Genomic DNA, 128,148 nt, shown 5'->3' with positions numbered 1-128,148 from the left:
ATTCGGCCTCCGTTGATGAAAGCGACACAGTTGCTTGTTTTCAAGTCATCCACGAGACGGTACTTCCAAACACTTGAAATACATTTCCGGATATTGATCGACGATCATCTGTGTCATTGCCCCAGTCGGTGTCGGCGTATTCTGTAAGCGGCTGTACTTCTTTTTCCTGACGATAAACCAAACATAGATTGATGGTTCCTTTCAGGTAGCGTAATATGCGTTTCAAGTGACATCAGTGGACATCAGATGGAGCAGATTGAACTTTGCTAAAGAAATTCACAGCATCACTTATGTCTGGTCGCGATGTAAGTCCTCAAGATGTCCGTCCTCAAGTAGTACAAACAGGTGTCCACTCCGGAGCGCTTGAAACCGAGCTTTGTTACAAAGGTATGAAATCGATCATCCCAGCTCCTCGGGGATTGCTTTAGGCCATACAGTGCTTTCTTGAGACGACAAACGAGGCTTGGATTCTTGCAATCGAGACCTTCTCTGCCGTAATCTGGCAAAGTGACGTATACGCCATTTTCCAAAAATGGTGTTAACGAGCAGTATTCATCGAGCTCTTTAACAGAAAAATGGAAAACATGCATGTTATAAAATGGCGCATACGTCACTTTTTCAGATTACGGCAGTTCTGGCTGCTGCATAAATATTTCTTCCTTCAGGTTGCCGTTGAGGAAAGCAGTTCGAACGCCCATCTGATTGACATGGTAACCCTTCTCGTTCGCCACCGCCAAAAGTGTTCTCTTGGAAATGTTGATCGCTACGACGCGCGGTTGATTGCGAAAGGCTATTCAAAACCGCGCGTCGTTGCGATCAATATTTCCAGCTTCGTCACGCTTCATCTTGAAAATCCATTTGCATTCTACAAGGTGTTTTCCCGCAGGCTTCTGAACGAGTACCCAGGTGTCGTTCTTCCGGATTGATGCTAGTTCACTATCTATAGCTGATTTCCAATGATCCCAGTCGTTTCGCTTTTTCAGTTCTTCAATGGTAAACCTCCGCCTCCGCATTCAATGCGTAAGCCATTATTGCATCGCCATCAGTTGGTGAAGTTTGAGAAGAACCTACCAAACATTCACTGCCAATATTTGTTTCAAAACTCGCAATAAAATCAAAAAACTTACCGGGGATTTTGCGCTCCCGTTCGCTTTGCCTTTTGGATGCTACTGCAGGGCAGTTTCCATTTTCTGATTGCGAAGGGAGCGCGCCGGTTGCTTCCTCATACTCTTCATCGTCGGCAGATTCGTTTTCCCTGACCGATTCGATCCCGGGTAAAGCTGGATCCAGAGGAACAGCACTGACTTCATCCACAATAGATTCACCATCGTCGTTTTCCGATTCGTAGAACACACGTTCTGGTTCATGTCTCTTCATCACTTTCTTCCTTTCGTCGAAGATGATATCACGGGATGTGAAAACTGTTTGCTTCTTCGCATCCCAAATTCTGTATCCGTTAGTGTTGTATCCTACCATTACATTCTTTTCGCTTCTTGGATCCAGTTTTCCACGCTTCTGCTTCGGCACCCAGGTGAAGGCAGTTGAACCGAAAACACGCATCCTATCTACGTTCGGCTTTCTTTTGTACCACATTTCATATGGTGTCTTTCTTTCTTCTAGAGCAGCTGTTGGACTTCGATTCATAATATAGGCAGCAGTGGGCAGCTTCACCCCACATACTCTTCGGCAAACTAGAATCTTGCAGCATGGATCGAGACTTGTCTAACAGAGTGCGGTTTAGGCGCTCCGCCACACCATTCTGCTGCGGACTATACGGAACGGTTGTCTCCATACAAATACCTTTCGTGCGGCAAAATTTCTTGAACGATTTTCCAGTATACTTCCCGCCATTGTCGCATCGGAGTCTCGAAACCCGTGTGCCTAAGAAAGACGATATATGTGCACAAAACTGCTCAAATTTTTCCTGCACCTCATCCTTCGATTCGAGCAAATAGACCATCGTAAAATGGCTATAGTCGTCCATGAATGACACATAATAGCGGCTTATCATTCCACGTTGTAGGAATGAACGGCCCACATACGTCAGAGTGGATGTGCTCCAACGGTCTAGATGAACGTCTATCTACTGCGTTGTTGAACGGTTGTCTCGTTTGCCTGCCTGTCAAGCAAATTTCACACAAACACCGATCAGGCCAATCTTGAATTTTGGATTCCGTCTTGATCATCTGATGCTTCCATAGGTTCTTCAGGTTTGTTTCCCCCAGGTGGCCATACCGTCGATCAGGCATTGCAATATCATTTGAGCACATGATATCATCTTTGCTTGGGCAAAGATATTATCCCTAATCAAAAAGCACTCTGGAAAGATATTATCATTTGAGCATTTGATGATGATCCTGATAGCCAGCGCGGTTCGGGGTTTGTGAAAAAACTTTTCTCCATTGCGAACACTGCACTTTGTTTACTGATCAGATAGATAACTAAGATCGATATCCCAGCATATCATCAATATCTTTGCTCAGAAGATCGAATGATGGGATAAATTTCAATGCCTGCTGTCGATGCCATAATTCAAAACTTTCATTCTTCGTTGTCATTGCACTTGCTGAATTCTTGTTGTCACGGTAACAAATATCCAAAGCATAGAGTTGACTTTAGAGATATCCAAAGCATAGAGTTGGCAGACGAAGATGGCGGTATGGTGATAGACCTGAGAGAACGCGTGCAGGACATAATTTTACCGGCTCCGGATCTCCAGGATATCTAGGAGGAGATTGGCCGGCTGAAGAACAACAAAGCCCCGGGGGTTGACCAAATACCAGGAGAGCTATTTAAACATGGTGGTGAAGCACTGGCTAGAGCGCTGCACTGGGTCATTACCAAGATTTGAGAGGAGGAAGTTTTGCCGCAGGAGTGGATGGAAGGTGTCGTGTGTCCCATCTACAAAAAGGGCGATAAGCTGGATTGTAGCAACTATCGCGCAATCACATTGCTGAACGCAGACTACAATGTACTCTCCCAAATTTTATGCCGTCGACTAGCACCAATTGCAAGGGAGTTCGTGGGGCCGTACCAGGCGGGTTTTATGGGCGAACGCTCCACCTTGGACCAGGTGTTCGCCATTCCCCAAGTACTGCAGAAATGCAAAGAATGCAACGTGCCCACTAGAGTGATTCAAATTTTGACTTTTTTGCTCCCCTATGCTTAAACGATGGCATTTGCTATTTTAATAATCGTCCTAAGTTTTTATCTAATTTGGATGCAATTTAACTGAGCACAAACAGTTTGAAGCTTGAATGAAAATTACTATGAAAACAGTAACTTTTGTGAAAACCCGTTCCGCATCATTGCCCATTGAGCTCTAAAAATGTATGAATATGTCAGCAGCATAGAAAATTGTTGATGTTCAGAGCTTTGGAGACGAGAAACAACGCAGGATTTAACAGGAACAATAACGTTTAATGTGAACAGGTTTTAACTGAATGGAGGTTCGATTAGGAATGAGAAAATTTTATAACAACTCTTGTTGCTAAGGTCCAAGGTACTCTACGTAAACGTTGTCTGGGTCGTACTGGATAGGACTCACGATTGCTTCGTTTTTCAACACCCCTTCTCAATCGGTTACTCCAAGTCTTGATCGTAAATCATGTAATCGTACTGCATCCAATGACTTCGTGAAAATGTCAGCTTCTTGGTCTGCACTTCCAATAGGTTCGATTTTCACTGTTCCAGCCGCAACATGATCTCTCAAAAAATGGTGTTTTATATCGATGTGCTTGATCCGTTTCGACTCCATGTTCTTTGCCAGTCCAATACAACCACGATTATCTTCGTAGATTGGAATTGATGTTGTCTTTGATTTACAGTTTAGAACTTCCAGGAGTCCACCCAACCAAATCGCTTCACTGACAGCGGAACTAAGAGCAACATATTCCGCTTCACTTGAAGTGGATACCGTTACTTGTTTTCTGCTTGCCCACGATACGGTTGATCCGAACACCTTGAAAACAAAACCAGTCACAGATTTTCTATCTTCTTGATCCGACGCCCAGTCTGCATCCACAAATCCGATTAACGGTGATGAGGATTCGTTTCGATTGTATAGTAAACCGAGTTTGGTAGTCCCCTTTAGGTATCTCACGATGCGCTTCAAAGCCTGCCAATGTTGATCTACTGGATTCTGCTGGTAACGTCCTAGGTAGCTAACCGGAAAACAAAGATCGGGTCGAACACAAAGCATTTGATACATTAAGCTTCCAAGAAGTTCTCTGTAGGGTTCTCGAGTTTGATTTCCAGTTCGACTCAATGGCAATCCTTTTTCCATAGGAGTTTTCGATGCGTTGCAGTCTGTCATGTTGAATTTATTCAGAATCTTTTGACCATTCCTTTCCTGAGACAGTTTCAAAATTCCTCTTTGACGGTTGTATTCGAGTTTCATTCCAAGAAAGAACCTTGCCTCACCGCAATCCGACATTTCAAATTCACGGGACAGTTGTTGCTTTAGCATTTCTATAGATCGTATGTTTCTTCCAACGATCAATAAATCATCCACATACAGTACCAAGTAGATTTCATCTCCTTTGGTCGTAGAAGTTTACAGGCAATAATTTCTTTTCGATCTTGTAAATCCGAGCTTTAACAATATCGCATTGAATTTTCGTTCCTGCACCGGGAGATTGCTTGAGTCCATATATTGACTTCATTAGTTTGCAGACGGTTCCCGGTGCTGATTTGACCCCATCCGGTACTTCCATGTACAATTCCTCCTTCAGGTTGCCATGAAGAAAGGCCGTCTTCACATCCATTTGATGCAGATGGAAGCCATTTCGTACAGCCACTGCGAGTATTACACGAACTGTTGCCAAACGAGCTACAGGAGCAAAAGTTTCTTCATAATCGATGCCAGGACGTTGCAAGAAACCTTTTACGACTAGCCTCGTTTTGTGTCGCACCGCTAGACCATGCTCATTCTCCTTCAACCGGAACACCCATTTGGATTTCAAGGGCTTGATGCCTTCAGGTCGTTGTACCAGTTGCCACACATGATTTGCCTGCATTGATTTAGGCTCTTCTTTCACAGCGTTCATCCACAGTGCATGATCATCGTAGTTTTGAATCTCACTGAACTTTTGCGGTACATCTGAGAATGGTAAAGAGCCAACAGCAGTTGCTTCAAAACCAGTTAAATAATCCAGTAACTTACCCGGAAACTTGCGCTCCCGTTGACTGCGCCTCGTGGACGATTCATTTGAATTGCTGTCCCGTTCTGGTTGCGAAGGGAGCGCGGTGGGTAATTGTTCATCGAATTCAGCTGAATTAACTTGACCTTCAATCTCCTCTACAGGATGTTCGTTCTCTGCGATAACTATGCTGTTGTTTGCTGGATAAACTTGACATTCAATCTCCTCTACAGGAAATTCGTTCTGCTCAACGGCTATGATATTGTTTTCATCTTCCCCTTCTTGATCAGACGATGTCAAGATCTTCAAAGGAATATCTTTTGATTTATCACGGTTTGATGCATACGGATAACTATCTTCGTTAAATTTTACATCCCGTGCGATGACAACTTTCCGTGAATTCCTGTCAAACAGGCGATATCCGTTTGCAGTATATCCAATCATTACCAATTCTCGACTTTTTGCATCAAGCTTCTTGCGTTGCTGATTCGGAACCCAAGCGAATGCTTTACAGCCGAAGACCTTTAGTTTCTTCAAGGTTGGTTTCTGACTTGTCCATCTTTCAGCCGGGGTGAGATTCTTGGGTAACGCCGATGTAGGATTTCTATTTAGTAAAAAACGTACCGGTCAAAGCAGCTTCTCCCCACATTGATTTGGGCATTCTTGAGTCGATTAGCATGGTACGAACTTTCTCCACCAGTGTTCGGTTGAATCGCTCCGCCACCCCATTTTGTTGGGGGGAATACGCCACCGTCGTCTCTATTTGAATACCTTTAGCCTTGTAAAACTTCATCTGATTGTTAGAGCAGTATTCACGACCCTGATCGACTGTCAACTTCGATATTGATGTACCGAACATGGCTGTTACCGTAGCCTCATACTCTTGAAATTTTTCAAATACTTGTGACTTTTTCTTCAACAGGAACACAATTGAAAAATGCGAATAATCATCGATGAAGCTCACGAAATAACGGTAGCCATCCCAGGATGCAGGCTCTATTGGTCCACAGACATCCGAATGGATTCTTTCAAGTGGTCTCGTTGCTTTTTCTCGTTTTCCAACAAATGGTTCTCGACACATCTTACCTTGAACACAGGCTTCACAAAATTAGAGCTTCTCAGGTTTGAATTGTAGTCCCTCGGCCAAATCTTCTCGCACCATCGTCTTCATACCATTTTCACAAAGGTGACCTAGTCTTCGATGCCATAGATTGGTTATCTCCGAACTGCACATGTTCGCTTCTTTTTCTGGGACTTCAATTTCAAGCTCGTACAGATTACCTCGCAGATAAGCCGTCGCAATAGATTTTCCATTAAACTTCAACATAGCTACCTTGTTGTTGAACACGACTTCAATTCCTGCTTTTGTTAACTTCTTGACTGACATCAAATTGTCTCGGAGGCTTGGTACGTACAACACGTCCTTGACATGCAACGGAACTCCCAGATTACTTTTCCCTTCGATGATTCCAACCTGCTTGGCTTCCAAAAATTGTCCATCCTTAGCAACATTGATTATCACCGGCAGTGTTGTCCTACACTCTATAATTTTACTACATCTAAACGATTTTATAGTCTCAACTAATGTCGTTTTCGTTTTTGCGGTGTAGCTACACTTGTGCTACACTTTTGCACCGAAAATGTTCGTTTTTGATTTTCGTGCTACACCAGTGTAGCATTTTTCTTGCACTGAATCAAGCAGTGTAGCACCAGAAAAAATCAGAGTGTGCCGTGTAGTGTAGTTTGTTGTCAAGTTTCTCACGTTGTCCAAGAGGTATCCATAACAAACAAACCCAACTGCACTCAAAACGTTCGTTTTTGCCGTGCAAAATGCTGCACTAAACGGTGTCGCTACACCTCAAAAACGAAAACGACATAAGTAAGTTCAACTAATAGAAGGATATTTGAATTTTCTAAATGTCATGGCAAACTGTCAAAAAACTGCACTCCAGAGCCACAGGAGCGCGCGCACTGAAAATACACTGGAGTGTATTTTCAGCACGCGCGCTCCTGTGGCTCTGGAGTGCAGTTTTTTGACAGTTTGCCATGACATTTAGAAAATTCAAATATCCTTCTATTAGTTGAACTTACTTAGTTGAGACTATAAAATCGTTTAGATGGAGTAAAATCAAAGAGCAGAATTTTTTGCCTTGAGTGTAGGACAACACTGATCACCGGCTGTTGTACTGCGTTTAGGGATGAGAAAAATAATTTTGAATTTACGAGATGGTCGCTTGATCCAGAGTCCAACTTGAACACAATCTTCCCGACGCTGTCTCGTATCAAATTTTTACGATCTGCCATGAATACAACTGATCTTGAAGTACATGCCTCGTTTGCGTTTCGTTTAGCTTTCTTGCAATCTTTCTTCATATGTCCTCTTTTTCCACATACGTGGCATTTTCCATTAAACCGGTTACTTTGCTTCTGATTTTCTCCGATGAACGCTGCTGGCTTGTCCTCTACGGTATAATTTCTTTCATTTCGCTTTGATTTTGATTCTTCATCAATCAGACGGGTCTTCATTACCTCATAGGTTAGTTCGTTCTCTTGTAGATTTTCCAGTGCTGTCACCAGTGCATCATAAGACTCCGGAAGCGTGAGAGCCAGCGATGAGCAAACATCACTCTCTTCAAGCTTCGATCCAGCCATGCGCAGTTGATGGATTAAATCTTTAAACTCCAACAAATGAACCCGAACCGAGGCGCCGTCCTTTAGGTGCAATCTTGCTATTTGTTTCCTAATAAGAGTTTGTCTACCTGCTGACTTCTTTGCAAAAGTATTCTCGAGACTTTTCCACATTGCTTTAGCCGTGCCTTTGTCCCGAACGCAGCCTAGATACTCATCCGCTACAAACCCTACCAATATCGCCTTGGCCTTCCTATCCATTTGGTGGAACTTTTCTGCTTCATCAGCCGCTGTCGGTACATTTTTCACGATAGCGTCCCACACGTTCACCGACTCCAAATAAGTTTGTACACGAAATTGCCAGACGTCGTAGCCTTTTCCGGAAAACTGTTGAATTCCGTGCACCGCAGCTTCTTTACGTTGGTCACCCATAACCTGTTGATGTTCAGAGCTTTGGAGACGAGAAACAACGCAGGATTTAACAAGAACAATAACGTTTAATGTGAACAGGTTTTAACTGAATGGAGGTTCGATTAGGAATGAGAAAATTTTATATCAACTCTTGTTGCTAAGGTCCAAGGTACTCTACGTAAACGTTGTCTGGGTCGTACTGGATAGGACTCACGATTGCTTCGTTTTTCAACAAAAGTTTAACAAGGAAAAATATCGTCGTTGTTGCTAAACGATTCGATGCTGGCAACAAAAGTTATTAGGAAAATACTAAACTGTGGGAATCAATCTTTTAAGCACAGGGGAGCGAAAAAGTCAAAATTTGAATCACTCTAGTGCCCACACATCATCTATTCATCGACTTCATCAAAGCAGCATATGATACAATCGATCGGGACCAGCTATGGCAGCTAATGCACGAACACGGATTTCCGGATAAACTGACACGGTTGATCAAAGTGACGATGGATCGGGTGATGTGCGTAGTTCGAGTTTCAGGGGCATTCGCTCGAGTCCCTTCGAAACACGCAGAGGGTTACGGCAAGGTGATGGTCTTTCGTGTCTGCTAGTCAACATCGCTTTGGAAGGGGTAATACGAAGAGCAGGGATTAACACGAGTGGTACAATTTTCAATAGGTCCGTCTAGCTATTTGGCTTCGCCGACGACATAGATATTATGGCACGTAACTTTGAGAAGATGGAGGAAGCCTACATTAGACTGAAGAGGGAAGCCAAGCGGATCGGACTAGTCACAACGTCGATGACGAAGTACATGTTGGCAAGAGGTTCAAGGGAAGACAATGTGAGCCACCTACCGCGAGTGTGGGTGGTGACGAAATCGAGGTGGTAGAAGAATTTGTGTACTTTGGCTCACTGGTGACTGCCGAAAATGATACCAGCAGAGAAATGCGGAGACGCATAGTGGCTGGAAATCGTACGTACTTTGGACTCCTCAAGACGCTCCGATCGCATAGAGTTCGCCGCCGTACCAAACTGACAATCTACAAAACGCTCATTAGACCGGTAGTCCTCTATGGACACGAGACCTGGACGATGCTCGTGGAGAACCAACGCGCACTTGGAGTTTTCGAAAGGAAAGTGCTGCGTACCATCTATGGTGGAGATGGAGAGAACCATCCATCGTTCACACCGCGAAAATTGGACGACTGCGGTGGGCCGGGAACGTAGCCAGAATGTCGGACAGTAACCCGGTGAAAATGGTTGTCGACAACGATCCGACCGGCACAAGAAGGCGCGGTGCGCAGCGGGCAAGGTTGATCGATCAGGTGGAAGATGACTTGCGGACCCTCCGTAGACTGCGTGGTTGGCGACGTGTAGCCATGGACCGAGCCGAATGGAGAAGACTCTTATATACCGCACAGGCCACTTCGGCCTTAGTCTGAATAAATGAAATGAAGGACGTGGCCAGGTATACAACTGCATTTGTATAGGAAAAGATATTAATCCCAAGTACCAATTTGCGACGACAATATGCAGAAGATTGCTGGATTGAGCATGGTATAGCCACTCACGATTTGTACAATCACTTATGCTATGCTATGATATACATCAAAATTTAATAGTGTTTCTTTCTTAAAGAAATTGCACACTTTGAATTGTTACGTTTTATAACAAATTTGTTGAATAGTATTTATATAAACTACACTACCGTTGACAATATAAAATTGATGGACCCGGTTTCACTATCCTAGCGCTTCCAAAGCATTCTTCATCTTTGTAAAATACAGCATACTGGCCTGGCGTTATTGCCCGCAACGGTTCATCCAACTTGATAAACAACCTATTGCCATCTTCGCTTGTTTCAATTAAACTACAATCCACCAAAGGTTTCGTATGTTGAAACCTGAACTGACAACGGAAAACGCCTTTCTCCAAAGGCCCAGGTTTATTAATCCACACCGGACTCTCCGCATAGACCATATCCGTAACCAGCAACTGATGGTCCGTTCCCGCAACTACAAATATCACATTTTTCTCCACATCCTTCTGCAACACAAAATACGGTAGCAAGCATCCTCCGATCTTGCACTTTTGACCCACGGTCCAGTGGTGCAGTCCTTTGTGAGTCCCCACCACCTTCCCCGTATCAAAATCTACGAAATCTCCCGGTTTCGTTTCGATGTACTCCTCAATGAAGTCCTGGAAGCTTCTCTTCCCAACAAAGCATATGCCCATGCTTTCTTTCTTCCGGGCGAACGCATCAAGTCCCACTTCGGATGCGTAGCGTTTCACCTGCGATTTGGTCATAGCACCAATGGGAAACATGGTTCTTCGCAGCGCATCCGCTCCAATCTGGGACAGGAAAAATGTTTGATCTTTAATGTCGTCTACGCCGGCCAACAGACGGATGGGTTCATTCTCGTTGTACTGCTCCAAAAACGGTCCGAAGTTGGTTCGGGCGTAGTGACCAGTGGCAATTGCGTCGGCTCCCATTTTTTCGCGCGCATATTTGTAGAAAAGGTTGAACTTGATATGGCGGTTGCACAGGATGTCCGGGTTGGGTGTGATCCCCGCATCGTAGTCTTTGAGGAAACTCCTGGAAATTTACAACATTTTCGAATGTCAATGTGCAAGTAGGTAACAAACAATAGAAACCTCACTTTACCCGAACACTTCGAGCCAGAAATCTTTAACAAAATTGACTTGCTCAAGTGGGATTTGTAGTTGACGGCAGAGCTTTTGTGCATCCAACCAGTCTTGCTCCCCGGTGCAATAACCAGACTCATCGATTAGGTCCCAGTTTTTCATAAATGCGCCACGAACGTCGAAGCCTAAAAGAACAATAAAATCACTTATTTTGCATATGTACCTAACTAAATAAAGCGTTTAAAAAGAAGCATTACACCCAGTTTTTTTTACACGGCTTCGTTTTAGTCGATTATAACCTTTAGCATCAATGAAACAATGAGTTCCCACAAAAAAAAAAATACATCACATCTGAGAAACTTTAGATGGTATTTAAAAAGCCGTGAAAGGTGAACTGAGAAATTAATAAATCCTAAACGCGTAAAAAAACATGGTTTATACAAACGATTCACCCAAGTCACGCACAAATATTTTGTAAAAACAAGAATATCTATAATACTAGAGCTAGAATGTAGCTTAAAAGTATTTAAATATAGTAAGACAGGATTCTTACCTTTTTGCTTTAACATGTAGGCCGTAACAGCACTGTCCACTCCACCGGAAACACCAACCACAATTCGTTTGAACATTGTCACGTTTCATTCATAATACAAATTGTACGTTGCTCTATAGTTCAACCAAAAGTACTGAAATGCTACCAAAACATTTTATCCTGGAAACACCGGTACCATGCGTAGACTCGTGCGTAAAAATCAAGGTTACACAACAGGCGCTTGAAGCTCATTCAACAGAACAAAATTCATTCAAAACAGAGATATTCAAAACAAAACAAACTACCGTTACGCAGCATTTGAAACAAAAGCATCGCATTTTGCGAGGTCAACAGCACCGAAAGTAACGATCGTAACGCCCAGCTGACATGCACTCGTAAAATTGATTTCGGCGCGCAAACCGCGCAAACGACGTCTCCGCTGAGCGAATTTGTTGTTTACGTTCATAGACGACCTGCGGTTCGGCCACTGATTAGTTTTTGCTTATTTTTCAAAATTTCATGTAAAATTATCGGTGTTTTGTGAGATTATCCGCGTCGGAAGGATCTTAAATTGGTTAAGGTTTGGCGAGTGCCCAAATTGTGGTGTAAATGTTTCTGTACGGATTGTGAGGGTGATTGTTTTCCTATCCCCTCTTGGTGCGCGAATGCTATTGTGTGTTGCTGTAATAAACTTGATTGTGACCGGTTGATTGTTGTTCGTGGTGCAGATCCAATCGCGTTTGATCTTAGGATTGGGAAGCATGTTTGTGGAGGATCTTCGGAGACATTTCTACGAACAGCTGATCGGTAAACGGGTCCTGGTGATCGTGAACTACGACGTCGATGCCATCTGCACCAGCAAGATCCTACAAGCCCTGTTCAAGTATGACAACATGGTGTATTCCATTGTGCCTATTATGGGTGTCAGCGGGATGCTGCGAGCGTACAACGAGAACAAAGACGATGTCAAGTTTGTGCTGTTTGTAAATTGTGCGGGCTGCATCGATGTTGTAGAACTTTTGCAACCCGAAGAGGACATGACGTTCTTCATCTGTGACTCCCATCGGCCGTATCATATCTGCAATGTCTACAGCGAATCACAGGTAGGATTCATTATGCAACAAAATTGTTGTAGTACCGGGAGAGCTTTGTTGATTATACAATTATAGTCTAACACATATTTAGAACAAGCCTGTCGGGTTGCTGAAAACTTTATCGAAGTAACTTATTGATTATTTATTTATTTAATCAGACTAAGGCCGAAGTGGCCTGTGCGGTATATAAGAGTCTTCTCCATTCGGCTCGGTCCATGGCTACACGTCGCCAATCACGCAGTCTACGGAGGGTCCGCAAGTCATCTTCCACCTGATCGATCCACCTTGCCCGCTGCGCACCTCGCCTTCTTGTGCCCGTCGGATCGTTGTCGAGAACCATTTTCACCGGGTTACTGTCCGACATTCTGGCTACGTGCCCGGCCCATCGCAGTCGTCCGATTTTCGCGGTGTGAACGATGGATGGTTCTCCCAACAGCTGATGCAATTCGTGGTTCATTCGCCTCCTCCACGTACCGTCCGCCATCTGCACCCCACCATAGATGGTACGCAGCACTTTCCTTTCGAAAACTCCAAGTGCGCGTTGGTCCTCCACGAGCATCGTCCAGGTCTCGTGTCCGTAGAGGACTACCGGTCTAATTAGCGTTTTGTAGATTGTCAGTTTGGTACGGCGGCGAACTCTATTCGATCGGAGCGTCTTGCGGAGTCCAAAGTACGTACGATTTCCAGCCACTATGCGTCTCCGAATTTCTCTGCTGGTGTCATTTTCGGCAGTCACCAGTGAGCCCAAGTACACAAATTCTTCTACCACCTCGATTTCGTCACCACCGATGCAAACTCGCGGTGGGTGGCTCACATTGTCTTCTCTTGAACCTCTTCCTATTATGTACTTCGTCTTCGACGTGTTGATGACTAGTCCGATCCGCTTAGCTCCCTCTCTTCAGTCTGATGTAGGCTTCCTCCATCTTCTCAAAGTTACGTGTCATAATATCTATGTCGTCGGCGAAACCAAATAGCTGGACGGACTTATTGAAAATTGTACCACTCGTGTTAATCCCTGCTCTTCGTATTACCCCTTCCAAAGCGATGTTGAATAGCAAACACGAAAAACCATCACCTTGCCGTAACCCTCTGCGGGTTTCGAAGGGACTCGAGAATGCCCCTGAAACTCGAACTACGCACATCACCCGATCCATCGTCGCTTTGATCAACCGTGTCAGTTTATCCGGAAAACCGGATACTAACGTGGAAGTCAACTAGTTAACTACGTGGCATAAGTCAGTTCCTGGTTTTTACCTACGTGGATACCTTGTTGGCTACAGCGTCGATATATCTATGCTTACCGTATAGTAGAGCTCCATAATCGACGGTCTTGGATGATGTTCCTAGGCTCCTGTCCCGGGTCCGATTCCACCGTGTACAGCGTGTGTGCGATCGTGGCCTTCCACAAAGTCGCCGATCTCTATCCGGTTTTTGTTGAATATTGTTTTCGTAATTCTTTCTTCCGATATTAGCACTATCAGGTATCAGACCCAATGAGGCCTGCCCCATTTTATATGATTCACAATATTTACTTCTTTGTATACTTGATACAGCTCCTGCTTCATGCGTCTGTGCCACACATCGTTTTCTATTTTCCACCCGAGTATTGTACGCAGTACTTTTCCCTGTCCTTTGGTTAAGAAAGGGTAAGGGCGCGTTCTGCTAACTCGGTCGAGGCATATTTCAAGTGTGAACAAGTTACTACATGGACGTTCTAAATTGCCTGAATGAAATGTGTAGCTTGTGAGGACCCCTTGAAGATGTGATGTTTATATACTAAGTATTTTTTAATAACACTACATTATTCCGTTACGTATTTGGGGGGGAATGCTTATCTAATCTTCCGGTCAATGACATCATATAGTGCATATACTCCTGTATATATACGATTGTGATGCATCACCAGTGCTGTGCACGTGCACGTATTACCTGGCAATCTAACTGCATTGATTGTCTGCCTTTTCATAGTTCCCAATAAGATTCCGTTGAAATATCACAAATAATGGTAATTGTTTGTGGAAAGGGAAAGAAAAGTGCAGTGGGTACTGGCCAAGTTCCCCCTGGCGGTGCTAAAATGATAAGCGGGAACAATACCTAATTCCATTTAAATCTTTTAGTATCATTAGTGATTAGCACGCGTTATTATTTTATGTGGGGGGCACGCATGGAACATATTTTTAACGCGGGTGTCAGGCGGCTGACCCATGCTCGACCAAAATAGTAAAATTTAGCTAGAATATTTTAATTTTGTTTGATTGTTTTTATTTTATTTTTATTTTTTGCCATAAAATGATTAGGAGCTTATTTTCAGCATCACATAACGCAAGAGAGGGTAAAACTCTGCGTTGCATAAAACAGTTTAGGAGGTCCCCGATTCGGTTCATTGTTGCACTGTCGTGTGGAGCATGGTTGTCCCGTGTCGTTTATGGCGATGTCGTTCCCGCATCTATGACGCCTTTGCTTGAACAAATCATTTTATGTAATGGCTGGACATGTTAATAATTCATTCTACATAGTTCTTAAATATTTTAGTAGATACTTCTGGAGGCTGTCAAGGCGGTGGGAGGGACATTGCCTATGAGTGGCAGAGGCGGCTGTGCTCGGGACGGCAGTGTGGTGAAAGCAGTTTCGGGACAGTTAGGATTCAGTTTTCATACTTAAGAGAATATCTTGAATAATATTATATTTTGATGAGGCAACCTCCATTTTTTAATCACGAGCTTTATTTAGTAGCATAGGTTATCAGTACTCGTAATATACTTAATTCGGTGGGCACGCTTGGAACACATTTTTAAATCAAGTTCGACCAAAAGTGTAAAATTTAATTGATTTATTTTAATTCAGTTTAATTATTTTAATCTTTCTACGTAAAATGGTGAGGTATTTGTTCCCCCATCCCTCCTGCTCCCTCCTTTTCTATTTTATGTTTCCAAACTTAAACCAACGTGATCATGCTAATCCCAAACTGCACGTACCTCTATCATATCAATCTACATAGCTTTTTCGACAATCATCAGAAAACGGATTTCAATCATTTCCCTTCTACCAATAGTATAAATCATCTGAAAAGTTTCTAAGATATAACAAACTCTATCGTAGCGATCCCGAACTGTCTGAACATCTATCATGTACATAAACACAACCGTTTCTATCTCTACAAACAATTCTCTAATAAATAGGTTCCATAGCAGTCGCTAGAGCCGGAAGCGGTCAACAAGCCGCTCCAAATTCTCCTCCTCTATTTTCTATTCTCTCACAAGTTTACTACCCTGAAACTGAACTGTTTCGGATCCCTTATGGGTCTGAAGCAGAGGACGGGACGCTCGAGCCTACTAGTCAGTGGATGGAAAGGTCCGTTGTGATAAAGGGTCTATCACAAGCCTCGGATAACCTGGAATAAGTTTTCCACGAGTCGAGTTCACATTGATTTCATGAGTTCTATATATTAATCGTCACGTTGAAAATTTAAGCCAGCAGTGTAAACGTATTGCCTAATGTCATACAACGTAGATTGGCCACGGCCCGGGGATACGTTGAGTATAACAAGAATAACAAGAATTATCCGTTACGTATTTAGTGCACTTGAGTTTTAACTATAAAACACAATGTCAGTTTTGATCACAAAAACAATGTCGGTAGTAATGTAAGACTGTCTTTTAGTTCGGACACCTTATTGTCCTCCTCCAGGGCTTTGTCCTGGGACTCAGGGCCAATAGTTATCTAAAGCTCCAAAAAGAATTGGGTTCCCTTGATGTTATGCGGAAGGACTTCCCTCAAACTAAAAACCAAGGTGAATTAATCGAAAAAAAGGACGGAAGACTAAACAGGGCTGAGCTCGTAAATTAATAAAAACGTGAGCAGTATGTTCAGTTCAATTATTCATTTTAATGAAAAAGGATTTACGGGGAAATGATAAGGATACAATCGTTTACACACCTCTCAAGAATAATAGCTTCATTGTTGTCCGTGCTGGATTGCACCGGGTGGCATCGTGTCGCGAAACGGGCGGGTCCCGTGGCATAACCTTCGACGCATCATCTCGATCCTCTTCAAACCTGGACCGGCGTGGGCGATCACGGTGGATCCTTCTATGCTCCGCCAGTGGAGTGGCGAAAACGGCTCCTCTGAAGTCGAACGGGATGATGGTAATCGTCCCTCTGTCGGATGGATGGCGCACCGGGGCTTTACGTCTTCCGAGATTATAGCACTCACTCTCCAAGATCCGCCGGTTCCTTGCACTTCTTCTTCTACCGTTCTTCTTCTACCGGACGAATCCGATGCAGGAAGCACAGGATGAACGAAATCCTCCAGGACACTCTTCGTAGCACTACCGGGCAAATTGAAACACGCGTTCACAGGCGTTCACTACTAATAGAGAGCGATTCAGTCGCTGACAGTCCCTTTTAAGGGGTTCCTCCTTCCTGGTATAGGATTTATTCCCGACAGTCGTAGTCAACTGTGGCGGTTATGTGTAACGTTGTGGGATAGGTAAAGGAGGGGTGTTCAAAGGCATTGGGAATAATTTATTCTCGGTATAACTTTTGGTTCATATTCGTTTGATTTTCAGTTCGTTCTTATTTCTAGCTCATCGAATTCATTGTTTTTTTTTTTTTTTTGATTATATAATAATGTCAATAGCAACAGCAATAGTAATAATAATTTGTGAATAGTAATAGCAGTAATAACAAATAAAAGAACAGAGAATACCAAAACTACTGTACAAAATATTTACAAATGCAAATGTAGCCGAAGTAAGAGGTTACAGTAATTGCAAACGTATACTTATCAGTATTTTCACTTGATTCGCGATCCCAATTAAAAACGTTTGTACGACATTGTACCAGTTCGCGTTCAGAATCATATCGCGGTATAACATTCCCAACTAACATTTAATGTCAATGTAAATGTTATTTCAACTCGTCTATACGGTTTCAAGCTGAATATGTGTGCTATACATATGATCAAGAACTTCTATTCAATGCTTTTACCAGCAAATCTGGCGAATCTATTCAGCTGTTTTTGACGTGTCTGCACAACTACTTTACAGCATGTTACACAGTTTTTTCTCAATATTTACTAAACCATTTTAGTAATATAATTCGCTTCAATGGCGCTTATTCAGATTTTTTGAATCTGTTAAATAAGTTTTATACAGCCACTGAATTCAATTTGATTAAATATTATTTGAGAGGAGAGTAAATTTCGGGAGTTTATTCAATGTTTTTTTTTTTGTGAAAACTCAAATATCAATTTTGTTGCTACCTAGATTCGAACTCCTGATCTCCTGATTCAATGGCCGCTGCTCTGTCATCACCGTCACTTTGTCATATGTAAATAACAAAGAAAATTATGGATGTGCTTCTTCGCTTACCCTATAGGTTGTTTTACTAACGCTATTTTCAGATTCATGCTGTATAAACGTTAGAAAGAGGCCTACATGCTGCTTTCAGCACATAAGCTTAAAAATTATGCTTTCAGCATTATTTCAACCATTATTCAAACATTTATCAGCATGTTCTGTTGGCTAACTTTTATCCATCATCAATCCCTGAAATTGTTTTTAAGCAACATTTTCTCGACCTGTATAGATGCTACTTTGCTGCTAATCGTTTAACAGTAGCCGTCAACAGAAATATCGCTTCTAAATGGCTTGTTTTCTTACGCTATCTGCTAGCATTAATGACAGCGCTTTGTCAGTTGCTATAAGAGCAGGTGAATATCTTTGTAGCTGCATTACAGAAATCAATAGCTCATACACAGCTCCGGCAACAAAAATCAAATGTAAACATAGCGGTTTTGACGTTCCATACTGATATGCTATTAAAAGAAGCAGTAATAGGTTTAATTAAACGTTGTGTAATCTTCAAAGGTACAGAAGTTGCCTAAAAGCTTCGTTAGTTCATTTATAGCGCCATTACGCTATATTGTTAGTGCTATAACAACAGCAAAAACGTTTTCATTGTGAATGCTACTCATTGTAATATGGGAAGTTGCTAACAAGCAATTCAGACAGAGCTGTTTTATGACTATATGAAAGCTGCATAAACGATAAAAGATTGAATATATTCGGCACACTGACTAGCTGATAGGTATTTGGGTAATAGTCGAGTTGAAGTTTAAGGGATTATTTGTGGAGGCTTTTCTTTTATTCAGCATTGGCTGCTTTTATTCAAATATTATACAGCCAAAGGCTAGAAGTTGAAGCTTTTAGCACCAAAAATGTTAGTTGGGTTCGCGGTAAACGCAAGTCAGTCCCATTAGTAAAAACAATGTAAATGACATAAAATAAAATGCAATAAGCCATTATAACTTCTTCCAAACTTAGACGTACATGTTCATGATAGAATTAGAGGCGAAAGTATAGAATTGATAGTTCCGTTACCCGGTAAAAATCGTTTACTCATTAATGGGTACTTTTTCTCTGCTATCTCTTTCTCTCTGCTGAAAAAATCACCCATTTTAGGAGAATAAGTGGATTTACTCATTTAAATGAGTAGATCCACTTATTCTCCCAAAATGGGTAAAATTTTCAGCAGAGAGAAAGAGATAGAAAAGAAAAAGTACCCATTAATGAGTAAACGTGTTTCTCCGTGTAGGATACGGCGTCGGCAGGCATGAAGAATGTTTTTGTAGAAGTCGATTTGAAAGCTAGCGGAGGGCAATATTTGTGATGGCACATATCGCACGACCTTCCTTCTGCCAAACTCCCGTATGAAGGGGGAGGGAAGAATATCAGTGTGGAAGATGATATATCTCCACTGGCAAAAGGAAGGTCGTTTGATTTGCTCATATGCCATGCGTGCGGAAGGACCATAACCTTTTAAGCTATTAAGACAGCCAGCTTTATTATATGAGCTTTATCATATGATGGCAAAGCTCACACATCTAATTATCATATTTACAATAATGTATATTTCTCTTGGAAATAAAATAAAATAATGCGTAAAAGAAAAGAAAAAAAAATACTAGAAAGGAAAACGCAATGAAAGAAACGGCCATGTAAAGAAGGTGAAGTTAAGAGTTGGAAGAAAAGAATGACGAACTCTTAAAAGTACAAAAAAAGAGTTAAAAGATAAGCTAAGCTTGAATAAATACAGACCGCGAAATGGTTTACCGCGGAATGTTTTACCGCGAAATGTCGGACAACCATTTAAAACTCCGATATAATAGTGTTCATAGTTTTTCGCGTGTAGTGAGATTGTTTTGTTTAAAATTACAAGACCTAATATTGATCCATAAATCGCATCCGCTGAACCATTCTGAACGGCCGTTTTGAGAATATCCCCCATAACATCTTCTCTGCTTAAATAACAGACGCCTGATGTTGGATTATCTGATTTTCATGAGTCTCTGATGCTTGGCTTCCCGGGGGAACTTATATTGAGTGTCCTTCAGAAAGAATCTGTGCCTGGGATGGGGGAGTCAATTAAGGAAACATCCGTTTGAACACGGTATAGCTGAATTCTGTCCCAACTTTTCGGATGGACTTGTCTTCTTTTGTGGGCGGGGACTCTGGCGTCGATTTGGGGTGTCTGGTGGGGTTCCCACGCGCACCAGCAATATCAACGGGTCGCAGACACCCTCGCGTGCGTGTTGATGGTGTTGGTAAGCTGTTGGATTCGGCGGGTCGCCGTTTGGGTCTTTGTTTGCCAAAGTGTATGGGTAGTTTGGAGCTTATCGCCCTTTTTGTTGATGGGATACACGCCACCTTCAATCCAATCCTGCGGCAGAACCTCATCCTCCCAAACCTTGGTAATGACCCAGTGCAGTGCTGGCCAGTGCCTCACCACCGTGTTTAAACAGCTCTCCTGGTAGTTGGTCAACTTCAGGTGCTTTGTTGTTTTTCAACCGGCCGATCTCCTCCTGGATTTCCTGGAGATACGGAGTCGGAAGTCGTATGTCCTGCACGCATGCTCCTAGGTGTGCTGCCGCTACCTTTGGATCACCCAATCACGCGTTGGCGCATCTTGCCCAAAACTATGAAGCCGGTTCCCAGTTCGTTGGTGGTGCCACAGCTTTGGTAGAAGGTAGCCGCTCGATGCCCGCTTTTCCACAATTTCTGTTCCGTTCAGCAGATTTCCTGCAGCGCTACGAAGTGTATCGTAGATTATCCTGTCGCAACCTGCGAAGCCTAGCAACTTGCAGTTCTATGTTCCAAGCTTCCAATCTGTGTGGCAGTGAAACAGTACTTGCCGTTTACTACATAAATCATATATTCAATTGCTTTGAAACCATCGAAGTAGGCCTAATGTGAACCACAACTTAGAGTCACATCATCAGCAATCAAAGCAATCGGGGAATGTGTCGTCGATCACATTCAGTGAACAAACAGTGCGATAAGGTGTTCCAAGTGGCTCCCGCTTGCAAATAATCAGAATAAACTCCACACAATCGTGATACTTTATTCGTCTCCTAGGTCGTTGCCGATTGTATTGAGTCGTATCATTTTCTATGTCGTTCGTAATTATTTTTTTTAATGCGGCTTATTGGCCGCTGTCTCGTCGAAATGCCGTCGTATTAGTTCTGTTTAGCGTCCCACCAGGCGCTTTGAGCGGCACACGGTCGCTTTGGCGGAGCCTACTTGCGGATACATGCAACTTTTTATGGAAGCTTAACAGAGCACACTGCCAAACCCCACCACATTCTAGACAGGCACAACAACTTGCAGATGGGCTGGGGGGGAATCGTCAAGCCCTTGGACATAGTCCATGCTGCCCTTGTGGACCTCAGATATTCGTGTCCTGTTAGGGGTGTTGAGGATCATCCTCAGGATCTTGTTTTGGACCCGTTAAAGTTTGAGGTGATGGGTTTTAGCTCTTACAGACCGGCATGCCGTTATCGATCCCTGGGAGGATTATTTTTCGAGCAGCATAAGGCCGAAAAACCAACAATGCTGAACCGAGAAAAATGAGGTTCAAGTTTTCTATGACTAATTTAATTCATTAATTGAAGTAGAATCTCATTTCATTGCCTCAACCATGTCAATGCAATACGTAAATCGGTATATTATAACAACAGATAAAGATTAAGTCAAGAGTCAAGCTAAGGTAGTCGGCATAATTGGCCCACTTCGCAATAGTGCTATTGAGAATGATTTTACCGTCCCCAGGCGGTTAACGAGATTTATAGTGGGAGAAAATGATAACCTGGGTCTTCGTCGCGTTGATACAGATCTTCCAGCTGGTCAGGTATTCTGTCAGGGCATCCATTGTAGATGTAGATAATTGCCATACATTGTCGAACGGCGGATGTTTTAGAGACCGACTTGTTCCATCCGTTGGCAACTCGGGTCAGTGAGTGCACGGTGGATCGACCGCGGAAACCAAACTTTTCCTCGAGCAAGATGTTGTAGTGTTCCGCAGACTCAAGCGACCGGCTATGAATCGCTTTTTTGGTTTGGATAGCCCTGAGAGAAGGCTGATGGGCAGTGGTGCAAATACTCGCTTCACGAGTAAGAAAAGAGTGTAATTGGGCCTACAAAAAATGCCACGCTTGCGCGAACCTATTACCTGCATTTTTCTGGCGCTTGCTTTGTTCGCGAGTACGGGCAGAGCAAAGACAAAAAGCAGGGCAGTTTTTTGTTTGGGAGTAAAAATCACGGTCGCGAGTAATTGTTGTTACTTCGATAACAATGGATAAATTTGACTTGATATAAACACAATAACAATAAACAATTGTGTTCTTGCTTGAACATTCGTAAAAAACATGTTCCGAGGTTGTTTTATGATTTTTTCCAAATAAACCCGAATGACTCGCGAAGCTCCACGAACATTTTTCGAGGTTCGTTTTTTTGTTTTCTCTGCGAGTAGTAGGTAGGCAAGGAAAAGGCAAAACAAATGTTCGCGAGTATTTTGCATTGCATACTTCTCGTTTTGTGAGTAAGGTTCACAGATTTCCACCACTGCTGATGGAGCGATTACTTGTCGGAGAGGAAGGATCCTTCCCAGGTTTCCGGATGAGGATGAATTTTGCTGACTTCCAGGACGATGGGAAGTAGCTGAAACGGAGACACTGTTTAAAGATCAGCGAAAGGTGCTTGAAGAACGGAGCACTCATATGTTTGAGTTCGAAATGGCCTTCATGTTTTTAGATATTATTTATAGGCCGCTAATTCGTTAGCTGAGATCTCCAACTCCTCCGAGAAGTCGTTGGGAATTAGATGGATGTTGTTAGCATGTTCTTTAACGACTGCTTCGTGTGGACTGACGATGTTCTGCTCAAGATTGTGTGATCTGACAAACTGACGACCTTTTCTGCAGGAGTTATCAAGCGATCCATTGTTGTCTAATGGAATCAAAGGTGGAATATGCCGAAGATTGGATTTTAGAATTTTGGTCAATTTCCAGAACGGCTTAGCACAGTCTGCAGACTTCGCGGATCTTATTGGAGAAATCATAATTTATGTGGTCCTCCATTCTGGTCTGGATGATTTTTGTCAAGCGATTGCAACGTGTCCTGCATGCTCTTAAGTACGCTGGTACTGCCCGTGAGTGACATTTAGTAAACAGATCAAATTTTTGACGAGTCAAATCGCAATGGTTAGGGTGTTGCTTACCTGACGAGCTGTTGGCACATGCTGCTCCCGGGCCACCGAAATCGCCTGTTGGATGGAGCGCAGCTGCAAGTCGATGTCCTTCGATGTTTCGAAAGGCGACTCGTAGTTTATGTTGGGATCGACGACCTGCTGAAACCGTTCCCAGTTTGCTCGGTGGTAATTTCGCCGGGACTGCTGATGCTGATTGACCAAGGAGCCCACTTCCGCCACCACCGGATAGTGGTCCGAGCTGAGCTCCTGGTAGACAACCGACTGCGAAATGTGATCGTGCATATTTTTGATGAACAGATTGTAGCAGGCACTCCGGACCTCTCCGGACCGGCTCAGCCGAGTGGGGGAATCCAGACTCAGGATCGTGTAGTACTCAAGTAACCATTAGCACTATATTACGCCAAACCGTTATACAGGACAACAGACTGCTATTTAAAAACTTATAAGCATTAAAGTAGCACTATACCCAACTAACATTTTTGGTGCTAAAAGCTTCAACTTCTAGCCTTTGGCTGTATAATATTTGAATAAAAGCAGCCAATGCTGAATAAAAGAAAAGCCTCCACAAATAATCCCTTAAACTTCAACTCGACTATTACCCAAATACCTATCAGCTAGTCAGTGTGCCGAATATATTCAATCTTTTATCGTTTATGCAGCTTTCATATAGTCATAAAACAGCTCTGTCTGAATTGCTTGTTAGCAACTTCCCATATTACAATGAGTAGCATTCACAATGAAAACGTTTTTGCTGTTGTTATAGCACTAACAATATAGCGTAATGGCGCTATAAATGAACTAACGAAGCTTTTAGGCAACTTCTGTACCTTTGAAGATTACACAACGTTTAATTAAACCTATTACTGCTTCTTTTAATAGCATATCAGTATGGAACGTCAAAACCGCTATGTTTACATTTGATTTTTGTTGCCGGAGCTGTGTATGAGCTATTGATTTCTGTAATGCAGCTACAAAGATATTCACCTGCTCTTATAGCAACTGACAAAGCGCTGTCATTAATGCTAGCAGATAGCGTAAGAAAACAAGCCATTTAGAAGCGATATTTCTGTTGACGGCTACTGTTAAACGATTAGCAGCAAAGTAGCATCTATACAGGTCGAGAAAATGTTGCTTAAAAACAATTTCAGGGATTGATGATGGATAAAAGTTAGCCAACAGAACATGCTGATAAATGTTTGAATAATGGTTGAAATAATGCTGAAAGCATAATTTTTAAGCTTATGTGCTGAAAGCAGCATGTAGGCCTCTTTCTAACGTTTATACAGCATGAATCTGAAAATAGCGTTAGTAAAAAAAACCTATAGGGTATTCCAAGAAGCACATCCATAATTTTCTTTGTTATTTACATATGTCAAAGTGACGGTGAAGACAGAGCAGCGGCCATTGAATCAGGAGATCAGGAGTTCGAATCTAGGTAGCAACAAAATTGATATTTGAGTTTTCACAAAAAAAAAACATTGAATAAACTCCCGAAATTTACTCTCCTCTCAAATAATATTTAATCAAATTGAATTCAGTGGCTGTATAAAACTTATTTAACAGATTCAAAAAATCTGAATAAGCGCCATTGAAGCGAATTATATTACTAAAATGGTTTAGTAAATATTGAGAAAAAACTGTGTAACATGCTGTAAAGTAGTTGTGCAGACACGTCAAAAACAGCTGAATAGATTCGCCAGATTTGCTGGTAAAAGCATTGAATAGAAGTTCTTGATCATATGTATAGCACACATATTCAGCTTGAAACCGTATAGACGAGTTGAAATAACATTTACATTGACATTAAATGTTAGTTGGGTATGGTCGACTTGGCGAAATATACGGCTTATTGGTTAGTTGGGTGCCTTCCTCCATATCGTTGGTCTAAATGGTGTAGTTTAGATTGACGCGACTGTTGCCCCAGGCTTGATGTTTGGCATTCAGGTCGCCGGCAATGATGTACTGACCGCATAAGCTTAAACCATCTGTCCGCGCACAAGACCAACATGAGTTAACATTTCGGTTGATAGAAGAAGCCCAAGACACCATCGTCGCACTGATTCACTAATATTTTCTTTTTCTTTCTTTGGCGTTTTCCTTTACTCAAGAAACAAAAAGCCACCGAACTTCAGAAACAAACTCACCCGTCGCCAAACGTAAAAAGGTGTTTGTAAATTCAACGACTTGATTCCACTCAAAAAAAAAACGCCATCAAAAACCTCAACGTTGAACCTCAAAATGGGTATGACCAGGTTGCTGTCATGTCTCTGTATAAGAATACGAAAGTTTGCCGTAACGCTTGAATAGGCGGGCTTTCGGTGTGCACAATTTTGATGGGCGGAGCCTCGTGTGACGTATGTTTGGTCCTCTTCGTCGGATGTTGCGGCAAGATTGATTGCGGTTGGCAATGAACTGAACACTGCTAAATAAATAAACCGAAATAAAACATACAATCTGACTTTCACTAATCGTTTTTACTTTTCGCAGGTCCAAATCTTGGGGGCTCACAACAAGAACGAGGAAGGCATCCCTGATTACGATCAAATCTATCAGGACACAGACGAAGAAGACGACGAAGAAGATGACGACGAAGATGCCGATAACAGTGATGATGAAGAACAGCGCGGTACCCGGGAAATGAACCGAATCCAACGTATCGAAAAGCAATTGCTAAAGCGACGGAAGCAACGTGAATGGGAAGAAAAACGCAACCAGCTGATGTTTGAGTACACCCAGTTCAACTACTATGGGAAAAGTTCAGCGTTGACTATTTTCGAGCTCGCCTGGCGTCTGTCCAAGGATTCGATTGATCTCCTCTGGTGGGCCATTGTAGGATTGACGGAGCAACTGCTACTGGGAAAGATCGAGAGTGCGACCTATACGTTAGCTACCGAGAGCGTTCAATCGCACGTATCACGCCTCACCAACAAAGCCAGTGATCAAACGATTCAAACCTCCGTTAAGATTCACTACGAAAATGATCTCCATTTGGCACTCTATAGGCACTGGAGCGTACTGGATTCCTTGAAGTACTCCATCTATCCCGCGTGCAAGATGAAATTGTGGACCTACAAGGGTGAGAAGGTCATGCATGAGCTGCTCGTCGATATGGGACTTCCTTTGGTGCACGCCAAACAGACATTCAACGCCATGGAATTGGAGTTGCGTAAAGAGTTCTACGACAAAATGGAAAAATTTGCTGACAAGTATCATCTTCCAGACATCATCTATGGTTCGTTCATCCTTCAATACGGCTACAGAAATAAGTACTCGGCCGCGGACTACGTTTACTCGATGCTGGCGATTTTGGAATCCATCAAGAAGGATCGCAATCCGGAAACTTGCTTCCTCGAATCAATGGACGCCCTATCGCGCAGCAACAAGGACATCCTCGATAATGGCATCGACATGTGCAAGACGCTGCTGGCGGCCATCTTCAAACAGGTCCAGAGCTCGCTCGAGATGCACGCCGTCTACTCGGCCGGGCAATTCCTGTACTTCATTCTGCAGGAGGAGATTTCGTTCTTCACATGCCCGTACGGTTTGCTCATGTTGGCGCGGTTCCTGTTGAACGGCCATGTGGCCGTTTCGCGGAATCGGCGGGCACGAGAATTGCCATTGATCGCGGTGGCACCGATCGACGTCAGCCGGGGTTATTCGCTGCTGGTCGGTGTGCCGCCCGTATGCGAGGATAGTAAAAACTTCTTCGGTAAGGCTTTCGAGCAGGCAGCGCTGAAAAGTGGCGCCACGATTTCGCAGGACTTTTTCGAACCGGCCGTCATTCAGATACGACACGCAGACTGCACTAAATTTCTCGACGCGCTGACGGTGTTGCTAAGCTAAATTTGTTTGTCGAAGGTTTTTTTTTGTTGTTTAAGGACTTTTTTGTAAGTTTGGATTACGCTTTAGAATAGTTTACTTTTACACCTGACTCACAATATTTATCGATAAGCTGCGAGGAACCCGACATTATATATGAGCTGAATCGAATTCCTTACGCCGTCACTTATTTTACTTGATGACATTTGCATTTAACAGTTACAATTTTTGAAGCGGTATTCTTCACCTTGGTTTTAGGTATCAAAATCTTACAATGGTGGGAATTGACGTTAAAATTCGAATGCAGTTCCCGTGAAAACTCAATAGAACTCTCCGTTGAAATTCCGTGGAATTTCACGATTTAGTTAAAAAAAATTACTGTGTAATTCTTTCCACTTTAATTCTTCTATTTTCATATCCCCACCTAACCCCTTTTGAAGAAAAAAAAAATTAACTTCGGATTCCTTAAATGTATTTGATGGGGTAATACAATTACAGAATGCATACAATTGTGAAACTTATAGCTAAGCTTTTGTTAAATTGTTGTACTCTTGCCACCATTGCATAAACTCCTTCACCCGTTGTTGAGGATTGCGTTCTCGACTTGGCTTCCGCCAATCGCGCGTTTCCAATCCTAAGATGCCGCCAATTGTTTCCTGAAAAAAAAAGAAGGAAACAATTATTAATTTGCACTCAACTTTGGAATAATCAACAATATCTAACCGAGGCAAAGGTCACCGGAAAGCATTCCTGATCCTCAATGACGTGCGCAAATCCATTCTCCAGATTAAAACTAACCCAAAAGTAGGGCAAACCTTTCGGGATAGTGCGCCGTACTTCCAACCCCTGAATATTGTGCAGCTTCTTATTCATGGCCCATTCGGTTTCCGATTCCAGGATGGCTTTCTTGAAGTAGAACGGCGCCATCTCGTAGTCGTCGGCCGGGACGCACTGCACATACGTGTGCGGATTGCGGTTTATGTAGCGAACCGTCTCGAAAAATATGACTTCCTGCTTGTGGGCGGTGAACATGCGTTTCAGTGCCTTGCACGTATCGACCAGCTCCTGATGCACGTCCTCGTCCATGTGAGTCAAGGCAGAATAATGTCCATTCGGAACGATCATGCAATGTTTGGGTTGAAGTGCTTTGAAGCTGGGAACAGCAAGGAAAACATTTTCACCCATCGAAATAACATTATCCTGCAGGAAGTGGGACGAATTGATGCATCTTTCACAATCGGCCTGAGCACGCGATAGTTTGTTCATATCTCGAGCGACTTTCTCCTCGTTCGCCCGCCCAGATTCAGCTCCACTGGCGCTGCTGTGTCCGAAAATGTTGTCCAAATTGTTTGCTTCACGGTCCAGCTTAGAGGAAACCTTGAAAAACTGGGCATCCATGTTGTCATTTTCAAACCGTTCCGATCTGAACTTATCAGCCAAATCTCCTGGAGGAAGGTTTTGTTGATACCGTTTTTGTTTCTTATTCTGACGGGCGCTATCAACAGATGATTTGCTAACAGTGAAGTTCATGTCTTCCTCCACATTCAATTCTTTGCGTTTGTGGTCGCTCTTGCCAGTTTCGGACTTGGGAGCATTCTTAATATCATTCCTATGAGCTTTAGCATTTTCTAAACGTTCCTTGAGACTTTTCGCTAATTCAGAATTGCCCATTATTTCAGCCTTGATCAATTTAGCTCCCAAATCATTCAACTGCTGATCCGTCAGGAACATACCATCATCAATAGTAGAGGATATTGATTGCTTTACATCATCATGTTCCTTCGCCTTGCCACTGTCCTTAATTGTGTCTTCAGATCGATTCGGTTTTCTCCATCCTCCACTTTTATTGGATTTACTGAAATCTTTTCCAGAGCTTCCTTTAGGGGCGATTCTCTGTTCCATATAACCATCATCGTCCTCAACTGGCCTCCTAAAACTGGGCAAACCACTTCCTCCATTCTTCCAATGAGGATTCAGCTCCCGGACGCTGGTCTTTGGATCGTACTGTTCTCCGGTAGGTTTCTTCTCTTCCTTTTTGGGCTCCCTACTATATGTTGGAATCAGCATAGAATTCATCCAGTCCTCCCGCTCTGGTTTCTTATCTACCGCCGATGGCTGGGACGGCAATACTTTCTCCACCCACTCGTCGCGTCCTCCGTCAAACGATGTTCCACTATCACTATCAGAGCCGCTTCCATGATCCCGTTTTTTGTGGGATTTTTTCTTTTTCTTATGTTTTTTCTCCTTCTTGTGTTTCCGGGATTTCTTCTCCTTCTTTTTGTGTTTCTTGTGGCGTCTACGTTCGTCAGAATCATCCTCGGAACCGCTGCTGGAGCCCATCGGAGAAGAATCCAGGCAAAGCGCGCTTCATACGAAAACAACAAAATGCGAATGAAGCGATAAAAATAAAACAAAATGACAGTAGAAGAGTCAAACAGTACCTAATGGAAAATCAATGGAAGACCACGTTAAAAATTTTCAGAAGAAATAAATATTTACAGTCAACTCCTGTAATTTCCAATCGTACACTGAAAACCAAAACTACCCAAAAGTGGGCTGTTTGCACTCAAAACCGTGGTTTGGGCCAATAACCCAAATTTGAGTAAAATGACTTTTCTGGCACTAGGTAGTTTGCCTTTAATCCCATGTAAACAATTTACCCAAAGCTGATGTTCCTTCCCTGATAGATTATGCTCAAATGGCAGTGATATTTTTCAAGTTCGATCTTTAGTCAGTTCTATAGATAGTAGAATCTATAAAAGATATTTTAGTTACTAGATAAAGATTGTCGCTTCGGTTCCCTTTGTTCTGCTGTCCGAAACATGTGTGGTACATACCTGTCAAATCGTATGGATTTTCCTTCTTTGACATTTAGCTCCCCTATCCTCGCCAGCAAAAGATGTTCCGGACAGCTACGACAACGACAATCTTTATCTAGTAACTAAAATATCTTTTGAATCTATAGATGAGCGAAAGCATGGCTGAGTCGATTTTTTTGCCCGTGCACACGCGCATATGACGTCACAGCCCTTAACGTTTCCATTGAAATCGTGACGTCATGCTCGTTTGGAGACACGTTTGACAGTTCGTTTGGAGACAGAGGATTTATCTTCGCTCATCTATATATTCCACTATCTATAGTCAGTTCCTCCTCTCATTCGGGAAGCTATTCTAAAGTGAAGCTTGAAGAAAATAACAAAGCTTTCGGATGTGAGCTGAATAATTGGACCGTCTTGCTTTGGTGTAAAAAAAAGACTGATTTATTTCTACAATAATTTTGGTATATATACAGTGTTCTTACAACTAATGTTTTACCTGCGTTTCCTATTCTGACTCAAATGTTCTACCCGAAAATTATCTGCCTGCACTATGTTGCTGACCGTCGCGACGATTTGCTTTTATTGCACTATTTCGTGCCCTGCCTTTCCTAAGCGTATCGCATAGGCGCGCCCGTCGAAGATAAGTGAATATTTTCCAATGTTGTTCTATCGTCTGCGCTTTGGGAGCTTTATTGCCCTTTTCCTTTCGTCAGAACAAAGTATGCAAATACTGAAGCATTGGTGCATGCGTTACAATCTTCTCGCACTTTATCGCTATGCACTATGCTATGTGTTCAAAGAAGATTATTTTGCCAGGATAAACATTCGTCTAAACAAATGATGCTATCTACTATGTGTTAGGTCTAAAATGGGTGAAATGACGAGTGTTTGCGATCTCTAAAGTAATCAATTATTTCTGTTCGCAACAGCTGAGTTTAATTAATCCAAAGCGGACCTTGATCAAAAGAAAGAATATTGAATTTACTCAAATTTGGGTTATTGGGCTGAGCAACCTCGGTGAGGTGTTTGCATCTTACTCTAGTTTTGATAGCAATCATGGGGAAGAAAGGGAAAACTACCCAAATTTGGGTAATTTTTTTGTGCGATATTCTCAATAGTGCGTATCTGGGTGGTGCGAATAGAATCGATTTGGTTGTCAAACTGAAGCCAAACTTTTCTTTTGTGCCGGAGCCAAACATTGATGATTGTGGTTATGTTCGTTTCAGATCCTTTATTGAGAAGTATTGTTTTTATTCGGGGAAAAAATGAAAATAAATTTAGTTTGAGTTTTGTAACAAATATGTTTATATTATATTTCTAGTGGAAAATTACTAAGAATGCAATTAAAAAGCACTCGTTACGAAATTTCACGAAATTCAACAGCTGATTGGAGCAGGAATGTATGTAAACCATCGTAAAGTCATGTAGAGTCTCGCGCATTTGTGCACCCCCATGCAGCATGGAAAGAGAAAATCGAAGAGCGGGAAATGTTTGACAGCCAAGTAACTGCAAAATAATTTTGCTTATGGGATTGATTTCAAAACATCCCTTTACTCGCTTGAGAGCAGAAAAGCGGCTGCACGCTAATCTGAAACAACCCAGTGGCCGGGTCGATTCTACCCGGATTTTTTCGATATTAGCGGTTGTCAAAATCTGGGTATGTCAATAAAAAGGATCTGAGTCAGACGAACCCGATATCTGGGTAAATGGGGACTTAAACATTTTCGGAAACAGCAACATGGCGCCGACGTTGCATTCCGAAGAAAATGTTGGAATTTTTCGTTGTATGCAGCATAAATAAGGTAAGAATGGTTAAATTTATCAAGGCGGAGTATTGTCGGCACAGCCGGCAAATGATATACGGTGGGGGAAACTGTATTTTTTTAACATTTTTATACAATAACAATATTCTGGAGCGAAAAAAGCTGGGTACCGGATACCCAGATTTTTTCGCTTGTACTGTTACCCAGATTTGAGTTTAGGTACCCGAACCCAAATTAGAGTAACCACGGTTTTGCTGATTTTGGGTCACTTTGACATGATTCTGGGTAGCTCCAGGTTAGCGTGTGTATCCGCAGCACCCAGGTGCGTATATTGAACTCAAAGTTTGGGTTGATTTATCTGTCCGTGTTCTAGACTTCTACACCCAAAAAAATCTGCACGTTGTTTCCACCTGAAAAAGTACGTAGATTTTTTCCACCTGAAATTCTCGTAACTTTCACCTGATTTTTCGATAGAATTTTCATTCTACGTGAAAATCAGGTAAGTTCTACCTGAGTTTTGGATAGAATTCACCTGATACGTAAGTTTCACCTGAATTTTCTGAAGCATTTGCAGTTACGTGTGCACGTAAAATGTACCTGAATATTCAGGTGGAAACAACGTTTAGATTATTTGGAGTGTACCGTGATATCTCTGAGACAAAAAAGTGAGTCTCCTATAGATATTTTTCTTCGATGTATAGAACCTGTCAGACCTCAAATCCGCCTCAAATGCAACAACCGTTTAAACCGGTGTCTACCTCAAATTTTAGACGAGTAGACCGTTTGAACCGGAAGGGTTTTGACAGTTATGGTCTCTTAGAAAGCTCATAGATAGCTCCTAGATATGGGTACCACAATTCTACTAGATTTTTCATAGACATGGTGGAGATGAGGGTACCTAATGTCATTCTTCTTCTTATTCATTTTGTTTACATTGTGTGACTGGTAGATTTTATTGCGCGTAAAAAAAACATGAAAAAATATTTTTTTTATTAGGAAAAGAAAACATTATAACTATGCATATATGTAAATAAATAATATACTTTAAATCATAACCATATCCGTTGTCTAGGTAGAAGTTTCTCCCCATTCAATTGTCGTGCACTTGAGATTAAACTGGCGGTAGAAGTAATCATCGTCTGGAATGGGAATTCCGTTGGGCTGCAGATCAGATGGACGTTTGCAGAACTCTTCGGGATCATTACGGCTGATGGGATCGAAGGGAGCTCCATAAACTGACCCCATTTCATGACGAACGCGAGACAATATTAGGTCATGTAACGGAAATGATCGGTGTACAGTGGACCGAACTAACTTTGGAATGGTGTCATGGCAGCTTCCACAATCGAATGTTTCGGGTTGTCGATTTCCCAGTCATCCTTGGTATATGAATTTGCACGAATCCAGGTAGATGTGGTTGATAGCGACCTATATCGACGTACGTGCATGACGTTGGATCTCCAAACAATGGTGATCTGTGAAGTAAGATATAAATCTCTTAAATATATAATCTGTTATGCTAGCAACACTTAAGCAGTAGAACTTACAACAATTTTCGTATATATGGACCAACAGGTCTGTGCCACCAAAAGGGAACAATTTTCGTTGACCGAATCATCGGAACCACCTACAGACTGCAGAATTGTGGACACTCGACTCGACTCGGTGATAAAAATATGGCGACGAAAAAAGCGCGAGGTTTTGACAGTTGAACCGCTTGAATGTTTGACAGTATTAGCAACAATCAATGTGAAACTGGCGATTTTTTTTTTGTGGTTCCAGTTGCGCAGACTATGAACAATCCTCGGTACCCAGAAATGTCATCTCGGTAACCGTTACGTAATTTATAAACGAACTTTACCCAAGTAACAATTTCCATGCTGGTTGGATTTATTTAATTCTTATAACGGATTTATGAAAGCAATCACCGTGGCTAGTTGCTTAGTTTTATTGGCGATCTTATTGCTATTAATAAACCATTCATAAATCCGCTGAAAAAACTTCAAACGTCATATGCCGATTGATCTTATAAGCAGCTCTGCTATTGTAATGAAGAGCTTAATAAATCCTATTTTCAAAGCACGAATAAAGCTACAATTTTTAGTCATAATGTGGTCAAATGAACAACCCCAATAAGAATATTTGCATTGCGAAGAGTTTATAACGGTGTAAAATAAGAGCAATATTTTTCTGATCGAAATTCATGATGGCCATGTTGAAAATGGAGAAGCATTTTCAAGTCGGTGAAATTTATCACTGGAATTCATGATTAAACCATTGACGAATACATAGACGGAGTGGTGGCCATTTTTTCGGGCACCACTATATACCCCTGGGGAGTGACGGATTACAATTATTACAATCACTCGACCATTGAGAAGCCCCTCAATTCAAATCACGTCAGTTTGACAACAGTTGTCATTTCCATTTTTGTTTACCTCCTGTTTCTGATTCAAAAATCAATGAATCGAGACGAGTTTGTTTATGTTTGTTTGGAAGCAATTGGATTAACGGAGGAGGAGGATGCCTGCGATTGTGTCGTTAGACGTTGATGGGACCTACACGGACGACGCGCCGGAGGGGTAAGAGCAGCAGCTGCTGAAGGATGAGCAAGAGTACTATAATGTTGAACCGCTGGAGTCAGATGTTTGTTTAATCTGCTTGAGTTGTCGGACCTCAAGGACCACATTGTGGACGCACGACGGATTGAAGAGCAGATCAAAGATATGGCATGTGAATATTGTAACAGAATATTTTCGGATATTAAGACCCTGGGCCTGGACCGACACATCGGTAAAATACACTTCACAGGATCACCTCAATGGACACACTGGGGATCGTGTTTACCAATGCGGTGAATGCAAAGATCAGCGTATGCCTTCCGGATGGGAAGGCATGTGAAGCTGAACGGCGTATACGTGTGCCCCGGGCTGTCGAGCGGCACAAGTACCGGCACAGCCGAGTACTGCACCAGTAGCAGCAACAGCACCAGCTAGATCTAATAATGGGACACAGCGGAAGAAGAAATTCCGTCAACGCCGGTAAGACATCTTATTTTTTCAAGGAAAATGAGCGAAACAAATTTCTCAATGTTTTGAAAGCTTCTCCAAAAACCGAAACGTGGATCAGTCGCTTTCGTCTGTACCACAGAAACAGGAAGAAATTTTAATATTAATTTACGGTAAGCCATTGACATTTCTTTTACAATTATAGTTTTTTCAAAAGCTCCAGAAACAAGTGAATGTTGCTTCGATTGATTATGTCATATTGATTTTACTTTTGAACACATAGGCTTTGGTCCGATTCGCGAATTAAAATCAAATTAAACTTAAAAATGACAGTTCAATAATTTTCAAATAACCCTACTCGCAGAGCAAGATTACTTTGACGGATGTTGAATCGTTTTTGATAGATTTCCGAACTGTCACTTTTAAGTTTAATTTGATTTTAATTCGCGAATCGGACCAAAGCCTTAAAAAACAATACAAAGTACGAAAAAAGTCCTCTTGAAAGAAATTTATATAAAAAATGAGAATTATATTTCGGTAATTCCTATTTCAAAAAATGGGATTTGGTTCGTTATTTAGAGGGCAGGCCATAGTAATTTATGTATTCAATATGAATGTAATGTTTTTAAACATATCAGGCATAATTTTTCATAAGGACGTATGTAACAAAAGTAAACAAAACGAGATTTTGAATACAACATGACAATCACACGCGACTTTATATAATACTCATCGATTTTACTGATTTTAGATCTTAAAATTTTTTAATACAATCTTTTTACGAATCGACGTATGTACAATTTTCTATTTTTGAAGTCTCACTGTTACATACGTCGCTTTAACATATGGGAACTAAGAGCGACCATGTGAATATCATGTTGTATTAAAAACCTCGTTTTGTTTACATTTATTACATACGTCCTTATGAAAAATTATGCTTGAATTTGAATTTAATTAATTATTTATTTATTCATTATTAATGAAAACTATTTTCCAGGTCAACAGGTCAACAGCTTCGTCTTGATGGACGATCGCATAGTTGATGTAATTTCCTTGGAAAAAACTTATTCATCTCGGACAGTCAAATGCCTAAGCAAGCTGATTTGTTTATGCTGGATCTCTGACACTGAGCTGGCGGGTGGATTGGACGACGGTCATCTGATGATGTTCAACGTGGACGACGGTGACGAAGAGACTATGAATCACGAGTTAAAGCAAAATTTGCACAATAAACATCCGGTGCCTGCCGACTTGCATGTTGATTACGGAGGCGGATGAATTGGGTTTGCACAAGTACCCTCAGCAGTCAGAGCACAATTGTTATTAATAAAGGTGGAGTTTGGAAGCATTTGATCGGTATGGTCACAGTGGAAACGGAAGACCCCATTCGAGAAGCAAGCAAACAACCGCGCCCTGAAAAATAGAAGAAAAACAAGCGATACGTTCTGGTGAACAAAACCAATAACAATATGAGCACTCCCTTGCCAAATAAACAGAAGGATGATTCACAATTAAAGCCAGAGGGAATCAAAACGCCATTAACTCAGAAAATAAGAAAATGGTAAATAATTTGAAATTAATGATTTATTGGTTTATTATTAATAAAAACTGTTTTCAGGTCAAGGAAGGAATTGTGGCCGTACGTAAAAACAGCTGGACAGGCGGTCTCCAGGCGCGCACGTTCCTTATCCACATGAGTTGCGCGTGGCCCATTTCCTCCGGAACTTGAACTTTCTTGTGCCTCAACACGGAACCAAAACCAAAGTCACTACCGAAAAGTTGTTGCACTCAGGATGTTGCACTCACTCATAACCTGCCAATCCAGCTAGTTGACGTAGATGTGGATCAGTAATCCCAGTTGAGTAACCGCGAATCGAATCCGAAATCTGCTGCGTGATCTGGTCAAGCTTCTCAAGATCATCGGGTCCGATCCAAGATACTACCAACAAGGACGACTATCACCGTAATTCAAGCCCAATCAGGATTCGCAGCACTCGAGAACACGGTTGGAGATCAAGAGATGCGATTAATGCTATGGAGCAGCTACATTAACGTCCGCTGGCAATGCTGTCTTTAGGGCAAACGCCAGCGTTGAGGCCTCGTCATCACCAGCAATTATTGACCTGGAATATAGGATATCGTCAGTAGAAGATTATTACCCAGAATAATATTTAATTCTCGATTTAATTAATAATAAACATGACAGTTTAGTATAGCGTACTTCACTTGGTTCGAATATGTAATGCATTTTACACACATTTAAATATGAAAGATAACCATCATTTTGAGAAATTCAGTACACATTTAGTTTTGAGAGTAAAATGTTATTTTGAAAGGGTAAATACACATTTAGTTTTTAGAGGAAATCGTTATTTTGAAAAGTCGGCTCTTGTCAAAGTTCATTTTGAAGTGACATATTTAGAATTGTAAATTCAACAATCTTATACTTTCTACTGAAAATCACTAACTGATTTTCTTAATTTTACCAACGTTTCTTTCAATTTCACCAACGATTTTTTATTTGTGTGAAGTTAAAGTAATTTTTCATTTGACTTTGATATTATCCCAAATGAATTAAAATAACAAAAACCTCATTTTTATTTTAAATGCGTCGAATTGTACAACTAAATACTGAATTGTTATTAAGATAACTAGAAAGCATAGTAATTTTTACTGCCAAGTTTGTCTTTGAAGCCATAGTAAAATTAACGCATTTTGTGTTCGTTATAAACACGGTTCGTAGTCTGCACAAATTTAGTGGCGTGTTTTCAATTTAACCCTACAATATAGTAATTTTAACTGTAAATCTACTCTCAGTGTTGAATGAAATCCTGTCGGACAAGCCGATGGATGAGCGGATAGAGAACATTCACACACAGTTGGAAAAAGTTAAAAACGAGACAAAATTGTATTGAAAGTGTGACCATCTCCAACACCGGCTTGCACAATGAACAATATATTTTATAGGGTTACAGCGGTGCGGATTTAGGGATGAATATAAAATAAATGACCAGTTAATTCCGTCTAAATATATAATAAATCGTTATAGTTGTTCACTAGTCTGCAAGATAGATATAAAGATAAATGCGATACTGACTGATATGATGTAATAAATAGGGAACTGCACCTCTCATGGCTCCGATGTTCATCTCATCAAAAACAAACAAATTAATGGTTGAATGGTTGGTTGCTTGAGTGGTTGACGGGTTGGTTTACTGGTTGATTGATTGGTTGTGGTTATTTAGTTGATTAGTTGGTCGGCTGGTTAGGTAGTTGATAAGTTGTTTTGCTGATTGCTTGGTTAATTAGTTGGTTGGTTGCTTGATTGGTTGATTAGTTGGTTGGTTGCTTGATTGCTTGGTAGATTGGTAGCTTGTTTGACTGGTTGGTTACTTGATTGGTTGGTTGATTATTTGGTTGGCTGCTGCTTGATTTGTTAGTTGGTAGTATGGTATGATTGATTGGTTGGCTGCTTGACAGGTTAATTGATTGGTTAGTCGGCTGGTTAGTTGATTATTTGTTTTGTTGGTTGCTTGGTTGATTAGTTAATAAGTTGATTGGTAGCTTGCTTGAATGGTTGGTTGCTTGATTCGTTGGTTATTTGGTTGGTTGGTTGCAGCTTGATTTGTTAGTTGGAAGAATGGTTGATTGGTTGGTTGCCAATCCAACAAACCAATCAGGTTATATGATTGATTGGTTGCTTGACTGGTTGATTGCTTGGTTGGTCGGCTGGTTAGTTGATACTGTTTTGTTCAACCGTCTAAGACGAGGTTAGGACTCTCCATTTAATTCCACCAATTATTTTGATATCTTTTCAGATACGTATTTCGACCACAACTGTGTGGTCGTATTCAGTGTCTCGTACTCGACTGTTTTGTTGCTTGCTTGATTAGTTCGTTGGTTGAATAATTGATTGGTTGATTGGTAGATTGCTTGATTGGTTGGTTGATTGATTGGTTGGTTGTTTGGTTGATCGGTTGATTGGTTGCTGCTTGATTTGTTAGGTGGTAGAATGGTTGGTTGGTTGGTTGCTTGATTGTTGATTGGTTCTCAATCATACCAACTAATAAGGTTATTTGGTTGATTGGTTGCTTGACTGGTTGATTGATTAGTTGCTTGATTGGTTGGTCGGCTGGTTAGTTCATATGTTGTTTTGTTGGTTGCTTCAATGGTTGCTTGGTTGATTATTAGTTGGTTGGTTGCTTGATTGTTTGGTTGTTTGGTAGCTTGCCTGAATGGCTGATTGCTGGATTAGTTGATTGTTTGCTTTACTGGTTGATTGAATGGTTGGTCGGCTGGCTAGTTGAGTAGTTGTTTTGTTGGTTGCTTGAATGGTTGATTGGTTGGTTGCTTATTTGATTGATTATCTTGTTGGTTGTTTGGTTGATTAGTTAGTTGTTTGATTGGTAGCTTGCTTGATTGGTTGGTTGCTGGATTAGTTGATTGATTGATGGTTGGTTACTTATTTGGTTGATTGGTTGCTTTACTTGATTGCTTGGTTGTGGTTATTTAGTTGATTGGTTGCTTGATTGGTTGGTCGTCTCGTTAATTGACAAGTTGATTAGTTGATTGGTTGCTTGATTGGTTGGTTGGTTGCTTGATTGGTTGGTTGGTTGCTTGTTTAGTTGGTTGGTTGCTTGATTGCTTGGTTGATTATTTGGTTGATTGCTGCTTGATTTGTTAGTTGGTAGTATGGTTGATTGGTTGGTTGCTTGACAGGTTGATTGATTGGTTAGTAGGCTGGTTAGTTGATTAGTTGTTTTGTTGGCTGCTTGGTTGATTGGTTAATAAGTTGATTGCTGGATTGGTTGGTTATTTAGTTGATTGGTTGTTTGATTGGTTATTGGTTGGTTGCTTGATTGGATGATTAGCTGGTTGGTTGTTTGATTGCTTGCTTGAATTGTTGGTTGCTTGAATGTTGGTTGGTTGCTTGACTGGTTGATTGGTTGGTTGCTTGATTGGTTAGTCGGCTGGTTAGTTGTTTAGTTGTTTTGTTGGTTGCTTGGTTAATTGGTTAATAAGTTGATTGGTAGCTTGCTTGAATGGTTGGTTGTTTGATTGGTTAGTTGATTGATTCGTTGGTTATTTGGTTAGTTGGTTGCTGCATGATTTGTTAGTTGGAAGAATGGTTGATTGGTTGGTTGCTTTTTTATTGATTCCTTGATTGGTTGGTAATTTGTTTGATTGGTTGCTTGACTGGTTGATTGATTGGTTGGTCGGCTCGTTAGTTCATATGTTGTTTTGTTGGTTGCTTGACTGGTTGATTAGTTGGTTGGTTGAATGATTGCTTGGTTGATTGGTAGCTTGCTTTAAAGGTTGGTTATTTGATTGATTGATGCTTGATTTGTTAGTTGGTAGAATGGTCGATTGGTTGGTTGATTGCTTGATTGGTTGGTAATTTGGTTGATTGGTTGCTTTACTGGTTGATTGGCTGGTCGGCTGGTTAGTTGATATGTTGTTTTGTTGGTTGCTTCAATGGTTGCTTGGTTGGTTAATTAGTTGATTTGTTGCCTGATTGATTGGTAGCTTGCTTGAATGGCTGATAGCTGGATTAGTTGGTTGGTAGCTTAATTGGTTGGTTATTTGGTTGATGGGTTGCTTTCAGAGCATAAAATATTCACTTTCATGAAGCACATTCACTCCGACTTTTGACATTCGTGTTTTGATTATTCAAAACATAGAATGACTCACTCAGTTTACTTCTTCAAAAATTCATTCAATTGATTACCACTGAATATGGTAATTGCGCGCGAAAAAAACAAAATTAGCCTTAATTATATTGACATTTGACGCTAAAAATGCCCCTCAATTGAACGTCGGGATTAGATCTATGCGTGTAGTTAAATATTTAAATCATCAAAAATGTGTTCAGTTTTACGATTATTTAATAATTTGTGATATTCAAATAAATACTCACTGACCCATATTCATCATGAAAATTGACGGTGCAGAGCCGAATATGAATATGTTTAGAAGTGAAGTGACAAAAAAGGCCGATGGGCTTCATAAAAAATAATCGAATATTTACAGCTCTGGTTGCTTTACCGTTTGATTGAATTGTTGGTCGGCTGATTGGTTGATTAGTTGTTTTTTTGGTTTCTTGATTGGTTGATTAGTTAGTTGATTGGTTGGTTGCTGCTTGATTTGTTAGTTGGAATAATGGTTGATTGGTTGGTTTCTTTTTTGTTTATTGATTACTTGATTGGTTCATAATTTGGTTGATTGGTTGCTTGAATGGTTGATTAGTTGGTTGGTTGAATGATTGCTTGGTTGATTGGTAGCTTGCTTGAATGGTGGGTTGCTTGATTGATTGGTAGTTTGCTTGAATGGTTGGTTATTTGATTGATTGCTGCTTGATTTGTTGGATAGTAGAATAATTGATTGGTTGGTTGATTGCTTGCTTGATTGGTTGGTCGGCTGGTTAGTTGACATGTTGTTTTGTTGGTTGCTTGGTTGGTTGATTAGTTGATTCGTTGCTTGATTGATTGGTGGCTTACTTGAATGGCTGATTGCTGGATTAGTTGGTTGGTTATTTGGTTGATGGGTTGCTTTACCGTTTGATTGAATGGTTGGTCGGCTGGTTGGTTGATTAGTTGTTTTGTTGGTTTCTTGATTGGTTGATTAGTTGATTGATTGGTTTGTTATGCTTGATTAGTTGGTAGAACTGTTGATTAGTTGATTCCTTGATAGTTGGCTGGTTGCTTAATTGGTTGGTTGGTTGCTTCATTGTTTATTGGTTGCTTGGTTGGTTATTTAATTGATTGGTTGCTTGATTGGCTAATCCAGCAATCAGCCATTCAAGCAAGCTACCAATCAATCAAGCATCGAATCAACTAATCAACCAACCAAGCAACCATTGAAGCAACGAACAAATCAACTAATCAACTAACCAGCCGACCAGCCAAGCAAGCAACCAAACAATCAACCAGTCAAGCAACCAATCAACCAAATTACCAACCAATAAATCAATCAACGAACAATGAAGCAACCATCCAATCAACCATTCTACCAACTAACAAATCAAGCGGCAATCAACCAACCCATCAACCAAACAACTAACCAATCAAGAAACCTAGCAAACAACATATTAACCAATCAACCAAGAAACCAACAAAACAACTAATCAACTAAACAGCCGACCAACAATCAATCAACCAGTTAATCAACCAACCAACAATGAAGCAACCAACCAACTATAAACCATTCAACAGTTCTACCAACTAACAAATCAAGCAGCAACCAACCAATCAATCATTCTACCAACTAACAAATCAAGCAACCAACCAATAATCAGGCAACCAACCAACTAATCTACCAATCAAGTAATCAACAAAACAACTAATCAACCCATCAAGCAACCGACCAACAATCAACCAACCAACTAATCAACCAATCAACCAATCAGGCAACCAATCAACTGAATAATTAACTAGTCAACGATTCCAGCAACCAACCAATCAAGCAATCAACTAATCAGCCATTCAAGCAACCAACAAAACAACTAATCAACTAACCAGCCGACCAACCAATCAATCAACCAGTCAAACAACCAATCAACCAAATAACCTCTCCCTCTCCCCCACGGACAACTTAGGCATTGCCTTGCGCCATTCGTGCACATGAGGAAACTTGCCTCTGTCTATCGAACACTCTTCGAGCACATTCAACACATCCACGTCCTGCTTGCTTGGTTCCTGCCCCTCAATAAATAATTTGTAACGTTTCTTTGTGCCATCACTTCTATCGCTCCCACTTCCACTACTTCTAAAATCATCCCCACGTTATTCCACATCAAGGAACTGGTCTTCGTCCGCACTCAGCATCGCTTTGTCCTCACCTGAACGTAACAATGTGGTTAAATCGAATTCGTTTGATTTGTTCGAGAAAAACAAAGGACTCGATGGAGGTGTCTAATAAGCCACGTTTGGGTCATCCAAATTGGAATCGCTCTCTAGTTCGGAATCACTGCAACTAAAATACACGTCTTCTTCCTCGCCGGACAGCTCCCCGAACGCCGTGACGGTTGGATTCCGATACATATCGAAATTCCCCAACTGCGTCCCTATAGCAACTCGACCCAGACAGGAAACCGTTTACTCAGAGCCGTGGCTGAACTGCTGCTGTTACTGATACCGCTCGATGCTGTACCGCCAACTTCCGTTGCTCGCGCCGTTTGGTTGAGCACTTGGCGTGAACCCCGTTGAACCGGTAGTTGCAACAGTGCACCAGCGGATCTTCACGCCACGGCCGACTGCTACATGCTTCTGTTTCTGTGAGAAACGGGAGACGATTCCTGTCTGGATCGGATGTGCCCGCTGTAGGGATCGTAAAGAATTATAAAATGAATAAGAAGTATAAATATATATATAGAAGAAAAATATAAAAATATTATAGAAGTATAAATAATAACCTGGCTGTTGGCGGCCATAAGTTCGTCCTTCTTGTGGATGTAGAAATCAAGGAAGTTTTGCAAACAAATCAGACTGTCGTGCAGACCAGCCGAATTCAACTCTCGACTTTTGTCCAGCAGAACTTTTAGACGATGGATCACACTCCGCGATGTCTCGCTGTTCCTCGATGTTGATCACCGCTACCTGGGCATAGCGCAAGTGCACCTTGCTGGAATCTATCGACCCGAACGCGGCATCCTTTCGGTAGTTGTCGGCCATGGTACCTTCCGAACGCATTCCACTACCGCCTGCTGGAAAACCCACTTAAATCCAGCATAATGGTGCTGTTGCTGCTTTCGTCCAGGTTCTTGACGTTTTGGCAAACACCTGCAGCGAATTATGCGTAATTAACAGGTACGGATTGCTGATTTTTTAGCGGATGAGTTCCGGTGTTGACGACGTCTGATTGCCTAAACGTTTCCGTTTCCTAAACGTTTTATCTGAAACAAACTTAACCAACCGATCGGACTCCACTGCTGGTCGATCGTTGATGTCCTTTCCGTTGGGAGCTGAGGAATTTCACCGTTTCGGTGGCACCGGTGGCACAGTCTGATTTCTTTTGACAGATGATGCACGAGTACACTGAAACAAATTAGAGCGGGATTGAACAGGCGAGATTTGAAATGATTCAAAAGATTCAGAAAAATTTACAAAAAAATACAAAAATGATAAAAAAAAATTAATCAAAAGATTCAAGTGTCTAACCCCCTGCTACAGTTCGTTATTCATCATCTTACCTTATGTGTTATCTGCGCCCTCATCCGCAACTCAGGCGATTCCTCCTCGGACCACCACGATTATCAGATGGTCTACCTTCAGTCCCTCCTCGGTGAGGTTTTGACATGTTCGTTTCAACAATTCTGTCGAAAAATCGCTTGGCGGGAATGAGTAGAGCACACCGGTTGCTTCCGTTTCCTTATTGAGTAAGGATATAACGCCGGCCGCTTCTTTCTGCTTCAAGTAGGACACGAGATTACGCAGTGGACGCGTCTGAACGCTGGCATCATCCGACGATGCTACCGATGACGTCGATCCCGGCAGGCCGAGGAAGATTGCGTGCGACGATGACGTCGATATGCGCTACTGCACATCTTCCAACTTGGGTTGATCGAGGCGTAGTCGCTGAGTAATACGAAGGTGGTGTTTACCTTCCTCGTCCTTCATCAGGCTGTCCACTATTTCGTTGTTTCCGTCCGTTAGGTGCAACTTGGTGGGGAATAGTGAACTCTTCAAAATCAGCGCCCCTTGCCAGAATGTGGTAGATTTCCGTGCGACTTCTGGTAACGTTCTTGCATTCGATAACATGCCATTCCTATGAGAAGACAAATCAGAATCCGAATCAGCCGGACTGCGTCGCCTCGGTGAACGGGAGCGAGATCTATCGATTCCTGGTTCACGTGATCCAGAACGACGGCGTGAATCATATTCGCCATCGGCTCCTGATCGACGCCATTCATCATTGTCCCCGTGGTGCGGTGGGCCATCACTATGAAAACTGCCACGGAAACCACCACGCCCGCGGAATCCTCCTCTGCCGCGGAACGGTCTTCCACCATAGCCGTACAATGAATTTTCCTCGTATGATGCACCACCTTCCGGATATTCGTAGTCGGGGGCGCGACGATACTCACCGCCTTCCTCAAAACATCCACTGCGCTTTGAGAACGATGGTGTTGTTCCGTTGTCAGCAAAATCGATACGAATACGACGATCCGGTGCCCCTAACGGGAATCCACGCATTTCCTTCACAGCAGCCGTAGCAGCATCAATAGAATCGTACAGAATGTAGGCCTGGGTGTCCCCTTTGTTATATTCGATCTTTTTGATGGCACCAAAACGGTCGAACTCACGCTTCAACTGAGTAACGAAACGAACAAACAACAAACGAACCGAAACGACGTCACAACACGGTAGCACTCAAGTACCCATTAATGGGTATTTTCGTACCCATTTCTAACAAAAGCGGCATAACTCATTTAATGGGTAAATCGCGTTTACCCATTAATGAGTACGTCCTCTAAACTTCAAAAAATGAGTTTTTTTCACCCGTGGCTATTCTGTAAAAAATGGGTAAAAATTCCTCATTTTATCAAAACGGAAAGATTGAGGTTAGAATGAATTAATTTAAATAGACATAAGATAACTTGTTCAATAATTTAAAAACGCATGAAAATATTTATTTTTATTAAAATCGTAATTTCGGGTATAGGAACATATAAAAAAACCCTTTTCCTCAACATATTCAAGTACTCAACTTGCTGCTAGCTCCTTTCCTCAAATCCATCCGCTTTGTTGGCTTCAATCCCCATCGCGTCGTAACTGTTTCTTCTGATGTCCTCTTGCAACCTTCGACGGGATGATGCCCCACACTTGGAACCCCAATTGTGACCATCCTTCGACGATGAGATGTGGCCATTCTGGTGTGATCTGGAATCAAATTTTGTTTGCACTGCGCTTCTTGCTTCCATTGGCACTGTCGGATCGGAAAACGGGATCCCATCGATGTAATGTTTTCTCTTCCGCTCGTCGTTCCATTCCTGACGTGAGATGTTGGCCATAGTGTTTATCCTGCTGCTAATGGCCAATATTTTAATGATTATAGGAAACTTTTTCACTGTAAAGGAGAATTTTATTTAAAATTACTTGTGATGGCAGCTTCTGTTTCCCTCGCACAAATGGTCGATGCCAAAATCAAAATAAAATTCAACTTACCTCATGTAAAAGAGTAGAGCTACTTCTAAAATCTCTTTGCCATAATCAGTTTTTCCGGAGGAGTTTCAAACAAAAAAAATATTATTATTATATTAATTTATCAACTTAGGAACTGATTTTCAGAAAAAATGCTGTTACGCTAGACAAATATTTGGTATGCATAAAATTTACCCAATCTAATTTTTCGAAAGAGATACTCGCTGATGGGGGAAAAATACTCTTTTTTGTTTAAGAAAAAATACCCATTTTATGACATCTCAGCACCCTTTAAAAAAATGGGTGAATTTATCTCATTTAATGGGTATTCTAAAACTTCCGTGAAGGTGAGGGAGAAAAACAAACAAACTGTCAAAACGTCAAGAGGGGTAAGTCAGCGCTCGTAAAATATTTATGTAATTCGTCACCCACGAGGGGTATTTTCTTCAAAATGAAGAAGAAGACATGGTGCCCGATTTTCTGATGGCTTTGTACCGGACATTTAGGTCTATGTATTCGTCAATGATTAAACGATATTTTCACCGCGTTAAGCACTTTCTAGTTAATTGATTTAAATTACAAATATGTTGTGGTAGAATATCAATAGTTCAGTTGACTTGTATAATATTGTTATTTTTAATTCATTGCTCAGATCTACATAATTCCGCTGGCGCGTGGTGTTCAAGCTAATTTTTTCACTAGCTTTCACCATGAAATCGAACGCGCACTTCATTTCGATTAAAGTACATCGAAAAACAAACCTGAAAAAATAATATTTGGCAGTCATTCTTATCATGATTGGCATCAACAATTTATTTTCCTTGTTATTATTTTTTCTGCAAATCTATTTCTCTTTTTTCAAAGCACATTTTTGACAGCTGCCGCAGCCAAATTCCCTTTTTACGGGTGGTTTAAAAAGGGTTTCATTTTACTCTTATAGAAGGCTTATAGTGGTTATCTAGAGAGGGCCACTTGGTCATATCATACTCTTATAGTGGTAATCAAAAGGTTGTCGTTTAAAAGGCGGTTTTATTAGTAGATCTTTTAATTTGATCTTGAAAACCATTCCTAGAGAGGAATAAAACTTGAAATGTTACTTGGGTAGAACAAGGCTTAGTACTGCAGCCATGGAAACGTTTTCGAAGTTTGTTCTCTAAATCAACAAAAACAAACAGCGAAAAAATGGAAATACGTAAGAATCGTTCAGGCTGAAATAATCAATTTCATTTCAATTTTAGGCACAAGCTTAGTGGATATAATGGTGTGGTGATATAAACTATATATCACTGCGCAGCAAACGAAATTTGGTGCGGCTCGAGCTTATGGTGCAATCTCTGAGAAATTACTTCTGCCATTTGAATAATACCAAATATATTATATTAACAATATAGGTCACTTCGCTTTTCCCCATACATCGAATTAGAGATAGCCTTCCTAGTGAATACAGCACCATCTGTTATCTGAAATGGTCAATAAACTTGATTTGGCCATTATCTTTTAAGCGTGTAGATGTGACGTTTCTCCTGAAAATGTTTGTTGACACTGGTACAGGCTATTCTCATTCTACCCATTTTTGAGTAAAAAGTCACCCAGTCCAAAAAAACAGTCACCTATTTTATGGTAAACATGCTTTTACGGGTCTTTAAGTCAGACTTAGGTAAAGTTTATAGATAGTCCTATATAGGGCACTGCACGGACTGCTTTGTCTCTTTCTCACTGCAATGAAATTAGAAAACAACAAGGCCAGTAAACGTCAAAATTTATGACGAACAGGCTTCGGAATTCTCACTCATATGAATAAAAACCTGCGATTAATCCATTAAGCGGAGTGTGATTTTTCATGGTCCCCCTGTGAGGAAGTATTCTCACACAACATTTTAATCCGGATAGAATGGCGGGTGATAAATTCGTGAGCGCCGGATCGCCGGATAATTTAATTTTAATCCACAAATTTTCCTTCTCGTCGCCTCACCAGATAAATTTTACAAGCATATTTACAAAAATTTAGGACCGCAACGGGATTCTAACCTAAAACAATTTTAAAATTTTCAGTACGCCCACTATAACCACACCACCACATGAATTGATTGAAAGCGAAGAGAAAAACTGCTGTATTGAACCTTCTGTTTATCGTGGCGCATCGTCAGATTCAATCAGCTTGGAGAGGCAAAGTAAGCAGCATTTGATTTTCGCGAAGCATGGGAAGAAGGATAACAATTTTTCGCACCATCGCTTGTGCCGGAGTTTATCGCACTGTAATTTATCCGGATAAAATGCATGGTGGAGTGATCAGTTGTCGCGTGAGTGAGTGAGAAATCCGAACCCTGATGACGAACGAAAGAGATGTTTCCGTGCAGTGCCCTATCCAGTTTTCCGCAAGCGGTAATGGCCGCCAGCTTGCCTGCGGGTTAGTCTCTGATTTGACGTTTCTGGAGGTCAACTGCACCCACCATTCGAGAATTTTGTTCAATGTGGTATATAAGAAGGCTTGAATTCACTGAATCAGCACCTTCTTATATGCCACATTGGTCAGAATGCTCGGAGCGGTGGGTGCAGTTGACCTCCACAAACGTCAAATCAGAGACTGACCCGCAGGCAAGCTGGCGGCCATTACCGCTCGCGGAAAACTGGATAAAATGCTTTTCTCACCGAATAATAGACTACCGTGCAAATTTGTCGAAACACCAAAACAAATGCTCACACGTCCAATTGTATAGAAATTAGAGAAAGTACAATCCAAAATATCATTCTTGCATCTTTTTTCACAGACCAAAACGCTCTTTTCTGTAGAGGGGACGTCATCCATATATGAAGAAACTGGTGGGAGAATATTTTGGTAGGTCAATATTTTTTGCATGGGAGTCGAATACGGCGCAAAATTTCCAATAGATGAACGAAGATAAATCCTCACTGGGAATCTCAGAATAGCGTGTACTGTGTATCTTTTGATAGGCACGAATCTACTTAGCGCAGGTAAAATAATCAAATTTCAAGCTCACTAATTCCTAGAATTATTGAATTTATACAATTGCTTGACATGGTGTATTGTTATGATTCGCAATGAACCCCGCGCCAGGAGAAACTGGTCGCAGTGGTACACCTCAACAGAAATAAAAAAGACCGTCTGCTGAATGGAAGTGTCCAAACTCCAGAAATCGATGGGCCATGTTTATGGTAAGCTAACTCGCCGAAAAATTATCGATAAAAATCTCAAACAAGATAAACTAGCTAATAATAAATTGTATCGATTCCACAGTTTTGCCATTGCGTCCTTTTCATGAAGGACTCTTGCTATTTAGATTTGACACCACTTGCGTCAATTAGCGTTGCGCGAAATTTTAGTGTGTAGTAGTTGCATTTCTGCCACGGGTGGCGCCACATACGCCAAAGCATGGGTCGCCAGTATTTCATGAGAGTGAGCTATATTGTTAATATAATATATTTGATAATACCTTCCTAGTCGCTGGAAACTACAGAGAGCAGATTGGCCATATGGATTCGAGTAATGAAAGATTTTCGGAACAATGGCCCATTTCGACTAGGAAACTGTTGACCAGCCTTGCACTCTCTAAACTTGACGATCCTGGCTGAGAGTAGGATTTTTCAAAGCTTTAAATACATATTCCTTCACGATACACCTACACTCAGCGAACTGGACTATCGAAATTCATAATTGGCGCCTTATGAATCTTCGACTGATTATTCCACCAACAGTGCTTCTTATGCGCAGTTACCTTCCCTAGTATTCAAGCGTCGATAGGCGTGTGGTCTACATACCGGCCTCCCGACCCCGACGTCCATGGTTCGAACCCAGTCTGCCACACTTTGCTTTTTTTCAAATGAAAATCATCATTCATAAGGTAACATATTGAAATTCATACCGATTCCTTGTGGCAAATTTTCATAAGGCGTTTGATTGAAAATCATACGTCCATTTTCCTCAGTGTATGACTACCATCCGGCTCAAGGTCTTTCCTACGTTGCGTTGTTTTGTAACACGAAATACGATTTTCCATGACAGGACGCTCGATTTTAAGACAATACGTAACACCTATTTATAACCAATATAACCGGTAAGGAAATGATTATAATAATGTAGTATACCCCGCGCTTTTCCAGCTCTCGTTGACATGATAACTCATTAGTCTGGCCCATCTTTAATTAGGAATGTTCCGAATTGCAAAATACACACAACCATTTTAATATATTATACTGGACCCGTAATGCTGGGTAGAAACCTTTACGTGGTGTGTTACGGGGTAAGATCTACCACGGTTACATTGCCAGCTACAGGCAAACCCTGACCCAACGATTACCTTCCTAATTATCCAACTCCGTGGTACTTATGAGGGTGTCGCTAAGTCGGTGACCTCTCGTTAAGTAAGTACTACATCAACACTTCCTTCCTCTACCTAGTTATGGTGAAGATGGGCGTGGCCAGGAGTAGTAATCCTCATGCTTTTATTATTTTTGTTTGAGACTGGAATCAAGGACCACTCCCCTTCTTGATTTCTGATAGCATTCTATTATTATTATTATATAGCATTCTAGATAAGGATCTCAAAAGTAAAACATGAGTATCACTAGTGTCCAATCTACGAATTACACCGTAACAATGCTAATGCTATACTGCCAGTAATTTTATCTATGGTTACATACCGCAGTTTGCTTTCTTCGACCAACAAAACAAAACAAAAAAATCGCCAGGCGTGAAAACTAAAAACGAAACTAACTAATAGATATTACCCTGGATATTACAGTCTTAGGTACAATATCAGTGGATATGCTAAGTAATAGTCTGAACTCAGGCTGGCGCGCGTGGCATAGCGTCCATTGGCTTGGTGCGATGTGATGGTTGATATCTATTAAAAACTATTTCGGGCAAATTGATTCTGTCATTTGAATAGAACGAGTTCTTCTATATTCTTGGCAAGTAATATAATTGATTTATTTTATATTTTTAAATGTTTGCATTTATTTTTGAATCTAGCCGCAAGAAAATGTCAAAAGACACAGGCTAGTCGAGAAATGTGAATCTCTAACATATATATAACAAATGGTCACGGAGTTTGAAAGATTCGAGTTTTTGAGCTGAGGGAAATTTCACTCATATCTCTACCCTCGGATGCTTTTTGACGATTTCGGCTCAGAATGAGACTTTCCCGGGGAAAGCTGGAGCACATATCTTTCCTCCAATAAATCAGCTAGGTTTTCTATGACTATTGAAGACTTTCCTAACACCAATTATCCAAAAACAACCTGTAAGCTCTGAATATTCAACCACCGAATCTTAGGATCCCATCACCGTCGACAGCATTGCATTATCATAATCATTATTACATCAACACTATGACACAATTTTCTCCGACGACGCACCATATGGTGGTTTCAGGTCCACCTACAGCAGACATGATCATTGCTAGTGGATTCCGATTCTAATATGCAGTGACCAGCCGATAAGCAGTCGCGAGCTTGAGCTTAGAAGGAAATTGATCTCTAATAGAAAGAAAAGGTTAGTGATCAATAGCCGCTTCTGCCTCCGATACAAGAATCTCACACACATATCTGTAACAACACCAGTCGTCCACCACACTCTGTTGCAGCTAACATCAATAAAACATCATATCTAACCGGAGTCCCAATCAAATACTTTCTCAATTTTCATTCCTTTCGGAAGTTCTCCGGAAAACTATCGTACTCCTCGAGGAATTTCTTTTATATAACCCTGTCAACCGATGTGGAACCAACGACGTATAAAACAGTTGCCTTAACTGGTCGTAATCAACAGGAATTGGGTCTCCCGATAGTTGTTCCGAAATAGCACCGACATTTCCAAAAAAAACCTCAGTAGTAGATTCTCGAACCAATTAGACGTGGCAGAGGAACCAGTGGCCATTAAACGGAAATATCTGGCAACATATCAAGGCAACGTTGTTTATCACTTCCAACCCATTACCTATTAGGACTATTCACAATGTGAAGTTTTTCGGTCCCCTTTCTATTATTTTGAATCTATTATAATGTGTTCGGGAACGCCCACAAATTGAATCTTGTAGGAAAATTTGAATTTAAAGGGAGAAATGAAATAAGGAAAATTGATACAGGTGTGAGAAAAGTTTCGGATATAATACCTAAGAGGATATATCGGTGGATGGTGGATCGGGACATGCAAAATTAGTCGTTCGTCAAAATGGTAGTGGCTTTCCAAAGGTAGCAAGCAAATGCTTATGTGACCGCATGTAACGGGAGAAGCGACAAGAATGTCATTGCTGGAAATGACCATAGACCATTAGAAGGCAATTCACAATTGTCACTTAAGTTGGACACTTAATAGGACTCGGTATCGGTTTTCTGGGGCCGCTAGTTCTTCTAAGGAAAATGGCCTGTTAATGTAATATAGTTTTACGTCTATGAACTGGCAATTGTATCCGAAGCATCTTGATTCCCGTGATAGTTCCTGAAGCGTTTGTAACCTCCCTTGTCGCCGACCCTGTTTTAGTTTTGAGGCGAGTCAAACCACGAGAGCTTGTGCATATTACTTTTGTGAAACGCCATGCTTAAATTCAACCTAGAACAAATAAGTACATATTTAATAAGATGTTCAGAAAGAGAACTAAAAAACTGATCACTTAAAACAGGCGAATTTACAGACAACCATGAAAAAACAATAAACAAACAGGTACGATGATAACCATGGCGACGTGGATTTAGAACAAATTCAAATTTACACTAAAGATTGCTTGGATTTACTGGGTACCGCTTGGGTACCGAGAACTTAGTACACTGGAACCATAAATTGAGTATTAATTTGCTCTGACCCCAACTTCTTGATTATTATATCTATGGTATTAGTGCACCGGTAGCACACACATGCACGATCATGCTTGGTTTAAGGGGAAAATGAAATTGAAGCTTGGCTAAGGTGGTTTGCGTCTTATTCAGGTAGATTCCTGTTCGCTTTTAGAAAAGATATTTTAGTTACTAGATAAAGATTGTCGCTTCGGTTCCCTTTGTTCTGCTGTCCGAAACATGTGTGGTACATACCTGTCAAATCGTATGGATTTTCCTTCTTTGACATTTAGCTCCCCTATCCTCGCCAGCAAAAGATGTTCCGGACAGCGACGACAGCAACAATCTTTATCTAGTAACTAAAATATCTTTTGCTTTTAGACATCTTTCCGTGCGGGTAAGCGTGCACGGAAAGGTTACTCAATTTTCGTAAAAAGTGAAACTACTCAAAATTTGAGTAGTTCCACTTTTTACGAAAATTGAGTTAGATTTCCGTGAGAAAAAAAGAGACGGCAATACAATTTCACTCAGTCTCTGAGTGATTTGAAATGGGCGTGTAGTTCGCGTGGATAAAGGTTATGTGTGCGCTGATAAGTTAAATCTATGGATTTTTGCCAATAAATATGTGTAGATTTTTAGTAGTGAGCTCTATCCGCAGGTGCAGGTGCACACCAAAATTTCGTTGATGCAAAACCGAGGGCAAAAACAAAAGATATTTTAGTTACTAGATAAAGATTGTCGCTTCGGTTCCCTTTGTTCTGCTGTCCGAAACATGTGTGGTACATACCTGTCAAATCGTATGGATTTTCCTTCTTTGACATTTAGCTCCCCTATCCTCGCCAGCAAAAGATGTTCCGGACAGCTACGACAACGACAATATTTATCTAGTAACTAAAATATCTTTTGCAAAAACAGTCAGGTGTGCACAGTCCTTTGTGTATAAACTTTTTTAGCAGTGTTGGTTTTCAGTGTATGATTGTCTTTTATTCTTTTTTCACCGGGGATGTATTGAGAAAACGCGAAAATACCATTTACGTTGCTGTTACCCACCGCTAAAGTAACATCAAGCGCTAGTGTCGTTATTGAAATGAAATGAAGAGTGATGCCAGTAGGTTTGTTATAACCCAGTGGTTATAATATTCCTCAACTATTACTTTTCATATAGCTCTGGCAAAAATACGTGTGATGATAAGTTGAAATATAAATAATTATTGAGCTTGAATCATATGAACATGAACATTTTGAGGTTAGTTTCACCTTGTTTCACCATGGTCAACAAGTTTTTGATGAAATTTGTTCCGAAATAAAATTATTGGCACCACTGTCGGCGCACTTCGCTTTGGCAGCAAAATGACACGAAGTCAAGAAGAAGATCGCCAAAGAAACTGCCACAGTCGCGCAGCGCAACGGAGAGGATTGGTTGTGATCTTCGTTGTTTTCGGTATCGGAAGTTGTCGCGTGTGAAAATTGTCGCAAATTTCCGTTCAAAATGGAAAGGATTTTATCGCCAACGATATAACGGTGATTAGTGCATTAAGTGCTGGTAATGTTTCCCGGAACGAGCCACTGTTGGCGGAAATAAATCGCGATTCCTCAGGGATGCAGAAGATTTTCCTCCCATTTTTCTGTTGTTTGGATTTGATTGTGTGCGCGGATATTCGAGGCGATCGACGCGCTTCACTTGTGTAGGTGCAGTTTGTTGACAAGAGAGTGGCAGGGCGTTTGACAACTACTCTTATTAAGGGTATACGATATTTATTGTCCAGATACTATACTACCTGGAAGTTGTAAGATGGATTTTCACAACATTTATAGCTAGTGTGCCCTAGTTTTCTTTCGATAATATTTACAATACAATACTATGCTATAATCCCACCGATTATGTTTTTTTTTCGATGATAGACGCTAAGCTAAAATTTGGTTTGGTAGCTGCTGGGGGTGATTATTAAGAAATTCGGTGAAATAATTTTAACTCTTGTTCAACCTCGCTTGCGTTTATTGTATCCATTAAAAATTAAATTAATATTAAACAAATTCGGACAATAATTTCAATTATTGAAAAATGGAGCTGAAAAAATAACTTCCTTTATAGAAATTGTTTTTACAATATTGTACGATCAATCATTAGACCAAAGGCAATGACGTTATAGGTCAATGAAAAAACTAGCTAAATTTTGTTCCGATCGCTGTTATAAACTACTATTACAATTACAGCTTCCTTAGCAGTCAAAATATCGCATATCTTTACTTACTACGCTTCTTCACAGCCAGCAACGTTCCAGCACAGAGTCTCGTGTTTCAAATAATATCAAGGGAAGTGCGATGTAGTGTAGTGGTAAAAGTTTATGCGAGGGAATTTGTTCAGCGAAAAATAGTGAAGGAAGCAAAATAACAAAGAGTGTGTGGCTTAGAATTGTTGTCATTTTGCCGTATCAAGAAGCTGGTTTTTAGATAGTTCCAGTACTTCAAAATGAGGGTGTTCTTGAACGTAGCAAAAATTCAAGCTGCAACCTACTGATGTCACCTCGAAGAGAGCAGGTCCGTGAATATAGGTGATCCAAATTCCTTTGCCTTTGAGAAGAATAGAGTGTAAGTGCGACAATCTGGTTTAGTCATCGCATAGTAAAAGTGTACGAATAACGGAAAAGGTGAACATACCTAAGAGTGTGGAAATTAGCCGGGGTTTGAAAAGCTTGAAGCAAGTGGCATTCGGTACATGTTGTGAAAATGTTTTCCAAAAAGAAGAAAAAGCCTCAAATTTCCTTTCCGAGCAATTTTGAGCACCGGGTCCACACGGGCTTCGATAAACGAGAAGGAAGATACGTCGGGCTTCCATTGCAGTGGGCCTCAATTGTAGGAAACAATCAAATACTGAAATCCACTAATCGTCCTCTTCCGTTGATTGATCCGTCGGAAATTACTCCTACGGAAATCCTCGATCTGAAAACCATCGTTCGACCGCATAACACCTCCAGTGCAGCCTCAACAACAGGCAGCATAGGGGAACCGGGTAAACTGGTTCTTCCAAAAACATCCAGTGTGGCTCGGTCTAATTCGTTGCGAAGCTCCAGTCCCCCGCGAGTGCGACGCGGAGATCTACGTGCCAACACCAACGTTCCTCCTTCAGTTCCAGAGGAACCACTCCACTTAGGTGGTAGCCAATCTCCATTCCCCTCGGTGAACAACAATTTCCCCCCTTCGATTCCGACGAAGCAGTCCTTCCCCGGAAATCCCATCCATCCGCATCAGCAACCACAGCCTGGTAGTGGAGCGGCACCCTTTTCCGATGGCGGCCAAAGTAACTTCAACCATCTGAACAACAACTTCGATCCACAACACCATCCGCCCCATGCCCATCAGCATTCTCATCAGCACCAGCCGTACAACCATCACCATCAGCAGCAGCAATCGCAACCGGGAACCCATCATCATCACCACATGAATGGCCATCTAGGAGGGCACCAGCAGCAACATCAGCATCAGCAACAGCAGCAACATGCTGCTGGTACCAATGGCAATCATCTGACGAATCCGGTCAATGTTGTGACGGATGGTGGAGCTTTGTTTTCCAATAGGTGAGTTTTATGCATGTTGATGATACCTACTTGCTTGATAAATTTTGTGTATTTTGCCCAAGATATTCGTATTTCCATTTTGCGTGAATTTAGTGGATTATAATATCAATTTCGAATAATTTCTGATTGTAAAAAACAATTTAAGCTAGTTTTTTTTAGCTGAAGAAGACTATGTTGGGTTGAATAAGTGCTCTATTAGCATTCAATGCTTGATGTTTTCCACTAAACATTAATGCTTTAAAAGTTATTAGAGTCCCTTTACAAAAAGAAGGAATTTAAACCCTGATTAATCAACCTAGCGGTAATATTATCTTCCTCGTGTATTATGAAAAATAGCATTTTGACCGAAAAATTGGAGCTTATTACAAAGGGTTGTTTTGATCTGGTTTCGAGTAGGGGAAAGTGGGGCAAGATCGCCATATGGGGAAGGACAGCCAACGTTGATTATGACGTGAGCATTATATTCACATTATGCGGAGCCAAAGCTACCATTGGTTCTATAAAGTACCACCCTAGCAACCTATTGATTAGAACTAAATAAAAAATTTGTTCATTCCATTACCAACTCTCCTTCTCCACAAGATCAGTTCAATAAGCTTTTGTTCCTGTTTCAACCACTGTGTATAAATTATTGGCAGTGGCTGATTTTCTACCCGCCGCATCCCCATCCAGGCGCTATCGTATATGCGCATATAGCCAGCAAGATTTAACCCCCAGAAATTTGTATGGCGAAAGACATCTAACGCGTGTTTTCTCAAAATGAGGAACTTTTCATGAAAAACTATCTGGTACCGGTTATAAAGAATGGTGTCCGCTACTACGCCTACCAAATATTTTATCGATGAAGGTGCTTAATTCTGAGAAATCGAGCCTTAGATGCCTTTCGCCATACTGATTTCAAAAAGTTAACTCCTAGTGTGCCGCTGTAAGCACGCTCAAAGCGGGCGATTCATTGCTAATGAATTATTGGCAGTGGCTGATTTTCTACTCGCCGCAGCCACATCCAGGCGCTATAGTTCTTCTTCTTCTTCTTCTTCTTCTTCTTATTGGCATTACATCCCCACACTGGGACAGAGCCGCCTCGCAGCTTAGTGTTCATTAAGCACTTCCACAGTTATTGACTGCGAGGTTTCTAAGCCAAGTTACCATTTTTGCATTCGTATATCATGAGGCTAATACGATGATACTTTTATGCCCAGGGAAGTCGAGACAATTTCTAATCCAAAAATTGCCTAGACCGGCACCGGGAATCGAACCCAGCCACCCTCAGCATGGTCTTGCTTTGTAGCCGCGCGTCTTACCGCACGGCTAAGGAGGGCCCCAGGCGCTATAGTATATGTACAAAATAGCCAGCATGAGTTAACCATCCGAAGTTTGTATGGCGAAAGGCATCTAACGCGGGTTTTCTCAACAGTTGGAACTTTCAACGAAAAACTATTCGGTACCAGTTATGTAGGAAAGTGTCCACTACCATGCCTACCAAATATTTTTTTTGATTAAGGTGCTCATTTTCGAGATATTAAACATTAGATGCTTTTCACCATACTGATTTCCAAAAGTTAACTCCTAGTGTGCCGCTGTAAGCACGCTCAAAGGAGGCGATTCATTAGGAACTTTTTATGAAAAACTATTTGGTATCGGTTATGAGGGATGGTGTCCGCTACTACGCCTACCAAATATTTTTTCGATTAAAGTGCTTAATTTTGAGAAATCGAACCTTAGATGCCTTTCGCCATGCTGATTTCAGAAAGTTAACTCCTAGTGTGCCGCTGTAAGCACGCTCAAAGCAGTCGATTCATTACAAGAGGTTATGGGCGACTCACGAAAGGATACAGTTCACGGAATAGTTCCGTTTTCCGGGACTGGATATGAAAATTGGGAATTTCGTGTGGAGAGATATTTGAAGTCCGTTTAGCTATTAGATGCGACATTCATGGACCCACCAGTAGCTGCCCGAGCAGGAGAAATTGGCTGAATAATACCTAATTCTGTTATTGATACTAATATGCACAATACTTGAGCCATAACATACTCAGTTATTAAATTGAATTTCAATACCAAATGCATAACCATTCGTTTGGTATTGAAATACCTAAGCATGTTATGCCTCAAGTATTCTGCATTTAAGTTTTTGGTATTATTTTTTGGTATTTTACCTCTTATGCAATGCTAAAGGGATCCGGTCCAAAGGCCGAATCACAAAAGGCCGAACCACAGAAGGCCGAATCACAAAAGGCCGAAAATGTTCTAGCATACCACAAAAGGCCGAAACCCCAAAAGGCCGAACCACGAATGGCCGAATGATACAAAAGGCCGAATCTCAAAAGGCCGAATAACACAAAAGATCGAATCATTACAAAAGTTACAATCTTTCAACCAAGAGAACATAGAATACTCACAAATTTACGTTTACTTTTATTATGGTGCCCCATTAAGAAAAACTTGTCCACGTGTTTTGTAACTACTAGCAGCGGCTCTGTCCCAGTGTGGGGATGTAATGCCAATAAGAAGAAGAAGAAGCAGCGATCTAATCAATCTTATTCAGTTGATGTATTTAACGTCAGTTCAACGTCGAAGCTCAATCTTTCAATTATTGAAAGAAGTTGTATGACGGTGTTTACAGAGTCAATTTGAATCCTTATTATATTCCATAATAGATCAATCTTCATTGCAGTAATGAAAGGATGAACATAATTGAACACTGTATACGTATAAATATTAGCAATTTAAAGTAACGGAGTAATCCAAGAGCTCTCTTTTTTCTTCCTTTGGTGATATAGTAATCATTATCAGTAGTATTGGGAAAAGATAAATTCCTAAATCTGATGCAAGAGCCCGAGTTGAATTCCACTGGATTCATGGCTCACACAGTCGAATTGTCGATTTGCATTAATGTAGGAGTTGTGCGCTTCATGACGCATGGTTGTGCTAATGATGCGCACTACTCATGATCTAATTGCGACATCAGAATCTAAACAAAATCAAAATTTCAAATTATTATGCTTTTAACTAAAAGCTGTATAACTTACGGTAACGCGGTGTTCTTAAATGTATTTCATTTTCTCTCAATTTAAGAGAAACTGACTTCACAAGACTTTAGTGAGAAATCACAAAATAATCCGAATATTCTAAATTATATTAAGTAGGTATTTGAATAAAAAAAGTTGAATTAAATCGGCAGACCAACAAAGTGGACCGGAGCGAGCGCGCGATTCGGCCTTTTGTGATTCGGCCTTATGTGATTTCGGCCTTTTGTGGTTTCGGCCTTTTGTGCATTCGGCCTTTTTTGCTTTCGGCCTTTTGTAATTCGGCCATTCGTGATTCGGCCTTTTGTGATTCGGCCTTTCGTAGTAGACCCATGCTAAATCATACCAATTTCTGTTATCGAGGTCGTCGCTCCTGCTCGGGTGCGGATGAACTAGCAATGCTTCAAAAATGGATAACAAGACAGTGAACGTAATTATTTCCTTCATTCATGATGACCTTCTGGATCTAATCCGCGAGAAAACTACGGCAAAGGAAATCTTGACTGTTCTGGAGAATGTGTATGCCAAAAAGTCGGTGTCCTCTCGAACGTTTATCCGGAAGCAGCTCCCTAGGCTCAAAATGACAGAAGGATCATTGATCAAGGATCATTTGAAGGCGTTCGATGAGCTGGTGAGATAACTTAAGTCAGCTGGCGCGAAGATGGAAGAAGCAGATAGATATGGTCTCTCAACTATTTGTGACATTACCAGAATCCTTCGACCCACTAGTGACAGCGTTGGGGAATCTCGAAAAAAAAAACAATTACCTCTGGATGTTGTACGTGAGCGATTGATGGCAGAACTGAAAAAGTTGGATAGAATGGTGGATACGAGTAAAGAGAAACCTGCAGGTTTCGCCGGATTCAAACAGAAGCCACGAAAGTTTAATGGTAAATGCAACAGATGCTGAAAGAAGGGCCATATGGCGAAAGACTGTCGTGTCAAGTTGCATGGAGAAGCCAACGTTGCCTCGGATAACAAAGCCGTTGCATTCATGGTTGGAAGAAAAACATCAAAGGATAGCCGTAGTATGATAATATTCAAGCTAGATTCCGGGGCGAGTCACCATCTAGCAAAATGTTATTTAATGAGAAAAAAGTATTCAAGTCATTAGAGAAACTAGAGCAACCTGTCATTATTGATATGGCAAAGAATGACCTGGCAATGACCGCATGGTATAAAAGTATTATTTGCGGTGTCAACCATCAAAGTGTTACTATCAGGGTTTGCAGAAATAGCCGAGCCCCAGTAAACATGTTTTTCGTCGAGATATCCGTCAAAGTTGCTGAAAATTAGCAAATAATTTGCCGAAACCCAGCTAACAAACCTCATTTCTGACGGGATATCAGTTTTTATTTTGCTGGGCACACGGCTGTGCGGATTTGGCCGAGCTGCAGAAATAAAAACTGAGTGTGTAACGATGGTCATTTAGAAGCGCTCTTGAAAGTAGATAACTTATGGATCCTGTACACCTCCGGTGGTGCAAAGGGCCGACTTGAAAGATCTCCATCCTGAGCGTTGCCCGGCTATCACTTTAACCTGTTGCCAGGTTAGATTTCGGTCGACTTCTTTTATTTCTTTATTGAGGCTTCGCCGCCATGAGCCTCTGGGTCTGCCTTTGCTGCGATGTCCCGCTGGGTTCCAGTCTAATGCTTGTTTACAGATTTGGTTTCCGCCCCTACGTAGAGTGTGGCCGACCCAGCCCCACTTCCGATCCCGAATTTCTGTTGCTATCGGCCTCTGGTGACAACGACGATGGAGCTCGCTGTTTGAGATACAGTTGTGAGGCCACCAGGCCCGAATTATATACCGCAGGCATCTGTTAATGAACTGCCGTTCTACGCATAATTGTCCCATGTACATAGGAAATCCCAGCAAACATGGGACAGATATGCGTATGACGGCAGTGCAGCCGTTGAGTGTTCTCCACTGATACACACCATGTTTCGCTAGCGTATAACAGCACAGATTTCACGTTAGAGTTGAAAATTCGTATTTTGATGCGTTCACTTATCTGCCTGTTTTTCCAGATATTTCTTAAACTCGCAAAGGCAGCCCTTGCTTTCTTGATCCGTGCGCCTATGTCGATCTTGGTACCGCCGTCTGACGCCATTTGGCTACCAAGATATTGGAAGCTTTCAACATTCTCCACTGGTTGCCCGGCTACTGTGAAACTGGAAGGCTTACATCCAATGATTTGGTTTTGCTGACGTTGATGACTAAACCTGCCGATGAGGAGCGCTCGGCAAGGTCGTTGAGCTTACTCTGCATATCAGAGCGCCGTTGCGCGAGGAGTGCAACGTCATCAGCCAATTCGAAGTCGTTTAAGTGCTTCATGGTTATAGGCTGCCATAACAGCCCGCGGTTTGGTTCACGGTCAATCGCATCTACCAGAATCTCATCGATTACGATGAGGAACAGTAACGGTGATAGAATACATCCTTGTCTCACACCAGCTACGACCCGGATCGGGTCGGACAGGACCTCATTGTGCAGCACTCTACACGAAAAGGCCTCGTACTGTGCTTCGATGAGGCTGATGATTTTCTCAGGAACCCCCTTGCGTCTCAGGGCACCCCACATATTCTCGTGATTGAGACGGTCGAAAGCTTTTTCGTAGCCAATGAATACCAAGTAAAGGGACTCTTGTTATTCGTTGACCTGCTCCAGAATGATGCGGAGCGTGACAATATGGTCCACACAGGATCTTCCGGCACGGAATCCGGCTTGCTGCCGCCGGAGAGTCGCATCGATCTTCTCCTGAATCCGGGCTAGGATAATTTTGCACAGAACTTTGAGAACGGTACACAGCAACATAATGCCTCGCCAGTTATCGCATACAGTCAGGTCACCCTTTTTGGGCACCTTCACTAAGATATCTTGCATCCAGTTGACCGGGAAAGTTGCGGTGTCCCAGATATTACGAAATAAACAATGCAGTAGTTGAGCGGATGTCATGGGGTCAGCTTTGAGCATCTCGGCTGATATGCGATCGACCCCTGGGGCTTTATTCGATTTCATGCTTTGGATGGCTGTTTGAATCTCTAGCATTGATGGAGCTTCGGTATTGACGCGTGTTATACGTCGGATCCTAGACAGATCATGCCGAGGTGGTGATGGCCTGGCTGGCACTTGAAAAAGTTGTTCGAAGTGCTCGAACCAGCGTTTCAGCTGGTCAGTTGGGTCGGTCAATAACTGATCATTCGCGTCTTTCACAGGCATCGTTGCATTCATCTTCGCCCCGCTTAAGCGTCGTGAGATTACGTAGAGGAGGCGAATGTCCCCGGTTGCGGCGGCTCTCTCTCCTTCGTCGGCCAGAGAGTCTGCCCACGCTTGCTTGTCCCGTCGACATGAGCGTTTTACTTCCTTCTCAAGAGCTGCGTATCGTTGACGGGCTAAGACTTTGGCTCCTCTGGTTTTCGATCGCTCTATCGCGGCTTTATCTTCCTCCAGGTCTCATCGGTGATCCATTGTTTTCTCTGGGTGCGTAGTTCGCCCAGATTGTTCTCGCTCGTACATCAAGAAGGCTCCGTTTCCATTTTCGGCTGATGCAGATGTGGTCGATTTGATTTTCTGTAAAGCTGTCACGGGAGACCCACGTGACCTTGTGAACCGGTCGATGAGGGAAGAGCGATCCCCCGATCACCATGTCGTTATTAACACAAAATTCTGCGAACAGCTCTCCGTTATCGCTCATTTCTCCGGGACCATGGCGTCCCATAATGCGCTCATGGTTCGAGTTGTCGGATCCGATCTTCGCATTGAAGTCGCCCAAACAGATCTTGATATCACCCTTCGGAATTCTATCTACGACGGCATTGAGTTGACTGTAGAAGTTCTCTTTGTCTTGTAGATCGGCAGCATCGGTTGGCGCATAACATTGGATTCTAGTAAGGTTTCGAACCTGTGTTCTAAATCTGACAACGATTATCCTTTCACTTGAAGGTTCCCACAGAGTGTGCCTGAGCGCTTAGTAGTAAGCTAACCCCGCGATGCCGGGGAGCGTGTTCACCTCGTAAACCAGAGTATAGCAGAGCTTGTCCCGACGACGTTTTGTGTTCTCCAAAGTTTGGCCAACGGACTTTACTCAGTCCCAGTTGTGCCAATTTACCCTGCTGGGCTAGGGTTAAAACGTTCCATGTTCCTATTCGTGTCCGTTGTTTCGCGCTAAGAGTCGTCGCCGTAAAATCAATCCTTATTCTTTCATTATCGGATTCTCGAACAAATTGATGTTTCGGGAACAGTTGGTTGTTGGCCAGGGTTCCCTATCCACCGGGATGGGGCTGCCATCTTAGATATAGCTTTTGGGGAATAGCATTTCATACTCAGCCGCTGGATGCCAGAACAGACGCTGTTGGAGCCGTACCTCCTTGGTGCACAGACGCTCGGTCAGTTCACCGGGTCAAATTTGTTTAAAGTCCCACCCAACACCAGGACTAGGCTAGTGCGCTTTGAGCGGCACACGGTCGCTTTGATAGGGCCTGCTTGGGGACACATGCAGCTTTTTATAGAAGTTCAACAGAGCCCACTGTCGAACCCCACCACATCCTAGGCAGATCCCACAGGACGTACCGTCTCACTCTAGCTGATGTCAATTGACCTTTTAAAAGGACAACAGTGCCCAGGCTGCACTACCAGCTAAGTACGCAACCCTTAGCTGGCGGTCAATTGTCATCGGAAGACCCGTGGAAGCGTGAGTATTGGAACTTGTGAGGACCAGAGCTATGTTACGCGCCCCTTCCCGGATGTCAACTCACCATTTCGCAGCCCTATTTAAAATTTATCGTATATAAATAATTATCTGAGTTTTCTCTGAATTATTTAGGGGTTTAGCCATACGGTCAAAAATACGACCGAAAGAAATCGTGTAGAAACAGAATTCTGTGTATAACATCTCGTCAAATACATATTTTTCAACTTCCAAAAAATTAGAAAAATGAGAAACAACGCAATTTGTACTTCAATTCTTTGTTTTTGATTGATATTGACATGGGTACATGTAATGAATTCAAGAAGCAGTAACCAATTTGTTCTTTACTAAAGTTCATCCATGTATACGTCAACGAACTTTTTCAAATCCGCATTATTTAACAAAAATGTGCACAGCATCGAGAAGATCGTGGTATGAGTGAAGTCGTTTGTACGCTTTAGGCACATTTAAGGTGTCAGACATAACCCCACTCCTTAATGACGCCTACAAAGTGATATCCCAGGTCATCTTCCGTCGTCTGTCACCATTAGTGAATGAGTTCGTGGGAAGTTATCAAGCCGGCTTCGTTGACGGCCGCTCACAACAGACCAGATCTTTACTGCACGGCAAATCCTTCAAAAATGCCGTGAATACCAGGTCCCAACGCACCATCTGTTCGTTGATTTCAAGGCGGCATACGACAGTAAAGACCGCGTAGAGCTATGGAAAATTATGGACGAGAACAGCTTTCCTGGGAATGTTACCAGACTGAGTAAAGCAACGGTGGATGGTGTGCAAAACTGTGTGAAGATTCCGGGCGAATACTCCAGTTCGTTCGAATCGCGCCGGGGACTAAAACAAGGTGATGGACTTTCGTGCCTGTTGTTCAACATTGCGCTAGAAGGTGTCATGCGGAGAGCCGGGTGTAACAGCCGGGGTACGATTTTCAACAGATCCAGTCAATTTATTTGTTTCGCGGATGACATGGACATTGTCGGCCGAACTTTTGCAAAGGTGGCAGAACTGTACAGCCACCTGAAACGTGAAGCAACAAAAGTTGGACTGGTGGTGAATGCCTCAAAGACAAAGTACATGCTTGCGGGCGGAACCGAGCGCGACAAGGCCCACCTGGGAAGCAGTGTTACGATAGACGGGGATACCTTCGAGGTGGTCGAGGAATTCGTCTACCTCGGATCCTTGCTAACGGCTGACAACAACGTTAGTCGTGAAACACGAAGGCGCATCATCTGTGGAAGTCGGGCCTACTACGGGCTCCAGAAGAAACTGCGGTCGAAAAAGATTCGCCACCGCACCAAATGTGTCATGTACAAGACGCTTATAAGACCGGTTGTCCTCTACGGACATGAAACATGGACAATGCTCGAGGAGGACTTGGAAGCACTCGGAGTATTCGAGAGACGGGCGCTTAGGACCTGGAACTTAGGAGCATCTTTGGCGGCGTGCAAGAAGACGGTGTTTGGCGGCGAAGAATGAACCACGACCCAGCTCTATGGCGAACCCAGTATCCAGAAGGTAGCTAAAGCCGGAAGGGTACGATGGAGAGGACATGTTGCAAGAATGCCGAACAGCAACCCTGCAAAGATGGTGATCGCTTCCGATCCGGCAGGTACGAGACGGCGTGGGGCGCAGCGAGCGAGATGGGCAGACCAGGTGCAAAATGACTTGGCGAGCGTGGGGAGTATTCGAGGATGGAGAGATGCGGCCTCGAACCGTGTATTGTGGCGTCAAATTGTTGATTCAGTGTTATCTGTTTAGATGTAAACTAAATGAATGAATGAACATAACCCCACTCCATAAATCCATAAATCTGTCCAGTTCGTTTCAGCACTGCTTTTCAATATGGAATCACGGTCCTTGCCGGGAATGAGATGTATTTTTCGCAGCATGCCCGAATTTTTCAATTTTTATTTGAACCTATATTGCGGTCGCAGTTATCACGAATATTTTTAATAGTCCTGGAAACGTCGCACTCGAGTTTTTCTCTTCCTCGCAATGTGGACATGGATTTACTTAGGAATAAGCCATTATTCCTATTATTAGGTTTATAATCTTTAGGTCACCTGTAATAATGTACTAAAACACAAGCTGTTCCGTATCCGTTCGAATTTTCCAGGCGATCCACACTTGAAGCCAATTGTCGTCACTAGCCTTAAATGTACGAGTTTCAGATTTTGAAATTTTGGTTTGATCTGCATTTTTTAAACCAGGGAGAGTGTTATTTTGATAAGAGAAGATCCATAAAGTACGTCATGCTAAAATTGGCGATTTTCAACCACCCCTTCCCCCTTTGTCACACTTTTTTCTCTTTTCTCTCTTAAATCTAAATTTTTTATATGAATCGCCACGCTGCTCGGAACCAAGGATAGGATGTGACAACTCAATTGAGACTGCCTTGTTGTTTTTTAGTCGGTTGCTCTGACAAGGTGGTCGCCAGTGCATCCAAATTAATTTGGTACAAAATCTTCCAAATATCATGTATCAAAACTTGATGTTTTTCTTTCCGATTAATCCATTATTTATTTAAGAGAAGCGAAAGACTAACAGAGAGAAGTTTTCGCTAATGAAAATATGATTTTGAGATCTAAAATGACAGAAAGGTGAATGATAATGCTTAAAATACAGTTTTAAACTTTTACCGCCCTTTAGATAAATTCATATGGCGTTTGCAGTTCAATATAAATTAATTTTGTCCCAAAAAACTGGAACTCAAACATTTACGTGTTTTGCCTAATATCAACTTTACAAACCAGCAACACGGCCAAACTAACAACATGCTGCCCTACGAAAAACGCGCCGCCACCAATCGAAGTAATTGATTGTCATTTTCAAACAATCAGCAACCGGTACGATTGTGACAGAAAATCGGTACGATTTTTAATGACTACTTGGCACATCTCATCCTAGCTCGGAACCCCCTCCCCCTTAGAGCGTGACGTATTTTGTGGATGGACCCTAATCTCTCTTCGTTATCGATACCAATTTTAATAAACACATTTTCGTCGAGGATATACCTACTGTTTTTAATACATTGAATTAAAGCTAGTACATCATTGTAGTATGCAACTGGTATATCAGCATGCTACTTTTATTGCTGACGACTCATTGAAGGATGAGAAAATATGCATTTGACGAGATATCTTCTTATATATATCAGGGTATGCAGAAAACAAGGTAGGCTCGTTAGAAAAATGACACTTCGAATGTGACTCATATTTTATCGCCACATGTTGGAGTACAAAAGTAAGCATGCTGCGACCGTATAGCATCGTCTCGGCCCAGCTTGTGCGAAGATAGCAGTGACGTCATATGTTTACATTCAAACTGAATGTTTACATACGTGATGAGCCTGCCTTGTTTTTTGTATGCCCTGCTATATATATATATATATATATATATATATATATATATATATATATATATAAAACAAAGTTGGCATTTGGACGACGGCGCATCACTCAAGAAAGGACAGCTCAATTTTTGCTAATTTATATCCCTTTTCTTCTTCTATTCAGAGCAGTGATGGGAAATGTCAAAAAAATGTCATGGCATTGCTATTACTAATTTCGTAATAACTTTTTTCAAAAGTCATTTACAGTTCGGATTTTTTGATCAACATGTAGTACTTAAAGGGTTCTAGAACTTTGTCGAACAGATCATTGTTCTAAATACAAAGTGTGAGCCATGAGAGCGAGATTAAAAAAATGTCACGGAATGTCATGACATTAATGTCATCTGACACTAATTCGGCTCTCACGCCGCCAATATCACATTTAGAGAAATTACCTATTAGAAAAAGTTTTCGGGTAATTTGAAGGCTACATGTTTATATGCAAAACATTATTGTAAATGACTTGTGAGAAAAGTTATTAGCAAGTTAGTCCCATGACATCGATATGACATTTCCCGTCACTGATTCAGAGGCGACTCGTCCATACGTTCTACCTGTTCATGGAACAGCTAACCATTTTTAGGTGAGAAGTAGGAAAATAATTTCTAGGCAAATAATTATTAGGGCAAATAATTTACTCAGTAATTGTTTTTTTAAACAAAGTTTCAAGTAATATTTCCAATAATTTTAACATCTAAACATCTAAAGAAACAAAATATTTCGTAGGCAGATCAAGTTAACGCAACATGCTTGGCGTAGAGTCAAATTGCAGCTAAATGTGTGTTTTTCCGACACACCACACCACATCACATATAGAAAGCTTTTGCCAGTCGTATACGATCCATAATGAAGAACCAACAGCAGCGCTGCCAGAAGTCAAATTTAAAGTTTTGCGCCATCACAAATGATTTGATTTGATTTGAAATAATTTCCTCCTTGGTATGCTCACTCGTTCTCCGCGCGCAGAGAACCAGCGTGAGCGTTGCGTTGCCAGCTTTCTCCGTTTCCTCACATCATCCTCTTTCGCATGAGAAGCAAGCACGTTTAGATGCAAGTTCTGCTATGCACGCAGGAGTCAAACCCGTTCGACGCGCTGCGAGAACAATCAACGAAACGACGCACCTTCGGTTAGACTCGGTCGGAGTGTCGGGCTGTGCTTTGCCGAAAGGGTGGCTTAATACCCGGCATATAGGCAATTAACTTTGAATGTACTGATCTCGAGTGGCGATCTCTCTTCGCTTGTGTGGTCGTGTTGGGATCTGACGACCAAACTGGCACAACCTCACACAACCCTACTTCATTGAGCGCCGTTGCTGATGAAGCAAGTGTGTAGGAGCCGGACAATATTAAATACTCATCCTACTTGGTTGACATTGTGTACAAAAATACATTTGAGAGAGTTAGTTCTGAAAATGTATTGCGAGAGATCGGCTGGTACCTGGTGCTGGGAATTTGGTTTCATCAGTACCCGCTAAGCTGCGGTGGACGACGGAGGTCCTTCGTAGCTTAGTAGGGAAAGCACCTGTCATGCGAACTGGGGTCGTGGGATCAAACCCCACCGAAGGGGCGGTTACCCTCTAATACCTTTTCCGAACTAAATCTATCACATGTTGTACATATGCATAATCAAGTTTCAGACATAGTAATTAATTTCCACTCCGGGTGGCTAACCCGGCATATAGGCAATTAACTTTGAATGTACTGAAGAAAAGGTTGTAATATTAGATTAAATGCACAACTTTCTTTCGAAACCGCTCAGCTTGATGAATATTTTTGAGCAGGATGGTAGAACAGGTGTACCAAAAGTCCACGAGACGCCCCTGCTTCTATTTACGATGAAGTTGAAAAAAAATTAAAATCAAAATCCAATCTCTCCGGTGAAATAGTTTGTCGTGCATTTTGTATGGTAATTTCAAATCATGTCATCTAAGTTGACATTATCATCAGATAACGGAAAGATCGATTTGTGCTAATTTTGGTTTGGCTGCTAAATTAATAAGAAAAGTGTTATGAAAAACCCAAATTAATCCACCTAGCGTTGGTGGTGCCTTTCTCGCGCATTAAAAAATGAGAAAAACATATCAGAGAGGTCAAATTTGCACTTCAGGGGAATAGATTTTACTTTTTCCTTCAATTTATGTCTATTTGCGGACATTTGAGTGCATTGCAGCGGTTTCTGTAAAAAAATTCGGTTTTGAATTTTTTTTCCAAGGCAAAAAACAATGGTTTTTAAATAACTCTGAAAGGCAATGGCCGATCGAATCAATTTTCAATAGGAAACAACTAGACCGCAATCCGCGTCGATTGCAATTTGTTGCGAGCAAATTGGTTAATGCTAAGTACCAAAAAGTGTGTCATTTTCATTTTCGTACACACACATTAGAGTGGGGCGTCATGGTCATTTTTTCAAATCAATAATTTTTCGAAGCCATTCTGGGTCCTGAACAACTGTGCAGAATTTGGGACCGATTGTTTGCTTCCTCGCTTTCCGCATCGCGTTTGAAGTTTGTATGGAAATTAGTATGGGAGAACGTATATTTTTGCATTTCTACTACTAGAGGTTTCAGTTCATCGTAAACCAAGTGGCACATTGCGTTAAAGTATAACCCAAATGATGCCGAAAAACTTTGCTGAAGAAGACACGTTGCTGGAACATCCACGAAAAAAGTTATAACGCTTCGAAGATTGAGTGCTCAAACCATATGCAAAAAATCGTTTATTCTGCCAGCACTGCCAAACTACATAGACCAATAATTTAACTGAGTGTTATTTCAAAATAATTGATCTTATAGGGCTTTAGAGCTAATGAGAGCTATCCGGAATCATTTCACAAAGAAAAAAATCCGATAAGAAGGAAGATGGGTTTTACATTTCGATATCCATAGGTCGTCCGGTAGTGCTGGCAGAAACATTGATTTCTTGCATATGGTTTAAACAATTAATTTTCGGAACGTAATAACATTTTTTGTAGACCTTCCAGCTACGTACCTTCTTCGGCAAAGTCTTTCAGCATCTTCCAGACTATATGCTAACGTATTGAGTCACGTGATTGATGATAAATTGAAGTCGCTAATAGCAAAAATGTAAAAAAGTACGTTTTTCCATACTAATCTCCATGTAAATTTAAAACGCGATGCGGCATGCGAGGTTGCAACCAATCGAGCCCATATTTTGCACAGTGGATTGGGGTCCCAAAACGATTCAGAAAAACCTTGATCTCACTTGATCGGACGAAGTTTGAGTTTTTCCATACAACTGCGCCCCACTCTAATACACATACATACAGACATGACCTCAATTCGTCGAGCTGAGTCGATTGGGCGGTATATAACACTATGGGTCTCCGAGCCTTCTATCAAAAGTTCGGTTTTGGACTAATCCTATAGCCTTTACGTACACTTTGTATACGAGAAAGGCAAAAATATCGAAAAAATTAAAAATTATTTTGAAAAATGTGTCTGGTTTTTCGAAAAAAAATGTATGCGTAAAAAAATATATCACCAAATTGACCAATTTTGGGCGAGACAAAGTTCGTCGGGTCAGCTAGTTATATTGATTTTCTTCGATACCATGCAGTTACGTCTTAAAAAGGGCGTTACTCCGATTTTTTTTTTCAAATTTCTTCCAGAGATGCAGTAGAGCCCCAGAATTCAGCTCCAGGTATTAGTTTTAATGGAGATTTTTTTGTGAATAACGGTCAGGGGAGCACCGTGGTATTAGATGCCTCAAAACTAATTAAGTTACATTTCGCCAATTTTTACGACATTGACGATTGACGGTTTCGGTTTCCATCTCATACATTCAGGTGCGTACATTCCAGCGAAAACCTCTCGTAGTTTGCCCTTCCCACTAAATGTTATCTGCTGAAAAGAAACGCTTCACTATTTCCTCTTCGGTTGTTTCTCTGTTTGTTTGGCTGGCTGATTTTACAACAGTGCAATCAACGTAAACAACTTCAGGTGCTTACGACGACGGGCGACGATGGATGGTTGAACGGACAACTAGCAGACGGATGGGAAAATTTCCCTCAGCTATCGGTTTATCAGCGTACGTTAGTACGGAACGGAGAGGATAGTCGGCCAACAAGTGCTCACACGGTAAAACACACAAAGCCGAGACTCGAGGCAGGCACAGGAAGGGACAGACTTGCTAATGTGCATCATTGGAGCTGAGTAAAAGTGGAGGAAAAAGTGACGGATAGGCTGTAAACCATAAAAAATGCAGTTTGCACTGTGCTTTGCCTTCCAGGTAGTACCTAAGACCACGCATGATGTGGTGGAAGCCGATACGATGCTAGCAATGTGGGGTGACATAGAAATGAGAAAAAATGCACAATTTAAATATCCACTTCCTGTTTCCTCTGGAGGCATAGGTGGACGCACCGTGTTGACGCGGTGCCCTGATGTGTATGTAGTACGATATCTGATTAGCGCTTTATTTCCAACTCAAGCACTGTTATCCGAAGGTCAGCGTTCGCCCTAGTTTTGTTTACTACGTTTCAAAAAAGTAGTTCTCATTCGTAGGCATGCACACACAGGAAATATCTAACCACTTTTGTTTTCTGAAATAAAGTATCGGAAATTAAAAAAAAGCTAATTGACTGCTTCTGATAACAGTAACAGAGCAAACAATTTCCAAAATAGCAATTTTACGATAATATTCAGCCAAAAAAACTAGGCCATTAGCCTGATCCAACTAGCTGTCGCATAATAGAAAAAAAAACAGGTATTTGAATGCGAAATTGCAAGAAACCTGTTTCGTCGCTGTTGTTTGATTTGGAAACCGTGCCTTCTTCAGCAACATGCTTGAAATATTTAACAGCGACGGATTTTGGCACTGAACCACCTAAGCGACGAGGCTGTGGGCACAGTAAACACACAAGTTGTTGATAGAATCGCGTGTTGCGACCTTGAAAGTTGTGGCCACCTCTAGCGAGCGCTAATGCGAGGAGAGGTTTTATCAAAACATCTCCATTGACATCAACGTACAACGGGCGACGATTGACTTTTGAGAACCGCGCGAGGACGATAAATCAATCAATTATGCAACGGTGTCGTTTCATTAATGCGAGAAAATCATAACACTGAATGCGATTACCTTCGAACGAACGGGGATCTTGAACGGTTGGCTAGCTTTGGAATTCGATTAATGCGAAAAACGTGGTAGCCCACCTAAGCTCCGACCGAAGACGTCACCCGCAGTACACTGGGTGATATCTAATACCTGTCCATTTCACACGGTCTAAAATTCGCAGACAACCCGGCGAGGTGTGAAGTGTGAACGACCCACTTGCTTGCTGCTTTACGTGTAAGCGCATGCCGCCGCAAATACCAACCGTTCGTTGAGTAGCATTAATTGAAAGCACCGGATGGAAGGATGTAGGTGAACGCATCCGATCACAATTTATGATACGCGACACTTTTCACCACGGTTGGGTTGTTCTGCTCGGTGAGGTGCTTGAAATGGGTCGAAGTGTGGATAGGAAAAAAAGTAGTGTTTTTGATTTGCAGCGTTCCGAACATTTATGAAGCAATTTGTTAAAACATCAACACCTGCCATGACATCAAAAAAAAAAAAAATGATATACAGCACAGTCTTGGGGCTCATTTGCAAACTACGTTAAGCTCTAGGAATCACGAGGGTGTCCATAATAGCAATATGGTACAAATATTCAAAAGCATATTCGATTCTGTTGAACGAATTGAAATTCTTGAATTTATCGAAAAAGACTTCACGCTAATGAAGAAAAAAAAAGAAAAAAGACTTTAATTCTATATTTGTGTCGAAGTTAGAAGTGGGTCTTCCTAGGCCTAGTAGAAAGTGTGCTTCAGGAAAACCATGTTGACAGTGGCTAGATTCTATTCTCGATTCGGTCTATGATATTTTCGATTTGAAAATTAACTCGACTTTCCTGCGCATAAGTTGTCTCATGATATACAAAATTAAAAATGATAACTTGGCCTTGAAACCTGGCATATAATGACTATGAAAGTGCTTATAGTCTGAGGTAAGCTCTCTCGCGGTAGAGCGTTGCTTTCGAACTGAAATGTCTGTAACTCGGAACTGGGAAAGAATTTCGCTTATCCCCACAGACAACCTCTTTGGAATTTATCAAGGAATGTTCCTAGAAAATTTCGTAGACCTACTATTTTCCAAATTTGAATTAAGCTCTAAATACTGAATTATTGTATAGCTAAAATTTTGGCTTCTCAGTACCGCTTTCCAATGATTTGAGGCATAAAGGAATCGAATTTTTCAAAACCCAACTGACAAAAGTTTTGAAAATTTCCAACGATCATTTTGATGTAATAAAAAGTAAATGCAACCGCATAACACTTTAAAGGAAAGTCTTTTTACTTCAACCAAGTTTTCTAAATTCCATACAAAAATTACCCATGTTGGGAGAGCAGCCAACAGCACATTTTCTCGTGATGCATGGCAAGGAAGGAGCAATGAGAGCGATCAATTTTGTATCTAGCTTGACACTAGAAAATAGTGCATTCGCATTTGCGAACAAGAATTTACGTAATATTTTTATACATTGAAATCAAATATATGAAAGGGACGAGACAAACAAGCCAAATAAGACGATACATATAAGATAAATAAGCCAAATAAGATATGATAAAAAATACAAATACTACAAATAAGACAAATAAGACGAATGAGACAAATAAGACAAATGAAATATTTCTCCAACAATTCTTTCTGATATTCCTCCAGGAATTCCTTCGGATATTCCTCCAGAATTTGCTTCAAATATTCTTCCAGGAATTTAAGCGGATTTTGATCCAGGAATTCCGGCAAATATTCCTCCGCATATTGCTCCAGGAATTCGACTAGATATTCCTCCCAGAATTCCTCTGGATGTTCCTCCGGATATTCCTCCAGGAATTCGTCCAGATACTTCTCCAGGAATTTGAACGGATATGTCTCCGAATATTTCTCCAGGAATTTGTTCAGATCACCAGGAATTTCTCCGGATATTTCTCCAATAATTCCGCCAAGAGTTCCTATGGATATTCTTCCAGAAATTTATCCAGATATTTCTCCAGGAATTTGTCCACAGATTTCTCCAGGAATTCCTCTGTATATTCCGCTAAGAGTTCCTCTGGATATTATTCCAGGAATTCGTTCATATATTCCATCAGGAATTCGTCCGGATATTACTCCAGGAATTCGTGCAGCTTGTCCTCCAGGAATTCCTCCGGATATTCCTCCAGTAATTCCTCTGGATATTCCTCCAGGAATTCCGCAAGATATTAATCTAGGAATTCCTCCGGATATTCCTCAAGAAATTTGTCAAGATATTCCTCCAGAAATTGCTCCGAATATTCCTCCAGGAATTCCTCAGGATATTCCCATAAGGATTCCTCCGGATATTCCTTAACCCGTTTCGGTCTGACTGACGGTCCGATTGCCATGAAATTTCCAGGGAAGAAGCGTCATCATGTCTATTTTTTGGTACATGAATTGATTTGACCATGGTGCCAATCCTGCCGGATTTATTAAGGGGGGGTCCTGGGTCAGATGCAGTCAAAAACGGGTCATTTTTTCAAAACCATTGATAAATGTACGAAAGTAACCAGAATGCTGATGCAAACGTGGTCAATCATCATTGACCAGCATCAGAAGTTAGTTTTGATACAATTGAATCACCAGGACATAGTTCCGGATGTTCCGGGAACCTGGTTCCCTGAGGTATCCCTGGGGTGGTGGACACTTTTCAAGCGGACACAACCCAGTCTTGCGACATATCAAACTTCAAGGTTTTGGAAGACGAGTTCTATAGATGAGTTTTTGGGAGGTTTTGGACACATTGCCACATCCGGAAGTGTTTCCGGGTACCTGGTTCCCTCAAGAAAGTGGACAAATCTCGATTAGCATCGAAACCCATCCTGCGACATATCAAACTCCATGATTTTGAAATACAAGCACAAAAGATGAGTTTTTGAGAGGTTTTGGGACACAGTGGCCACGTTCGGAAGTGTTCCTGGGAGCCGGGTTCGCTCAGGGAAGGGGACAAATTTTGATTAGCACCGAAACAAATCTTGCGATACATCAAACTCCATTCATCCATCACACTCCACTCCACACATTGATCACGTCCGAAAGTGTTCGCGGGAGCCGGGTTCCCTCAGGAAAGTGGACAAATTTTGATTAGCGCCGAAACCCATCTTGCGACATGTCCAACTCCATGATTTTGAAAGACAAGCACAATACATGAGTTTTTGAGATATTTTGGACACACTGGCCACGTCCGGGAGTTCTCTCAGCGGTTCTCTCAGCGAAGCGGTTAAATTTCGATTGGCTCTGAAACCCATCTTGCGACATATCAAACTTCATTATTTTGCTTAACTTTCAAAATCATGGAGTTTGTTACGTCACAAGATGAGTTTCGGTACTGATCTTAATTTGTTTACTTCCTTGAGGGAACCAGGTTCCCAAGAACACTTCCGGACGTGGCCAATGTGTCCAAAATCTCAAAAAAAAAAAAATGCATGTATTCAATATGTCTTTCAAAATCATGGAGTTTGATATGTCGTAAGATGGGTTTCGGTGCCAAATCAAAATTTGTCCACTTCCCTGAGGGAACCAGGTTCCCAGGAACACTTCCGGATGTGGCCAATGTGCCCAAAACCTCTCAAAAACTCATTTATTGAGCTTGTCTTTCAAAGTCATGGAGTTTGGCATACCGCAAGATGGGTTCCGGCGCTAATCGAAATTCGTTTGCTTCCCTGAGGGAGCCAGGCTTCCGGGAACTCTTCCGAACGTGGCCAATGTGTCTACAATTTCTCAAAAACTCATCTATTGAGCTTGTCTTCCAAAATCATGGAGTTTGACATGTCGCAAGATAAGTTTTGGTGCTAGGCGGGATTTGTCCACTTTCTTGAGGGAACCAGGCTCTCGTCAACATTTCCTGACGTGGCCAATGTGTCCAAAATCTCTCAAAAACTCATCTATTGAGCTTGTCTTTCAAAATCATGGAGTTTGATATGTCGCAAGATGGGTTTTGGTGCTAGGCAAGATTTGTCCACTTTCTTGAGAGAACCATGTTCCCGGGAATACTTCCGGATGTAGCCAATGTGTCCAAAACCTCTCAAAAACTCTATTGGGCTTGTCTTCCAAAGACATGGAGTTTGATATGTCGCAAGATGGGTTTCGGTGGTAATCGAAATTTGTCCGCTTCCCTGAGGGAACCAGGTTCCCGGGAACACTTCCAGACGTGGCCAATGTGTCAAAAATCTCTCAAAAACCCATCTATTGAGCTTGTCTTTCAAAACCCATGGAGTTTGATATGTCGCAAGATGGGTTTCGGTGCTTATCGAAATTCGTCCGCTTCCCTGACGGAACCAGGTTCCCGGGAACACTTCCGGACATGGCCAATGTGTCCAAAATCTCTAAAAAAACATCTATTGAGGTTGTCTTCAAGAATCATGGAGTTCCCTCAGGAAACACTTCCGGATGTGGCCAATGTGTCCAAAACCTCTCAAAAAATCATGTGTTGTGCGTATCTTTCAAAATCATGGAGATTGATCAGGGCCGGATTTAGCCGGAAGAAGGCGCGGGGCCGACAGCTTGTGGGGGCCCCAAAATGTACAAAAAATGTTGGTTTTGGTACATAAGATTTGTGGGGGCCCGGGGCTACGGCCCCCCGGCTCCCTCTAAATCCGGCCATGAGTTTGATGTGTCGCAAGATGGGTTTTGGTGCTAATCAAAATTTGTCCACTTCCCTAAGGGAACCAGGCTCCCGGGAACACTTCCGAACGTGGCCACTGTGTCCAAAACCTCTCAAAAACTCATCTATTGAGCTTGTATTTCAAAATCATGGAGTTTGATATGTCGCAAGATGGGTTTCGGTGCTAATCGAGATTTGTCCACTTTCTTGAGGGAATCAGGTTCCCGGGAACACTTCCGGATGTGGCCAGAGTGTCCAAAACCTCTCAAAAACTCATCTATAGAGCATGTCTTTCAAAATCATGGAGTTTGATATGTCGCAAGATGAGTTTCGGTGCTAATCGGAATCTGTCCACTTCCCTGAGGGAACCAGGCTCCCGCGAACACTTACGGACGAGGCCAATGTGTCCAAAACCTCTCAAAAAATCATGTGTTGTGCGTATCTTTCAAAATCATGGAGTTTTATATGTCGCAAGATGGGTTTTGGTGCTAATAAAAATTTGTCCACTTCCCTGAGGGAACCAGGCTCCCGGGAACACTTCCGAACGTGGCCACTGAGTCCAAAACCTCTAAAAAAACTCATCTATTGAGCTTGTCTTTCAAAATCATGGAGTTTGGTATGTCGCAAGATGGGTTTCGGTGCTAATCGAAATTTGTCCACTTTCTTGAGGGAACCAGGTTCCCGGGAACACTTCCGGATGTGGGCAATGTGTCCAAAACCTCCCAAAAACTCATCTATAGAACTCGTCTTCCAAAACCTTGAAGTTTGATATGTCGCAAGACTGGGTTGTGTCCGCTTGAAAAGTGTCCACCACCCCAGGGATACCCCAGGGAACCAGGTTCCCGGAACATCCAGAACCATGTCCAGGTGATTCAATTGTATCAAAACTAACTTCTAATGCTGGTCAATGATGATTTACCACGTTTGCATCAGCATTCTGGTCACTTTCGTACATTTATCAATGGTTTTGAAAAAATGACCCGTTTTTGACTGCATCTGACCCAGGACCCCCCCTTAATAAATCCGGCCGGATTGGCACCATGGTCAAATCAATTCATGTACCAAAAAATAGACATAATGACGCTTCTTCCCTGGAAATTTCATGGCAATCGGACGAAAAATGAGCCTATACGGGTTATTTCAATTTTGATTTCTAGGTCAGACCGAAACGGGTTAAGGAATTCGTCCGTATATTCCTGCAAGAATTTGTCCAGATATTTCTCCAGGAATTCCTCTGAATATTCCGCCAAGAGTTCCTCCGGATATTCTTCCAGTAATTCCTCTGGATATTCCTCCAGGAGTTCCGCCGGATATTCCTCAAGGAATTTGTCCAGATATCATTCCACGAATTTGTCCGGATATTTCTCCAGAAATTCCTCCGGATATTCCTCCAAAAGTTGCTTCACATATTTCTCCAGAAATTCGAGCGAATATTCATCAAGGAATTCTTCCGAATATTCCATCAAAAATTCATCCGTCTTTTCCTCTAGGAATTCGTCCAGATATTTCTCCAGCAATTTCTCCGGACATTCCTCCAGGAATTCTTCCGGATATACCACCAGGAATATCTCCGGATATTCCATCAGGAGTTCGTCCACATATTCCACCAGGAATTCGTCCAGATATTCCTCCAGGAACTCATCCTGATATTCCTCCGGAATTTCCTTTGCATATACCTCTAGAAATTTCTCCGGATATTCTTCCAGAATTTTCTCTGAAAATTCCTTCAGATTTTGTTCTGGTTTGGAATTCCTGGTGGAATTTCCTTAGGAATTTCTGGAGAAATATCAAAAGGAATTCCTAGGAGAATATCAGGAGGAACTCCTGGAGGAATATCCGATGAAATTCTTGGACGAATATCCGGACGAATTCCAGAAGAAATCTCCGGAGAAATATTCGGAAGAATTCCTGGAGGAATATCCGTAGGAATATTCGAAAGAGTGTCTGGAGGAATTATTGAAGAAATTCCTGGAGGAGAATCTGGAAGAATGGTTGGAGGAATATCCGGCAGATTCGAAATAAATATCAGAAGGAATTCCTGGAGGGATATCCGCAAGAATTCCTGGACCTATTGCTGGAGGAATATCAAGACATAGTTATTTGGTTTATTTGTCTTATTTGTCTTATCTGTCTTATTGTCTTATGCTATATTTTTGTCTTATTTGTCTTTCGTATTTCACATCTTTTTTCATCAGCACCACGATCATCGATCATTATCAATCGATTCCTTCTTATTTGTAACGAGCAATGTGGGTGGCCCAGCATATGTAACCTTCTAATAAATCCGGAGATGGCGAATTCGATTCTCGGTCCGGTCAAGGATGTTTTCGGGTGGGAAACATTCTCGACTCCCTGGGCATGGTGTATCCATGTCACTTGCCACACAAGATACATATTCATGCAATGGCGGGCATAGAAAAGCTTTCAATTAATAACTGCGGAAATGCTAATAGAATACTAATAGAAGTTGAAAAGCAGGACAAATTCCAGTTGGAATGTAGAGCCATTGAAGCAGAAGAAGAATAAAACTTTTATGATATTTTTCGATGTTGTTCCAAAAAACGCACCTATTTTCATATTCCTAAATCAGCTGAGGTTTGGTTATTTTGAAAAGAAAAAGACAGGAGCACCGTATTCGACCAGAGGTCGTACAGACTGAACAGTTAACACCTAGCATTAGACAAAGGACACATAGCACCCAGTGGATCAGTGGAGAATTTTTCGAACATGAAAAGTTTCCTCCTTACCGGGGCGGGAATCGAACCCACACTCCATAGCACATGCGTCTAGTCTAGACGATTGACGTCGTTAACCGCAAGGCCACGAAGCCCACAAAATACGCGTCTTACCGCACGGCTAAGGAGGGCCCACACACTCAGTGATACTAATTATGATAGTGATAATTGTGAAAACAGTGATCAGTGATAATATCAAAGGGGACTATTTATTAAAACTATTTGTATCAGACCTAAAACAGTGACCATTTGAGCAACGTGGCTTAGGAACGTCTGTTATTGATCTAAAATAGGGGCTCATAAAAGCAAATTTAATTACCGTGGAGAATAACAGGGATGGACCCGGAGTAAAGTTTTGGTCGAGAGACTGCCAACGGGCTACTTGAAAAATTAAAAAAAATATTGGCCAGATCGTTATGGCTCAAAATGTATGGCCAAAGTTCTATTTTTATATTGCACGAGAAATGCAATTTTACCGCTAGATGGATTATTCAGCGTTGTTATTTTTTATTTTATTCTATCCCTCAACCATTTGATTAAAGTTTCAGGTGGTGGGAAAGTTTTCCGGAGTTTTAGCATTTAGCTACAACAAGTTTTTGGAAATATGAGTGTCAGAAAAACAAACAATTAGATAAACTCAGCTTCAAATTTGCAATCAACGTTGTGAGAAAACATGAATACACAAACGTTTTCATTGAATCCAAAAAGTCGAAACCCTATTTTGAACGACCTAAGTTGATTACATACGTAATTCCTACGTATCAAAAACGAAAAAAAAGCCTCCCCGCTACACGTGACTAGATCAAATCAATAACCGTATTAGGGAGTCACGCAATTGCATTTCTTCCATGGCAACTCTACTCGGCATTACGTAGGTAGCAATGAGCGATAAACTCGTCGTACGTTGGAAGCCAAATACGACGACTTCTTGCACCCGTCGAACATGACAAATGATACCACCGACCACGATTGTCCTCCCCCCCCAACCTCGACGTCGTTGTCGTGGTTATTTGTTGGTAGTGCTCGATCATGGCTCTCCCTACCGTTTGCTGGCAGTTCCGCTTCTAAATATTTAGTTTTGTGGTTTATTTTCATTTTCTACCATTTCTCTATGCCTGTAGTTCCCGTGCTTTCGTTGGAGTTAGCTGCAAGTATGAATTACTGTGTATAACCAGAAGCTGTAGTAACTCGGTAGGAGGGGAAGGGACTGGAGCCAGTTGATTGATTTTAAATTATTATACACATAATAGTTTTTGATATAGTTTTTTTTTCCATCATATGTTTTCCATGTGTACCAACCGGCATTGCTCTTTATGACAGTTTATTTTAGTTGAACTGTGTTGCTTTGCCATGGCAATTCGACCAAGCTTAGTCATTTGGTGATAGTCAGTGAGTTAAACAAAATTGAGGATATTGGAGAAGGGGAGGTATTATGTTGATGTTTAGGGAACTTTCACTCTACCTCATCAAGAATGCATAATAAAATTATTACAAGGAAAGTTATTTATTTCATAAAAATTGTAACAATTTTTTTTATGAATTTGGCTGGTTAGTTGTTAAATTAACAGAAAATATAACAAAACATAACAGAGGCTGATACATTTATATCAACATTATAATAAACGTTGATATCAGAGGCGTCGCGTCCGCATGTGCAACCTGTGCACTGCACATGTTGCAATTTTATCCCCAACATCTAAACCGTAGATAGATTTCTTGTCTTTTCTAATCCAAGCATGTATTTGAATTATGTGCATTTGAAAGATGTTTCATGCAAATTTGACTAGGTATTAGATACATAAACGGAAAATATGCATGTTTTTTTAAAGGCGGCATGTGATGTTAGGCAACCAAAAGCTGCGATGGGGACGCGTTATATTTTTCTCTACGATACCGATCCGACCCACCGACACCACATGTTGTATCAACACGGGACTTTCAGCCGAGAAAGTTTTGTCATGCATCATACACGCATTATTTTGTATTTGTGGATATTCTGCTGATGGCCCGTTTACACATCCACTAATCCTGACGCGACATTAGCTCAATTTAAACAGGGGCGTCTCGTGGACTTTTGCTACACCTGTTCTACTATGCTGGTAAAAAAATATTCATCAAGCTGAGTAGTTTGAATGAAAGTTGTGCATTTAATCTAATATTACAACATTTTCTTGTACAACTTAACCAAATATTAGAAGAAAAAACAATTTAAATAGGAAAATATATAATATTCAACCGTCTAAGACGAATTAAGTACTCTCCATTTAATTCCACCAATTTAAATAGAAAGGATTTACAAAACAATAAATAGCTTATTAATCTTTTTTGTTACAAAAATGTTTTAAATTTAGATGCACTTAAAATTTTAAACTCTCGCAAATCATCTAAAATCTAACTTGGTAACAGTTGGTAATAACTGGATATTGCTCAGAATAGAGATCTTTCAAATCGGCTCTTTCCACCATTCGGGGTACACGGGACGCCGCTAATATTTAAACTCTCACATATATTTTGTTGCTATGAAATAAATGTTATTAACCATTATTAGTATAATAATTATAGTACATAATTAGTATATAATTATACAATTATTGTTTGATGCGACCCCAGATTGTGACGACCAATGAGTCAGATTTAGAAGCTGAAATGTGTTCCAGTTATTTAATTTTTCAAATTTAGTGAAAACTATACCTTTTTCTCTATGTTGATTGATAGTATTCGTAAAAAAAGCATTATTTAATGTCTCTTTTGAAAACGCAAACATTAATTTAATATTGTTCTTGATGCATTGCATATTCATCAGGAGAAAAAAGAAAAACAAACTGTTTCCAATCACCGGAGTATGAACGAAAGCGTGAGCGGTGCGCCTTTGGGCAAAGCACAGTCCGACACTACGATCGAGTCTAACCGAAGGTGCGTCGCGTCGTTGATTGTTCTCGCAGCGCGTCGAACGGGTTTGACTCATGCGTGCATAGCAGAACATGCATCTAAACGTGCTTGCTTCGCATGCGAAAGAGGATGATGTGAGGAAACGGAGAAAGCTGGCAACGCTTCACGCTGGTTCTCTGCGCGCGGAGAACGAGTGAGCATACCAAGGTGGAAATTATTTCAAATCATTTGTCGTGGCGCAAAACTTTAAATTTGACTTCTGGCAGCGCTGCTGTTGGTTCATCATTATGGATCGTACGACTGGCAAAAGCTTTCACACACATTTAGCTGCAATTTGACTGTACGCCAAGCATGTGGCGTTAACTTGATCTGCCTACGAAATATTTTGTTTCTTTAGATGTTTAGATGTTAAAATCATTGGAAATATTACGTGAAACTTTGTTTAAAAAAATTTCTGGGTAAATTATTTGCCCTAACAATTAATTGCTAAGGCCCAGGACATTAATTTCCTACTCCTGACCTAAAAATGGTTACCTGTTCCATGAACAGGTAGAACGTATGGACGAGTCGCCTCTGAATTTAAACAGAAATTGTCATCTGCAATAAGCGCAATAAAGACTGTTTACAAATACGCCTATTATATTAGACATTGAAGTATAATACAGTACTGACCCGATTTTGTCACTCCCCGATTTTGTCTACCCCCGATTTTGTCTACCCCGATTTTATCACGTTTTCGACCTGATTTTATTATGTCCTGATTTTGTCACGTTTTTGACCTGATTTTGTCACCCCAAAAAAAAATTACATTCTTTTTATTTTCGTAAATAATACCACAAACAACATTGACTTTCATGAAATAACTTTCACCGCCTGTAGTTTATTACGAACGACTTCTGAGTACCTGGGAAATATTCTGTAAGCAATTTCGACAAGAAATAACGGGTACCGTTCACGCATTTTGCCTTTCCAAGGCATAAAATGATTCATATTTGTGGAATGAATTAAAAAAAATGAAAATTTTTTTTTTCCAATTTTGTCACATACCCTGTTTTATCACCCTAGAATTCACCAGGGGGGTGACAAAATCGGGATATTACTGTATTAAGTAGCAATATTAACATATTGTAAACAGACATTTCATCTTCTGATGAAAATCATATTGTCGCAGAATTAGCGAATATGTTACGGTTCAACATTTTTAAATAAATTTATTTTTAAAGGTTTTTTTTTCGAAAATCCGATATATTTAGTTAGGGAGGGGGTAAGTCAAATGTCAATGGTCCACACAAATTTATGAATTTTTATATGAGCAAGTTTCCATGCTGATGGACGGAAAACTTCTTGACATCTGTCCAGTCCAGAATCTTGATCAAAGAAATAAATTGTAAATAGAATAATTATTAATTTAGAAGAGTAAGGGATATGAACTTCATTGTTCTCTTTATTGTACAGACTTTATTTTTCTGATATGACATGCTAATTACAAATTATTATTAGAGCCTTTGCATGATTAATATATTCCAATTTCCTTATCTGTATTTAAAACTTCGTCTCATTTTACAAATAACTCAAATTAGAATTGAGCTCAATAATTTCCGAATAGATTAATTGCTTGTTTGTCACATTGGAAACGATTCTGATGATAGTAATTTTTAATTTTACTTAAATCACTTTAAAGCTTAGTTAAGTTTAATTTAATTCAGAAAATAAGAAGTAGATAAGAACCAGTTAGATGCAACAAAATAAGCAAACATATTGAGAAACGCGCTGGAAAATTATTTGTTTATCATTTCAGGTCCCTTTTATGTGTTTTTCTCGAAATATTAAAATAGTGCACAGGTTGAAGAATTGATCACGCGACGCCTCTGGTTGATATAATTATTTGGTACAAAAATCAATTTCAAAGCGAATTTCCTACATAATGGATAACCATCCAGTTTCCTACAAGCGACGGATTCTCATTCATAATGCACAGTGTTTTATTTCGTCATTTTCACAATCGAAGTATAAACACTCAAAAAGTAATGATTTTGGATATAAGTGCAGAAATACATAAGTTTCAAGATATTTAGAAGTACACCTTTTGATAGAAACAGTTTGATGATTAACCCACCTAAAAGCGAGTTGAAAAAAAATTCCACCAGAATGAGATGGACACGTAATGTCTTTAGCAAAGTTGTTTCAAATGTTATTACGAATAACTTTGCTGAATATGCCGTGTCTCTATCTCTTATATATAACAAACTTAAGACGTTTTATGTCAAAACCCCAATCAAATCCTATTTTTCACTATAACTCTTTTTAATTATTTTTCCCATTTTCCGTCTCTTCTACAAAATTGTTTTTTTGCCTTTCTCGTATACTAAGTGTATGTAAAGGCTATATGATCGCTCCAAAAACAAACTTTTTATAAAAGGCCCGGAGACCCATAGTGTTATATACCGATCGAAACAGCTAGCTCGACGCACCCACCCAAAAAAAGTGTCACTCATTTTCAGGTCCTTAACCTTACCCAGGTAACCAGTAAGCATTATATAAAGCATTTAAGTGGCATTATAGGCGCCTTTACTGCAAAACATTAAATGTCAATAAGCCCTATAGTCGCCTTTAATGCTATTTTAATGCAGGTTTTGGCCCAATATATGGCTGCTTAAATGCTCAATCCTACTTTATCGATAAAGCAGAAATTTTGCTGAGGAGCATTTATTCAGCATCCGGAATGCTGAATAAATGCTAAATTTTAAAAACAAGAAAAAATACTTTTTTTATGGCACTTTTTTCTATTTCTTTTTTCACACAATTTTTTTTTTCATATTATATCGTTATTGTATTTTCATATTTGAAATGGAACACAATTTTTTACTTTCTTCGAGCGGGATTCGAACTCGCGCTCTTGCCACCCGACGCTGTAGTTGTCATCGCCCTTACCAGCTGGCCCATAAGAGAGAGATGGTAGTGGGAATAATTTTGCCCAACTTAAACAAAACCCCTTTTCAGCAACATAGCAACTTAATCTAACTGATTTCAGAATGCAACCGTCACTAACGTCATACCAATGAAACAGCTACAGTAGTGCTGCTTTAATGCATCCATCAAAAATAGTGCAATGGAATAATAAAATGTAGCTAAACTATGTAATTAGTGATAGGGTTAGGTGTCAATGGTCGGAATGGAAAAAAAACATTCTGCACGTACCGATTTCTATTCTCAAATGTAAGTTCATTGGACAAATAGTCCCCGCTATATGATTCCATATTGGAAAACGTTTGACGTATGAACACTACAGGCCTTAAAGTGGCACTAATGTAGCTGTTCCATTGCCCTTAACGAAAAACAACATTGTGCATTCAAAATGCTATTATAAGACTATGCCTCTCATTATTGCTTTGAGAATGCTTATTTAGAACAGCCAGGTTTTCGAAATGCTTATTTACAGCATGGAGCTTATGTAATGCCAGTATAATGCTACTATAGTGCTTACTTTAATGCTTATTGGTTACCTGGGTAATCCTTAACCGATTTGCTTGCATCCGATGCAGAATACTGATTGTTACCTATTGAAAATTGGCCAGATCGGACTATAGGCTCGGAAGTTATGACCAAAACACTAATTTTTATATAGAAAAATTGAGTAAAAAAATGTCACTCATTTTTCAGGCACTTACCCTTGACCGATTTACTCGCAACAAGTTGCATCCGACGCATAATATTCTACCATTGTTTCCCAATTGGACTATGGGCTCAAGAGTAATGGCCGAAAAAGACGAAAAAGGCACCATTACCGCTAGGTGGATTAATTAGGGTTTTCTGAACAGTGTAACTTTCTATCACTGAAATTCACTCATTTCTACTTTCTACTGACATTAAACACTTTTGTCGACAAGAGTCTTCTCGATTAGAGGGGGGTCCCGTAGCGTAGTTGGCTACACGTTCGCCTTGCAAGCGAATGGTCATGGGTTCGATTCCCAGCCCCTCCACCAAACCCTCGTCAGTCGCCGGATCCGCAGCCCATACGGTGGCGTTCTGGGGTGCACGCCTTACCGTCACGGCTGCCTGATGACGACTGACAACTTGTTCTTCTCGGAGGCATTCCTCCAACATTACCCGGATAAATGGCAACCGAACAATGCAACGATCATTGGATAGACGACATGGACAAACGGACACAATGGACTGACGATGAGATGGACAAGCAACGACAACAATAATGATAATGGAAAATCTAAAAATAGATTCTGTGTGGATTCTGGCAGCAGAATGCCACAGTAGATCTCGGCACAGTAGCGGTTAAGTAACACAGAGTGCCTACCAAATAAAGAAAGGAATAAAAAAAAAAAAAGTCTTCTCGATTGCTCAATTGTTGAAGAGACGGAAAAAGTTGAAAATCATTAAAATTAGATAAAGTTATGACAATGGTTTTAAGGAGGTTTCCACATAAAACATGTTCAACTTAATAAAAAAGTTTGAAACTCGGCTTCTTAGCCAAAGTTGTTTGTAAAAATATTTGTTATAACATTTATTTGCCAGAAGTGCTATGTATTAATTTCAATTCGTTGTTCTCTCTTTCATCGCTTTCGCAATTCACAAACATAGTTTTAGTATCTTCTGAAAGCAACTTGATACGACTTGTTGGTCAACCTCGGGCTTTAGATACAATAGGATGATCCGATGAAACTAGTAATCAAAGCGTCAGCTCCTTGTTTGCAGGCCTGGTAGCGAGTCACTTTTTAGTGACTTGGTCACTTTTTTCGGGTCAGTCACTAAAAAGTCTCTTTTTTCGACCTCAGGTCACTAAAGTCACTTTTTCTCGGAAAAAGTCACTATTTTCAACTATTTTGAAACTATTGACGAGGTTTCGTTAAGAGCATCGTCGCGGAATGAAAAAAATGTTGATAAATTTAAAGCTTCTTCCATCGTATTCATGACGGACGGACATGAAATGACGGCAGAGGTGAACCAGCTAAGGGCTGAGAGTCTCTAAAGAAGATAAAAAAACGAAATGACGGATTTTGAAAAAAATGACTAGTATTTTTTGGCCCGAAAGCCGAAAGAACCGAAAGCTGTTCGGAACTTCTTAGTGACCTAAAATTCGCTCTCAATCTATTATTAATTATTAGATTTAAAACAGCGATTAATTGAAGGGGTTTTGTGTCACAGTGATCCTATTGGGTATATAGTGATGTGATACAAGCAGGATGGGCACAGGAGATTGAGATTCTAAATATATTCACCAGACTAATAGCAGAACCTGCTTATTTTGAAATCTTTTCTAAAAACTATTGAACTCTACACCTCATCAATTGAACTGGTGAGTATTTCAATTTATCTCTTCAATAAAATTCTGATATTTTTATCTCAGTCCTGCACAATTGTAGATACATTTCCTGTTGTTGTTTCCTATTGAAAATTGGCCGGACTATGGGATCAAAAGTTATGGCCAAAAAACGATATATATACAAAAACCCAAATTAATCCACCTAGCGGTGACGATGCCTTTCTCGATTAAATCAAGATATACTGAAGGTGGTAACTTCGTTTTTTTTTCAATTCCTATCTACCAAAAATGTTGGCAATTTTGTTTTTCTGTAAAATAAGCATAATACATTATGTTATAATCAAGTTATGACGATCGATCGATCAAGTTATGACACCCCCACCCCCTTCGCCAAGGCCCCGATGCCATTTTCGAACGATTCCTAAATATAAATAGAAGACAAACAAAACCGCATACATAATATAATATGGAAATAAGGAGATGTATAAAACAAAAACTATATGCCCTTGAATTCACCCAAACTTCACCATAACTCCACACCACCCATCATACCACACACCATCCAAACCAAACAGCATGTTGGAGCATCAATGAAACCCCTCTTTTTCCCCTTCCAATGTATGACACAAAACAAACGCAAACACCACCATGGCCACGAGTGTACGAACCAGCAGTCAAGGTTCCCCCAAACACACGCGACGCGACAATCGCGACGCGATTCTATCGCTTGGCGACTGCGATTCTGTCGTCGCTGGTATGGAAGGATAAATGGAACATTGCCTGCTGCGACCCGGCGATAGAATCGCAGCGACTAGTTGTCGCCGTCGCGGCGATGAAATCGCTTAGGTCTGGGGAAGCCTTTAATCGTGTCGTTATCGAGTGCATGCAATTTCTGTTGCCAACGATGAAACTTACAACTGTGTTGGTGCGAATGCTTCGATAAAGTATAATGGCAATAAACATCATCGAGTCGGCTCTACACTTAAAAGCGCGTACGTTGTTCTTCGATTAGTTTTCGTGTTCAACACGTTCGTTGCGTTAGCGTTATCGATATTGCCGTAGCGAGGTTTCTAACCCATCGAGCGAACGTAATTTATATTATAGCATGGTAGCCACTCAATGCTTGTAGTCCCGATTATATGGGAAAAATGGAAAACTGCCTAAACCATTTTCCTTGTCAGCTGCGAACGCATTAATCAATCTTGATGAAATTAAATAGCATGTAATTAGAAGAGTGGCTCTGCGGAATGCAACTTGCTGCGATAACATCAGTTAAGCCTAATTACATGAAAATCTTGTGAGTTTGAGAGGTTGAAAAAGTGACCATACAGACAAACGAACATACACACACACACATACACACACACACACACACACACACACACACATACATACACACACACACAGACATCACCTCGATTCATCAAACTGAGTCGAATGGTATAAGAAACTTTACTATCAGATGCTCCTGTAAAAAGTTCGTTTTCAGAGTGAAATGATAGCCTTTCGGTACAAATTTGTTGTACGAGAAAGGCAAAAAACACGCTAAAAAAATTCATTTCAATTTCAATAATTAAATATGTACTTGTAAGGTCATTTCATTCTACAGGTTTTACGACCGTAGTTGACTTTTAGTCTATAGTACCGTTTTTTGCAGTAGTGGACTCGACTGGAGAAATAGTTTTGCCGTCATAGCATCTTTTTGTCCCAGTAGGCAGAAAATATTCTAAACTGTTTTGCCTTTCTCGTATTTATTTTCACAAATAATCATGTAGACCAATTCTGTGATTTCGATTTTATGTTTCTCATTGTTCACTATAACTTGTCGTAGCAAAGGGGTTCTGAGAAAAAATCAATTGGGTGGGATTCAAAGCAGTATTTGCTCGAGATTCTAAACAGAATGCGTCTGGAATTCTGAACAGAATCCGTGTGGGATTCTAAACGGAAACCGTTTGAGATTCTGAAAAGAATCCTTTTGGGACTCTGAACAGAATCTGTTCAGATTTCAAACAGAATTCGTTTGGTGTTCTAAAGAGAATCCGTTCGTGTTTCTGAACATAACTGTGGTCGAGATTCGGAGCTGAACGCTTTCGGAATTCATTTGAAATTTTGAATAGAGTCCGTTTAGGATTCTGTTTGAGATTCTGAACAGAATTTGTTTGAAGGCTTTGAACAGAATCCGAATGACGTTCTGAACAGAACCCATTGTTGATGATAAACGTATTTTCTGGTAGTAATCCAGCAAAATTTCAGTTCATTTTCGACAAAACCTGACTTATTTTGAAAAATAAAAGTATTTTCATTAGTTCAACCTTTAGTTCCTTCAAATCTGCGATTAAATGCAAATTTGCTATTATAATAATCCGGGGCGATAACAATGAAGTATATTTGTAGGCCTTCGTAACATCTAAACCCCAGATTCATTTTTGGGGCACTTTTAGATGTGTGTATTTTTTAAACTTTTCGCTCAATAGAAGAACTTTCTAAAAATGGAACAAAGCTTATATTATTCTATTTCACATAAATAGGGTAACCGTACCCTTAGTGGAGGTAGCACCAATAGTGGAGGTAGTGGGGTTTTAATGAGATTTATCATATTTATATAGTTTACGATGGTTTCAGCTGATGCGTCGTGCTTTAAATATCCTGTTAAATGCAACTTATCTTAAGATTTCGCTTGAAAACTATTGAAAACAATGATTTTCCTTAACAAAATTGACTCCCTTGCACCTATAGTGGTGCAACTGTACCAATAGTGGCGAGTCTCATAAGAAACCAATGGATAGCACCACTATAGGAACCAAAATTAATTTTTACCGCCACTAAAGGAACAGTGTACCCATAGTGGTGCAAGCAATATTTGATAATTGTTGATGTTAAATGACATCTATCTCATTTTTGTTAGCAAATTTATTAGTTTATCTATTGACTAAGATATTAAAGCAGTGCATTTTCCAAAACTATCAATTTTTTAAAAATATTTTCTTTTGTGGATCTACTAATACCTCCACTATTGGTACCGTTACCCTAACTGAATTAAATTATGCATCGTTATTTTGAAGGAAGACTCACCTTTTTCTATTGATGCCGCTTGTCAGTCGGCGCACACCTTCTTTAGTCATAATTTTGGCTAGCTGAGTCCACCAATTCTTCATTTGGCCAATGTTACCGATAACTGCTCTTTTTGTCTTCAGTTTCTGCTTATTTATTGCCCAATATTTCTGAACTGAGAACAACTTGATTGATTCAGACTTTTTGATGAAATGGACTTCATTATTGTAGTACCATTGTAGCACTTCCTTGCTAGAAATGGCAGCTGGCTAAATCTAGCCAGAACGTAAATGGGCCATCGTGGGACTGCATGGAGGGTAAAATCCGGCTTTTGACGCTGACGGATTCTGCAGGACTGTGGTGTGCATAATTTTTTTTTCTCTTCCTGCGTGGTGGATATTTTGAAGCCACGTTAGTTTCAAACTGTGAAAAAATAGACCAAAAAGAACGGTTTACTAATTATAAAACGCTGCGATAAACTTGCATATCCGACCACTTGGAACGCACCTATCTCCAAAATAAAGTGTCCCATTTCTGAATGATCTAGCGGCTAGCCTTTATGTATGAAGTTATGTATTTCTTAAATCATAATGATAAAACTATATTAATTAAAAATTAATTATTACCTTAAATATTACCCCGAGATATTGGGAATGATGAAAGCCATTTCCTATAATATAATGCTTACCAATGGGCCACATGTAGTGTATTCTCAGAAAATTTTCGCAGGCCGCAGGAGAAGGCTTAGAGTGCGGTATGCGACCCGCGGGCCGGCCACACTTGGGGGATCTCTGCCCTATGGAATTAACTGATAGAGCAACATGTCGCACGAGACTTCACCATAACATGTAGTGAGGACAGCATTGACTATTCGCTGAGGACACAGAAAGTGAACGTCTTTCGTTTCAAACAGTCCATGCTTGTATGCTTATAACAGTTATTACAACAAACTATGCACAATAATTCGGGGAATCTTTTCTCTTTGATTTTCAAATATTTTTTTTTTATCAAATACAATTTGCCCATTTACTGAACGCTTATTAGAAAAGAAGTCCACTACGGACTTCTTGCAATGCTTTTTATTTATTTATTATCAGACTAAGGCCGGAGTGGCTTGTGCTGCACATAAAAGACTTCTCCATTCAGCTCGGTCCATGGCTGCACTTCGTAAACCACGCAGTCTGCGGAGGGTCCGCAAATCGTCCACCTGATCGATCCACCTTGCCCGCTGTGCACCTCGCCTTCTTGTTCCCGTCGGATCGTTGTCGAGAACCATTTTCACCGGATTACTGTCCGATATTCTGGCTACGTGCCCGGCCCACCGCAGTCTTCCGATTTTCGCGGTGTGAACGATGGATGGTTCTCCCAACAGCTGATGCAACTCGTGGTTCATTCGCCTCCTCCACGTACCGTCCGCCATTTGCACCCCACCATAGATGGTACACAACACTTTCCTTTCAAAAACTCCCAGTGCGCGTTGGTCCTCCACGAGCATCGTCCAGGTCTCGTGTCCGTAGAGAACTACCGGTCTTATAAGCGTTTTGTAGATAGTCAGTTTGGTACGGCGGCGAGCTCTATTCGATCGGAGCGTCTTGCGGAGTCCAAAGTACGTACGATTTCCAGCCACTATGCGCCTCCGAATTTCTCTGCTGGTATCTTTATCGGCGGTCACCAGTGAGCCCAAGTACACGAATTCTTCAATCACCTCGATTTCGTCACCACCAATAGAAACTCGTGGTGGGTGGCTTACATTGACCTCTCTTGAGCCTCTTCCTATCATGTACTTCGTCTTCGACGTGTTGATGACTAGTCCAATCCGTTTAGCTTCGCTTTTCAGTACATTCAAAGTTAATTGCCTATATGCCGGGTATTAAGCCACCCGGAGTGGAAATTAATTACTATGTCTGAAACTTGATTATGCATATGTACAACATGTGATAGATTTAGTTCGGAAAAGGTATTGAGGGTAACCGCCCTTCGGTGGGGTTTGATCCCACGACCCCAGTTCGCATGACAGGTGCTTTCCCTACTAAGCTACGAAGGACCTCCGTCGTCCACCGCAGCTTAGCGGGTACTGATGAAACCAAATTCCCAGCACCAGGTACCAGCCGATCTCTCGCAATACATTTTCAGAACTAACTCTCTCAAATGTATTTTTGTACACATCATGTCAACCAAGTAGGATGAGTATTTAGTATTGGCCGGCTCCTACACACTTGCTTCATCAGCAACGCTCGCTTTTCAGTCTGATGTAGGCTTACTCCATCCTCTCAAAGTTACGTGCCATGATATCAATGTCGTCGGCGAAACCAAATAACTGGACGGACTTCGTGAAAATCGTACCACTCTTGTCAATCCCTGCCCTTCGTATTACTCCCTCCAAAGCGATGTTGAATAGCAGACACGAAAGACCATCACCTTGCCGTAACCCGTAACGCGTTTCGAAGGGACTCGAGAATGCCCCTGAAACTCGAACTACGCACATCACCCGATCCATCGTCGTCTTGATCAACCGTATCAGTTTATCCGGAAATCCGTTTTCGTGCATTAGCTGTAGGGTGGTCTAACCGGTAGTACCGAAACCGGTAATACCGGTATTACCGGCCAATTTTGGGTACCGAAAATACCGGTATTAAAGACGGAAAATACCGGTATTTTCGGTATTACAAATGTTGCTGTCAGTATCAAAAATCTCGAATAATTTTCAACTAATTATATCAGCTCAACTGCCTGTAATCGCATATCAGTCCCATATAAACAGGAAATCCAGCATAGATGGGGCAAATATTCGGTTACAAGCAGTAAAGACTCATCGAGCAAAAAATACAACAATTAAATGCGCGCATGAGTAACTTTGCCCAAGTAAGCATCATTGACGACGTTTACGCTACAACAAAAATCGATCAACATCGTCATCAATCATACCTGTTTCTTAATTCTCTTAGCCATCTGTCAAACTGCGAATGACTTTTTGAACATTGTTGATATCGTCGAGAATTTTCCCGCAATGTATGAAATTGTGAAAAAGGTACGAGCCGTAGTAATGCTTTTCCGGAGATCGCCTGTGAAAAACGGTTTTCTGCTAAATATATCCGTTCTGAAGTCGGAAAAGAATTTGAATTAGTGGCTGATGCCAAGGCAGGCTGAAATAATTCAAGCCCTCAAAACTGTCCAAGCTGTTGTGGAACTACTGCTCTGTGAGTTCTGCACTCTATATGAAGCCGACGTGGCGTTTCAATTTATTATCGTTTCAACAATCATCAATTCAATTATCAACAACAATCAAATCAAGTCACATACATTTCCGCCACTATATCGATGCTTTTAAGGAATTGATCCAAGAGAGACGGTCTAAATACGATCTCTTTGCTTTTTTGAATAATTCTGCCGTGAAGCAATTAATAAAGCAATTTGGCATTTCTTCGAGGCATCCAAAGCTACTTTGATTAAGCAAGCGTATGGAATCTTGAAGCGTCTAATCATTCCTGATGCGATCGTTGAAACTGAGACAACGACCATACTTGACGATCGGTACGAAGAAGATGCATCTATGGATATTTTTCTGGTTTATTGGTTAAAGAAAAACTTGTGAAGAGACTGTAGCGTTGCTGATACGTTGACGCCAGGATCCTTGCATACAATCCGTGAAGAATTCTCCTACTATGAATCGGAAGGGATTAAGGGCAAGTTTATTTTTTTATTTATAGTTATTTTTCGACGGTCTTGGAACCGTCCGTCCTATTTCGGTTGAACCAGAGAGGCCATTCTCAGTAGTTGGCAACATTGTTAACAAAATCCAATGCGAATTGGGAGATGAGTCGCTCAGTATGTAATGTCTACTTAAGTTTCGCTTTGCCCAGCCCAACAAGCAATGATTTTAACATTTGAAGTTTGTCAACAAATATTGTTTTTCATCCGAAACTCCAAATCAAAAGATTTTCTTTTACAACCTGAAATTTTCACAAAAACCGGTATTCTACCGGTATTACCGGTATTGACTCCATCAAATACCGAAAACCGGCATTTGGCAAAGCCATAGCTGGTCCCGATCGATTGTATCATATGTGGCTTTGAAGTCGATAAATAGATGATGTGTGGGCACGCTGTATTCGCGGCATTTCTGCAATACCTGACGTATGGCGAACACCTGGTCTGTGGTAGAGCGTTCACCCATAAATCCCGCCTGGTACTGCCCCCGAACTCTCTTGCAATTGGTGTTAGTCGGCGGCATAAAATTTGGGAGAGTACCTTGTAGGCGGCGTTCAGCAATGTGATTGCGCGGTAGTTGCTACAATCCAGCTTATCGCCCTTTTTGTAGATGGGACACACGACACCTTCCATCCACTCCTGCGGCAGAACCTCATCCTCCCAAACCTTGGTAATCATCCAGTGCAGCGCTCTAGCCAGTGCTTCACCACCGTGTTTGAACAGCTCTCCTGGTAGTTGATCAACTCCAGGTGCTTTATTGTTATTCAGCCGGCCGATCTCCTCCTGGATTTCCTGGAGATTCGGAGCCGGAAGTCGCATGTCCTGCGCGCGTGCTTCTAGGTTCATTGCCATACCGCCACCGATGTCTGCCATATCGCCATTCAGGTGCTCTTCGTAGTGCTGCCGCCTCCTTTGAATCACCTCACGCTCGTTTGTAAGAAGGTTCCCGTTTATGTCCTTACACATATCAGGCTGTGGCACGTGGCCCTTACGTGAACGGTTCAACTTCTCATAGAACTTTCGTGCGTTATTAGCGCGGTACAGTTCCTCCGTCTCCTCACGGTCTCGATCTTCCTGCTGGCGCTTTTTCCTCCGGAAAATCGAGTTTTGTCTGTTCCGCGCCCGTTTGTATCGTGCCTTGTTCGCCCTCGTGCGGTGTTGCAGCAATCTCGCCCATGCTGCATTCTTCTCCTCAACTAACTGCTCACATTCGCCGTCATACCAATCGTTTCTCAGATCCGGAGCCACCGTGCCTAGTGCAGCGGTTGCGGTGCTTCCAATGGCGGATCGAATATCTCTCCAGCCATCTTCAAGAGATGCTGCGCCTAGCTGCTCTTCCGTTGGGAGTGCCACTTCCAGCTGCTGCGCGTAGTCTTGGGCTAGTCTACCGTCTTGTAGCCGCCCAATGTTTAGCTGCGGCGGACGACTCCGACGCGTGTTGATCACCGTCGAGAGTTTTGAGCGCAGACATACTGCAACGAGGTAGTGGTCGGATTCAATATTCGCACTGCGGTAAGTGCGGACGTTCGTGATGTCGGAGAAGAATTTACCGTCGATTAGAACGTGGTCGATTTGGTTTTCCGTGACTTGATTAAGTGATTTCCATGTGGCCTTTGTCGTAGCCAAGCAAATCCGTCTTCCGATTTGCCTTTTACCAACGAAAACAAGCGCGGAACACCGAAGGATAATTCGCATGTTCACGCCTCAAAAACATAACACTGAATGATCGTTTATTTTCACCGTTCGAATCATCTAGAATTCCTGTCAGTCTACTGAGATTGAATTTCAAATTTCTTCTCATTAGCTTCTTAAGTATGCTGGCATTACAAATGCCAACTTCGATTGAATTTTAAATTCGTTATCATTTTTTTCTATTAATGTCATTTTTAAATATTTTAGTTTATTTCATTATTTTTATCATGAAATAAGAAATACGTTCCACTTTATCCATCAATGTAACCAACAAATGCAACTGCATTTTTCAGACTCACTTTATTCCCCACAATATTCACCGTCTCTACTCTTTCTTTTCTTTCGGTTAGGATTTTTTTGGAGCAGTTAATACGAAAACATGAATTTAATTGAATTCTTTATTTCATACCGGCGCAGTTGTTTAAATATAAATAACAGCTGTGAATTTATTATCTGTGGCTCTAAAGCATTGACGCTGTCCTTAAACTGCTCAGATAATTCTGTTTAAACTATTGATTTACTAAAACAAAATATCATGCAAATCCATTCAACATCCAATCCAAATCTAATCCAAATCCAATCCAATTACAATCTGAATCCAATACAAATCCAATCCAAATCAATCCAAACCAATCCAAATCCAACCCAAACCAATCCAAACCAATCCAAACCAATCCAAACCAATCCAAACCAATCCAAACCAATCCAAACCAATCCAATCCAACATAAACCAATCCAAATCAAACCAAACCAATCCAAACCAATCCAAACCAATCCAAACCAATCCAAATCCAAACCAATCCAAACCAATCCAAACGCAATCCAAATGCAACACAACCAATCCAAACCAATCCAAACCAACCAAACCAAACCAATCCAAACCAATCCAAACCAATCCAAACCAATCCAAACCAATCCAAACCAATCCAAACCAAACCAATCCAAACCAAACCAAACCAATCCAAACCAATCCAAACCAATCCAAATCAAACCAAACCAATCCAAACCAATCTAAACCAATCCAAACCAATCCAATCCAAACCAATCCAAACCAACCAAACCAATCCAAACCAACCAAACCAATCAAATCCAATCCAAACCAATCCAAACCAATCCAAACCAATCCAAACCAGTCCAAACCAATCCAAACCAATCCGAACCAATCCAAACCAATCCAAACCAATCCAAACCAATCCAAACCAATCCAAACCAATCCAAACCAATCCAAACCAACCAAACCAATCCAAACCAATCCAATCCAAACCAATCCAAACCAATTCAAACCAATCCAAACCAACCAAACCAATCCAAATCTAATCCAAACCAATCCAAACCAACCAAATCGAATCCAAACCAATCCAAACCAATTCAAACCAACCCAAACCCAATCCAAACCAATCCAAACCAATCCAAATTCAATCCAAACCCAATCCAAACCAATCCTAATCCAGTCCAAACCAATCCAAACCAATCCGAACCAATCCAAACCAATCCAAACCAATCCAAACCAAACCAAATCCAAACCAAACCAAATCCAATCCAAACCAATCCAAACCAATCCAAACCAATCCAAACCAATCCAAACCAATCCAAACCAATCCAAACCAATCCAAACCAATCTAGATCCAATTAAACCAATTAAACCAATCCAAATCTAATCCAAACCAATCCAAACCAATCCAAACCCAATCCAAACCAATCTAAACCAATCCAAACCAATCCAAACCAATCCAAACCAATCCAAACCAATCCAAACCAATCCAAACCAATCCAAACCAATCCAAACCAATCCAAACCAAACCAATCCAAACCAATCCAAACCAACCAAACCAATCCAAACCAATCCAAACCAATCCAAACCAATCCAAACCAATCCAAACCAATCCAAACCAATCCAAACCAATCCAAACCAATCCAACCAATCCAAATCCAATCCAAATCCAATCCAAATCCAATCTAAATCCGATCCAAATCCAATCCAAATCCAATCCAAATCCAATCCAAATCCAATCCAAATCCAATCAAAATCCAATCCAAATCCAATCCAAATCCAATCCAAATCCAATCCAATATAAATCCAATCCAAATCAAATCCAAATCCAATCCAAATCCAATCCAAATCAAATCCAAATCAAATCCAAATCCAAATCCAATCCAAATCCAATCCAAATCCATTCCAAATCCAATCCAAATCCAATCTATATCCAATCCAAATCCGATGTAATTTTTCATGACTTTTCTTATTTTTTTTTTGCCATATTATTTTCTCGCGTTTCTCTCTCTTTCTATATGCCCTTAGCATATCATGGCTTATCTTCTTTTTTGCCGTTCTCTTTTCCAACTTAGGCTTACCATTATTTTTTTGCCTTTTATATAACATGGCTTACCATTATTTTTTGCCATTTTTTCAGACTGAGGCTTACCACTATTTTTTGCCATATTTGTCTGGGGTTTACCTTTTTTTTACCCTTCACCAATCATAGCTTATCATTTTTTTTGCCATATTTTTCACGTCGGAGGCTTACCATATTTTTTTGCCTCATTCAGCTTTTCTTCTCTTGCTGACCTTTCTTACCTTGTAGGGAGCAACGACTACGTCATTGTCGTAGCCAAGTAAATCCGTCTTCCGATTTGCCTTTTACCATCGAAAACAAGCGCGGAACACCGAAGGATAATTCGCATGTTCACACCTCAAAAACATAACACTGAATCGACAATTTGACGCCACTGTCGTAGCCAAGCAAATCCGTCTTCCGATTTGCCTTTTACCAACGAAAACAAGCGCGGAACACCGAAGGATAATTCGCATGTTCACACCTCAAAAACATAACACTGAATGATCGTTTATTTTCACCGTTCGAATCATCTAGAATTCCTGTCAGTCTACTGAGATTGAATTTCAAATTTCTTCTCATTAGCTTCTTCTTAGTATGCTGGCATTACAAATGCCAACTTCGATTGAATTTCAAATTCGTTATCATTTTTTTCTATTAATGTCATTTTTAAATATTTTAGTTTATTTCATTATTTTTATCATGAAATAAGAAATACGTTCCACTTTATCCATCAATGTAACCAACAAATGCAAATGCATTTTTTCAGACTCACTTTATTCCCCACAGCCTTGTGGATATTTTTGCGGGGGAAGAAAGTGTTTCGGACTACCATTCCGCGGGAGGCTGCAAAGTTTATGCATAGTTGGCCGTTGTCGTTCGATACGGTATGCAGACTATCCGGTCCGATGACCGGTCTATACATTTCCTCCCTTCCTACCTGAGCGTTCATGTCACCGATGACGATTTTGACGTCCCGCAGTGGGCATCCATCGTATGTCTGCTCCAGCTGCGCATAGAACGCTTCTTTCTCGTCGTCGGATCTCCCTTCGTGTGGGCAGTGCAGCTTGCACATCCTTGCATTGATTGGCAGCCACCCAATCACGCGTTGGCGCATCTTTCCCAGCACTATGAAGCCGGTTCCCAGCTCGTTGGTGGTGCCACAGCTTTGGTAGAAGGTAGCCGCTCGATGCCCGCTTTTCCACACTTTCTGTCCTGTCCAGCAGATTTCCTGCAGCGCTACGACATCGAAGTTTTTTCATTCATCGTAATTCATCGTAGATTATCCTGTCGCAACCTGCGAAGCCTAGCGACTTGCAGTTCCATGTTCCAAGCTTCCAATCGTAATCCTTTATTCGTCGCCTTTATAGGTCGTTGCCGATTGTATCGAGTCGTATTATCTTCTATGTCGTTCGTAATAGTTGTTTTTAAAGGCGGCTTATTGGGCCTGCGCAAACCTCCTATCTCGTCGGAGGGCCGTCGTGTCAGGGCTGTTTAGCGTCCCACCTAACACCAGGACCTGGGCTTGTGCGCTTTGTGCGGCACACGGTCGCTTTGGCGGAGCCTACTTGCGGATACATGCAGCTTTTTATAGAGGTTTAACAGGGCCCACTGTCAAACCCCACCACATCCTAGGCAGGCGACACAACTCGCAGATGGCCTGGGGAGGCATCGTCAAGCCCTTGGACATAGTCTGCAGCCCTGCTGCCTTGCAATGCTTGATGTCCTTGAATTAGGGGTTGGGTGCAAATTAGAAGAGTTACGTGAAGAATGCGCTTGAACAATAATTTGCATTTTGCATCATTTATTTGAGGGAACCAAAATAAACCCGATTCTGTTTTACACGGATTTTTTTTTACACGGCCGTGTAAAAAAATCCCATACAAAATTTTTGCAAATTTTTCCGTTTTGCATGATTTGTCGAGAAATCATAAAACTTTTTTTACACGGATTGTCAAATTTTGAACTGAAAACTTTTTTTTTACACGGGACGCATCCCCCGTGTAAAAAAAGAATCGGGTGTAACTCAAAAATCATAAAATCATAGCGAACACTTGCCAGATTATTGGACATTACCCGGTGGAAAGTGGATCGATTTTCGGATCCAACGTGACTCCATGCGGCTACTTTTACGTACCATACAGGCTACGCATCGGTTTTAGTCTAAAAATAGATGAAATCAAATATTATTGAATGAATCTCAAACAGATTTTAATTAATATTTGTAAAAAATCAACTTTATAGTTGATCAAACTTCGAGAAATTGGAAACTTTACAACATCAACTAAACAGTTGCGATTCATCTCATGTTTACTAATCAGCGTAACGAAGCTACCTTACATGTTATTCAATCGGTTTTGGACTTTACTCGGTAATTTCTTTTTGATTTTTTTGGTACGCTTCCGCCCATCATAAACTTTATGGAAGTAAGTGTAATAACGTATACTATTGACAACTTCAAAATCATAGAGGAAACTTTAAGTGTTTTTATTCTTTACTAGCAGACCCGACGAACTTCGTTTCGCCTAAAATTGATTTATTCTCTGATTAGTTCTCGAGTTATGCAGAAATTTTTGTTTCGTTTGTATGGAAGCCCTCATCTCCAAAGGTGGGAGGGGTCTCGAACTATCTTAAGAACCTTTTCCCTGCCCCATAAACCTCTGGGTACAAATTTTCATGCCGATCGATTCATTAGTTTCCGAGTCTATAAGGGTCAGACGGACAGAAATTCATTTTTATGTGTATAGATTTTAGTTATCAGCTCCTGGCTGGTTCACATCTGGAATCTTAAAGTTGCCTGTACTTTGAGCTGTTTCAAAGTGAATAGCGAGGTTAACTCACTTACATATGCGCATGCATCTCGTAATATTTTAATTGACTGACAGTTGCTTTATTATAAGTACTGATAGATATGATTCTGGTGTGGTGTTTGAATTAATATTTTCCTGGTTTACAGTTTATGAATTTTATGGGTTTGGATTGTATGCATTCTGCATACGTGTTGGATTCGGAAAAGTGCTGTGGGAACTCTACTATTTTTAGAAACAATTTACATCGCATAATCACTGAATAAGCTAAAAACGGCCCAATTACCCCCCATACAATTGCGACAAGTTCCTCCGAGCCATCCATTCGCTGGCTCTCTAGCTGGGTCACGGTTGAATGATTCCAGTGTTAATACGAAACAACAAAAAATAAACTGACACAGCATAGAAAGTGATGGGTTGTGCTCTGTAGGAGGAGAAACAATTGAATTTTTTCAGCTTCCTACTGTCCCCTTTGCTCCTGCTGTAGATTCTGTTTGGGCTGTTTGGAATAGCGGGTACCTCTCTATAAGTTGAAATCAATTGACTGTGTTAGAGCGGAGAAGAAAGGTGCCACAAAAGGTGAATCTACAAGTGCTTGGCGTGTGAGCCGTTCCGTCTCCACACCGTTGAGTTGGTTGATTGCCGATTACGTGATGGCTTTTGTGTCTCCGGCCGGCACTCGAAAATCAATGGGAATGGTTATTATAATTATGCCGAACGACTGTCTGTCCATCCGATGATACAAATGCGACAAAATATTTGCTCGTTGGGGCTGGGGTGTGGGATTGTAAGAAAAGACCTTTTTCGCTGAATGAATGCTTAATTACGGCACAGTCTAAAGGTATTCGGGTTGATTGTGATCGTGATTTGAATAGAAAAGCGTTTCCTATTGATTTGTTTTCAGTCGACACTAACGATTTGCGTAACTTTCACAATAATATTTATGTTTTCGAAATCTTCATTCCAGGTCACAAAAATCATCGCCAACTGGTTACCCAGGCTATCCAGGACAATATCCCGGTTCAGGCCAAGGACACCCTCAGCATGGAACAGGTCCACCTCCGCTGCATAATAAACCAAACTTCAGTAATTCCCCTCTGGGCCCAGGTTCAGCAGCAGCGCCTCCTCCTCATACCAATCATGTGCATCATCAAGGAATGCATGCACCACCAACTGCCGGGCAATCAGGCATGGCAGCACCACAACTGGATCTTGGACCAAGCAATCCAGTTCCTCATCATCACCATCACCATCCGAACCACATGGGCGCTGGCCCCGCTACTAGTTCCGGCCATCAGCACCAGCAACCTCAGCAGCATCTCCCGCCTCACAGCCAACAGCAACATGCGATGCCACCGGGTAGCAATGGACCCATGAATGGACCAGGCCAATTCCCTGGTCACCACCAGCCCACCATTCACCACAAGATGCCATCACCTGCTTCGATCACCGGATCGACAGCCGACACCAATGTAAATAGTATGAACAACAACAACCCCAGTACAAAGGCCAACTCGCGGGCTTCGAGCTCCAGCGGTGGGAACATCTCCGTGGCGCACAGTACGACCTCATCCGTACAGACGGGTGGTGCCAGCCAGCAGGGTGGCTCCGGCTCAACGAAAACCGAACAGAGGTTGACCCACGAACAGGTAGGATTGTTCAAATTGTTTAGTCTTATTTCTGGATTATATAACAGTCGGTTTCATTACAGTTCCGTGCGGCTCTGCAAATGGTAGTTTCGGCTGGTGATCCGCGAGAGAATCTCGAAAATTTCACGAAGATTGGTGAGGGTTCCACTGGAACTGTCTGTATTGCGACGGACAAATCGACAGGTGAGCGCATTAGTTTTTCGTAGCTGAATGGATTTGTTTGATAAGGTGGAATACGGGTAGATCCTATGCCTATGCCTGGCGTATTGTGGAGTTCAATAATTGTCAATCTTAGGTGATGTTCCTCCTGTTTCCCCGAACGTTTAGGATCCCAGGTCTGATTCCACTGCGTGCAGCCAGCGTGTTTGTGGCCTTCAACGAAGTAGCCGGCCTCTATCTGCTTATCTGTAGAATATTGTTTTCGATATTTATACTTTCTATGTAATATTATACGCCGGTGTATTTGTGGTGCGCGTGCTCGCGTGGTTCCGGCATGCACCATCTTGCCAAACTAAAGTAACATATAGAAAACTCAAACATCCATCACTCATTGAATGAATTTCATTTAATTGTGTAAAATTGGGGAAAATAAAAGAGCAGATTTTTGGCCAACTGCGCACTATGGGGATTTAGGCGGACTTTAATCGGAAAATCCACTTTCACCAATATTTTTTTTACAATAATTTTTACAATTCGCAAGTAGATACACAAGATAAGAAACCCCCAAAATTTTAGGTCCCTACGAGGTATAGTTTTTGAGATAGGGGAAAAGACGGCTTTGGCAGGTTTTGTTCTATTATTGGCAGGGGGGTTTTTGTCGACCGAATTTTATGAAATTTGGCCACAATATTCTTTGATATGCAAAGAATGTTTAGGCCAAATTTGAGCATAATCAGTCATAAAAAACCCCCCTGACAATAATAGAACAAAACCTGCCAAAGCCGTCATTCCCCCTATTCGTTATCAAAGTTGAGAAAAGGTAAAAAACGCGGTTTCCTCTTCAAAATCTTGCTGCACTTCATACCAGTTTTTGAAAGGTTTTTTTTTCTGATACGATACCGAGGTTTATATATAGCATTGTAAAGATAATTAAAAGAGCTTTTATATCGTACTACAAAACGCTCATTAGACCGGTAGTCATCACACGAGACCTGGACGATGCTCGTGGAGGACCAACGCGCACTCGGAGTTTTCGAAAGGAAAGTGCTACCATCTATGGTGGGGTGCAGATGGCGGACGGTACGTGGAGGAGGCGAATGAACCACGAGTTGCATCAGCTGTTGGGAGAACCATCCATCGTTCACACCGCGAAAATCGGACGACTGCGGTGGGCCGGGCACGTAGCCAGAATGTCGGACAATAACCCGGTGAAAATGGTTCTCGACAACGATCCGACGGGCATAAGAAGGCGAGGTGCGCAGCGGGCAAGGTGGATCGATCAGGTGGAAGATGACTTGCGGACCCTCCGTAGACTGCGACGTGTAGCCATGAACCGAGCCGAATGGAGAAGACTCTTATATACCGCACAGGCCACTTCGGCCTTAGTCTGAATAAATAATAAAATAATTTATATCGTACTAACGAAAATCGTGATATCATGAAGGAAAAAAAATCGAAATACGGAGAAAACACTGAAAATTAGATGTATTTTCAACTTTAAAAGTCAGCCACTTTTTTCCCCGCATTTCCCCTTGTTACGATTAGGAGCTGTGTTACTGCATAACAGCATAATAGCCGCTTGCACAATGCACATATACTTCTCTCTCATTTAATGGGTCAATGTTCTTCTTGCAGGTCGCCAAGTGGCCGTCAAAAAGATGGACTTGCGGAAGCAACAGCGGCGCGAACTGCTGTTCAACGAAGTCGTCATCATGCGGGACTACCATCATCCGAACATCGTGGAAACGTACAGCAGCTTCCTGGTGAACGACGAACTGTGGGTCGTAATGGAGTACCTCGAGGGTGGTGCCTTGACCGACATTGTTACCCATTCGCGGATGGACGAGGAACAGATAGCCACCGTGTGCAAGCAGTGCCTGAAAGCGCTGTCTTATCTGCACTCGCAGGTAAGTTTCGTGGTGATGGGATTTACAGTGCGTGTGAATTCATGTTTTGTTATGTCTGTGTTTTCTTAAAGGGCGTTATTCATCGGGACATCAAATCAGATTCCATTTTGTTAGCCTCGGACGGTAGGGTTAAGCTGTCAGATTTTGGCTTTTGTGCGCAAGTGTCCCAAGAGTTGCCGAAACGTAAATCTCTCGTCGGTACGCCGTATTGGATGTCACCAGAAGTGATTTCCCGGCTCCCGTATGGTCCTGAGGTGGACATATGGTCACTGGGTATAATGGTTATCGAAATGATTGACGGGGAACCACCTTTCTTCAATGAACCCCCACTCCAGGCCATGCGAAGGATTCGCGATATGCCTCCGCCAAAATTGAAGAACTCCCACAAGGTGTCGAGTCGGTTACAGAACTTCCTCGATCGGATGTTAGTCAGAGACCCGGTACAAAGAGCTACCGCCGCTGAACTTCTGGCTCATCCTTTCTTGCGACAGGCTGGACCACCATCTCTGTTAGTACCGCTGATGCGCGGAGCTAGACACAGCAATTGTTAGATTGCACGTGTAGTGATCAGGACAAGAAGTATTGAAACGGAAGTGACCTTTGGATTGTATATACCCACGTAGCCTGTTCAAAATAAGACTACATTTATTCCGTCATGTGCTTATTCTGGAGCGTATTATGGCCACTGCTATTCGGCAGTAGGTCTAAGTTTGGACCATAAATTTTACTGAATTGTGTATTTGAAAAATATTTTAACATGATTAGTTAGTTGAAAGCTAAGCTATTCTCCATTATGTGTAACAGCATATTTTACAAGAAAAATTAGTTTATAAACAAATAGATATAACAATTGAACGCCCTTGACTCTCTCTACAGCATTTCTAGTTATAATTGCAAACAAGGCTCCTGCAGCACTTAGTATCAATCTCACTGTGAAGACTCATCCACCAACATATAAAAGCTATTAACAGAAATCGAAACATTCCAACGATATTGCTGAACTCCAACGAATCCACTTTGAAATCTTCTCAAAATAATACTAGTTTCAATGGGCAATCACTGCATTTGCCATTTATAATTGTTTTTAATTTTACTTTGAATGTTAATTGTTTTAAAAACACCAGATATAGTATTTTAGTTCAACTAATTTCGTTTGGTTTAATGCAATTTTACAAACACGCTACTGTTAAGGACCCCTTTAGTATATATTTTACCATTCAGTACGCTGAATGCTGGAAACAAAATCCCATTCCAGTATTTATTTTATTTCCAACCCAACGAATGACAATTTACCTACCACTTTCTCGAATGATCGCTTGGGTAGGACATGTAACGATTACTTCGCCTCCGAGAGTACTACTCTCGAGCGGTAACGATAAGGACTGAGATGTGAGAGAACATATACATATGTTCGAGGTCGGAATGCGTATTGCGAATCACAGGAAACGAATGGCAGCGAAAAGATTTTATTATACCCCATGTTTAACGGTACACAGTTAAAGTTTATTATATTATTATTAAATATTACTTAAGTGCGTATGGAAAATGGTCTACTTATACACTCAACATTATACATACATATATACAAGACATGTTGCTGTACAATAATTCTATTATGAAGCTTATCAAGAGTAACGTCTACTTTAAGATCTATGTACTACATGCGTTAAATGTTATGGATATATAAATCTCGAGAGATTAAAAAATAAAGGTAGTATTATAAATAATGTACTTTGCTTTAAGTATTGATGACAGCCAATTATTATTTATTGTATTGGAGCACCGTAGAATCAACGTATTTGACGAAGAAACAAACTTGGTACATTTTCATATTGGTTCTCGTTCTCCTATTGGGCTCTAGATAATGAACTGGGTGGAGGAAATGAAAAATTAATAAATTTAGTAAAACGCAAAAAAAACAGATTTCTAAAGAATTTTTTAGGGAAGTTTAAAAAAAAAAATTAAAAAAATGAATAACCCGTGGAAATATCCCAATTGGGAAACAAAAACTTGAGTTTTTCTATTCAAAATGTAACTTAAAATCAATGTAGAAACTGCACTCCTGCTTTGCGGCATAAAATATAGGTGGTAGTTCATTTGGCATAAAGTCGTTTGACATAACACCGTTTGGCATAATAGTTAAGTAATCATCAATTTCGAAACTTATGCATAATATGTTCAATTATTTATAATGATTGTCACTTGAACATTATAAGAGAGATGTTTTAAATTGATTATTTCGAATTAAAGATCAGATTCTATCAAATCACTGCTCGAAGGAACTTTGGTAGACTTTTTATTATCTGCCTATTTCACTTAAAATCTTTTTACCTCTGGGTCAGCAGCAAGATCGTCGTTGACTAAAACAAACTACAAAATACGGAAACTCAAATAGCAAAATTGTAAGTACTCAAGAGAAAAAACTATTTTTACACAAAAAAGGCAATAAAAAGCAAATGAAGTTATTTCTGCATGAGATACATACATTCATGAGCATAGTTTTTCATTCCAAAAAGTATATGCTTCTTTTTTCAAAGGTAGCAATATTCCGGCATATGACTAAAGAAGACGAGATTTCTTTTTTTTTTCGAATAATGCATTTATCAGGCATAACACAAGGGAGAATATGTATGGTTCCTATTCTCAATGTATGCATTATTGAGTTCAAGGAAAGGGAAGATATAATTCCTTCTTTCAAAGGATGCATTTTCTCGTCGAAGGCAACGGAAGATTTTAATCATTTGTTCAATTAAGCCTTTTTACTAGAGATGGGCAAAACGGATCACTTTGATGAACGGACCAGATTTGGGCAGGTGGGCAGGGATTCCAGAAATCGCTCTCAATAGATAACGAACAACGATAAAGGAGAGGCAAAAACCTCTTCGAATCATAACAAGCCATGAAAACAAAACTATCGCACTTGTATTACAAGTTGGAAAAAACTGATTCGGATAGGCGGCCCCCACCGATGGGGTTTGATAAAACGCGTTGTTCTTGCTTATTTTTGGATTATATTTTTTCCCATAAAGAACGTTTTACTTTTGTGTAAAACAAGTTGAAATCAGGGAATCAATATTCGAGCAACGCCTAACAATATACCTACTCTTTGTCATCAACAGAGTTTGTTACTGACAAACACACGTAGCGACAAACCTTTATCAGAACCCAAACACAATATGACAAGAATCATTTGGCTAGCATGCTCTGATATTTCCGAGAATACAATGCTATTTATGTAATCAGAGGTAGATTCTCGAATATTCCCATAAAGGCAGAAACTACGATAGCATAAAACCGAAATTTGCTGAGAGATAATGCAAACTAACGGGATGAAAAGTTAGCAACAAAATTGTCTTCTTTTTTGTTACTGACAAAAATTTTCGGATCTTTGTCATTAATCTCCGCATTCCAGAAAAAATATTTCCCTGGTTGAAATCATCAGAACCGGTGCCCCCCGCAATTGGGGCTTATTAAAAGAAATTTATCATGGGTTGTAGCCTCCCGAATCAGTTCATTATCGTAACAGCTACCGAAAAACGTTTCTCACGGTATGTATCTATCGAGAGTGTATACCAACATGATAAGTGAGAGATTTTCTCATTCTCCTTTGGATTCAAACCCTGGATCTGGGTCATTCATTCTAATGATCCGGATCTTTCAACCTTAGAACAAAATGCAAGAAGAATGCAAAATAATGAAACGTTCGTCATTCAGGCTCTCACTTTTGAACCGTACTGAGAATAACTTTACCCTTTCTTGTTTACAAGCGTATGGATTACAAACAATGAACTTTTGACGTAGAACTACGTCTGTCTTTTCAATATTGGGGTACACTTTACGATTGCACAAAATCGAAAAACGTCACTAAAATATGATAGACTTTGATCGTTAATATCTCAGCCATTTCTCGATGGATTTTTAATTTTCTTGGACCATTCAATCAAGGAAGAGTCAACGCTTTATACCCGGTGTACACTGAAGTTGTTTTTTACGCGGTTCTTTTTAAACAAATCGCTTTTTATGCGATTTTTTTCACACGAATTTCGGGAGTTCCGCGGTTTATTCAGTTTATTATGGGATTTTCCCAGTTTTTTTACGTTGTTTTTTTCACGCGGCCCATATCCTCCGCGTAAAAACCGACTCCAGTGTGTTACAATATTTATGTAAGATAATATTTACTAGTGAAAACTTGCTAACAGTCAATCGGTTTCGGTGAATTAGTTAATCTTGTAAGTGCAGCGCAAGCTTCTTCTTCCATAGCACTACATTCCAACTGGAACTTGGCCTGCTTTTTAAATTAGTAATCTATTAGAATTTCTTTAGTTATTAATTGAAAGCTTTCTATGCCCACCATTGCATTAGTATGCATCTTGTGTGGCAAATACAATCTTCCTCTAGAGGTGAGCCAGCCAAGGGCTGAAAACCTCTCAAATAAAGACATAAAAAAAAATCTTCCTCACCCTCACATCCTAGATCGGATCGAGAATCGATCTCGCCATCTCCAGATTTTGCGCTTTTGTTCGCAAGGCTAACTGGAGACCTCTAGCCAGCATAGATGTCAAATAATGCAACTTACAGGGTTAAACTGGTGCAGTTCAGGTTTCTGCTAACTTACACGCAAGTTTTTTTCTCAAAAGCTTGGAGGCGTTTGATGGCAGCTTCCGGCTTACATCTATTGATACCATTAGAGGGGCTCGTAATCTTATTCGCTGCTGCAGTGGATACGTTCTGGGAAACTTTCTTTAGCTCGTTTATGCTAATTTCTAGATTTCTGCCGGAGTAAACGCAAAGCTCGACTCAACTCACGTGAAGGAATGATAATTTTTATGAATAAATTGTCAAATTTCTTTGACGCGTCTACTCTGTCTTCCTCCAAAGGGTGACCATCAAACGCCGTCCAGTCCAGTCCAGCTTTCACGATGGGCTTTGATGTAATGAGCCATGGTGTGTTTAGACAGACTTAGTGGCGGGTGATTAGTCTTAGTATCTGCTCCATTTTGCGTCGGTTATGGTTGCAGCGGTACACTATAAGCCAGGGTTGTGCAGAATCATTCTCATACGATAATTATTGGAATTATCATTTGATAACTTCTCAGGTGTGAAACGTAGGCGAGTTGTTATCGTCGATAACTATTAAAATTTTTGAATCGAATCATTTAAATGTAAAGTTAACTAACAACAATTTAATGTGAACAATGAATTTCAATCGGAATCGGATGATTGGCATTGTGTTTTGGTGTTACGTAGGAAAATAAGTTCAAAAGTAGCATATACCAATGCTGCGGATCGAAGTTTTTATCAATCGATAATTTGGATATGTGATCGCTTGAGAGTGTTTCTCATCCTCGATTATTTGAAAATTTTATTTTTATCATCCTTTTCAAATGTTGTTTTAAAAATTATATATATCATCAAACAACGAAAACAGATTCGTCCAGGGCTCGAAAAATGCTTGCTTTGGTGTCATCGAACGGAAGAGTCGAAAACCTGCACATTACACCTAGCTACGTAGTTCAACGTCACCTTTGCGTATAACCTGATTGGGCTGGACCTTGGAGTTTTTATTCTATTATTTCCTTACAATAATTTGCTGATCTGGTCTGGGATTTTTTTTTAAATGATCCACGAAGCATTCACTCACTTTGGAGATCCGGATCATTTTAACGGTTCCGGATCTGAACGCCCATCTCTACTTTTTACTCGGTTTAAGGCAAAAGAAGAAATGATCCCTTCTTTCAAAGGATGCATCTTCCCGACAGTTGCATCAAAGAAGATATGGTTCCATTTTTCAAAACATACATTTGCCCGGCAGATGGCGAAATACAAATCAGTCATTTGCTCGGTTAAATGCGAGGGAAGATGTGATATGAAGGTCCAGTAGAAGGCAAAAGATGATACTTATGGTTATTTTAATTTTAATTCAAGCATTTACTCGGTTAGAGGCAAGGGAAGATGAGATTCCTTCATTCAGAAGATGCATTTGCTCAGCAAAAAGTAAAAGACGCGTGCGTTTGCTCGGTTTAGGACAAATAAATGCATTCGCCCTGCAGAAGTCAAAAGAGGAAATGGTGGCGCCACCCCTGTTCCTCGAATGCCAGTACCCCGAATGTCATTACCCCGAAGGCCACTACCCCGAATGGAACAGTACCCTGAAAGCCATTACAAGTCGATAACATTTCGAATCTGTAGTTTTCCACTATCACTATTTTTAACACCCACAGATACCGAAGAATCATAAAATGACAATCTTTCAAAATAATTTGTTCAGAATAAAAATATATACTACTTAGAGTTACTTAGAGAAACGCAATGAAGTTTCTGTTTAATACACATTTTTGATTTTTCGTCTAATTAACCTAAATTATCATTCTACGTCATTATTATCTGAAAAAGTTCTACCCTACGAAATGGTGTAAGTGAGGAGATAACACCTTCTTTCTATTAACATAAGATGTACCGTGGAAATAATGCCTTCTTTAAATGAACGGTAACGGTTTAAGCCAAAATGAACGCATTTGCCCGGTATAAGGCAAGCATAGGAGATCATGCCTTCTTCAGATGAATGCATTTGTATAAGGCAAATAGAAGAGGTAATGTATTTTTCAAATGAACGCATTTGCCCGGTTTAAGGCGAATAGAGATGCTAATGCCTTCCTTTAATGAATGCATTTGTCCAATATAAGGCAAACAGAGTATAATGGTTTAAGCTTAAGGCAATTATTATTATTTATTATTATTTATTCAGACTAAGGCCGAAATTTAGGCACCACTAAACATTCTCTCTAGCCTTCCAAACAGTAGTGAACGGAGTATGAGAAGTATGGGTCCCGCAAAGTGAGATGGCTCACTCCTCAGCGATATGGTTCGCACTTAGGATTGCGGTCCATACAGTGAGCTGAAATACGGGAATAAGATCTTCGGATCGGGTTGTAACTGGCATATGATGAGTTGCCGTTTCGGATCTGCAAAGCAGATATTCCTGCATTGTAGATTCCTTTGTTCTCCATTCGTTTTCGGGCCTGAGATGAGGCAAACTACAAGGCTCGAACAATCACTTTTGTGAAGGCAAGCCAGTTAGACCAGCCGACTGCAAGTCAGATTAGTGTTTGGAAGTGTTGAGGAAAACGTTGTAGTTATTGGAAGTTATTATTAATCAACTGAATACCAGATTAGATCCGTGAACAAGAGGTAAAGAACGTTATTAAATCCAAACGGATTGAACAAAAATCGTCAAAGTTGTACATAAAAGCATAAGGTGAGTCTAAAGTAATATTTTGTGAAATTCAAATAAATTAATCTATCCCTTCAACGAAGGGTTTTTCTTTTGGGATTTGAAAGCCCCAAGTGCCACGGAGGTTTTGTGTTGACGGTTCTGTAGTTCTTCGCCAAGGTGATCACCAACATCCGGTGAAGGCGTGGGAAGGCCCTTGAGACTCATCATAGTAGCACTCTCCAGCTTTCCGGTGGCCTATGATCATCTCACGACTGAATCAAACTCTCGAATCGACAGTCCTATGCAAGCAACCCACCAGGAGCATCCGAGTTATTCGCATCTCACAACACCCTCAGGGGCCCTCCTTAGCCGTGCGGTAAGACGCGCGGCTACAAAGCAAGACCATGCTGAGGGTGGCTGGGTTCGATTCCCGGTGCCGGTCTAGGCAATTTTCGGATTGGAAATTGTCTCGACTTCCCTGGGCATAAAAGTATCATCGTGCTAGCCTCATGATATACGAATGCAAAAAAGGTAACCTGGCTTAGAAACCTCGCAGTTAATAACTGTGGAAGTGCTCAATGAACACTAAGCTGCGAGGCGGCTCTGTCCCAGTGAGGGGATGTAATACCAATAAGAAGAAGAAGAAGAACACCCTCAGACTCCCGCTCCGACGGTTGCAGTCAGGACGTTTGGTCGTCCAAGTATAGAACTCAAAGCATTAAGCTGTCTGCTCAGTTCCTATACCACTCATCGCACTATCTCGCCCACTCCGAATCCTCGACGTGCCAAGAAAGCATCGTGTTCTCAAGCTCTCCTCTGTAGTGAGTGACGAATATTGGTGATGGTTAGTCGGACCGACGATACCAATTACTGATTCTCTCCGTGAGTGATCATCGTGTGGACCCTTCGCGACACTCGTCGTTGAGTTGGACTGAGACGGGTCTCCGTCGTTTTCGATTATCGACAAGCCAGGTTGGACGCCGTCTTCTCCGAGTTGCCTCGCAACACATTTCTCGCTTAACTTTTCAAAAGGACCTAAGTAACATTTTTTTCATGATTTAATTTGAGTACTGCAATCAAAAGCTTTCATGTTTTTCTGTTGATTGCGCTATTCAAATTAATTCATGAAAAAAATGTTACTTAGGACCTTTTGAAAAGTTAAGCGAGATTTCACGAATCGTCGGTGTTGGTTGTCACCCCCTATATACTCGACTACTTCGCATGCAACACAACTCGTTGTCGTTTCTGCAGATGCAGCAACATCGAACGGCGCCCATCGTACGTAGTAGGAAAATGATACTTGCAAGTAAGTTAGTTAGATTCCTTTGAGCTCAAAGTAGGAACTCCCCCAAACCAAGAAATTTGTAAAACCTATGTAGGAAATTATAAGCATGCTGCCTTTTTGAAATTGATATTCTATCCTTTTACTTTTTTTTTAAATTTAATTCGGATATCTTTTTCCCGGTTTGTGACTTGGTTCGCTTCCGTTTGGGTTGATCAGAGACAAACGAGTGTTTGAGCCACTTAGTAAACTCGCCCTAGAACAGAGTCTTATAGCCGGACCTGTAGAAAGCGTCAGCAGTCTCTCTAACCCGAGAGTGGCGCTTAAGCTGCTGTACGTTGTGTGCACAATACAAACGTTTCATTTGGCGCCCAACGTGGGGCTGAAAAAAATAGATAAATTGGGAACTTTATTCGGTGAACAATCAGTTAGTTTGAATTATTAGATCATTACTTCGTTAAATTAGTTCATAAGCAAAACATTGGATTTGGTTTAGTTGTAAGTTGTTTTTTTTTGTTGTTGAACTCTTTATATTTCGGTTTAGTTTCATTCTTTAATCTAGCATTGCTCCGTTTTTAACAGGAATTTCTTTTTTGTAGTTATTGAGACTGATAACATTGAAGTGAAAAGCACAAAACCTCAAACGACGATGGATACCATAGTTTTCAAAACACTACCGCGAATTCCCAACGAACATTGGTGACTCCATCCGGTACCGAATACGAAGGGGCAGAACGTTACGCAATACCTCGTGAGTCTCGCACGCAACGCCTTGCGTGTGCGGATCAGATGACACCTAACTTTTCTTTGAACAGTCGTCTCCCGGCGGCAAACAATTTGCAAGCAGAGATTGACCGAGCTTCGCGAGTGAATATGTCAGCGGATGGATTTCGGTTGCCGTTTCGTACGATACCCTCTAGGAACCAGCTGGAAACACCGTTGACAAATGTAAGGTTGCTGACTCAGCCATGTAATTCTACTAGTTTGTCGGAACCGGTTACGAGTGCTACTCGATACGGCAGTTCAAATTCATTGGGTTTCGAGAATTTCACATCTCAGAGGGGAACTGAAACCTCGGCAACCGCTTCGCTTATTACTGAACCCATATTCACTCAGGCCGAGGCTGACTTGCGACCCTTATTGAACTCAACGGTTCAGCCTACTTTTTCGGAAGGGGCTCCTTGGTCTTCTTTGCCACCAATCTCCTCAGCCCCATTAATCCATTCGGTTGGTCAGTCGAATAAGAATCGAAGACAACCAATCCAATCTTCTAATCCTTTCCTCTCGGAGTATAATGCCTCTGGAATCAGCAATCCAAATTTTCGGGCCAATTCCAGACCAAATTCGGGATTCTCTCCACAAGGAATTTCGCATTCTGGTGTAGCTACAAACGATACACAAACCACTACAAATTTCGTCCACGTTTCGGAAATTGAAAACTACGTCCAAGCTTACCTTCATCAGCTTTTGAATCGACCAGGCGGCCATAATATTCAAACTGAAGCTATTGATCGTCTGGCACAGCATATTGCTGATGTTGGGATCCATGATACAGAAGTCTCTCGTATTTCCCATCCACCAAGCGGGGAAGCTTCAACGCCGTCAGGTGTATCTAGACTTTCGCCGCCATTACAGTTACGGTCTACGGTGACCCCTGGAAGATCAGCAGAAAATCAACCGACTTTTATGAATGCATATAACTTGCTGTCGGCCGGAAATAATATGCACAATCCGACTTTAAGACCGTCTGCTTCCCTGGGTAGACGAACAATCTCTTGTGAACAAGGTCTACAAAACGAAGATAATTCTCGGGCGTACGAATCCATTAGCATTAGCATTGTTACGGTGTAATTCGTAGATTGGACACTAGTGATACTCATGTTTTACTTTTGAGATGCTTATCTAGAATGCTATCAGAAATCAAGAAGGGGAGTGGTCCTTGATTCTAGTCTTAAACAAAAATAACAAAAGCATGAGGATTACTACTCCAGGCCACGCCTATCTCGCCCAAGCAAATGGAATTGGATTGTCCATAAACCAAACTCCACGTGCAAGATTGCCACACCAAACATGCAACATTCTTGAGAAATGGCCCAAGTTCGCAGGAGATGCAAGCACAGTTCCGGTAATTGACTTTCTTCGTCAGATTGATCTCTTGTGTCGTTCCTATCAGATCACCAAGGACGAACTGAGAATGCATGCACATCTGCTTTTTCGACAGGACGCCTTAAAAGCTTATGAACCCTGGGACACGTTGCTGTACTACCTTCGTATGCGTTATGATAACCCCAATCGGGACCGTTTTATCAAAGAGGAATAACGTAATCGGAAACAGCGACCCAACGAGCTGTTCAGCGCCTTTCTCACGAATGTTGAAACCCTCTGTCAACGCCTGATGAAAAAACTATCTAGTGAGGAAAAATTTGACATTGTTGTAGAAAATATGAAAATGTCATACAAACGACGGCTCGCTCTGGCTCGTTAGAACATTTAGCTCAACTTTGCTATACATTTGATGTCTTGGGAGGAAACCTATATCATCCTCGAGCAACAAATAAATTTCCGACTGTCAATGAGGTTTTCGGTTTTCGAACGCATTTTCTTGGTTTGAAGCGAACAGAGTTGAAAATACTTTCTATTAAAAAACGCGTTTGTCCGGTATGAGTCAAACAGAAGAGATAACACCTCCTTTAAATGATCGCGTTTGCAAGGTATAACGAAACTATATGCCTGTTCCTCGCCACGGGAGGAACAAGCATATTCGACGAACAGAAGAGATCCTCTCATTCTAGGGTCTTGTCGCCATGCCCTTCTTGTCACAGTAAGGTTTATCGCCGGCAAACTTCAGAAGCAACTTTTCTACCCCTTTATTCTAAAGAAAATTATTAAGCTCTTTTTTAGTGGAATGTTCTCACTGTCATAAGACGAGTTTAGTACAATTCCATTTAATTCCACCACCTCGTATTACTTTTATAATACGTATTTCGACCTCAACTGTAAGGTCGTCTTCAGTGTCTCGTACTTGACTCGACTTTATACATTTCTAGTTTGATGAAACGAATCGCGAGATCAACACGGTGAACCTTCTAAAAGGACTATCGGATCGAAAAATAAGTAAGGATCTACGATAAAAAATCTAGTAAAAATTGTGCAATTTACTCGACTCGCCCTGCTATTGAATAAGTGGTAAAACAAGTACACAGGATTTTGTTTTTACACGATTTTTTTTCGCTGGTATTTTTGTTCGTGTGACTTCAATTTGCCACCAAAAGCTTTGCAACATGTTTAAAAAAATCCTAAATAATTCAAAGAAAAATCACATGGTAATTAATATGCGTTAAGCATTTAGGATGGGCGAAAAATTAAGAAAGTGTAAATCGTGTAAAAACAAAATCCAGTGTAATAATCATTCACATAAATTATAAATCAATTTCTGATTATTTTATTTTTCATTGAAATAAACTATAAACTTGAACTGATTCGGGGTAGTGTTCAAGTCGGGGTAATGGCGTTCGAAGTAGTGGCCTTCGGGGTAATGGCATTATGAGCAGTGTCATAGAGTCGAAATGGTTTCTTCTTTCAATTCAGGAATTTGCTTGGTTCAAGACACGGGAAGATATTTTCCTTCTTTCAAAGGATGCATTTGCCTGGCAGACGGCAAGGGACGATATGATTTCTTTCTTCAATTCAGGCATTTGCTCGGCTTAAGGAAAAGGAAGTGATGATCCCTTCTTTCAAAGGATGCATTTCCTCAGCAGGAGCCAGAGAGGATATGACTCCTTCTTTCAATTCAAGCATTTGATTCGTTCGGTTCAATGCAAGGGGAAATATGATTCTTTCTTAGAAACCGTTTGCTAATAAATGAAATATGAGTTTTTCTTAGGAACCGTTTGCTAATAAAAGGGAAATGGGCAAGTTTTCTGGCTTGCCCTTACATGAAAAACAAAACAAGCTACCAATGTCAATTTAATTTCCAATTATCATGTAATGCCCATATGAAGGAAACCACGTAACTGAATGGCTCAACAAATCTTACTTATGTTCAGTGAGATGGAAATCGGAACAGTTCCCCTACATCCCTTAGACTTCTTCGCTGTTGAAAATATGCATTTTTTAGGGTTGGCCAAATTAGGCACTAAAGTAGCCGGCACACTTGCCCTAATCCGATTGGTCATCTTAAAGCAAACTCGCATTTTCCATTATTATTTTTATTAGACCTTGTTTTACCACTGACGACTTTTTCCATCGTATTTAATTGGATATTTTTAGTAAATTTCATTTTAGCTTCAGGATATTTCACATTTTGCACATTTCCGCTTCAAAGGACTTCTTTTTCGAGCAGCACTGAAGAAGAGCTACATCACCAGACAAACGAGTAACCATCTCATGCCCAACCTACATACATATATTATATTCTCATTCCTCATTATATCACCGATGAAGCTTCATCATTCAAGCGACGCATCCAATCGAACATAATCTTTTCCAGATCGTCGTCATACTTTTCGCTGTCGAGCGGTTGTTTGGTTGACGTTTTCGCCGCCACAGCACTTTAGCTCCGTTTTTTTGCGTCACAGTACTTTATGTAGTTGGTGTTTGCCGTTTATGTACGGTCTTCGCTCATTTTCCAATGCACGTGTATAACCTATTCTTTTTTTTTGTGTGTGATAGCGCCTTCAACCATTGTCGAAGAAGAAAAATGTCACCATCACTGATATCTTCGCTTATCGCTAGCACGTGTAAAGTATGTCGAAGAGCTATTTTTGCAGGATATTATGTAAACATACCGCAGGCATGGCATGGCGTGGGCACGACAGCCCCAGACGCCAGTAAGAGCTGTTTAAAGTTAGTAAGAATATAGAAGGTCTTGATGCTTTAAATGTTCCTGGAAAAGGACTATGGAATATTGCATCTGATAATTCAGAACGTACCACATCGTATTCTTCGATATCCAACAGCTGTTTAGAGCTGATTTGGACATTCTTGTACGTTGTTTTTTCTTTTTAATTTATGCATAATTGCTATAATGTATAAAAAAGGAACACTGTTTTCAATTTTTTCAAAGTTTGTTCTAATCAGTAAACAGGACCTCATGATACGCCAGTGGAATTTTATCAACAAGAATCATTATTGATAAGATTTTTTATTTCTACACGAAGCATTTATGGTTTTTGTCTATTGATTATTCTATTCTGGTGCTAATATCTGAAGGTTTCTTTTTTATTAAAAAATTCTTAATTTTCTGAGAGCATCGGGCGTTTTTTTTAAATTTCGTTATTTCGACTTGCAATTCGTGGTCCTGAATATTTTTCACATTTTTCGATTCTTCCGATAATTGGTTCCCTAGTGATTATTCTAATTACATCCAAAGTTTGTTTCTCTGCTGCAACATTTCCTACAACATTTTTTCACATCATTACAAGCTTCATCTGAAGCGATAGGCAAAGCACAAAAATTTCAAATAAGGAGATACCACAATTATAAGAAGCAAAAGAAACAACATTTTTTTTGAATAAATATCATTGACGTTTTGTTAGTTCAAAATATCGAAAACATGTAGTTGCATGAATGTTTTGTATTTTGAAACAATTAGAGATTTTTTAAATATTTACTACGGGAAAGCATTGTTTCTGCTATCTGTGTTATTGATAATATTGCAACTATTTTTCACCATTTTCCTTACACTGTAAAATATGCTCGGTCCACTCGTAATCCTTAATCGCATTTACGATTTACGTCAGCACCAAACCACCCATGTTTTGGGGGTGATGAAATTTTTAGTGCGTCTGCATGTTATGTGACACAGCCAATTATATAGTCCTCGTGGTTCCATTGTTTACCTAGCAGGGATATCAATCACATTAAATTACATCGTTTGACTGGTGTGTAACTCTCTACGTTGGAGCAGATTACTTCATCACGATCGAAGTGTTATAAGATAAAAGGGACTTGATAAAACACATTTAGCATCCTTCTATTATCGTTTTGTTGTTGGTTTCCAACTCGTAGCGAGTAGCGATAAAATTATCCTTGTAAAATATAGTTACCAAATTAATCCTGCTTCGGTTGTAACATTTAATTGTTCTTTCTACTGTTTAGCATTAACTTTGGTAAGTTTTTTTTTGTTTCGGTTTAGTCTGCAAAAGTTTTTTATATTGTTTTTGAAAAAATGAACAACGTGCAGACTTGTTTAAACTTGAACAGTTTCAGTATTTGTACGTTATTTGACCGTTCGAAATGATAACTAACTTAGGTTAATCATATTTTTATATAATATCAATAGTTTTAGCACAGACTAACGACATCATCATCAATCATACACTGATTTACTGGGTATTTAAAATATGCTTTTGTTGATCGAAATATCATTCGTGGTATGCGAATCATATAATACCAATAGTTTTAGCACAGACTAAGGACTTGAGTTTGATGCCTGCACCAGTGCTGTGCACCATCACCATCAACACCTTTTAACACCCTGATATAGACACGCTTATTCTTCTGCATTCCACACTCTCCTCAACCATCATAGTGGCACAAAGCTGTTTATTGTGACATGCCTATTGAAATGATCGGATTTGCTTATTCCATCATTCTCCAAAATATAAAAGAGTGGCACGATACCGGACCATCATTTCACTTGCATTCGAAAAGATACTCATCACCATCAATTTGCAGTTGTATTGCCATTGGGCCGTGCACACATATAAAGCTAATCGTGTGAAAATAATGCAAAGCATAGAACACAATATTTTGTGCAGCGCGGATACCCATTTTCGCGTGTTCTTCATCAGCACGAGCGTCGTTCCATTTGGTTGTCTTGGACGGTCTTTGTGCAATGATGGTTAGCCATATAGAAAGAGTATCATTTTAAGTTTTCAATGAATGTACAAAGAGTATCCTGACATTGCACAGCCCTGGCCTGCACACTACCACCATCTGGTTCGTAATTTGCCCTTATCGGGGTAAACAATGACGATGAATTTACTTGGAAAACGTGCCATGTGTTATGTCTGTTTGTCTGTGGTTTTTAACTCAATACTTTTAAATTGATTTAAAAAATTATTAAAGATATGAAATTAATATTTTATTTCTATTCGATTTTGACAGTTATGAATATAAAGCCGATCTCATTTAAATTTTTGAACTACAATTAAAATTGTGACTTTATCTATTGGAAGTGTGTTTCAAAATACTTAGGGTAAGACACCCAGAAATCGCCCTCCCTCCAGTTTTCGCCCACCTATTTTAAAATCTTCATTTCTCGTAAACTAGTTGTTGAAAACAGTACCAGTTAAAGTTTTTCCATACAAGCATCAGTAAATTATGAAAAAACCTGAACTTTAACTGTTTCCAACAACTAGTTTTCGAGAAATGAAGGTTTTAAAATAAGTGGGCGAAAACTGGGGGGTGGGCGATTTCTGGGTGTCTTACCCTACTGGGAAAAAAGAAATATGAAAAACGGGTTCTAAGCTGGTATAGAAAAAATGCTCACTATGGGAAAAATGTAATTCCCACGACACACGATTTGGCCTAAGAAAAGAAGTCAGAAGCTGTGCAGAACAGCTCGACATATAAAAAGTTGACTGAGGAGGTGCTGCGTGATAGAGCTTAGGTCAGAGTCCTATGTCCAGTTTAGATCATTCAATGTAAGAGTTTGAATGAGGTGACCGTAGTCGGTGATCTGGTCGACGTATTGAGAGGTCAATGTGGAGTTGAGATCCAGAACACTGCTATTCGGTTACACAAGAGTTACCATGCAGGTGTTCAGATAGCTCTGGTGGAAGCTAAGAAGGTACTAGATACAGCAAGTGTAGGCCCTCCTTAGCCGTGCGGTAAAACGCGCGGCTACAAAGCAAGACCATGCTGATGGTGGCTGGGTTTGATTCCCGGTGCCGGTATAGGCAATTTTTGGTTTGGAAATTGTCTCGACTTCCCTGGACATAAAAGCATCATCGTGTTAGTCGCATGATATACGAATGCAAAAATGGTAACCTGGTTTAGAAATGTCGCAGTTAATAACTGTGGAAGTGCTTAATGAACACTAAGCTGCGAGGTGACTTTGTCCCAGTGTGGGGATGTAATGCCAATAAGAAGAATAAGAAGATAAGGCAAGTTGAAGGTCTAATCTTCTCGCAATTTTCTGCATAACATTCTGTATTAAATTTTTCAAGATCTGAATGAGTATCATAGTTCTTCATCGTAAGTTGTGCCGTCCAACTGCAATTCACTGTTTCTGGATGTTTCTGCATACATTTTTGCATATAAACTTCCAACGAGTTTAGCACCGCCCAAACGTTGACCGATTTAGCTGAAATTCTGTCCAGAGCATCAGGACATCAAATAGAGCCGAATAAGAGGGCGGCCCATAAAAAAATTAAAAAAAGTTTTTCCCATACTAATTTGAGCCACCCTAGTCGGTATGTGCGGTGAGCAAACACCAGCCGCTTTAGGCCTGCAAATATAAGTGGCCTTCAGGCCTGCTAAATAGCATACGGTACAATTTTCGATTGCTTCGTCACTAGAGCCGTACTTATCGAGCTTGTTAGAGGTTGCTCACTACAACTGCAGCTGTCCTGGCAGCCCTCCATTGTGTGGTTACCCAAATAGGAACGAAGAATCGCCGAGCTGCATTCGAATAACGTGGTATTATTCAAAGGTGTGTTTCACGCACTCAACAGCATCTACCAGATGTTGAAGGTGGACAACAGCGATCGGAATCGGATTTTCAGTTGATGCGAGGGGGGCGAGACTCGGTGAAAGTTTACTCCGTCACGTGTAGCACATTTTGGTGGTCTTTTAGAGGCTGCCGTCGATTCAGCGAAGAAGTACCTTCTAAAAACATTGGGTATCACCAACGTTGCCTGCAAACAGATGTAGACTCTCTTGGCTCAAGTTGAAATGTACATGAGCCCCCGTCCTCGGACGTAAATGCCAAGTCAGCTTTAAAATCTCGAATTTTACATTCCAAAACATTTTCTCGTCGGTTTTTTTCCTCCGCAAAATTGGACGGGCTACCGTTACCCTTTCCGCAGGTAGTTCACCCATGAAATGCTTTACTAGTGACGGAAACACTTGAAGTTCGCAAACGCTTGCAGCAGCGGTGAACAACCTTACGAGCGATGTTTCTTCCTCCTAATGGCCAGAATTTCAACCGCACAGTGCTCAGTAGCAGCTGCGGTGCAGCATGCAGTAACCGTTTACGGTAGTGCTCAACCAGTTGATGGCCCTTCGACAGTACTATGGGATGTTCGAAGTTCTTCGACTCTGATGAATTTCGTAAGTGACATCAAGTCGTATCACCTGTGTAGTTGCGGAATCCGTGACAATGCAATCCCTTTCGGTGAAGCTTCGCATTAATGGTACTTTTTGGTGGGTGACTTTTCGAACTTGTCGAACGATTGTGTGATCGGCTTAAACGAACTCCTTGGTGGTTAGATATTCACTTCTTCGATACTCCTTCGACATCTTTAGTAAGTTGATTAACCGTTGCCAGACAACAGAGCCCCAAATCAACTTGAAATATGTTGAGAACTTGGAAAGGTACTCTTCGAAAAATTCATGAATTTAATATATATGCGTTTGCTTCCACGGCCGCCGTTACCGGAGACGGCGTTTCTCAATTTCGACTTATTCTAAGTATTTACTGATTTGCTGCTAGCTGAGGTCATTTCTCCTTTCTTTTTAATGGCCAACATGGACCATGCCATTAGAAACGGTTCTTGGAAATGTTTGAACTCCTGAACATGATGCTACGGCAAAGCCTCCGTCAACCGTTGAAGTTTCGTGAACCTATTTCTAACATACCCTCTCCAGGTAGATTACGTAGTTGCTATTGATCGCGGCACAAATGTTGAGTCCATCCAGAAATGTACAGACCATGGGACTTTGTACAATCAACAAGAAAATATGGACCGGAACAATCGGCGAAGACCACACCGATGAAAAGTAGGGCTGCGAAATGGTGAGTTGACATCTGTGAAGGAGCGACCTACACAGCTCTGGTCCTCACAAGTTCCAATCTCACCCTTCACGGGTCTTCCGATGACAATCGACCGCCAGCTAAGGGTTTTATACTTAGCTGGTAGTGCAGCCTGGGCACTGTTGTCCTTCTGACATTAGCTAGAGTAAGGGGGTGCGACCAAGGGATCATCGTCCCTAACCCCTAATCCCAAGGCGTTAAGCGACCCGTGCCGAGGGGATGCAGGGGAGTGAAATGATAAGCTAGGCCTTTAACGGAACCTGTGGGGTACCTGGGCACCCTCCACAGTAATTGTCCCTTACCGCGTCACTCTGGCGTGGTGGACTTTTTTTCCCGAGCAACTCGTGGGACCAAAATGGAATACCAAATTAATTCTTCAAATAGTGGTAGTAGTGTAGGCGACAACCCCTTCGCAAGAGGTGGGTAGTTCAGGTCTCCGCCTAGGAGACCAGAGGCAATAGCACTTAACTTTCTCCCCGGCTACGCCGGTAGAGGTTATGGAGGGCCCATGGCTTGTGGGGGCGATGAACCGCAAACGCGATGGGCTTTCGGCCTTCGAGGTGGCGACGGAACAGCTGGACGCCATCATCGACTTTGCGTCATCGAAGCATAATATCAGTAAGAACCTCAAGAGGAGCTTGCTGAAACTTCGAAAGTCGATGTTGGACGCCAAGATGGAGAGGGTGGTCGGGACGGCCAAGTGCGAACCCGTGAAATCCGTGGAGCCGAGATCTACCCAGACTGAGGCCCAAGGAATCGCGGACTCGGGCAAGGTCGAATCGAGGGCGTGCTAGCGAAGACGGTGGTGCCAAAGTCTACCCAGACTGAGGCTCAAGTATTAGCGGGAACGTCGGGGGTGACTGCTCCAACAGAGCAGACACAAAAACGGGGGAGACAGCCTCCAGGGGATGAGCCCCCTGGGGGCAACTTCAAAACGCGGGGGATTACTACCCCGAACAAGGGTAGTGGGGCTGGGAAGCTGAATCCCGACCAGGTACCTCCAAAACCGGGGGAGGAAGGACCTGGAAAGGTCCGTCCACCCAGGAAAGACGGTGGTAAGGGGTTACGGCAGGCTGAGAGCTCTCAGCCGCACCAGACCAGGGAAATAGAGGGGGATGATGCCTCCTGGACCCTGGTCAAGAACAAGAGGAAACCGAAGACGTCAAGGGCCGAAAAGAAAGCACAGGCGAATGAGGGTAGCAAGAAGTCTAGGGTAGGCGCCAATCGCTCCAGGGGTGATGCCCTAGTCATCACGACGGACGAGGCTAAGTACTCGGACGTCTTGAAGGCGATGAGGAGTGACGTCAAGCTCGGTGAACTCGGCGCCGACGTACGTCGAATAAGACGTACCCGGATGGGCGAGATGATCCTCGAGCTGAAGCGGGGCATCTCGCAAAAGGGCGCCGCCTACAAGACGTTGGCGGAGAAAGTCCTTGGCGAGGCGGTCAAGGTGAGGGCACTCACACGACGGAGGTGAATCTAAGGGTTAATGACCACCGAAGTCGAAGAGCTCGTCACGGCACTGCGGCGACAGTGTGAAGTGGAGACGCGCACCGCAGCCATTCGGTTACGAAAAGGTCCGGCAGGGACGCAGGTAGCATTGGTTCGGCTATCTGCAGCGGACGCCTCCAAGGTAGTCAAGTTACGGAGCGTCAAGGTGGGACGTTCGGTGTGCCCTTTGAGCATATACGAGCAACCCGAAGTTTGCTTCAAGTGCCTGGAACAGGGGCACAAGGAATGGGACTGCAAAGGCCCTGACAGAAGCAAGTTCTGCCGACGCTGCGGATTGGAGGGTCATAAGGCACAATGCTGCAGGAACCTTCCCAATTGTTTAATTTGTTCCAGCAAAGCTGCGAACAGCAAGCACCCCAAGGGGGGTTCGATGTGCCCGGCGTTTAAGGGTGCTGCAAAATCACAGTGCAGGTAACGCAGCTGGCTTGCTCGGCCTCGCCCGAGCTTCCGGTGTGCGCAGGTTTAGAGGAAACGGCGGAACACGTGTTGTTCGTGTGCCCACGTTTTCGCGCAATGCGTGACCACATGCTTGCCACATGTGGTCTGGACACTACCCCGGTCAACCTAGTTCGGAGGATGTGTAAAGATAAAGTTGGCTGGAACGCTGTTTTATCGGCTATCGTCCAAATCGTCTCGGAGCCACACAGAAGGTGGCGCGTGGACTCGAGGATGGCTAGTTCAGGCGCAAATAAGAGGTGGTCCAAGGGTTCGGAGTCGGCTTCATGGGTCATACTGGTGCCATGTGGTCGAACTCGATCCTTTTATCGAACAATTGGCGCGCGTATTGTCGTTTTCGCGGCGTCGGTGAACCGAGCGGGTTCCGAGCCCGAGGACGGAAAGGGGTCCTTATTAAGGCTGGGGCAGGCGTAGGCACTGCGTCGGCAAGTCCCTCTGTGTGTTGGCGAATAGACCCTATCGCAGAGAGGTCAATTTGGGGTGCACGCGGCATCATCATTCTTGATACCAGTCGTGCAGAGGGGACCAGGCGCGAAGTCGACCCATCCCACCTTCCGAGGACGAGGACATAGGGCGTGGTAAGGCCACCTGGAAAGCCAACACAGCCTTCCGTATCGGTACACCTGGAGATCACCATTGCAGACGGAATCAAAAATCGACCACGTTCTGTGCCCATGCAGTCAACAATGTTTCCCACCCGAAAACATCCTGGACCGGGTCGATAATCGAATTCGCCATCTCTAGATTGGCAATCTTGAGGCTTTGCTCGCAAAGCTAACTGGAGATCCACACGTCAACCTCATTATCGGAATAATGGATAACTTTCAGGTTGTAATTTGACGCATACTTCACTTTTTCAGATTACGGCAGCGTCCTGGCACTAGTAGTAATTCCATAGGCTTTCATCTGAACTTGATATTTATGGTATTGACACAATGTGCTCCACGGTATTCAGAACTTCGTGGAGCTTGCATGATATGCGGAACTGGCTCTCACTATAGTTGTGGTAAACCCTTGTGTGTTCGATCCTCAGCCGAGAAACCGTGGTGCCATTGATTTTTCGCAGTTGAGTGGTGGTTGTGGTTTCCAATCTTCCCAAATGGACCAGACTTAGTATCTGCCAAGAGTACGTTCGTAGACGTCTAGGGTACCGTCGTTGACTGTCGTCTCCCGCGAGGAGATCAACAGTAGTGTTCTCATGTACTCCGCAGTGCCCTGGGATCCAGGAACACGTCGTGTTCTTGTGTTAGCAAGAATATTCTGAATCTAGGGGTGCTTAGGCTGCTCGATCTGTAGAGTCCGGAAAAAAATGTTCCGTAAGTCTGTCTCATCGTCAAGTTGACGTCAAGACTCGTTTGGTGTGAACGGTAGCAAAGCATCGGGGAGATAATGTTGGCTTGACAGATGCAAAGCTTCAAATTTGTTCGAAGGCATAGCGCCCTATTATTGGTTCTATGAGGCTTAGGTAGTGTTCGGATCAAATTTACCCTGGTTTTGTAGGAGACTTTCACTCCCCGGAAATGGGGCAGAAAAGTTAATCCCCGGTCGATAAAACCCCTAAGCCTACGTGGTTGTCTACTGCGTCAATATACCTATGCCTAGGGTGTTGTAGAGCTCCATTATCGTCGGTCTTGGGTCTTGGGTTGCTTCAGTTTCCCCAATCGTTTAGGGTCCTCAGGTCCGATTTCATAGTCTGTAGCCTGCGTGTTCGTGGCCGAAGTCTCAGTTGAATATTTTTTCGTTATTTTCTTTTTCGAGATTTGCACTAAGTGACCAGTTCACGTTTATACGATTCAACGCAAAATTTTTCGTTCGAAATCTCCGAAAGCTTTCCGGTTCGCCTCCTTTGAAGTCCACGCTTCATGTCCGTGAAGCAACATTATTCGTAGAATCGGAGTTTTATACACAGACAATTTCGTTCCGTATGTATGTTGCGGGACCTCGGCTGGTTGCGCAATCCGTAGAAGGCTCTATTCGCTGCAGCAATATATCCTTACTTCACGGGATACGTCATTTTCACATGCCACAAGCGTTCCAAAATAAACAAGTTCGATAACAACTTAAAATACATGCTCATCAAGCACTATCTCAGCACCCTAAGTCTACCCGGAACCATGTAAGTGGGACAAAAACCTCCATTACTGCTCTACGATTGATTCCAATAAGGTCGATGACGTCCGCAAAGTCCAGGAGCAGGGTTTGCAGAAATCGCTCTCAATAGATAACGAACAACGATAAAAGGAAGGCAAAAACTGTTCCGAATCATAACAAGCCATGATAACAAATTTATCAAACTTGTATACAAGTGCGAGAAAACAGAATCGGATAGCTAGCCCCCACACAGAAGTGTTGATTTTCGCTTTGTTTTCGTCGTTTTTTGTGTTGGAGACCGCACAGCTGTGTAGAACAAGTTGAAATGCATCATCTGAACCAGGCTTGTAAAATGTCATCTACATGTCATTCGACTAATTTGTTCATAACTTTCTTCAGAAGCCAAATTTAATTTACTTCATAATTTTAGATGTACTCATAGTGCTTGAGTAGGGCTATATTTTTGTCCAAGGGTACATTACTCTAAATATAACATCTGCGGCTGGAAAGTGAAAACTCTCGAAAATGTCACGTGTCATTTGACATAATGTCATTTGAATGACATTTTGCCTCCCACGCCTCAGATTACATATTTACAGCAATGTCTTGTTAGGCAAAGTTGAAGGCACATTCAAGCGCTACAAGTTCGTTATACCTCAGGAGTTGATAGCTGACTCCTAAAAAAAGTTCT

The 128,148-nt window shown here is 41.3% G+C and overlaps 4 protein-coding genes and 1 pseudogene across 8 annotated transcripts; 2 read left to right on the top strand and 3 right to left on the bottom strand.

The window, feature by feature from the left end:
• Positions 1-9,835: 9,835 nt before the first annotated feature.
• Positions 9,836-11,528, bottom strand: LOC134220697 (mitochondrial tRNA-specific 2-thiouridylase 1). Its single transcript, XM_062699801.1, has 3 exons — positions 11,380-11,528; positions 10,846-11,011; positions 9,836-10,776 (listed from the first exon to the last, which is right to left on the bottom strand). The coding sequence occupies exons 1-3, from the start codon at positions 11,453-11,455 to the stop codon at positions 9,885-9,887; spliced, it is 1,134 nt and encodes a 377-aa protein (XP_062555785.1). The 5' UTR covers positions 11,456-11,528; the 3' UTR covers positions 9,836-9,884.
• Positions 11,529-11,771: 243 nt separating this feature from the next.
• On the top strand, positions 11,772-26,988 carry LOC134225206 (cell division control protein 45 homolog). The gene is made up of 2 exons (XM_062705082.1): positions 11,772-12,461; positions 25,486-26,988. The coding sequence occupies exons 1-2, from the start codon at positions 12,120-12,122 to the stop codon at positions 26,839-26,841; spliced, it is 1,698 nt and encodes a 565-aa protein (XP_062561066.1). The 5' UTR covers positions 11,772-12,119; the 3' UTR covers positions 26,842-26,988.
• Positions 26,989-27,272: 284 nt separating this feature from the next.
• Positions 27,273-29,220, bottom strand: LOC134225205 (CWF19-like protein 2). The gene is made up of 2 exons (XM_062705081.1): positions 27,541-29,220; positions 27,273-27,473 (listed from the first exon to the last, which is right to left on the bottom strand). The coding sequence occupies exons 1-2, from the start codon at positions 29,155-29,157 to the stop codon at positions 27,342-27,344; spliced, it is 1,749 nt and encodes a 582-aa protein (XP_062561065.1). The 5' UTR covers positions 29,158-29,220; the 3' UTR covers positions 27,273-27,341.
• A 6,810-nt stretch (positions 29,221-36,030) lies between these two features.
• On the bottom strand, positions 36,031-45,415 carry LOC134222638 (RNA-binding protein spenito-like; annotated as a pseudogene).
• Positions 45,416-53,707: 8,292 nt separating this feature from the next.
• LOC134225201 (serine/threonine-protein kinase PAK mbt) lies at positions 53,708-106,648 on the top strand. 5 transcript variants are annotated; one of them, XM_062705078.1, is made up of 6 exons: positions 53,708-53,855; positions 54,602-55,909; positions 102,174-102,855; positions 102,918-103,038; positions 104,650-104,921; positions 104,993-106,648. In XM_062705078.1, exons 2-6 carry the CDS (start codon positions 55,062-55,064, stop codon positions 105,470-105,472), a joined length of 2,403 nt encoding a protein of 800 aa, XP_062561062.1. In that variant the 5' UTR covers positions 53,708-53,855; positions 54,602-55,061; the 3' UTR covers positions 105,473-106,648. The 5 variants fall into 5 exon arrangements, with proteins under 5 accessions (XP_062561062.1, XP_062561059.1, XP_062561060.1 ...); XM_062705075.1 differs by having other exon boundaries at positions 53,718-53,877; XM_062705076.1 differs by having other exon boundaries at positions 53,720-54,019.
• The last annotated feature ends 21,500 nt before the right edge of the window (positions 106,649-128,148 follow it).

This window comes from Armigeres subalbatus, chromosome 3 (assembly GCF_024139115.2).
Source record: "Armigeres subalbatus isolate Guangzhou_Male chromosome 3, GZ_Asu_2, whole genome shotgun sequence".
Classification (NCBI taxonomy): Eukaryota; Metazoa; Arthropoda; class Insecta; order Diptera; family Culicidae; genus Armigeres; species Armigeres subalbatus.
Note: the sequence above shows the minus strand (reverse complement) of the source record. Positions and strands in the feature narration are given on the sequence as shown.

Coding starts and splice junctions, on each gene's coding strand:
- LOC134220697 (XM_062699801.1), bottom strand. CDS start 11,455: ATGTTCAAACGAATTGTGGTTGGTGTTTCCGGTGGAGTGGACAGTGCT. Junction 11,012..11,379: donor CTACATGTTAAAGCAAAAAG/GTAAGAATCCTG, acceptor TTGTTCTTTTAG/GCTTCGACGTTCGTGGCGCA. Junction 10,777..10,845: donor TTCTGGCTCGAAGTGTTCGG/GTAAAGTGAGGT, acceptor GTAAATTTCCAG/GAGTTTCCTCAAAGACTACG.
- LOC134225206 (XM_062705082.1), top strand. CDS start 12,120: ATGTTTGTGGAGGATCTTCGGAGACATTTCTACGAACAGCTGATCGGT. Junction 12,462..25,485: donor ATGTCTACAGCGAATCACAG/GTAGGATTCATT, acceptor TACTTTTCGCAG/GTCCAAATCTTGGGGGCTCA.
- LOC134225205 (XM_062705081.1), bottom strand. CDS start 29,157: ATGGGCTCCAGCAGCGGTTCCGAGGATGATTCTGACGAACGTAGACGC. Junction 27,474..27,540: donor TTCCGGTGACCTTTGCCTCG/GTTAGATATTGT, acceptor TTTTTTTTTCAG/GAAACAATTGGCGGCATCTT.
- LOC134225201 (XM_062705078.1), top strand. CDS start 55,062: ATGTTTTCCAAAAAGAAGAAAAAGCCTCAAATTTCCTTTCCGAGCAAT. Junction 55,910..102,173: donor GGAGCTTTGTTTTCCAATAG/GTGAGTTTTATG, acceptor TCTTCATTCCAG/GTCACAAAAATCATCGCCAA. Junction 104,922..104,992: donor TGTCTTATCTGCACTCGCAG/GTAAGTTTCGTG, acceptor GTTTTCTTAAAG/GGCGTTATTCATCGGGACAT.